Source organism: Salvia miltiorrhiza, chromosome 7 (genome assembly GCF_028751815.1).
Source record: "Salvia miltiorrhiza cultivar Shanhuang (shh) chromosome 7, IMPLAD_Smil_shh, whole genome shotgun sequence".
Taxonomy (NCBI): domain Eukaryota; kingdom Viridiplantae; phylum Streptophyta; class Magnoliopsida; order Lamiales; family Lamiaceae; genus Salvia; species Salvia miltiorrhiza.
In genome coordinates this window covers 10,454,977-10,597,383 of record NC_080393.1, presented here as the reverse complement: position 1 = coordinate 10,597,383, position 142,407 = coordinate 10,454,977, and the positions used below count along the sequence as shown (strand labels likewise).

General features: G+C 36.8%; 13 protein-coding genes, 1 long non-coding RNA gene and 1 other non-coding gene across 23 annotated transcripts; 10 read left to right on the top strand and 5 right to left on the bottom strand.

Annotated features, from left to right (window-relative positions):
• Positions 1-17,067: 17,067 nt before the first annotated feature.
• Positions 17,068-18,786, top strand: LOC130992526 (acid phosphatase 1-like). Its single transcript, XM_057917189.1, has 3 exons — positions 17,068-17,513; positions 18,194-18,403; positions 18,477-18,786. Exons 1-3 carry the CDS (start codon positions 17,119-17,121, stop codon positions 18,652-18,654), a joined length of 783 nt encoding a protein of 260 aa, XP_057773172.1. The 5' UTR covers positions 17,068-17,118; the 3' UTR covers positions 18,655-18,786.
• Positions 18,787-21,503: 2,717 nt separating this feature from the next.
• Positions 21,504-23,234, top strand: LOC130992525 (uncharacterized). The gene has a single exon (XM_057917188.1). The coding sequence runs from the start codon at positions 21,627-21,629 to the stop codon at positions 23,079-23,081; it is 1,455 nt and encodes a 484-aa protein (XP_057773171.1). The 5' UTR covers positions 21,504-21,626; the 3' UTR covers positions 23,082-23,234.
• A 21,572-nt stretch (positions 23,235-44,806) lies between these two features.
• Positions 44,807-46,212, top strand: LOC130992524 (acid phosphatase 1-like). The gene is made up of 3 exons (XM_057917187.1): positions 44,807-45,288; positions 45,621-45,827; positions 45,905-46,212. The coding sequence occupies exons 1-3, from the start codon at positions 44,900-44,902 to the stop codon at positions 46,086-46,088; spliced, it is 780 nt and encodes a 259-aa protein (XP_057773170.1). The 5' UTR covers positions 44,807-44,899; the 3' UTR covers positions 46,089-46,212.
• Positions 46,213-48,724: 2,512 nt separating this feature from the next.
• Positions 48,725-48,879, top strand: LOC130996451 (small nucleolar RNA snoR135). Its single transcript, XR_009092624.1, has one exon. It is a non-coding gene; the product is annotated as a small nucleolar RNA snoR135 (small nucleolar RNA).
• A 3,894-nt stretch (positions 48,880-52,773) lies between these two features.
• LOC130993808 (uncharacterized) lies at positions 52,774-54,719 on the top strand. The gene is made up of 4 exons (XM_057918845.1): positions 52,774-53,448; positions 53,529-54,467; positions 54,556-54,654; positions 54,696-54,719. Exons 1-4 carry the CDS (start codon positions 52,774-52,776, stop codon positions 54,717-54,719), a joined length of 1,737 nt encoding a protein of 578 aa, XP_057774828.1.
• On the top strand, positions 54,666-55,848 carry LOC130992523 (uncharacterized). The gene is made up of 4 exons (XM_057917186.1): positions 54,666-54,852; positions 54,925-55,032; positions 55,113-55,301; positions 55,385-55,848. Exons 1-4 carry the CDS (start codon positions 54,733-54,735, stop codon positions 55,817-55,819), a joined length of 852 nt encoding a protein of 283 aa, XP_057773169.1. The 5' UTR covers positions 54,666-54,732; the 3' UTR covers positions 55,820-55,848.
• Positions 55,849-56,393: 545 nt separating this feature from the next.
• On the bottom strand, positions 56,394-57,339 carry LOC130992522 (uncharacterized). The gene is made up of 2 exons (XM_057917185.1): positions 56,997-57,339; positions 56,394-56,924 (listed from the first exon to the last, which is right to left on the bottom strand). The coding sequence occupies exons 1-2, from the start codon at positions 57,272-57,274 to the stop codon at positions 56,585-56,587; spliced, it is 618 nt and encodes a 205-aa protein (XP_057773168.1). The 5' UTR covers positions 57,275-57,339; the 3' UTR covers positions 56,394-56,584.
• A 4,605-nt stretch (positions 57,340-61,944) lies between these two features.
• Positions 61,945-65,462, top strand: LOC130993807 (uncharacterized). Its single transcript, XM_057918844.1, has 4 exons — positions 61,945-62,405; positions 62,761-64,336; positions 64,399-64,879; positions 64,952-65,462. The coding sequence occupies exons 2-4, from the start codon at positions 62,761-62,763 to the stop codon at positions 65,289-65,291; spliced, it is 2,397 nt and encodes a 798-aa protein (XP_057774827.1). The 5' UTR covers positions 61,945-62,405; the 3' UTR covers positions 65,292-65,462.
• Positions 65,463-66,056: 594 nt separating this feature from the next.
• LOC130993806 (uncharacterized) lies at positions 66,057-70,148 on the bottom strand. The gene is made up of 7 exons (XM_057918843.1): positions 70,006-70,148; positions 68,426-69,265; positions 67,407-68,345; positions 67,022-67,318; positions 66,842-66,949; positions 66,573-66,761; positions 66,057-66,491 (listed from the first exon to the last, which is right to left on the bottom strand). Exons 1-7 carry the CDS (start codon positions 70,024-70,026, stop codon positions 66,057-66,059), a joined length of 2,829 nt encoding a protein of 942 aa, XP_057774826.1. The 5' UTR covers positions 70,027-70,148.
• A 3,317-nt stretch (positions 70,149-73,465) lies between these two features.
• Positions 73,466-74,412, top strand: LOC130992521 (protein OXIDATIVE STRESS 3-like). The gene is made up of 2 exons (XM_057917184.1): positions 73,466-73,877; positions 73,965-74,412. Exons 1-2 carry the CDS (start codon positions 73,603-73,605, stop codon positions 74,257-74,259), a joined length of 570 nt encoding a protein of 189 aa, XP_057773167.1. The 5' UTR covers positions 73,466-73,602; the 3' UTR covers positions 74,260-74,412.
• Positions 73,473-77,273, bottom strand: LOC130992520 (uncharacterized). The gene is made up of 3 exons (XM_057917183.1): positions 77,071-77,273; positions 74,949-76,846; positions 73,473-74,844 (listed from the first exon to the last, which is right to left on the bottom strand). Exons 1-3 carry the CDS (start codon positions 77,135-77,137, stop codon positions 74,755-74,757), a joined length of 2,055 nt encoding a protein of 684 aa, XP_057773166.1. The 5' UTR covers positions 77,138-77,273; the 3' UTR covers positions 73,473-74,754.
• A 9,871-nt stretch (positions 77,274-87,144) lies between these two features.
• On the bottom strand, positions 87,145-90,564 carry LOC130992519 (protein IQ-domain 26-like). Of its 4 annotated transcripts, XM_057917181.1 has the most exons (5): positions 89,808-89,837; positions 88,977-89,236; positions 88,811-88,919; positions 88,044-88,250; positions 87,145-87,960 (listed from the first exon to the last, which is right to left on the bottom strand). In XM_057917181.1, exons 1-5 carry the CDS (start codon positions 89,826-89,828, stop codon positions 87,367-87,369), a joined length of 1,191 nt encoding a protein of 396 aa, XP_057773164.1. In that variant the 5' UTR covers positions 89,829-89,837; the 3' UTR covers positions 87,145-87,366. The 4 variants fall into 4 exon arrangements, with proteins under 4 accessions (XP_057773164.1, XP_057773163.1, XP_057773162.1 ...); XM_057917180.1 differs by lacking the exon at positions 89,808-89,837 and adding an exon at positions 90,402-90,564 and having other exon boundaries at positions 88,811-89,236; XM_057917179.1 differs by lacking the exon at positions 89,808-89,837 and adding an exon at positions 89,943-90,283 and having other exon boundaries at positions 88,811-89,236.
• Positions 90,565-106,995: 16,431 nt separating this feature from the next.
• Positions 106,996-108,239, top strand: LOC130992517 (uncharacterized). Its single transcript, XR_009091305.1, has 3 exons — positions 106,996-107,080; positions 107,845-107,898; positions 108,017-108,239. It is a non-coding gene; the product is annotated as an uncharacterized LOC130992517 (long non-coding RNA).
• Positions 108,240-112,966: 4,727 nt separating this feature from the next.
• On the top strand, positions 112,967-120,208 carry LOC130992516 (nuclear poly(A) polymerase 4-like). 5 transcript variants are annotated; one of them, XM_057917175.1, is made up of 12 exons: positions 112,967-113,683; positions 113,788-113,865; positions 114,905-115,012; positions 115,513-115,575; positions 115,654-115,815; positions 117,064-117,177; positions 117,289-117,351; positions 117,469-117,798; positions 117,901-118,065; positions 118,209-119,117; positions 119,467-119,543; positions 119,647-120,208. In XM_057917175.1, exons 1-12 carry the CDS (start codon positions 113,531-113,533, stop codon positions 119,675-119,677), a joined length of 2,253 nt encoding a protein of 750 aa, XP_057773158.1. In that variant the 5' UTR covers positions 112,967-113,530; the 3' UTR covers positions 119,678-120,208. The 5 variants fall into 5 exon arrangements, with proteins under 5 accessions (XP_057773158.1, XP_057773159.1, XP_057773157.1 ...); XM_057917176.1 differs by having other exon boundaries at positions 112,978-113,683; positions 119,653-120,208; XM_057917174.1 differs by having other exon boundaries at positions 112,978-113,683; positions 119,467-119,566.
• Positions 120,209-121,028: 820 nt separating this feature from the next.
• Positions 121,029-124,114, bottom strand: LOC130992515 (auxin-responsive protein IAA18-like). 2 transcript variants are annotated; one of them, XM_057917171.1, is made up of 5 exons: positions 122,831-124,114; positions 122,205-122,485; positions 121,945-122,092; positions 121,492-121,556; positions 121,029-121,394 (listed from the first exon to the last, which is right to left on the bottom strand). In XM_057917171.1, exons 1-5 carry the CDS (start codon positions 123,295-123,297, stop codon positions 121,357-121,359), a joined length of 999 nt encoding a protein of 332 aa, XP_057773154.1. In that variant the 5' UTR covers positions 123,298-124,114; the 3' UTR covers positions 121,029-121,356. The 2 variants fall into 2 exon arrangements, with proteins under 2 accessions (XP_057773154.1, XP_057773153.1); XM_057917170.1 differs by having other exon boundaries at positions 121,029-121,556.
• Positions 124,115-142,407: the final 18,293 nt, after the last annotated feature.

The following is a 142,407-nucleotide window of genomic DNA, read 5'->3' as shown; positions in this document are numbered from 1 at the left end:
ACTTATAAACCAGTCTCTCCAGATGCCCCCTCCGCATTTGACCTGGGGGTCATAACCCGTCTCAACGCCATGAACAGCGCCCAGCCCTTAGACTGTAGGTACCTTGCCGAAAACAATTCGGCTTTGGCAGCCAATGGTCTATTTCCCCTGTATCCAAAGACATCGATAGGTAAAAATATGTGTTAGAAAATATATTGACTTTTGTTACCCTAATTCTGACAGTGTGGAATTCTTTATTTGCAGGTATGTCGTGGAGGACAAAGTGCGGGCTCGATCTGGCTGCCACTGCTTCTCCCTCTCGCAGCGGGGGGCATGGCTCGGGAGGCTCCAACTCTCGTATGGGCCCTTCAGAGCAACCAACCGGGCCCGAGGTGGACACCTCTCACCCGGTGTCAGAGACCCCTGGGATGGTCACCCCCTCCCAAGGCTTTCGCCCTGGTAAGGGGAAGAATATGGAGGTCTTGCGCACATTCAGCCCGGAGGGTCCGGAGGTTGATATCGGCGACCTTATTCATAGGCGCAGACGTTCCGGCGCCGGTAAGGTATCCGGTGCTGGTGGAGAAGATGTCCTTGTTGTGGACATTACTGATGAAGTCCCCTATCCCGACTCAGTCCAAGACATCCCCACTCCCGGGTTCACGAAGAAGAGGAAGAGGGGCCTGATCTCTGTGGGCGAGAAAGAAAAACAAGAGAGCCTGAAGAAGGCCAACAAGTCTGTGGATCCAACGAAGAAGTCTGCTGGTGGCGCGGGGGCTCTCTCCTCTGCTGCCAAAAAGGGCAAAGGTAAGGTTTCGGCCCCTCTCGCCGAGGAGTCGGAGGTGGCTGTTCCTGGTCCGATTGCACGTCTGTCGGGGCAGGAGTTTGTTGAGGCCCTATCTTCCCGTGTCCATCCGAAGGACAAGGAGGTGGCAGGGAAATTGAAATGAGAGGCTCTGACCAGCCAGCTTGGCCAGTTGGCTCTTCAGGTACCCTGCACTTTATATTTTTATTTAAAGATTAAATTACTAACCTCTTGATTTTTCTGGCGAAAAGCCATTTCTCTGACGAAAACCATTCCTCTGGCAAAAGTTATTTCTCTGGTCTGACATTACCCGCTTTACTTTTTCGCAGATGGAGTCCCGACTCTGGGCGACCGTCCAGTGTATTAATAATTATGATGCATTGGAGAAAGAGAGAGAAAAGGAACAGGAGGAGGTGGCCAAGCGTGACGACGACATTGCCGGTGTAGTGGAGCGTCTTAGCAAAGCTGAGGTGGAGGCTGCGGCTTTAGAGGCTCACATCGACGAGCTAGAAGTAGAGAAAGCATCCCTGGCCTCTGAGCTGGCCAGGACTGATGAGGACTGAAATATGCACCAGCGTTGTGCACTATATAATGGGAACATTTCTATTTATGCTTATGATTAGTATTATTATTATTAAGCTAACCAGTGCAGGTTTAATTGAAGACTTGGGATAATAAAAGAAATAATAAAGCCTCTGGCGTAGTCAACCAAGCATAGACGACTCAGTCCAAGGTCAATGTATTAAAGGGGCTTAAGCCCAATTATCTTAGTGAATGGGCTTGAGGCCCTAAGGCTTATTTACATGCTTATAAATAGAGACTTAGTAGTGGGTTAGAGAGGATCATCTCATTATTCATTCATCTCTTGTAAAGTGTAAAACACTCTCTGAATTATAGTGGAAAACCCCCAAAACCCCCGTGGACGTAGGTCTTCTCGATCGAACCACGTAAATCCGGTGTCGTTTACTGCTTTTATCTACCGTATTATTTCTCGTTTCACCAACTGGCGCCGTCTGTGGGAACGGATCGGAGCTACGTCGTGAGTTCCGACGAGCTTACAAAAAAATAAATTGGAAGAGTACTGTTCATCGAATTCTTTTTTTGGAAAATTGGAGATTCGATTACTGTTCATCGAATTTTTTTTGGAAAATTGGGGATTTTGGGTTACTGTTCATCGAAGAAAAGGAAATGGGGGGATCGATTGGGGTTTAGAGGGAGAACTCCCAGATTCCGGCGAGGGGAATTCGTTTTTATTATTCCGGCTTCTAGCAAAAGTGATGGCTGCTCCAGCCCTTCTGATCCGAAGCTAGCCTTCTGCCTCTGTTCACTTTCACAGATTTGGATCGGGTTCCTCCCTGTCTCAGGCCGGTGAGGCTCTGCCTGGAAATGTCGCCGCCGCCGCGCACTGCTGCTACCTTTATTTCTCAGATCTAGTCGTTTCGTTTCTCACCAGTTCCGCCGAGATCGTGTCCGACCGAAGATGACGCAACTCGTCATTTTTCTCTTCTCAAACCGGCAACTGGTCGACCTGGCCTCCGACACAGGTTAGGGTCCAGCTTCCTTCCCGCTCAAGCGGCTCACCGCCGACCAAGGATGCTCAATCAGCTATTCAGTGACGCCGTTCAATTCGGCAAACATTCGGATCAATAACGAACACTGCGAATCTTGTAGGAAATAATATTTTTGGATGCTGTCAAAAGATCAATGGGAGGCGACAGTCCTATACATTATTCGCTGAACTCGAGATTAAGGAGGCCATGCATAAGCTCTGTTCGGGATCCTGGGCAGACCAAGAGGCGCATTAGGAAAAATCGAAGTCAGACCAGTGGATGCCGGCGCTGATGAAGATCTGTTGCTGTCTTAACAGAGCTGACATCAGGCTACGAATTAAGATCTGCTACACAGATTTTAAAGAGACAGAGCCACCACCCCCGATCTCAATCGCAGTTACTTCCAAGTAGCAAGAAAAATAATGAAAGAGAGCTAAGTCTTTGATACCTTTGCTTAAATTGAATATTTCAAAATTGGATTGACTTTGATTGAGAGTTTTGATGAATTATTTTCCATATCAAGGCTGTCTTCATTATGACTTTGCTATGTTTCTTATGGTTTGGTTGAGACTGCTGATGGTGAGATTAATTGGGGAAATAGTGATTATAACTATCGAGTTAAATTCGGGCATCCTTATATGAACTGAATTTTTGCTTGGTTGCGATAATTTGATTTAATGCTTCGAAGAAAAATAAAAAGTTGTAAAAGGGTCAATGATATATCTGTAAATCATTGTAGGTGAGGGTGGTATGCTACTGATATAGGCCTTTTAATATTTTAATAATTCATTTTATAATGGCCATCTTGATTGGCAACATAAGGTGTTACAGGAAATTCTGCCAACAAATGGGATGATAGTCTTAAAGCAATCAAGAACGTCTAGCGACAAATGAATCAAAACTCCAACATGGAGATGTTCAATATGTTGCGGCATAGCTAGGGAGGGGATTTGTGCCGATCACGAATCAATGGGTGCCAAACCTCATTATCGACTTTCAATTTTGGGGAAAGTAGGTAATAGCTTGATACATGTTGCAAATTTCACAACAAGATATCTCGTTATTTGATGATTTGGGGTTTGTTTTTATATTGATCTAAGGATCTATTTTTAGAAGTGTAACCACTATGACTTGATCAATTCTAAGAATAGGGAATATTTTGTCGTGATAAGCATAGTGAAATGAATGCATAACAATACATTACATGATCAAGGTTTTGAATTTTCTCAATAATTGCTTTACAGCCCTGTCTCAAGGGGCTCTCATATTTTACTAATATTCTCGTTCAAGAGTTCTTACAGCACATGATAAACAGCTTTGGGAAAAAACTTGAACAAGTATGGTAATCACCATAACACGAAAAGCTAATCCACTTGTAAGTGGTAATTCAGGTACTTCGCTGAACTTTATCTCGTGGAAGCATGTGAGCATGATGTGGGAGTATTATGCTTTATAACTAGGCAAAATTATGATCTTAGGGTATTTTATGGGAACATGTAAGCATGATAGGGATTTGGGAAATATTCTGCTTCTTCACTTGGGCAAAACCATGATTTATATGATCTTTGATGGGATTTATGAAATTATAATGCTATCTTGGAAGCTGCACAACTTCTGCATATGTGCTTAGACTTGAAATATGACATTATTAATAAACGAAGTTGCACACCTTCTGCATATGTGCTAGGGCTTGAAATGCAACTTGAATTATGTTACTTGGGAATTGTAGTTATGCTAACTCTCTCACAATCATCACAAGCATGAGCACCAAACACACACACTTGACATGTTTTTGCGAGGCATGCACATGTCACCAGAGGGGGGAGTAGGAAGTACACCCACAACTAGCATTCACTCGGAAAGGAGCAAAGGAGTGCTAATCGATGTTTAGCGAGTTGTTCCAATAATCGTAAGCCGCGAAAGTTAGTTGCACCCCCCGGGTCTTCCATGCTCCGCGCAGAGGGTTACTGTTTAACCGTAAGCCACGAAAGTTGGTTGCGCCCCCCGGGCCTTCCATGCTCCGTGCAGGGTGTTCTCTTAACCGTAAGCCACGAAAGTTGGTTGCGCCACCCGGGCCTTCCATACTCCGTGCAGGGTGTTCTCTTAACCGTAAGCCACGAAAGTTAGTTGCGCCACCCGGGCCTTCCATGCTCCGTGCAGGGTGTTCTCTTAACCGTAAGCCACGAAAGTTGGTTGCGCCATCCGGGCCTTCCATGCTCCGTGCAGGGTGTTCTCTTAACCGTAAGCCACGAAAGTTGGTTGCGCCACCCGGGCCTTCCATGCTCCGTGCAGGATGTTCTCTTAACCGTAAGCCACGAAAGTTGGTTGCGCCACCCGGGCCTTCCATGCTCCGTGCAGGGTGTTCTCTTAACCGTAAGCCACGAAAGTTGGTTGCGCCACCCGGGCCTTCCACGCTCCGTGCAGGGTGTTCTCTTAACCGTAAGCCACGAAAGTTGGTTGCGCCACCCGGGCCTTCCATGCTCCGTGCAGGGTGTTCTCTTAACCGTAAGCCACGAAAGTTGGTTGCGCCAAAAACTTGTTCGCTATTTTATTTAACACGTCGCAAGTGTACGGGTGCAATTGTGTACAGTAGCAAGCAAGGTCGTATTCCACATAGACTGAATTAACCAATTCCTATCCTAAATTATTCTACTCTATCTGGACAAACGAAATTGAGTGTTTTGTTGTAAAAAAACAAAATAAATAAACAGCAGGAAAGAAAATAAAGCAAACTGCGAAACAGAGAAATAGATAAGAGAAGATTTCCCAAGGCAAAGGTTTCAACAGATTCTCCTAACTAACATGTTCAATTCAATTAATAAGATGATTCCTAAGGCAATCTCTAAGCTAGTTCATACCCACTCCCGTGGCATACAAACCGTTGATTACATGCAAGGCTACTGATTTATGCTTAATTGTTCTAATTTTAGGGGTTTGAATGTGCTCATTGTAAGTTAAATCTTCTGGAAATTGGTGCGTTTTATGGTGTATTTGATGCTTTTCAAGAGATTTAGGTTTTAATGGTGGAAGAGTATAATTTTGGGGATTTTTGGCTAAAAATGGCGTTTTTACGCCAGACCAGACCAGAGGAATCATAGGCCAGAGAAATCAACCACCAGAGAAATCAAGTCTCCAGAGCAGCGGAACCAAGCGCTCCGGATCCAGAGAAGTCATTCGCCAGAGAACTCGCTAAGTCAGAGAACTCGCTAAGCCAGAGAAGTCCGCCAGAGAACTCGCTAAGTCAGAGAACTCGCTTAGCCAGAGGAGAAAGGCGCCAGAGGAGAGAAAAGCGCCAGAGGAGTCGACCGTCAGAGGAATCGAGGCGAGCGTGGACATGCCAGAGAAATCACCCGCCAGAGCGGAGGAAGCGCTAGAGGAATCAATACCAGAGCGGAACCCATTCCGCTGACAAGATCAGAGAAGTCATCCGTTCCTCTGGCGATAACCATTCCTCTGGCGAGAGCTGCGATTTCCGCCGAGTGGAGAATACTTGTTGCGCGCGTCATAGCTGGAGTTACCTTATCATCTACGATTCTATTCCTTTTAGAGTCCGGCTTTGCATGGTAATTTCCATGGTGATCCAGAAGGAGTTGAAGTCTATAAATAGGGCTATAGTTTTCATTGTAAAAAAATCATCCAAATTCTTGCCCTAGTTTTAGACGCCATCTTTGCAATCTGTTGGCATCCGAAGCTTAGGATTTACTTGCTTTCATAGTTGTTCATAGTTTTGAGTTTTTATTGTTCTAAGTTAGATTTCAATTTCGTTTTAGTTTAGTTTCTTGGATTGTGATTGAGTGACACAATTACACGTTCAAGACAATTACGGTATTTCATATTTCAATTCAAGTTATTTTCGTTTAATCATGTTTATGCTTTTCGTTATTGTTTATGTTTTCTTTTCAATTATGCAATTTCAATTATGCACTTTAGTTTCATGCCTAGATTAGAAGTCTTTAAATTTACAAGTATTTAATTTCTTAAGTTAGGTTTAATTCGAGTTGTTTAAATTATTGCCTAGGCTAAGTTTAAGTTCAATTTACATTTAAGTTTAAGTTACGTTTTTTTTAAATCAAAACCTTTACTGCTTTCTTTTACTGTTTTTCCTGCGATACAATTAAAAGCCCTTTAAGACTTTCCTTGAGAGATGACACTGGGTCAACTTACCATCACTAGGATGTCCTTGTTCTATTGCAAGTCAAACTAGAGGTGTTCTAGGTTGAGTCAGCTACCGTCCCCGGATCGCACTTCTAGCATGCAACTCCTAAAAGCTCATAGGATTAACGCCCTCACAAATATCAATTCCCTTTAGAATTAAATATATGTGTTCTATGTTCTTAGTTCAGGTAATAATTATCATCTCCCGATATCAAATTAAAACCTATGATTATGCTAAATTGGTGGCCAATCAATAAAGCAAACAATAATAACAAGAACATAAAAAAGAATAACAATCTCAATTAATCGAATCAAACAGTCAGAAATTCAAATCATGTCTACTCCCTGAACCCTAGGAAAAAGGGATTCTAGCCACACATAGACATATGAACTAGAATCAATATCTCAATAAAACAGAAAAACATTCAACAATAAAACCGTAGTAAAGTTGAGAATCTTCAATCTTGCTCTGTCTTTGTTCTCTGTCTCTCTCAGCTCTCAGGAAAAGTAAAATATGATGAAAGATGATAAAAAGGTCCTGAGAATAAGTTCTTGGGGAGTATTTATATGCCCTAGGTCTTGTAGCTCTCAAAAATACCCAAAATCGCTAAAAAAACGAATTTTGGGCGGAAATACGGCGACTCGCGCGGCCACGTCGCGCGGCCGCATTGTTGGCCCGCGTGACGAAACAGAAATCCTGACAGCTTTGCGCAGTGATTTTGTTTTGGCTCGTTCTCCCTCGTAAAAACTCCGATTTATGATCCGTTTGCGCTCACGAACTCCTATCGAGACGAACTACAACTTGTATTTCAGCCAATTCTTCCAAATTCTGCTTCATTATTTCTGAAAATTCGTTCAAACACAAGAAAGTAACAAGTTCTTTACCATAAACGAATATAAGCTCAAATAGACCATCAAACACACAAAATCCTCACAACTAAGCATCAAAAATGACACACCAAGAGGTAAAAATGCATGTTTATCATTGCGCCACCCGGGCCTTCCATGCTCCGTGCAGGGTGTTCTCTTAACCGTAAGCCACGAAAGTTGGTTGCGCCACCCGGGCCTTCCATGCTCCGTGCAGGGTGTTCTCTTAACCGTAAGCCACGAAAGTTGGTTGCGCCACCCGGGCCTTCCATGCTCCGTGCAGGGTGTTCTTTTAATCGTAAGCCGCGAAAGTTGGTTACACCCCTCGGGTCCTCCATGCTCCGCGCAGAGGTCACTATTTAATCGTAAGCCGCGAAAGTTGGTTGCACCCCGTCCTCCATGCTCCGCGCAGAGGTCACTACTTAATCGTAAGCCGCGAAAGTTGGTTGCACCCCCCGGGTCCTCCATGCTCCGCGCAGAGGTCACTACTTAATCGTAAGCCGCGAAAGTTGGTTGCACCCCCCGGGTCCTCCATGCTCCGCGCAGAGTGTTCAAGCTTGGATGGGAAGCAGCAAATGAAAGCTTGGAAGGGAAGCAGCAAAGGAATGCATACAAAGGAGGGAAGCAGCAGAGGAATGCTCTGCCACCGTCCGTGATCCCAATGCTCTGCCGCCGTCCGTGATCCCAATGCTCTGCCACCGTCCGTGACCCCAATGCTCTACCACCGTCCGTGATCCCAATGCTCTGCCGCCGTCCGTGACCCCAATGCTCTGCCACCGTCCGTGACCCCAATGCTCTGCCATCGTCCGTGATCCCAATGCTCTGCCACCGCCCGTGACCCCAATGCTCTGCCACCATCCGTGATTTCAATGCTCCACCAGATTTCAATACTCTGCCATGATTTCAATGCTCTGCCGCGATTTCAATGCTCCACCCTGATTTCAATGCTCTGCCGCGATTTCAATGCTCTGCCATGACTTCAATGCTCTGCTCTACTCTACGGGCATTTCTCTGTTCTGAAAGGGCATTTCTCTGCTCTGACCGGGCTGTTCTGACGGGCAGTTCTCTGATCTGATAGGCATTTCTCTGCTCTGACCGGGCTAGACATTTCTCTGCTCTGACCGGGCTGGGTATTACTCTACGGGATGCTCTGTTCTACTCTACGGGACGCTCTACCCTACTCTACGGGCTACATTATTTTGCGTCTCTGCTCTATGGGCTGCTTGGATCTATTCTAATCGCTGCTCAGCGAGAAATAAGCCGTCTTTTGGCATGCTACTGTCATCCATCGGTCTTCTCATGCGCTGGTTTTCCTACACGCGGATTATCTATTGGTCTTCTCACGCGCTGGATTTTTTACGCGCTCAACAACAGGGTATATTGTTCAGACTCGACAAATATTTATGACGGGTTTTCTCACATGATCAGAGTATCATATTTCTCAACTTCGACATGGGTCTTCCTATGTTATTCGGGTATTCTTGCAGCGGTCTTCTGGTTCATCCAACACAAAGCATTTATATTGCTTATCTATGCAAAGTATTCAATATGGGGTATTCTCAGCGCTGGTCTTCTTATGCGCCCAAAGAAATGGAAATTATTTATCTTTGTCAACATTCAACAAACAAGAAGGAAATCTAACTTGGAACTACAATTCCAAAGTCAAGGGGAAAATGCTTATCTTTGCTTTCTTATAATATTAAAACTCTTATGTCTTCATGATTTGCAGGGATTAAGGAAAACAGCACAGCGCTGGCTTTAACAATACTTCGCTGGTTGAACACGAAGAATACCCGGTTCAACCAGACCGGGGGGGAGTAGCTGATGAGGACTGAAATATGCACCAGCGTTGTGCACTATATAATGGGAACATTTCTATTTATGCTTATGATTAGTATTATTATTATTAAGCTAATCAGTGTAGGTTTAATTGAAGACTTGTGATAATAAAAGAAATAATAGAGCCTCCGGCGTAGTCAAGCAAGCATAGACGACTCAGTCCAAGGTCAATGTATTAAAGGGGCTTAAGCCCAATTATCTTAGTGAATGGGCTTGAGGCCCTAAGGCTTATTTACATGCTTATAAATAGAGACTTAGTAGTGGGTTAGAGGGGATCATCTCATTATTCATTCATCTCTTATAAACTGTAAAATACTCTCTCGATTATAGTGGAAAACCCCCAAAAACCCATGTAAATCCGGTGTCGTTTACTGCTTTCTAGTTTAAGTGTTGGTTTCTCGTTTCACTAAGGACTAAAAAGGAGAGTTATGATAACCTTACCCGATTCCGGGAGACATACCAGCAAGAGCATAAGGACGCTTGCCGCCAGTGGAAAAAGGCGTGTGAAGGTGCCCAGGCGCGGGGTTATGTATTGGGGGTCAGGGACCAACGCCTGGAATTCTTTGTCTTTCCCCAGGGCCAGCGGTTCCTGGACTTCATGTTGGAGGGCACTCTGGCTGCTTTCCAGAAGCACCCCGACTATCTGGAGGGGTTTGGACCTATCTTCGCCCATATCATACGAGAGATATCCATGAAAGCGGCGGAGATGGTGGGAGCGTCAGAGGAGCAGGTCGCGACTCTGGACATGAAGGCCTTGATGGATCATATCAAGGACGAGGACCTCAACAGGATATTGGGGATTGATGCTAAGGCCCCGGCGAAGCCCAAGTGGTGGTATCCGATTTTGAATAAAGCCATCCCCCAATTCGCCTTTGGGGTTTATCCTGGTCCGGCGTTCCCCTCCCCGAAGTACCAGCCCTCCTTCTGTGCTACTTTGGCCAAATTTGTGGAAAAACTGAGGGGTGGGTCTGGCGCTGGCCCCCACAAGCTTTCTCAGTTCAGCATGGAGCCCCCGCTGCCCTCTGGCTTGAAGACCTCCGCCTTCGAAGACTCTGCCTCCTCTGCGGACGCCGTGGAACAACTTTATGCCTTGTATCAAAACAAGGACGCGTACATTTCTGAGGCAATAAAGTTGTTGAACATGGCGCAACGTCTGCCCCCAGTGCATTTCTCCGAGACACTGTCGGTGCTTGAGGTAGGTGGTTCCTCTGGTGGAGCTTTCACTGTTCCCGAATCTTCCGCTGCCGCTGCTCTTATCCCGGATCCCGCTGCTGCTGCTGCCTCCAAGCCCTCTGATGCTGCTCCTCTGCCCTGACTGCTTTTATTGTCCCCTCCCCTTGTTTCATCCAAACTTTTGTAATTTCAGACTTGTAAATATTTAGCATTTGTTCTGATTTTGACGTACAATGCCGCCGTTGTGGCGTTATGAATGGAATTTCCTCACGACTTGTCTCGCCCTTAAATTTCTTTGCTAGTTCTGCTTTCCTTCGCTCTTTATGTTATTTTGTTGCTTGTTGATGTTGAGCTTGCATTCCCGGACCTCAAACTATGATGTATGCTTCTGTTAAGTGGGGTATGATTTCCATTTTTTGTTGAAGTCTTTGTGATTCCTCTGGTCGAGTTTTCCTCTGAGTAGCTTCCCTCTGAGTGATTCCTCTTATTTCCTCTGCTGGGAACGTCTTTGGTTTGGCCCGCTGTGCTTGCTCCAAGCGTTTCTCTGATCTTCCCTTCTGGGATTTCTCTGACTCCTGATTTGAGGATCTCGCTGACTCCTCTGGCAAGGATTTCGCTGAATCCTCTGGCGGGGATTTCGCTGACTCCTCTGGCGAGGATTTCGTTGACTCCTCTGGCAAGGATTTCGCTGAATCCTCTGGCGGGGATTTCGCTGACTCCTCTGGCGAGGATTTCGATGACTCCTCTGGCGAGGATTTCGCTGAATCTTCTGGCGGGGATTTCGCTGACTCCTCTGTCGGGGATTTCGTTGACTCCTCTGGCGAGGATTTCGCTGACTCCTCTGGCGAGGATTTCGCTGTTGCTTCCCATCCAAGCATTCATTTGCTGCTTCCCATCCAAGCTTGAACACCCTGCGCGGAGCATGGAGGACCCGGGGGGTGCAACCAACTTTCGCGGCTTACGATTAAGTAGTGACCTCTGCGCGGAGCATGGAGGACCCGGGGGGTGCAACCAACTTTTGCGGCTTACGATTAAGTGGTGACCTCTGCGCGGAGCATGGAGGACCCGGGGGGTGCAACCAACTTTCGCGGCTTACGATTAAACAGTAACCCTCTGCGCGGAGTTTGGATGATCCGGGGGATGCATCCGACTTTCGCGGCTTACGACTCTGCACGGAGTTTGGATGATCCGGGGGATGCATCCGACTTTCGTGGCCTACGATTGAACAGTAACCCTCTGCGCGGAGTTTGGATGATCCGGGGGATGCATCCGACTTTCGCGGCTTACGACTCTGCACGGAGTTTGGATGATCCGGGGGATGCATCCGACTTTCGCGGCCTACGATTGAACAGTAACCCTCTGCGCGGAGTTTGGATGATCCGGGGGATGCATCCGACTTTCGCGGCTTACGACTCTGCACGGAGTTTGGATGATCCGGGGGATGCACCCGACTTTCGCGGCCTACGATTGAACGGTAACCCTCTGTGCGAAGTTTGGATGATCCGGGGGATGCATCCGACTTTCGCGGCTTACGATTAAGTAGTGACCTCTGCGCGGAGCATGGAAGACCCGGGGGTGCAACCAACTTTCGCGGCTTACGATTAAGTGTAACCCTCTGCTCTGCTGGCCACATAATCCCTCTTCTCTGGTGGTAGCATGATTCCTCTGCTCTGGTGGCAGCGTGATCCCTCTGCTCCTCCCCTTGTTCGAGCGTTGTCCCTGGCTGTTTATTTTTTCCCTTGACTTGCTTAAGAAGCAATTTTGCACTTGTTTTTCCCTTGATTTGCTGAGCAGCAATTTTAAATTTGTAAATTGTGGACTATGGGTATACACCCTACTCCCCCCTCTGGTCGCATGTGCAATGCTCTGCATGAACATGTTAAGTGCAGTATATATTTGTAAAGAAATAGCATAAAGTAAATGAGTCGACACCAGGGAATTCCCTAGAACCACATATCCGAGTTTATTGATATCATGGCCCCGAACCTCGTTAAAACCCCTGTGGGGAAAAAGAGTATTCGGTCTACAATTTGTTATGTCAACGATTGTCTTCGGGTCTGCGGTCCCTGTTGTTTCCCTGATCCTGTCCTCGTTCGTTTCTCTGTTCTGGCCTTTGATCTTGGCCTTCATTCCCTCTGGCAATAAATTGATCCAGATTACCCGTTCATGCTAAAAACTCCAGTTGGTACTTCAGATGCCCACAGTGTTTAGTGAAATACCCATAGGCATTGTGATACTTGCAGAGTTTGTTGTTGGGTCCTTGTTGGGGCTGCCCATCTCTGTAATTCCCCGGTGCCTTGAAAAATGGTTGATTCTTAATCAGATGGAAGATCTCCTCATGTGGCTTGTTCAAAGGGGTGTACTCGTCGAACCGAGTAACTTCATTCACAGTGCGTTGTTGGCGGTGTGGTCCCTCTGCTTGGGTGGAAGGTACCCTCGGGGGTAATCCTCTGAAAGGGGCCCTATCCTGGTGTCGCTGCCCCTCTGGTGCCTCCTCGGCTCTTTTAGCCTTGTGTTTGTCATTTTCAGCTTTCCTGGCCATCCTGGCATCTTCCAACTGTAAGTACCCCGGTAGTCTAGACATGATGTCGTCGAAGTCCCTGGCCGGTCTGATTTGCAGCTCATCGAAGAAGAGCCCCGGCTTAAGCCCTCTGACGTAGGCACAATTCTTGATCTGGGATTCTGCCTCAGGCACCTCCAGAGCCGCGAGATTGAACCTAGCCGTATACTCCCGTAGCGTCTCATTCTGGTCCTGTTTGATGTCCATTAGGGAAAGAGCTGACTTCCCTGCTCTTCGTGAGCTTGCGAACTGCCTCAGAAAATGCACTTGTAATTCCTCAAACGAACGGATGGAATTTAGGGCGAGCGTCCCAAACCATAGCTGGGCGGGTCCAGTCAATGTGGTGGAGAAAATCCGGCACTTGATGCCCTCAGTGTACATATGTAGAGTAACCAGTCCCTCGAACCGGTTGAGGTGTACCTCTGGATCAGTGGTACCATCATAGTCCAGAGAAATGGGTTTGTAGCTTCTGGGCAAAGTATCCGCCAGGATGTCGTCGGAGAAAGGACTGCGGTTGTTGATGGGGTGAAACCTTGACGTCTTGGCCCTCTTATCCTCCTTGTACTTCCCATGCTCCCTCCTTTCCTTTGGGGAGTTGTGAGCGTGGTGACGCTTGTGACCCTTGTGCCCTGGCCTGCCAGAAGAATACTCCAGCTCCCGTCCCTCTGACTTCTCTGTATAATGTGATTTCTCTGAACGGCGGGATCTCTCGGACCGATATGACTTCTCTGCCCTGTGGGATTTCTCTGATCCCTGCGCACTGTCGTCCCTCTGGGACTTCTCCCTTAGTGAGTTCTCTAGATCCTTGAGCTGGTGCTTTAGTTGCGACACTTGATTTTTCAGCCTGGTATTCTCCCTTGGCCTTTCTTCCTCAAACACGGGAGAAATGGATTGACTATCAGACTCATCAACCCCCTCCTTCCTGACAACGCTATTGAGCCTGACCCGGCTCCCCTCTGGCCTTCTCTCCAGTGCCTTCTCAGCGGGGAGCCTCTGTATTTCCCCAGGTATCACAACCTGTTTGTTGGTTATCGGATTGTTTGCCTCCAGAGTAGCGGGGGGCGGGACCTCAGTACCCTGTGGATTGATCGGTCCTACCAGGGGAGCTGCAGCGGGGACGGTGGACAGCAGAGGAGTCCCCAGTGCCTGACGCACGGCAGAATAGTGGAGCAGGGCCATCATCTGCTCTGCCAACCTAAAGTTGAGCTGTCCACCTCCAGACGTGGGGGCCAAGCCTGGCATGTCTGAACCCGGTGTCACCAGAGCAGGCCTCTGGATGTTGCCACTCTGTCCTGCCAGCGGAGTGGTTGAGATAGCATGAAAACCCGGCGGCGTCGTGAAGGCGGTGCTACCCTGCATGCCGTTGAACAACGAGGTCGGCACCTCAGTAGCGTGAGCAGCGGAGTCAAACTCCTTCTCCAAAGTGCGGTGAGCGTCTGAAGATCCCATAGTACCTACACATAAACGATGTGAGAAAAGATCCAGATAACAAATGAGTCGATCCTCCTTTAATGAGTGAAATTCCCGAGATAAGAAATCCAGAGCACCGGCGCGGAGGCCGTTAAAAATTCCCCCTCAAGATATCTCTACACACTGGGAAATAAACCCAGGGCATAGATCGAATTAACTGAGTACGAATGACAGAGATTTCCCTTTTGAACTCGTATTAGGATCCAGCAGAAGAAACAAAATATCAGGAGAGCTAGCTAAGAAACCCCAAGGGCAGATAGAAACAGAGCAACGACCAAGAGATTTGTTAGCCAAATACGTTAAGCATAGTAGAGAATGAGAATTATGCGGGGAAAAACGAAAATCACAACCCATAATTGTCACGATCATGCATTAAAAGAACCATGAACCCCAAAAACAGCATAATCAACACAGCAACCCACCAGATTGTTAGCAAAACATGTTAGATGTGGTATAAAACGAAGATTGTACGAGAAAACATGAAAATCGCTCATAATTGTCACGCTTATACGTAAAATAGCCGTAAATCAACAGCACAAATCCAGCACAACAAAAACAGAGTGTCAATCAACAATTCACCGGTGCAAAACGTTAGATCCGTAATGAAAACAGGCATTAAGCGAAAAAACAGCATAGCCACACACAATTATCGAACTAATCCGTAAGATAATAAAAAATAATCACAGATCTCCCAATTCACGGCTTCCACCACCTTTCCCCATGCACAAAAAATACAATTATACACAGATTTCCCGGATCGGCAAGTAGATCGGCGTGAAAACATGAATATCGAGTTAGAATGGCTTGGGCACTCCGAACAACGGCGTAATCGGGACCTGCACATGCAAATCCGACGGCGATTCCAGATCTGCATGCGCAGGGGGTCGAATTCTCACGTCTTAGCCCATTTTTCCCACAGACGGCGCCAGATGGTGATACATGGTTAAACGGAGACGGATTTTATCGGAGAATTACTGTAAAGCTACAAATTATACCTAGTGTTTGCTTGTAAGTCGAGAGAGAAAGAAATGGGATTGAGAGCTCAAGAGAAAATGTTGTAGTATTGCAAGAGTGAAGATAGCGTAAATTACAAAGGAGCACGTATGCCGCTATTTATAGATTATATGTAGAGGGTAAAATAGTAAAATCAGCACTGGAGCATGCGTCTTGCGTGGTCGGGGGCATAATAGTAAAATCGCCTTTACGCGGGAGATTTCCCCGCGTTTCTGGTGATTCCGCTGGTGAAGACCATTCCTCTGGCGAGAACGGCCTATCTGGCGAAGGTGGTCCCTCTGACAAAGGTGACTCCTCTGGCGGGTGTGATCCCTCTGACGAGTATGATTCCTCTGCTGAGTGTGACTCCTCTGGCGAGTGTGACTCCTCTGGCGAATATGATTCCTCTGGCGAAAACCATCTCGCTGCATCCCGCAATTCCCTTGATAAAGTCATTCCTCTGCTCTACATATATTACTCCTCATCAACATAAATTTTAACTTTTGGAAAACATTACAAACACACACATATATATAAAAATGTGCCGACACGGATTAGATGCATTATGTGTCCATGTACGAAAAGTCGAAAACGAAAGAATTTGATACCCCCTATATCGTTGACGTTGACAACAATTGTAATTTTATCATTACTATTGTTTATTTATTTTCGTTTGTTAATAAAATTTGTAGTCTTTTTTCTTTTTGAAAATTATTTTGTTGTATTTTAAACTTCATTCGTAATTAATATTTACAAAATACTTAATTATTTAACACATTAATTTTGATGGATTTAAATCTCTACTCAATTTTAGTGGACTTTTTTTAAAATTTTATACACTTTCATGGACGGATTGAGTAATAAAATTATTAAATATAATTTCAAATAAAATTACTATGAAAACAACAACTTCTTGGATTTTACCGTGATCGTTTTCAAATTTCATAGTACGCGCGTCATTTTCTAAATAAGCAGGTGAAAATTAAAGACTCATTTAACTTATATAGTTGTGGTCCGACAAAAATCTAAAAGAATCCAGTTTGATGAGACATTGATATAATTGAATGAGTAAATAATTATGTTAATTTAGTGAAATGCCATTCTCAAGCTATTTATTTATATTGAAAAATTAATACAAACATATATTTGGTTCGAGCATCCAAAAAATAAATGAGTCTCCCCATTTAAAATTACAACTTATATTTTTCTATTATTTTTCAATTAAACTATTCTAAAAATTAGGATTATATTATATAGCAAATACAACCATACTATTTATTACATAAAGTAAATAAGTCTCTAATGCTATGTTTTCCTCAAATTCTTCTTGTTACAAACTTACAAGGCTTCACAATATATAATCCACCAAATTTACTAATTACAAGTCTTATTGGAAATAATTAGATAAATAATCATAAGAGTGTGTTCTCTTTAATTACAAATTTATTATTAATAAAATGAGGAATAAGAAAATATGTAAAAAAAAAAAAAATTATCACATTTTATTGGTCCTCACTTTTGTTTATCCCATGTGAAAATATTTGGAGTAAATGAGAGGAAAAGACCTGCCCCAGAGAAATTTTAGTTTGATCGAAAGAAATATAGAACATGTGAAAAGTGTTTTCCCATTAAAAATGTTATTCTTTGCAAAAGTAAGGGTTAAAATAGGAAGACGATTATATTATTTAATCAACCCAAATTGCAGCCCAAAACCGCATCACAATATAGGTATGGGGCTTCAAATCTTCCTATTTCTCGCAACTCTTCTATTCTTCTCCCATGCACAGTCCGACGTCGTAGTGAGTTCAATCCTTCAACTTCGCCCCCGCTCCGGCGCCGGCGGCCACCGCGTCCATGGCGTGAACTGCTTGAGCTGGCGGCTGGCGGTGGAAACCAACAACCTCCAAGGCTGGAAGCTGGTGCCGATGTCCTGCGAGACCTACGTCGGCAATTACATGCTCGGCATGCAGTACCGCCTCGACTGCGAGGCGGTGGCCGACGCCGCCATCGAGTACGCGAAGACCGTCAAGCCCGCCGCCGACGGCAAGGACGTTTGGGTGTTTGATATTGACGAAACCACCCTCTCCAACCTCCCCTACTATGCTCGCTCAGATGTCCTTTTCGGGTATTTCCTCATAATTCATATTTAATTCATTTATTATTTTTTAACTGCACACTCGAACCTCTGACCTACTAGTTTAATTCATTCAATCCTACATACAAACCTTAGATCTATCGACTTAATTAATTCATTCAACCCGACATACAAACCTTAAACCTATTGATTTAATTCATTCAACCCTGCATATTAGACAGATAAAATGATACTATATATATGTAGGCTGATTTTCTATGTAAGATAAATTTTTTTTAACTCATGATATGCCTCGGTTTATTTTTATTTTTTATAATTACAACATTAAATTTAAAGACTGGGTCACGATAAACTCGAACACGAAACTTTTAACCTCAAGCATTAATTAATTACCTAGCCAACACACGTGTTCATTGTCAAAAAATAAATATAGACATATTAGGAAGATTACTTGTTAAATTTTATTTTAAATTATTTTCCTAATCCTTGTGCAAATTTCAATCAGTCTTATAATTGAGATGAAGGAAGTAATATTTATATGCTATGATTTCTAATACTGGACCGGTTGAGCTGGTTTGACCAGTTTAACGGCATATCAATTGTTAGACCAGTCCGGTTATATAATTATATTTGTATGAATGTTCGATTATCTTAATAGCTCAAACACATTGCGTGGGTGATGTGATGTAACACAGTTGGTAAGGATGCAGGGCGATAGCATACAATGACACGAGGTTCAACGAGTGGGTGGCGGAGGGGAAGGCGCCGGCGGTGCCGGGAATCCGGCGGCTCTACCTGGCGGTCCAGTCTCTAGGGTTTGCGACCGTTTTCTTATCAGGAACGGCGGAAAAATTCACCGACATAAGGACAAGCAATTTACACGAAACTGGTTATTACAACTGGAAAAAGCTCATACTTAAGTACGGGTCATTAACGTTAATCTTGATTTATTAACTAGGATTATTATCTAATTTGAAATTTTTGTTGATGTAGGGGAGATGATCAGCAAGGCAAAACCGCTGTGCAGTACAAATCCCAGAAGAGAACAGAGTTAGTGAATGAAGGTTACAGAATTGTGGGAAATGTGGGAGATCAATGGAGTGATCTCATCGGTGCTAATGTTGGGAATCGGACATTCAAAGTGCCGGATCCTATGTACTACATTGCTTGATTAATTAATTAGTGAGCTAATTAATTATTTAATCTCCGAATAAGCCTTGTTTTGTTCATGCACTTTTGTTGTTTGTATTAATGTCTTGCTCACTTGCAGCATCTATGAATAAATTCGGTGAATTGTGTTCGATTCTGGAGGCACTAGAGAAATTTTAGTCCACATTATTTCGATTATAAAATTGTTTGGTCACTACTGTGAATTTACTGGGAAATAAATTTTGAATACAAATTAGAGATAGATTGAAGTTTATTAACTTGATTCATGCTATTAATTTTGTCTCTGTTCCACCAATTGACTAAACTTATTTTATAACGTCGCACAATTAATTAATGCAAATAATAGAATTAATCCTTGCTAAACTTGGCTAAACTTATTTTATCACATTATTCTCTTCGATTTGTTCTTTTTCTAACCTTAGAAAAGGTTTTACTTTCTTTTCAATCTGTTCGCCTTTTCAAACCTTTACTGTACATATATTCTAAGTTTTACTGTAAAAGTTGTCAATCATTTAAATTCTCAAAATATATAAAACAAAAAGTTGTCAATCCTTCTATACATGTATTCTCAGCTTCTTGAAGAGGTTTTATAACAATATAAAATTTAAACACTAAAATGTGCAAGCGCTGATTAGAATTTTATTAAAAGGAAAATTAAAAAAGAAACCTATCAACCCTATGTCACTGCGTGTATATGTGGTGCGATTTTTAAATTTTTTTATTTAATATTATTATTTAATATTGTTAATTTACTAAGAGTATTTTTTAAATATTCTCTTTCCACCTACTTTTTTTTTTTGAGAAATAGTATTTTTTTTATTTTCCAAAAGCATGTCAAATCACCACTTACAACAAGAAAACATAGAAATGTGTGCATCTGTTGGCCAAGCGATAAAGGGTTAATGCCTAAGGCCAAATATCTTGAGTTCGAGTCCCCTGTGGCGCAGTCATTTAATTTCTTTATTTAATATTGTAAATTTTTATATAAAAAAAAACATAGAAACAAACGCCTTAGTTCACAAATACTTTGTGAACTTTAGGATTCAACTCTCCTCTCACCACCATCATCATCAACTGATACTGTCTAACTACACTATCTTGAATCTTCACGAGAAGCATTGCCATTAAATCTTTGTTCATTCATTTCTCTCCATATATATGATAGACAGCTATTGCCACCAACAGTCTATACATAAGCCGCTTCCCCATCTTCGAAGCTCCTTGTCTTTCTAAATACTCCACTTCATCATTCCAAGCTCCAGCTTTCCTTCGAACACCACACCACATAGCAAGCTTATCCCACACATTGACATAATATGGACACAAGCTTTCCACCTACTTTTTATACTTCTTCAATCATACATATATATTTCTTTTAATTTATACATTCACCCCAAAACTTTTCAATTACTAATCGTATAAAAATAAATATTATATTAAAATGTAATTATTATTATTATTATATTATTATTATTATTATTATGTCATACAAAATACAAAACTTTAAAATAAAATCTATTAAAAATTGAGTTATTAGCGCCTAAATACATCAACTTTGGGGGTGGTTTGGTTTTGCACATAAACTTTGAAAGGTGTAAATAAAATACATGAACTTTAATGTTGTAGCAATTTTGCATAAATTCAACAAACAAATCAATATACACATAAAATTCAAGACCTAAAATTAATATATTCTTTCCAAAAATCATTTAATAGTAGTATATTAATTATTCCCACAAATTGTATATTCAAGAATCGAAATTAGTATATTCTTTCCATAAAATTAGTGATTATTAATAATATTTTATTTATTCTTTGTGTCATACAATTCATGTTGGTCATGTAATTATAAGTTAATCTATTTTATTATTGCAAATTGAAACACTATCTCCATCTTGCGATGATCGAATAATTTCTTTTTGACACGAGTTTTAATGAGTTAGTATTTTGTGTATTAAGTGTGGTATGTGAAAAAATAAAAATGTAAATAAAGAAAAAAAAATTGCCATATAAGAAAAATGCTTAAGCTTTGTGGGACAACCCTAAAAGAAATACTGCTCAAATTTCATGGAACGAAAGAGAGTATCAAATTAACATAATTAAAGCCCAAAATTAACAAAATAATCAAACTAAATGAAGGCCAACTGAAAAATACCAAACTAACTAAATTAAACCCAAAATTAAAAAAAAAATACCAAACTAAATCGAGTACAATGCACTAATTTCTGAAAAATTAATTGAGTCCATTCTGCTATTCTTCGAGCCATTTTTGGAGTTCATTTCAATTTTGAAAATAGATTCTATTTCCAAAGCCCAATTTATAACTAATATTAATTGAGTCCAAAACAAAAAATATACTAGTAAAAAGGAGCCCTAACTCATTCTTCTTCAGATAGCCGCACTGCACAATTCTCCATCTTATTCAATCTATGCATTCTGATCTTCTTCAACCAGTTGACGTCTTCTCAATATCTCTTCTCAATATCCATCAAGAATAGAGGTTAGTTTACAATTTATAAAAATCAATAAAGTATTTTAGTGCGATGAACAGTGCAAAACCAAATTTAGTGTGCCACTGTTTAAAATATGACCCCATTTTGGATTTAAGTTTGATGTATGAGCTGATTTGGTACTGTAAAATAAGATTTGCAGTACCATTGGAGATGGTCTTATACAAGCCATCAAAGCCAAAAAGAAAAGAATCAATCAAAATACGAAGATAGATAATACTAGTATTTAACAACGAGCAATTGTAAAAGCAACCCACTCAAAAACAAAACTAATGAAACTCGTGTCTTCAATTCTTCATCCAACAACTTCTTCTCCCTACATTTAATTTTTTTCTTCCTCTGAAACCCTCGCCGCCTTGGGGTTTTAGGAGTGCTGTCCTCTTCCGCTGCGGGAAGGTGTTCTCATCCCGTTCTTCTCCGGGAGTGTTGCTGTGTTCTCCTTTTGTTTTCCGGTTCTCTTCTCATGGACCCAGACGAAATTGCGAAACGCGTGGCCGAGATGCGTTTGTCGGCTGGTGAGCAATCAAAATCGGTAAGGATTTCGGCTACTGATGCTGTCAGAGGACAATCTAAGGTTAGAAAGATGATCATGGGGAAAATTTTCTCTGAACGAATAGTTAATCGTGAAGCTCTTCGTGATAATCTCCCCAGTCTTCTTAAACCTCGTGGGACTATGGAAATCGAACTTATTGGGCGTAATACCTTTGCAATATCCCTGGATTTCGAATCTGATAGAGATCGCATAACTTATGACGGACCATGGCATTTCTTCAATGAACTTATGATCCTTCAACAAGCAGATCCTTCGAATACGGCAGCAAATACTACTTTTGAGCAAATTCCTTTTTGGGTTCAGTTACACAACATGCCTATCGCCTATATGGATCCCCACATCATACGGCGTATTGGCGAACAAATAGGCCAAGTGTTGGAGATAGATGATAACAGGGGTGGATCCTATGTTGGATGCTTTGCTCGTGTGAAAGTGTTACGCTCTATAAATAATCCCCTTATTCGCTGTGTACCCCTAAAGTTTGATGGTGTTCAGGAGGATGGAATGATCTTAGTACTTTATGAAAAGCTCCCGGATCATTTTTGCTTCGCGTGTGGGAAGTTGGGGCACTACTTGAGGAATTGTGGTGTGGATGAGGAGCAGAAACTTAATCCAAAATTCGGTAATTGGCTTAAAGCAGGTCGTGGTATTGATTATCGCAAAGGCAATGCTCCTCGCTATGTGACTAGAATGGATTCGGGGGGGCCCCTGATACCCCCTAAGCAAAGTCGTCTCAGCCCGCGACCCCAACCTCAGAGTCTTGGTGCTGAGAGAATCCTCAATACGGGATCTCAGGAAGAGGGAAATGATGTTGAGGGAACTCTTGCGGAGGATACGGAACTACAGAAAGAGACTGAGGAAGAAGTAAGACAATTGACTATTGTTTTAAATTCGCCTTCTGTGGGCAACATCTCTGCTACTCCGATGGATAATGAGCCTATCTCGGATTTAGCTGTTACTCCTACATATAAATCAAAAAATCTTGAAAAGATCGGGGATGAAATGGTGATTGAAACGAGCCTCAATGCTGTGGACCTGGATTTGGCGACTCAAACAGACTGGATATATAAAAGGCAAGCGAAGCGAGATGGAAAATCTGGGCTGATTTCACCGGCTAAATCAAAATCAAATCCCAAAAGGAAAGGTTGGAAACGACTGGCGAGGGTTCTTTGTAACTCCTCCGACAACGGGCTTAATGGAGAACAATCCCCACACTTTGGTCAGAAAAGGGTAGGCAGGCTGGAAAATGGGGGGGATCGGAAAAAACTGAAAGCTATCATTTCTCCCCCTGTTTTGCAGACTCAAAATGACTTGAACGATGAGCAAACGGCGGAGGCTGCCGAGCAGCCCCGCCGATCACCATGATTTGCCTAGTTTGGAATGCGCGGGGGTTGGGGAGCTCCCACGCATTCCATGAACTTCGTCGGTTAGTTACCGGCTACTCCCCGCTTGTGCTGTTCATTTGCGAGACAAAAGTCACTACGAAGAAATGTAATTGGTGGCGTTCTGTCCTACATTTTGATGGACAACTGGTCGTTGATTCTAAAGGTGCGAGTGGCGGGCTTATGCTCCTTCGGAATGAACCTTGCGTGGTTAACGTGTCAAGTTTTTCCGACGGACACATTGATTGTGTAATACAAAACAATGATATTTTGTGGAGATTCACGGGTTTTTACGGCAATCCAGATGTGCAAAAGAGACATCATTCCTGGACTCTCATGCAAAGGCTAGCAACTAGTGGAATGCTTAATATTCCTTGGCTCATTGGAGGAGATTTCAATGAGACCACCAACAGAGCTGAAAGTTGTGATAGAAGCAGGCGGCCGTGGGCTCAGATGCGTGATTTCAACAGCGCTATAAAATTTTGTGGCCTTAAAACAATCCCATGTGACGCAGCTTTTTCTTGGTACAATAAGAGAAAAGGCGACGACGCTCGTTTCTTGATGCTTGATCGGTTCCTGTGTAATAGGATGATGGAAGACACTTTTGATTTTGGGGAAGTGAAAGTTCTGGATACACACGGCTCGGATCACAATCCGCTCTTGCTTTCGCTGTCAGTTCGCAATGATCATTTTGAACGGGGGAATGGTTACAAAAGGTTTTTCTTTGAGCAAAAATGGTTGCTAGATAAGAATCTCACGGCTGATTTGTTGGTAAACTGGAGCAGCCAGGGGTGTCGACCACTTCATGACAGATTGGAGAGGTGTCAAAGTTTCTTGAAAGCTTGGTCCAGGGACAAGTTCGAGTCTCCCTCTAAAAAGTTATCTGAACTCCGAAAAAAACGTCTTAAACTTATACAAAGGAGGAACCTTTCAAAGAATTTTGATGTTGAGCTCCAGCAGATTACGAAGGATATTGAGAAGATTACCGAAGCTGAGGAACTTCACTGGAAGCAAAGATCCCGAGCTAATTGGTTGGGCTTGGGAGATAGGAATTCAAAGTATTTCCATGCTTTCGCTAGCAAGCGAAGACAGAAGAATACTATTAAATGTTTGCGCAGGAGCGACGGAACGGAGGTTAGAAAAGAGGGAGAAATGGCAGATGAGATCCATGCTTATTTCAGCACCATCTTTCAGTCCAGTCTGCCAGAGCTCTCTTGTATTGATGAAATCACGAATACCTGCTCTACTTTCTTAGGGGATTCTGCTAAAGCCGAGTTGGCAGCCCCGTTTTCTGAGGAAGAAGTTCGCAAAGCGATTTTCCAAATGCATGCTCATAAAGCCCCGGGGCCCGATGGCTACCCACCGTTCTTCTTCCAAAAGTTTTGGGGGGAAATTGGAGATGCCGTGACTAATGAGGTCTTAAATGTACTCAACGGAAATTCTTCTATTCGCCACTGGAATAAGACACACATCGTTCTCATCCCCAAAGTCAAGAAGCCCAAAGATGTTAAAGATTTCAGGCCCATCAGTCTCTGCAATACCTCGTACAAGATGGTGGCAAAAGTTCTTGCAAATCGCCTGAGAACGGTCCTCAATTTGGTGATAGATGAGTCTCAGAGTGCGTTCATCCCGGGCCGTCTAATTTCTGATAACATTATTCTTGGCTACGAGTGTATGCACTGGATCCGAAACAAGAAGTTGGGGCATGAGGGCTTTGCTGCAGCCAAACTCGACATGAGTAAGGCGTATGACAGAGTTGAGTGGAGATTTCTGCGAGCGATGATGGTGGTCCTTCGTTTCCCTTTGCATTTGGTGGATTTGGTGATGCAATGTATTTCTACCGTGGAGTTTTCGTTTGTGATCAACTGTAAAGTCTATGGCTCGCTTTTTGCTTCACGAGGATTGAGACAAGGGTGCCCACTTTCGCCATTTTTGTTTGTTTTATGTGCTCAGGGCTTCTCTTCTCTTCTCAGAAGCTACGAGAATCAAGGCCTGTTGAGCGGGGTTATCATGGCACGTCATTGCCCGTCTATCACAAATTTGTTCTTTGCTGACGATAGTTTGATTTTCTTCAAGGCGGAAGAAGAGGGAGCACGGTGTTTGGGTACTGTTCTTCAAAAATATGCAAAAGCTTCTGGACAAATCATTAATTATGAGAAATCTACTATTTCTTTCAGTCCCAATATGCGGCCCCCAGATACTGTTTTGGTGATGGAGATTCTTGGGATCAGTGAAACTACCGGCCATGCTTTGTATTTAGGATTGCCTACATTTGTCCCTCGCCAAAAGAAATTACACTTTGATTATCTGAGGGATAGAGTGTATAAAAAACTCAATGGATGGGATCATAAGTTCTTTTCGGCTGGAGGAAAAGAAACTCTTATTAAATCAGTTATCCAATCGATCCCCACTTACGCAATGGCGTGTTTCCGTATTCCGGTTGGTATTTGCGCTGATATTGAAAAGGCTTGCAGCCAATTCTGGTGGGGTGATAGTGACAAGGGGAAGAAGATGCACTGGGCTAAATGGGAGCGTTTGTGTCAGCCTAAATCGAGGGGAGGTCTCGGCTTTCGGCAGCTTATTCCTTTCAATCAGGCATTGTTGGCTAAACAGGTATGGCGTCTCATTAAACACCCCAACTCTCTTTTAGCCCGGGTGCTCAAGCAACGTTATTTTCGTGATGAAGACGTCATGACAGCCAAGATCTCTCCAAACTGCTCTTTTGTTTGGAGATCGATTTGTTGGGAAAGAGAGCTTCTTGGTCAAGGCTTAAGGTGGAAAGTGGGGAACGGCAAAAGCATTCGTGCCTTTCATGATAGATGGATTCCCGGCTCTGGTATTTGGGATTCGAGCCTTGGTGAGGATAACTCTAATCCTATGATGGTTGGGGACTTTGTTTCGACAAATGCGAAGTGGGATTTGGATAAACTGCTTAATTTCTTCCCCCAGTATGTTGTGGATTCTATCTGTTCGATTGAAGGTCTCAATGATCAGAAGATGGACCTTAGGTTTTGGGCTTTTGATGAGAGGGGCAGGTATGTGGTGAAATCCGGTTATTTATGTGCTACTAATTTTTATTCTCCTCATCCCTATTCGCCTTCTTGTGAACTGACTAGTTGGTGGAAGAAATTTTGGGCTCTTAATCTGCCACCCAAGGTTCTTCATTTTGTTTGGCGTATGCTCTTTAACATGATTGCTATGAACGGAAATCTTGTTTCTCATCACGTTCCGACTTTGGGTTTCTGTTTCTGGTGCAAGAAAGAGTGGGGTTCGACATCTCATGGTCTTTTGTGGTGTGATAAGGTGCGGGCAGCTTGGAAGGCGACTGTTTTCTGGGAGGATATTCGCTGCTTTAAACACCTTTCGATGGAGGACTTATGCCGTCTTGTAGCGGATAAAAAAGGGATCGATGGGCTGGAGAGATGGCTGTTTTTGCTGTGGTTTGTGTGGAAATTCCTTTGTGATATCAAACATGAGAACAAATCAGGTGATTCTGAACTGGATCTATTGGTGGGGGATCGCATGCTAAGCTCGTTCCAGAAAGCTCGTCAACAAGTTTTTGTTGAGCAGCGCCTTTTGCCGAGGGAAGGTTCTCGCCTTTGGCAGCCTCCCCCTCAAGGATTGCTTCGGCTTGATGTGGATGTCTCCTATCACGATGCAGGTAGACGAGTGGGGATGGGTTTTATTCTTCGTGATGCGCTTGGGAAAATTGTTGCAGCTGGATGTCAGAGAATTGGCCATACAGCTACGGTCCTGCTTGGTGAACTTCACGCCCTTCTGCTTGCCATTGGGTTTTGTTTGGAAAATGATACAGGTCCTGTGGTTGTTTATTCGGATTCCTTGCTCGCCATTCACGTTCTTCAAGACTCTCACCATGGTTCGGATTCGCTCTGTGATGATCTTTGGGAAGTTTTTTCTCATGCTAGAACTTTTGTTGTTGTGGATTTTCTTCATGCTCGTCGTGAAGCTAATCGAGCAGCTCATGAGCTTGCTCGTCTTTCTGTTTCTGTCTCTGATGTAATGATCTGGAAGTCCGGTTTTCCCGACTGGCTCTCGGATATTGCTGTTGCTGATTTGGGTTAATATAAAGTATACTTTTTGCTTCAAAAAAAAAAAACAAAACTAAAGGAGTCCAATCAAATTGAAACCAGATCCTAATATTAATATTTATGAAAAAACATACATTAATTTATCATGCACGAAGAAAATATTTATAAATATACAAAAATGTCTCCAAAATTAGCAATTAAGTACACTTCTTAAGATATAAAATAAGAATCATTTTCAGCTCTTAGATCTACGGTTGATACATCATCCTGTTGAATGAATTCATGATCCTAAGTTCGAATCTCAAAGATAGCACAAATTTATTTTTTGCAATTAATACCTTTATATAGCTAATTCATACGTGTTTTATATAAAATTCATACATTTTTTTAGTTCTTATTTCTTATTTTAAGATGTGCTCTCACGGTAGCCTTTTCCTATATATATATATATATATATATATATATATATATATATATATATATATATATATATATATATGGTTCTAGAGAGAGCTATATTATTTGTGAGAACGTGAGGACCATCAAATCTAATGCATCCTCTGTAAAAAAATTAATGTATTCACTGTTAAAATTAATGCACTAAAAAAAATTTAAAAATTCTCCCTTCAGGATTCGAATCCAAGATCTGCATTCATCCAATAAGATGATGCATTCACCATAGATCTTGATGATCGAATGGCTGAAAATGGTTCTCCGTTCTTCTTTTATTTAGTGGTTCTTTCTTGAACCTCTCCCTATATATAACCCCCTATTTTCTCTATTTTTAGTGAGACCTGAGACACGATCTCGTGCATTTATTTCATCAATCCTATGACTGATATTGTATCTAAAGGGAGAATTTTTTTTCTTAGGGTTCGAATCCTGGAGGAAGCGAAATATTTTAAATTTCGTTATTCTTCAGTATAGACTGCATTGTTCATCGGTATATAGTGTCTTGTTCATCAGTTTATATTTCTTATTTATTACCAATTTTTTAAATTTCGTTATTCATCAGTATATACTGCCTTGTGGCCCTTGTTCATCAGTATATATGTCTTATTCATTGTTCTCAGTGTCTCACGAAAAATAGGTGAATAGTATGTATAATAAGAGCTCAATACAATGGTATAAATTTTGAGAAAGTATGATCCCCATATATATATGTTAAAATTAACGTAACTATTCATGAAATGTGTAAAGGAATTCCAATTTTAATAACTAATTGTGAGATGTGTATAAAGTATAGAAGATGGTTATTAATATTAAGTGAGAAAAGGGACCCATTAAAATTGATGTGTTAAATAATTGAATATATTATAAATATTGAGTGTGAATGAAATTTAAAATATAGAAGGTAATTTTTAAAAATAATGTGAAAGGGAGTTACAACCCTCGCAAAACGGTGAAGACAATGGCTCCGATTCCAAATCAAGGCCAGATGGTGAGAAATCAAAATTAGATCCATGTCTCGATGGTAAAAAGTCGAAAAATTCGGTGGGAATTCATGGTGTGGGACGGCAGCTCAAAGAGGAAAAGTGAGAGAATACAAATGAGTGCGGCTAACCCTAAGTAGGAATAAGGGTGTAGGTTTAAATTAAGGTGATAATTAATTTAGGGTTAATAGTGTTTTATGTCTTGAACTTTTAGTATTTTTTATAAAATATCTCGAACTTTCATATTCTCCTAAAAGATTTCGAATTTTCAATTTTTTCTATAAAATGTCCCGTTATACAAAATCCGATGACGAAAAGATGACTTATCTCGCCGAATGAAATATTTTTAAGGGGACCATCATTGTTGAAAAATTATATTATAAGCCATTATTGTTGGAAAATGTTGAAATTTCGGAATTTTTCGTCATCTTTTCATCATTGAATTTTATATAGCGGGACATTTTATGGAAAAAAACTGAAAGTTCGGAATTTTTTAGAAGAAAATGAAAGTTTGGGATATTTTATGAAAAATGCTTAAAATTTATGACATAAAACACTATTAATCTATTAATTTAAGAAGAATGGGCTTAATTAAGCTCTAATCATTCGTATTTTGGGTCTGGAGATGAGACAAATCAAAATAAAAAGATGATGACTTATATTGAGAAAGTATTTCAATGTAAATATGATTGCACTCACAAAATTCAATGGCAACATATCAGAATAAATGATTTTGCCTTGCATACTTTCTTGGGACCATTTAATTGATAACCTGACAAATGACCATATAATGTAGTATAAAATGTTATCCATGTACTATCTTTTTTTCTCTCTCTAGTTGAAAAGTAAAGTTGAAATTATTAACTATTGAAGTTTGGCAGTCGAAATAGGGTCAAAATTTAAAATACCCACCTTCATAACTTATCTATCAAAAATACCCACTTTCACAAAACCCCTATCAACCATATCCAACTCATCATTCATGCCAAAACTACCCTTCAACAAATCCTCAACAAATCCATCATTAAACCATTTTATGTTCAAATTATCATAATTCAATTAAGACATAATCAGGCCCAACATGCTTCCGTACAACTTCTAAATAATTCAAATCATAAATCAACAGTATACCTTTTGTCGACGGGTCACCTTCCGGAGCTTTAATCGCGTTTTACGGACTTCTTGCCTCCTCGGCCTTCGTCCAACCACACACTCGCAAGTGATGGTTGCAACCTTCTCCCTTCACTGTGTTCCGGCTTTCGCCGAATGGTCACCTTCAGGAATCAGTTTCCCTCCTTCACTGTGTGTCGACTCCAAATATTTTGTTGAGAAATGAAAAGAAAATATTTTTACTAAACCGGAATAGTTGGACAAAAACTAAGTGTTTATAGAGGAATTATATAATAATTAATTTTATTTCATAAAAACTCCCCAAGGGAGGAGACTAACTTGTTTAGCTACTCATAGTAGCTAATACTTGTGTACATAAAAATAAAAAGAACTAAAACTAAAAACGAAAACTTTGAAAACAGGAATTTAAAATTACAAAGAAAATTCTAGAGAGAGGAAGTGTTGTGTGAAAGTGTTGTGATTTTTCGATGATCTTCTTCTCTCCAGCACTTGTGGTTTTATAGAGGTTTGATACCCTCTATTATTGCTTGGTGGTTGGCCTCGGATGCTATCCTTGTGGCCAGCTTGCTTGAAATTGACAGCCACCTTCTTTTGTTGGCCATTATTGCCGACACTTGTTGGTGTTGTCACATGTGCTGGGCCCTCGCTTTTATCGCCTTGTGATAATGCTAGTAGGGACCGGCTGCTTTCTTTCCACTCACATTTGTCCTGGAGCGCTGAGTGGTCCTCCTGTCATTCCACCCACTTTTGTCGTTTCTTTTGTGGGTGCGATCCTTGCTGTGAATCACATGATTCACTCTGCTCTGTCGGCCACCTTACTTTTTTGGTGCCCGAGGGGTCCTCCCCTTTGGAGTCTGATGCTTGTCGTGTTCATCAGACCGGAACCTCCTTCTGTCTGGTTTTGGAAAGAAACCTTTGCCGAATTCTGGTTCCTTCTGCGACGAACATTGGTCGCAGATTTTCTCGATCCACTGGCCCGAATGAGCCATGTTGCAGAATTTGCGACGAGTCTCTTTGCTCCCCGCTATCTTGTTTCCCCAGATAGTTTGCCTCTTGTTCTCGAAAGATTGTTCGGCAAACTGAGTTGTGGTTCCTGTCATTGTGTTGACTAGGAACGTTCCCAGATCTGAGCTCTGAAAGAACTTAAATCTGGACTTCATTTTGTCCATCTCTGTGAGACAGACCCATAGCCCCCATGCTCGCCTCGTGGAGATTTGATCCTCCGTGAATGTTGAGACTATTGCGGCATTAAACTCAGGAACTTTGATCCGGTTCAAGGCTCCTGTATCTGGTCTCCGAAGCTTGATGAAATGGAAGGCTTCGTAGACTCCTTTGCCCACTGGCTCTGGAGCTGCACTGAAGAAGTACAATTCCAGAACATCTCCCCTTTTTAGGGACTCGTTGTTCTCCCATGTGTCGAACACCGTTTTCTGGATCCATTTGGGTAGACCCTTGATTTCGGTGAATGCCGGGGAAGTGGTATAAACTGAAGCTAATGCCCCAAATTCATACCATTCTTTAACATCGTTTGGATTGGCTCCTGGCGTGAACCAAACCCTTGGATATTTTCCTGCAACATCAACCCGGCAATTTCCCGGATTAATGCCCCTTCTCGTAAGAAGTTTCTCCCACCTGTCTTGATAATTCTGCCAAGAAGGAGAAGAAATAATAAGATTAGTATCAACCTTAACTTGGCCTGTCATGGGCCTAAGGCTGATCTCTCCCTCTTTTACCCCAGAGGTGGAGGGTTGACATGTTGATTCAGGGAGTGACCCCTTAACAACATCTTTTCCTCGAGCGTCCGGCTGTGAAGCCATTCTCTCAGGACTTGGGCTAGGGGTACTTGAATCCCCTGCTACAGGTAATCCGCCCTGTACGGAAAGCATTGCTTTAGCCCGATTTTCACGGACTGCGCGCAAGAGCGGCTTTTCAGTTGCTTCCTGAAGATTGAACATCTTCATGAAACAGACATCGATTTGGCTAGATACTTTGGCTTCGTCAGCCGCTTGTATCTTTCCTGCTTGTTTAGTATGCAGCACACATCTGTGCCACTCTTGTTGTAGCAGCTCTAGACTTTCAAAGAGCTGCCCCTGTATTGCCTCGATGGCCTCCGCTTCAGGGAGCTCCATCCCTTGTAAGGAAATCTGCAAGAACATTCTGATCAGATTTCAAAACGACAATATCATAATCATAATATTGACATTCGGCTTGCCATCTAAGCAATCTGGATTTTTCAGGCTTAGATTCAATCTTTTTTGTTAAGAAAGCTTTAACGTTAGTGTTATCTACTTTCAAAACAAATTTCTTAGCAAGTAAGAAAAGCGGCCATTTTTTAAACGCCTTTCGCACTGCAAAGAATTCCTTCTCGTTGATGTGCCATCGCACAGCTTCGTCGTCGGAGAAAAGACCGCTACAGTATCTGCAAGGTTCTTCTCCATAAGGAGTGATCTTTGTAAGCACTGCTGCCCACCAGAAATCACTTGCGTCGGTGTAGAGGATCAAGTCATCCTCGTCTTGTGGTATTGAAAGTTTCGGGAGATTTTTACAAATCTCTTTTAACTTCTTCATACCCTCCCGATGTTCTTCTCTCCATATGAATGGAACATCTTTCTTCAGTAATGGACTGAAGACTTTCCGGTGCTCTGCAAGATTTTTGATAAACGTTCCTGCAAAGTTAACAACTCCGAGAAAGCTTTGGAGCTGCTTCTTTTCTTTGAGATCTTCTGGAAATCCCTGGATTTTTTCCACAATATGATCTTGTAGAATTATCCCAGATTCATCGATCTCGATCCCCAGAAACTCCATCTTCTGGGTGGCTATGACTGCCTTCTTTTCTGACAGCACTAGTCCTTCTTGTTGACAAACATCCGCAAAGATCTCCAGATGCCTGACATGTTCATGAATGTTTTTTGATGCAATAAGGATGTCATCAATATAAACAAACATAAACGAAGAATAATCTTTGAAGAGATTATCCATCTTCCTTTGGAATATCTGAGGCGCGTTGGCTAACCCCATTGGCATGACATTCCAGACATAATGTCCCTGTGGAGTTGAGAAGGCTGTGAACTTCTTACTCCTTTCCTCCATGCGAATCTGGTAAAAACCTGACTTGCAATCGAACTTTGAGAATACCTTTGCACTTCGGATACAGTTAATGAGGTGTTCTCTGCTTGGGATGAAGTATCCGTCAAACTCAAGAATGTCATTAATTCCTTTGTAATTAATAACCAATCTTGGTTTTCCTCGCTTGATCTCCCCATGATTTCTTACCAGAAATCCAGGACTGCTATAAGGCGACTTCCCTGGTTCGATCAGCTTCAAATCAAGGTGTTCCTTGATTATGCTCCTCATATCCTGTTGATCTTGAGTGTTCATCAGGATAGGTCTGAACCTAACGAACTCATGCTCCTTTCCAGTTTTAACTTTCAAGGTTGCTCTGAGCTGGTTCTTGTCCCACCATGCCAAAGGATCCTCGTGGTAACACTTCTGGATTCTCCTTTTGACGTCGGCAATGGACACCTGTTCTTCTTCCTTGATATCTTGGTGTGATATCAGGGAGACTTTGAGGATTTGAATTTCCTCTTCGGAGAGATTTGGGAATCCCTCAGTTCTGCATTTGAGCAAAACTTCTCCGAATCTCCTTTGATCCTTCATTTGGGGTCTCCGGAGTCTGCCATCATCACCACGCTTGCTGCGAAAGTTGATTGGCATCGAACGATGAAAAGCTCCCTTGAGCCTTTGCACAATGATTTTGTGATCACAATTGGTTGTGAACACTAACCTCCTTGCTTCATTGTCCTGTATATACCGTTTGAAGCTTTGCAGAAAATTATTTCCAAATAATATATCTGCTCCGGTATCATGGAAATATATAGGTGGAGTTTTGACCTTGTACCAAGGTGTCTGTCCTGCTCCGCCGATCAATATTTCCGTTTGCTTTACCCCTTTTGATAGGAGCAAAATCTTTCTGGAGAAATCTCTTCCTGCAATTCGAGGTAGATCTTCTTCTACTTCTGCTGGAAAGACTCCTCGTTTTGCTGTACAGATTCCTGCTCCTGAATCCACATAAGCAGCAAAATATTCTGCTTTATATTTCTCGTATAACATCCCCACAGAGATGTATATCGAGAATGGACTTGTCATCAGATCATCAATCTTTGCCGTCCGATTGTGATCTCCATTCTTCCTAATTTCCACGACCATGGTTTATATTTGTCAAGGAAATCTCGTCCTAAGATCAGGACGTCTGCTTCTTGTCCGGCTTGGCCTTCGGTCTGGATTTCAAAACCTCCAACCTCCAGAATTCCGATGTATCGGTTGTCTCCTGGATTTGCCAAATAATACAACGAACTACAAGGAAATTGGTTCTCCCTGCTTGTTGTATCAAATCTTGTGGAAACTTGTCTCCATCCTTCGGGACATTTGAGTTTAACCCTCATGTCTGGAGCTGGTGTTTCCTGGATCGTCATTCTCTCATACGATTGAGAGAAACTCCTTGTAATAGGCCCTGAAGTTAGCCTATTTCCTTGGAATGATAGCCTTGGTGCTCCAATTCTGAGACTTTGAGTATGGCTAAGCACCGTCTTGTCTCCAATATCGATGTCGATTTCTCCGATCTGAGGAATCTCCACTCGGTTTGGTTTGACTGCCTTGGCTACCTCCTTGAATATTTCTGGAATCTCAATAAATTCTTTTCCCAGAAATAATTCCGTGTGATGAGAATTTGATAGGGCATACGAGACTTGATAAGTCAGTGAGTATGGCCTATTCCCATCTGTCAACAGCTCCTTCTTTTTGTAGTCCTGATAGAGGGTCAGGGCTCTGCTGAAGGATGAATCCTGTAGATTATAAGCGATCTGTGGATAGAACTCGGTTATAATCGTCTTGGCATAGAGATTGCCTGAAAAGGCTCCCAGAACTGATGCTCTAGTATCTCTGATTCTTTTGTCGCAAAGTGCAACATCAATTGGTTGGTCTGTCCCAGGGGATAGGGATGATTTGATCACCAACTGAATTGCTCCAATATGAATCCATTTCATCGTACTTGCGACTTCTGGCTTCATTTTCTTGAGATCCTGCCTAATATCTTCAGCAGGAACCAGCTGGATCTCCACCTGATTACTTGTAATCTCCATCGGAAGCGCCATTTCTCGGTTTGTGACACCAAAATAGACATGATGCTTCCTCTTGGATGGTATCAAGCTATTAAAAACTCGATTCAATCTCCCATTGGAAAACCCCTGGTATGTTTGTACCTCTCCGGTTTCCCTATTGAGTTTCTTTACGAGCTTTTTCACCACTTCTTCCTGTGGAATCAGAAAATGGCTAGTGAATCCATTCTGATCCTCCTTCTGGATGTGGTGGACCTCGTGTTCCTCTTTAGTCTGACTCGTTTCCGGTTGATCCATCGGTCATTTCCGAATCCTCAGAACTAAAGATTTCTTCTTGCTCATATATACTCTCATCAGAGGATATATCTTCAAATTGATACACGGGTATCAATTTCTGGTGGTAGATTGCGTCTTCGATATCCGGTGTGGATTCGAATCTCCTTATCTGCCTTTTCTCGTTGTCTGGGCAATTAGTTGAAATATGCCCCTTTGCTCCGCACGTCCAGCAGTTGCAATCCTTAAAACTTTCATTTGCTTTGGCCTGAGTACGCCTGAAAGTTTTCCTCGCCGGGATTCTCTTTTGATTTGAGAATCGGTTTCTTGATGGTCCGCTCCGTTGGCCTGACTTGTAAGAGCGTGCCTTCTGTCTGGTCCACATAGTTCTTGGCTTCCAAGAACTTCTTCTGGACTTTCTCTCATAGGGTTGATACCTATGTTTCTTTCGGCTTCTCCTTTGATACAGCAACTCGGCACCAATCTCTGTTGGAAGATCAATGTTGTCGCACATCAATGGGGATTTCTTGTTGAGCCTCCTCAATTTCTTGAGATTCCTCAAGTCCGCCGCCTTCTGGCACCATTCGGACAGCTTCTTGTGGACATAGGACATCCTTCTTGAGGCACTATCAAGTGGATATTCTCCTGGTGACACGTACTCGTTGATGAGCATTTCTCTCCATGGACTCGGAAACTTTGTGAAAAAGAGGTCCTTGGCGATTGTATCATCAACTACCCCCATATGAACATATAGGGTATAAAGACGTAGAAATTCATCAAGAGCTTTTGGCTCTAGCACCATTAATCTTAGATTGTAGAGTGCTTGATGATATTTCTTGCGTTTCTCCTCTGCGGATCCTTCGAAAAAACCCATTCCCAAGAAATGGATCTTAATCTGTTTAGTAGCTTCCTTAATGATGTCATAAGGTTTTGTGCTAGTAAACAGTTCTTCCCTTGCTGAGCTTTCTATTTTTTCCCAGTATTGTTTTGCCATTCCTCCCAGACTTGCTTCGAAGATTTTGGCAAACTCCTTTTTATCGTACTCAATCGTGGTGACTACGATATTCAAAGCTGAAGCCCATTCATCGATGAGATCCTCCCAATCTTTGAAACTGGCTTCGTCGAGGTTGAGAATCAATCCATATGGATGGATTGGTTCAAGTGTGGCCTTCCCTACAGGAGTGTCCCGCATCTGTGGCCTGCGTCTTTTGGTTCGTTGGTAATGGCTTGCATCATCTGAAGCACCACCCCTTTTTGACGAACTTTCTTCTTGGTACTCGGTTTTGGGCACCTCATCTCCTTGGTTCATCTTTAGATCCACCATATTGAGGTTAGCAAAGGATTCTGCTAACTCCTGTAGATCTTCTAATCCGATTCTATCAAGGCTATTCATGATATTTGCCCTTCATGATCCGGATTATATCCTTTGGCTGCAACTCCTTAGGTGCTGCATCAAATATAGGGGAATTCGTCGGGTCGTTGGACCATTGCTTCCGAATTTTTCCGGAACATGGTTTTCGCCTCTCGATCCCCTCCACTCTTCTCTGGATATCACGCAAGAGGGTGAGTATTTCCTCTTGTTTGAGTGATATTCTGCTCAGCTCCATCGGTAGATCGTACAGCTTGACGCCATAATATTCCACCGTCTTTTGGATCTCCCGCAAATTAACGTTGTCGGAAGAGCTTGGCTCGATCTTTTGGTAGCCTGGAAAAGCTACACTCGCCTTGTCTTTGGGCTCCATCAGTAGTGAGACCAATGGGCATTCTCCATGTTTTGTTCAATGGTCGCTCTGGCTGCGGCCATTCTCATGAGATGTTCGTGGTAGAACTGGATACTCGCGATAATATCGCGAATAAGCTCGATATCTCCTCCTCGTCGTAGGTTGGTTACGAGGACTCGATTGTTCCATCTGAGGTCACTAATAAAGTGACTGATTTCTATCTCCAAATTCTGGAGAGAGTTCCTGTAGTGTACACATCTCGGACACTCGTCCGGATCCATAAACTTTAAATGGAGTCTCCTCCCACATAGGTTAATCATAAAATAAATTAAAAACTATATAATTCCTCTATAAAAACCCGCTCTGATACCATTTTGTGAAGCGCGGGATTAATTTGAACAATTACCAATTTTAATCATTTTTGCTTAACAGTACGTGGCGTTGTCTCACAGTCCAGACCCAGTTTACCGAAGTAACCTATCGGGCACGAGGAAAGTTTCCAGCCGATATACTAGTCAAGCTTAATTAGGCAAAAGATGGGAGATAAAGAGAAATTAAGTATAAGGGTAGAAATGGTATTTCACTATGAAGTGGGTATTTTTCATAGATGTTTTATATAGGTGGGTAGATTTGATAGATGTATTATAAAAGTGGGTATTAAAAACCATTTGCCCGTCGAAATATGCCGATAAAACTTTAAAGAAATATGAAATGATCGATTCATTGATCCAGTGGCTAGCGCTACAGTCTGCAGATAATCTTGCATGTATTATGCAACTTGTTATTAGGAGAAAATAACGCAGATTTTGAGATAAAATTATTGAGTATATTAAAAATGGTAAAAATATGATGTACTCCTTCTATTTATGAAAAAGAATTTCATTTGAAAGTTAACATAATTTTAATAAAAAGTTGTTGTAAGAAGAATAAAAGTACAATTTATACGGATAGTGCTAGTACAAAAAAAGTAGAATAAAGATACATTATTAATTAAAAAATGGAATGAAAATATACAATTTTTAGTTAAAATATAACAGAGAAGGTATGATGTGATGGTAAAAAAAATGAGACTATTTTTCGTGAAAAAAAAAGGTAAGTATGATTCTTTTTCGTAGACCGATGGAGTAATTATAGGGGTGAGCATAAACCGAACCGAACCGAACCCTTTTGGTGCGGTTCGGTCCCGAATCTATTGGTTCGATTTTCGGTTCGGTTCCGAAAATTAAAAATCGATAAGTTTCGGTTCGGTTTCGGTTTTAAACAGAACCGAACCGATAAATATTAATATTTTATTATATATTTATATTTTATAATATATATTCAATTTTCTAATTTTTAATTGGTTTATAAATTTATATTTTATAATATTTTATTATATATTTAAATTTTATATATTTTCTAATATATTAATTGGTTTTTTCATAAATTATATATTTATATTTTTACATTATTTTACATGTTTTTAATTATTTTTTTCGAAAAAAAAAAGATTTTTTTTTGCATTGGTTCGGTAAACCGAACCGAAACCGACGGTTTTGTCGGTTTGGTTTCGGTTCGGTTTGGCACCCCCAATTGGTGCGGTTCGGTTCTAATTTTAACCATCGATTCGATTTTCGGATTTGAATTTTTGGTTCGGTTTTGCACCGAACCGAACTGATGCTCAGCCCTAAGTAGGGCTGTCAAACCTAGCGGGCCGGGCTGGCCCGGCCCAACCCGACGGGCCTAGGGCCGGGCCAAAACGGGCCAAATTCTTGTAAGTAAAATTTTAACTTATTATATTTTCAATAATCGCGTATTCACGTTTCCATCTTGAATATTGATAAATGATAAGCAAGTTTAAAAAGCATTCATATTTAAAACAAAATGCTTTTGAAAAGCAAAAGGTGAATCATCATTAATCACCTATTCACGTTTAAATCAGTAAGTTTTGCTTTTCTTGTTCATCTTTATTCTTTAGGTTGATAACTAAATTAGAAATTATTTTAATATTAAGTACTAGTATAATATTAAATGACTAAGTGAGGATTTAAATCCTAATTTCAATTTGCAATCAGACGACTTGGACAAATTTTTTTTGGACTTGGACTCTTGGAGGAATAATGATTAATGAATTTAAAATAGCCTATAACTGACGGGCCAATTTAGGCCCGAAAGCCCAGCGGGTTTTTTGGCCCACGGGCCGCGTGACCCGGCGGGCTGCGTGGGTCGGGCCTGGGAGGCCCGATTTTTTTGGGCCTTGGAAATCTTAGCCCAGCCCGCCCAAAACTACGGGCGGGCCGGGCTAATTTCGGCCCATTTTGACAGCTCTACCCCTAAGTAATTAGTATTGGCCATTGTGAGTATTGGAAAGATGAAAAGTAAGGATAAATGAGATATTATAAGTGGTGAGACATAATTCAAAATTAAAATGCAAAATTTTTTAATGAGCGTTCCAAAAAAAAAGTAGAAGTTTTATCATAAACGGATGAAGTATACCTTAATTGAAAATGAGTTTTACTTGTAGCAAAAAAATGTCTAGAATTAATGTTATTTTTATAAATAAATTTGATGTCATTACCTTTTCTTGTTATAACAACCTATATATTCTTACTAGAAAATTAAAGTGTATAAAATTTCTATTTGAGTAACTTATAACATAAACTTCGACATCATATGGAAGACTACATATAATGTAGGGTTAATTGCCGCTAAATTCAAAAGCTTTTTAAAATTTCGCGATATTATCACCAACTTCAAAATCGGCGTATAAATACACGAATTGAGAATTCGTTCTTAATGTTCCCAAAATTAAAAAATTCCCCCAATTTGAAACTGACGTGGACTACCGTAATTACAGCGTGGCATAGTCGGCGGCGTAAGGAAACGACGTCGTTTTTTCAAAATCAAAACGTCGTTTTGATTTCCAACAACATTAAAAAAAAAAGAAAAAAAATTGCATAAATCTCTCTCTCTTGCACACCATCACCGCCGCCGAGTTCTGGACTTCTAGCCACCACCATCGCCGAGCTCTGGACTTCCAGCCACCAGACCACCACCACCGCCCATCTCCGCCTGTTCTCAACTGTCAACAACAACACACACACTCACCTACAACCGCCGCCGGTCCATCTCTCTCTCGCCTTTCACCGCCGCTCTGCAAATCGTGGCCTCCCTTCCTTCAAATCGCCTCACCAAATCGCGACCTCACCCTCCCCATCTCCTCCTCCTCCCGCCGCCACCGCGCTCTTCCACAACACCCGCTATGCCGCCCTCCTCCTCCGCCACCTCTCCCTCCAAACCCCAGTCGAAGAAACCCACACTCTCCGCACCCATAACGCCCGCTCTGCCGCCCTCCTCCTCCGCCACCTCTTCCCCTAAACCCCAGACGAAGAAATTCACGAGATTTCGCCGGTGAGCAAGAGGACTCCTCAATTTCTGGGATCAATCTACGAGATTTCAGAAAGGGGTAAATTTGGGGATGAAATCAATAAAATCCCTAAATCAACAAATCCCCAAATTCACAAACTAAAATGGGGATGAAATTGGGTGAGGGTTGTTGACGAGCCGAAAATGGAGAGAGAGAAAGAGGCGACTGACGGCGAAGAAAAGGCATGGTTGCTCTCCTCCGATCCCGAAGCCACAAACCCTAAGTCTCGGCGGCGTGGAGCAGGCGGAAGGTGAGGGAAGCGACGTGGGTGGATGAGGCGGCGATGTGGGTTGGGATGAGGGTAGATGGAGGAGGCGAACGGGGTTTGGGGAAAGAGGTAGGCTTGGCGGGTGTTTGCAGGCCGGGAGTTTGGGAGGTGATGGTCGGGGTGGCGCCGGGGGTTTGGAGAGGTGGTGGTCGGGGGGTTGGGGAAGGGGGTAGGTTTGGGGGGGGTGTTTGGGTATGGGGTAGCGTAGGTGATTTTTATTTTTTTTAAAATTAATTATAAATAAATAAAATTATTAAAAAAATTAAAACAATGACATGTCATAGCTGATTTGGCATGAAATTGACATGTCATAGGTATTTGCCATGTCATCTCGCCGGATTTTTTAATTTTGGGAACATTAAGAACGAATTCTCAATTCGTGTATTTATATGCCGATTTTGAAGTTGGTGAGAATATCGCGAAATTTCAAAAAGCTTTTGAATTTAGCGGCAATTAAATGGTCCAATAAAATTTATGGACTGGGAGACAGCCACATGCAATAGCAAAGGACGATCAATTATTGACTCAATTTCGAAACGTGGCTGATTGACTCAATTATTGAACAATTTCAATTTCATGGGTCCCCATATATGTTACAGAACAAGTTTTTTTTTTTTTTTAATCTTAAAATGATATTTTAATTACAAGATGCAACTTGGCGAGCATGCCCTTAAACTCTTTAATTATCAGTTGAAAATAATTAGTAAAAGTTCATGGATTTTATAAGAAATATTAGTGCGTGAATACAAAATTTTAGATATTTTCTAATTTTGTAAATATTTTTTTAGGGATACGTAATTAATTTTATTATTAAAACTCAAATACTCCATCTCCGTATATAAATTTTAAAGCTATATTTGAAAAGAGTAGTGGTTACATCAGCCATTATTGAGCAGATATGGTCCATATCATATGGATCACTCCTTCAATTAATCACGTGTCAAACGTTACTCGCTTCATCTAGAGGTATGTTAAAGCATCCACCGCCATTTTGTCTTAGGGTAGTGATTAAATGGTGATCCCCACCTAAGCACTAACCCTCCATAGTCCTTGTATCTTAAATTGATGCTTAAATTTTTATTTTCACAAAATCCTTAATTCGACACTTTTAAAAAAAATATTATAATAATTAAAAATTAAGTAAAAAATTAAAAAGAATTAAAAAATGCTAAATTTTAAAATTCAAAAAAATAAAAAACAATAAATAAAACAAAACATATTAAAAATATATATTTTTTAAAAGTCATACACCTACCCCCACCAACCTTTTTCTTTCTTCTTCTTCCCCCATCATCTTCTGTAATATTTTTTTTCAATTTCAAGCGGAGTGTGGCATCCACGCAGAACAATTTTTTGGCCTTCACATCGGTGCTCCAGTGAGGCACGACGTAGACACAGGTTGTGTCTCCAGCCCTCCGCTTTTCCTTCGTCCCGCGTCGACCTGGTGCATAAAGCACCGGGCTCTGGATGCTCTTAGGACTTTTGACACAATTCATATAGGTTTTTCAACAAAGTGAATCTTACAAGGTATTTTGATTTTAAATTTTTTAAACCAAACCGAACCGAAAAACATTGTACCTTTCAATTGGGTTCAGTTTTTAATAGGGATGGCAACGGGCCGGATCTGGACCGGGTCTGGCCAATACCAGATTCAGATCCATTTTCATATACCAGATCCAAATCCCGATCCAGATCCAGATCCGTCAGATCCGCGGATCCGCGGGTCCAGATCCATAGATCTACTATTTTCAAATTAAATTCAAAAATAAATTCACAAAATGGAGATATAAATCCACTCAAAACAAACCTAACATCATGAACAAATGTAAAGCAGCAGTAGACTTAAAACTCAAAGCACACATAAATCATTTCCCCATTAAAACTCAAAGATGATTTTGTAATCCTCTTGGTACTACTGGTGCCTTTTCGTTCTATAATATTTACTTTCCTTATCAAAAAAAAAAAAAAAAATCATTTCCCCATTCACAGAGATTCGAAAACAGTATGGAACAGAGAGAAACTTGCAGGATAGAAGTAGAAGGAGAATTAGAATTGGAAACTAGGGTTTCAATTTTCAAAGTTATTCTAATTTCTCTATTATTTTTAATTTTTAATATATATATATATATATATAATACTATTAATAAAATAAATATAAAAAATAAATAATATATTTTAAATAAAATCGGATCCACGGGTCGGATCTGGGTCGGATTCGGATCTCAAATTTCAAGATCCAGATCCAGATCCGTTTTATAAAATGAGATCCATAGATCCAAAAAATTGAGATCCAGATCCGTAAAATTGGATCTGGATCCACGGATCTGGACCGGGTCCAGGATCCACTGCCATCCCTAGTTTTTAACTCCCCTATATTATTGGAACGACTAATTTTGTAATTCGCTGCAAGATAAATAAAAGAAAAAAAAAAGAAAAAAAAAAAGATGCAATTATTTAAGATGCCCATATTTCCCAAAAGAGTGGACAATTAAAAAAGGGGTGCAATGGTTTAAACGGCCCACATTTTATATAGAGACCAACCAAATAAAGCCCATTAATTACACTCACTCTCTCTCTCTCTCTTATACAGAATTCGACCAGAAACGATCACCTACCCACCGTGGCATGCATAACATGCCCACTATGATGTGGCAATTGTAATTATAGTAATAATTATATTAAGATAATTTTAATTAGAGTAAGATTTATTAATTCTCTTTCTTAATTAAAATTGTCACATCAGTGGTGGGCATGTTATGCTTGCCCACGGTGGATAGGTGATCGGTTCTGCAGAATTCGACTAGATCGGATCATCAGTATAATTTAGTGTGTATTATTGTGTATCATCTTAATTTCTTTATTTTATAATTATTTTTTATAAAAATAAAAATTATTATTATATTATGATTTCTAATTAATATTATCACTAAAAATTAAAATTTTAAAAAAAATTCTAACTTTAAATTAATTAACTCAAATAATCTATTATTAATTCAAATAAATATAAAAAATATTTATAAATTCTAATTGGATGAGTGAATCCTTGTTAATTATCTTTATATTATATTAAAATATAATAAATTAAAATTAAAGAAAAAATAATAAAAAATTATAACAAATTACAAATGATATACGATGATACACACTAAATTGTGGGAATAAATATATATGTTCTTGGACGTATTTTACTCGTAAAATGCAACTTCTCGAGCACGTCTTTATAAAAGCTTAAGCAATTAGTAAAATTCATGGATTTTATAAATACTGTCAATCGGTATATATGAAATATTATTACTGCAAAATGCAGTAAATAATTCACGAAAGAGTAGTACAACTACTGAGATGCGACGAGCCGTGGACCGTGGTCCCATGATTCGTTCATCCAATTAACCACGTGCAATAATATCTCATGCATACCAAGACAATAGATAATTTCTCCAAAAAATTTATCATAATTTTCTCTTTTACTCGTCCACGAAAAATTTGTCATTTATAATTATTGTAGTAGGATCTATACAATCTCACTTAAATTTAAACTGAGACATTTATGATGTTCATAATATGATAATTTTTTGTGGACATAGAGTAAATTTCTTTGAAAACAAAACTAATTATATAAAAAACTTATTTAGGTGTTGGGTTTTGCCTTGAAAAGGATCTTGGTCCGGTGATCATATATATCGATTCGTTGCTCGCTATCTATGTGCTTCAAGATTCTTACAAAGGGTCAAATTTCCTTTACGATAATCTTTGGGAAGCTTTCCAACACGCTAGACATACTACTATTGTTTTTTATTTGGCAACTCACGAGCTTGCCAAGTTTGCTTTATCTTATGTTGATGTTATGATCTAGTTGTTGACGTCCCCACGTTGGCTTCTAGACGCGATTTCTGATTATTAATATATCACTCCGGTTTCCCCCTAAAAAAAATAAAAAATAAAAAAATAAAAAAATAATAAAACAATTGAACACTTCAATTAGGCTCACTTTCTAACTCGCCGTATACGTCTTTTAATATATAAAAGATTTATGCATTTTTATTCTTATTCTGTTAAAAATTTTGTATGATCTGTAAGAAAAATAATACTAACATCGAAGTAAGAAAAATAATACTACTACTAACAATATTGAAGCTTCTAGTATTTTTTTTTTCCTACGTGGGTCCCTGCATATAGATGTGATTTTGTGTGCAATTAAACCCACAAAGTTACAAATAGTCTTTCCAAAAATAACCTTGAACAATTAATGCCCACATCGATAGTTGCTGCATAACATTTAATTCTGGAGAGTCCATAGATAAAGATTTTGGTAATTCTGTGCAAAAGAGAGGGCAATTGGAAAAGGGTTGCAATTATTTAAACGGCACAAATTTGCGTTACACAGATCATCCAAATCCAAATCCAAAATGATGAGACTCTCTCTCCTTGTGTTTGTAGCATTTACCCTACTCTCATCTTCCCATGCAGATGCAGAATTCAACCCCATCCGGCAGCTAGGGCGGCGCTCCGTCGGCAGCGACGACTACAAAGTCAACTGCCAGAGTTTCAGAGTCGGGGTGGAGGCAAACAACCTCCGTGACTGGATCACCATCCCTACTTACTGCAAGAGCTACATCAAAACCTACCTCCAGAAGAACCAGTACAGCCTCGACGTCGAGGCCATCGCTGTCGAGGCCGCCGACTACGCCGAATCCTTGCAAAAGGACATCTTCCTCAAAGACATTTGGGTGTTTGATATCGAAGAAACCCTGCTCAGCAACCTCGGCTACCTTGCTAGCTCCAGTGTTGACTTTGGGTAATTATATAATTCACCTAACTACATATCTTCAATTCTTTAAATGTACATTTATTTTCTTCAATCTTACCATATCTTATTCATAAATTTTATGCATGTATTCTTAAGATGATGATAGAGAACATAACACGTTATTTAAATAATCCAAGTTAGTAGTAAAGTCAGTTCCTACTCAAGAGCGGATGGCTACTCTTGAGCTTCCATCGTGGGCCCAAAAAATGAAGTAGAAAAATTTGACTCTACTAAATACTCCACTTTCAGGATTCATCCTAAACTTATTGTGAATGTAATTGATCATCAAGTTTAATTAATTAGGGTTTAATCGCATGCAGGACACAGCAAGTGTACGCGACGCCATATTACGAGTGGCTGACCTCAAACGCAACGGTGGTGCCGGCAATTCTAGAGCTCTACAACGCGGTGGTGGAAAACGGCTTCGAAATTGTCCTTTTATCAGAAGCACCGGAATCTATTGGAGATGCTTTGGTTCAGGCTTTGCAAAATGCTGGTTTTTCGGGATGGACCAAACTCATCCTCAAGTATATATCATCTCTATATGTTTTGGTTACTACTTAATTAGCTACATACATCATGATCATACTCATCGTATATGCAGGGGAGATGCGGACAACGGAAAATCGCCGGAGGAATACAAATCGGCGAAACGAACGGAGCTAGTGAACCTACGTTATAGAATTGCAGGCAACGTAGGAGATCAATGGAGTGACCTAAGTGGTGAAAATGTGGGAATCAGGACCTTCAAAGTGCCTAACCCTGTATATAACAGGATTTGGGATTAAATATTTTATTCGCCCAACTATGTCGCAATTAATGATTCTGATCATCACCACGAATCTGTATTGTGTAAAATAAATTGCGAATATCAAAGAGCTACCACCCCGGGCCCGTTTCCTTTCTCTTAAATTTTATTCAAACTCGCTGGTTGTGGATTTAATTCAAATTACACTCGGGGACGAATCAAAGAATTTAATTAGGACTGGGCGAGATTTCATCGGATATTTTTAATGAATTTTTAATAAAGAAAACAGACCAAACGACCGTCGAGATTTCATCAAAATATATACATATATATAGGTAATAAAAAAAAATTTGACTGGGCGACCGCCGAGGCTGCCCGGCCTCTAGATCCGTCTCTGATTACACTTGTCACTCTAAACTGTATTTTTTTTTATAAAAACTATATATGTTCATATAACATCAAATTTAGTTGGAGGTTCAAGCCTTCCTCTTCTAGCGCCCAAAAAAAAACATCAAATTTAGTTATGTAATGTTGAATTGAAAAATGTATCATACTTTAGTACTCAATATTTAAACAGTGTCACAAAAATGTCCTAGACCACGTTTTTCAATCTTGAATCCATGCACACATCCGCAAAAATATGTAAATAGATTGTATATTTTATCTACATAATTTACTCTAATTTTTATAAATAATAGCCATTAAATTTTTGAGAAACCATGAAATCTCCATTAAAATCAATTTTACATTGATTTCAAATTAGAGCTTCACATTTTAATATATAATATAAAATGTTTTAAAAGAATCCGAAACATGAATGGCGAATAATACTGAACAGTTATTTACCACTTTACCCCCATGATACATTTACGTTGGGCTTTTGGATGCTATTAGGCCCAAAATTCACTCACCCACCTGAACCAATGAGCCCATCCTCTCTCTCTCTCTGGTCGATGATATAAATCATGGGCTAAATATGAAGAAAGCCCAGTTTTAGATTAATTCCATTCAACAATCCCATCAATTCACATACCACTTTTAGATTAAATCGTACATTTACATTTAAGCGTTGTTTACATTATTGCGCAAAGATAAATCGACAGATTATGTAAATAGTGTCCATCTAACATACAATGAGACTTTTTTTTTTGAGGGAAACGAGAGAATTTTATTAAGCACACGAACATGGGATGTGGAGATGACCCACCACAGAGGACGGAGGTTCATTCCAAACATGGGGTGCAGTAATGTCTCTCGCGGATCTCGCTAGGTAATGAGCAACAACATTCCTAGCTCTTTTAATAGCGTGAACACTGATCTCTGGCATAAGCAACAGTTCGTCTCTGCAGTAAGAAGCAAGAATACCAATCTCAGCGATATTCATATCCTTTGAACTGATCGCATCATAAGCTCGTTTACAATCGGTCTCTACCCGGCCCTGCACGAAGCTTTTCTCCTTCAACCATGAGAGGGCCTCCTTGATACCCATTAACTCTCCCTCATCAACAGCACACATATACCTAAAAATTTGATGGCCTTTCCCGCGATGAAATTTCCAGCGTGGTCACGGATAACAATCCCCACTCCCATCGAATTACTATCTGAGAAGAACGCTGCATCGACATTGCAGCAAACACGTCCCTCAGGGAGAGGATGCCATCCCTCGCAGCCTTTCTCAGGAGCCCCGTTTCTGACTCGAGCGGAGCGCCTCGTGTGAACCGCTAGCCAGTCTTCATAGCAGTTCTTCGCCATAAGAACAGCGCGAGCAGGTATAGGGTGGTCACCATTCCACACCGCCGAGTTCCTTTCTCTCCAGACCTGCCATAGAATCATGCATGCTCGGACTCTACGATCGCCGTCGTCATCTCTAAGGATGGCGAAGAGAGCCTGCACAAAAGAATCGTACCGTTGTTCCAGTTGCAATGAGACTTAAAAAAAAAAAAAAACATACAATGAGACTTTAGCAATTATACCTTTATTGCACATTTATTCCAAACTTTACCTAATAATGTGCATTTATTCTACTTTTTTGTACTAGCACTACACAAATTATATATTTATTCTATTTGTAATAATTTTAACAACTTTATTAAAACTTGTTTCTAAGCAACAATGAAACTCTTTTTCGCATACGGATAAAGTATTTATAAATGTATAGCAACCTTACTCTATTTTTTTAGAGTGACCTTAAACATTTATAACTGTGCTAACATTGCATAGTCACTTTCACAATTGACATAAGATAAGTGGGGGGAAAAAAGGGGAATGGTGTGTGGTGCGTGTCTTTCTGACCAAAAGATGGGGGGGGGGGGGGGGGGGGGTGTTTACGGTAATTAACAAACGCACAAAACCCTAATGTTTAATCCAATGGGCCGTCACCCGCAGTATAAAAGCCACGCACATCACTCTTATTTCATCAATCGTTCTTCACAGATCTCACCTTCTAAACAAATAAATAAATAAATAAAATATTCTAAGTATAAAATGCATGAAGCATCCCTAGTTTCTTCTGCGCCTCTCCTCTTCTTTTTCGTCTCTGTTTCGACTTCTTCTACTGCATGAATGAGTTTTGCAGCATCACTAGAGATGCTCTAATCTATCTCAATTTCCCTATATTTTATTATGAATTAATTATTTTCTTCTTTTGGATTTGGATGAATACGGAGTCGGGAAATGTAAGCAGAGATAGTGTGTATCGACGCAGTGCGAATTTGATTCAAAATGCACTCTGATCGAAAGTGTTCTCTGCAAAATCGAATTCACAAGGGAAAGATGGGCAGTTGTCTTTCATTTTTTCAGTTGATTTGTCAACAATCATCTTCCCTACACTATAAAATTTTCTCCGATCTTCCTCTTTTTTTCCCAATTTTTGCATCAAATTTAATTTTCAAAATTTTTGGTTTGGAGTTACGTTTAGTGGAGGTGGTATCGTTAATCCAAGCGCAAACTTACAAAATTTGTAAATTGGTTAATTTTCCTGTAATTAAATGTTTAATTGTAGTATTGATTAAAGAAATTATTTAAGTTGGCAGCTTCATATACTTTCTGAAATATTTTTGAGATTAAATAATATATCGACGGGCATATTTAGGTTCGATTGGAATAAAAGATGGTATTGATGGCTTCAAAATTACAAATTGCGTGGAAAACTGAGAATGCACAATTGAAGGAATATTGGATTCAAATGTGAAATGATTAATTATTTTTGATAGCTTAACTAAAAAATGGTTATTGCTTATAATTCAACATATGTATTGAAATTTCAAGACCCTTAACAATAACATCCATAAATTCTTGGATTTGTTTGTTAGATTGAGTTGCCCCTAAAATTGACATTGTGAAATCTTGTTTATTACGTGTTCAGTTGTTTTTCAAGTGATTGTGTGGTTGTTGTTTAAAAGTTAGGTCGTGGATAATGATAAGTAATTTTCAATAGTATAAATGTGTGGCCCCTTCTATTTGATGACTCGTATCGAATTGGAGAAATATTTTGACCCATATATTGATTATAATCTTATCAAGAATCTTTCATTGGATTATGTTGTCTCTCCTTTTCTTTTTGTGGCATATGGTTTAATAGATGCATTACCAAATACAATGGTTGGTGGAAAGGACTAATCTACCAATCATCCATATCTCTTCTGTATTTTGAAGATCAATTGTTTCTCTTAATATTATTTGTTCAGCCTTCTTTTCAATTTTGTTGACTACATTTTTGGCTAAATATCATGAGATTGTTAACTACCAAAAATATGTATATAGTTCAAACTTGACATTTATCAATTACTAGAGTTACCCTCCGTATATATATGACTAAATTAGAGAGAGAGAGAAAAAAAAATCAAATATGACACCAAAATAGTAAATTTTAAAAAATTTAATTTTATACAACATTTATCGTTGTACTACAAAAAGAATAGAGTAGTACATTAATAAAATAAAAACTTTAAAATTTCATAAAATTAATTTTAGAAAATCAAAATTTGCAAATGCATGGGCTAAGTAATCACTAATCACAATTGCTATTGTGGTAAAGTTGTAGTTATAGATATAGATATTGATACATGCAACATTATTATATATTTTCATATATTATCTATTTTCATATTTATTTAAATTTTTTTCAATAACATATTTAATTTAATTTCATAAAAAAAAATTAATGTGTATATTTTCATAAAAATGAATAATGAAATTGTAGGAAAAAGAGAGAGAGAGAGAGAGAGAGAGAAGGATCACACAACTAATCCTTCAATTTTATTTTATTTACAAAATTTCCATTAATTTGATTTGAAATTAATTTCAAATTGAATGTTGGCCTTTTAATATACTAGTATCGATATTACAATTTTTTCAAATTATTTCAGTTTTATGGAATTTAACTCTAATGATTGACATGGCTAGTGATGGTTCTAGACTTTTTAGTCAATAAGGTCCAACTTACTATAAATTTATAATTTCATAACATGATTTTTAAAGGGTTGGAATTAAATCTACCCACATCAATAAAATGCCTTGCAAAACTACCCACTTTGAAAGTCAAAGCCGAAAAGTACACTTGATGGTGATGGGTTGCTTGGTTTTTTGTAAAAGTTCTTACACTTTTCTTACACAAGTACAATTGTGTAAGAAAATGTGTAAGATAGGTAGTTAAAAATGCACAAAACCAGATAAATGTGCAATTATTGTAAGATGATTGACGTATAATGCCCTAAGTTTGAAAATAATGAAGGTAAGTTTGTGTATAATAAAACAGTAATACGAGGATGAAAAAAATTGTACTTTAAGTATATTTGGAAACAAAAAAAAAATTATGAACCTAATGTATACATTATCCGCCAGTAAAACATAGCCGCTAGCATTAGCCGCCGGGTTGCGGCTAATGCTAGCGGCTATGTTTTACTGGCGGATAATGTATACATTAGGTTCATAATTTTTTTTTGTTTCCAAATATACTTAAAGTACAATTTTTTTCATCCTCGTATTACTGTTTTATTATACACAAACTTACCTTAATTTTGTATTTTTTTTTAAATATATTCTATGAAGTAGAAATACATAATAGGCTTCTATTTAGACAAATTTGGATTATAGTGGTGTAATAAGTCTCGAATTTTTTATTTTATTTTATTTAACAGGAATTAATATAGCCTAACGCATAAAATAATAGAAAATGTTGGATAAAAATAATATATAATCATATATTATGAAACAGTAAAATACTAGAGAGCCTACCATATAATTATCCGCCAGTAATTCGTATCCTCTAGAATTAGCCGCGTGAAAGAAACCCTAAGCGGCTACTTCTAGCGGATACTTTTTACTGGCGGATAATAGTACCATGTCATTTATTACTGCTTTTTATATCACAATATACATAAATTTTATTTATTATCGTTCCAATTAATGGTTGTTGTATTTTTTTCAATTTTGAAGAGCTAAAGCTAATTTAATTGTGATTGGACAATTCAACCGGCAAGGGTGAAGCTTTATAGGGTGGGAATCTATAGGCTTTGCAGCAAATTAAGTCACGGGCGGCTAGAATTGAGTGGGCACGGCTTTTGTGGGATTTGTTTGAAAAAATTGAAGCTTTGATAAGAGAGATAAATTGGGTAGGGCCCATTTACACAATATTTTATGTTAAATTAGGGTTAAGAAGTAGAGAAGCAGCCGCGCACTTGAGAGAAGGAAAAAATCAGCCGCTGGAGGAAAAAATCCATTGTTTTGGTTCCTCTTCTTCAAATCAGCCGCACTCCACTTGAGAGAAGGAAAAAATCAGCCCATTTACACAATATTTTACACAATTCACGCCATGGCTTCTTCTTCAAACCAAGTAAGTATACTTGTTATTTGTTTTGTATATGTTAGATATATTTATATGTTAAGAATCTATATGTTTTGTATATGTTTCGAATTTTGTATATTTTTAAGTAAGTATATGTTTTGTATGTTTCGAATTTTTATATGTTTTGTATATGGGTGAATTTTTATGTTAGAATCATTATGTTAGAATTTATATGTTTGTATGTTACAATTTATATGTTTTGAATTTTCATATGTTTTGTATAGTATTGAATTTTGATTTAGATATAGTATTTGTTAGATTTATTTATATGTTTCGTATATGTTAGATATAGTGTAGTTGAGTGCTGTTACAAGTTTGAGTATAGTTTCAGTGTTGTTAGAATTTTTATTTAGTTGAAGCATATTTAGATATATTTAATCGTCTATTTAGATCATTAGGTTAATTTTACTGTATTACGCATAAAATAATAACGTTTTTTTGGTTATTCAGAATTTAAAAATTTATAAAATACTAATAAAAACATATAGAACCATAATTACCTAATATCCGCCAGTAATTAATCTTTTTAAGAAGTAGCCGCCGGGTTTGAAAACACCAGGCGGCTACTTCTTAAAAAAATTAATTACTGGCGGATACTTGTTTATTGTGGTTCTATATTTTTTTATTTATGTTTCTAGTAATTTAATAGTTAATTATGCATTATTATTAGTTGATGTTTGTTAATTCATTATGCTTTGTAAATTGAGTTATTTTTTGTATTGAATAGGTCCCTTATTCGAGGCGCGAGCAAATCAATCGTGTGGCAGTTGAGATCAGTACGTACAACAATATTACTTACCTATCGACAGTAGTCTCGAGACTAAACGAAATTGGCGGTTTTGCACCGGAGAATACGTTCAGGCATGGGTGCTTTGGGATGATGTTGGATTGGCAGCCGGGCCAGAAGTGCAATGCTGCATTGCACCATATTGTCTCTCGTCATCTTAAGATCACGAGAGACGATGAGGATGATGAGATCTGCTTCTACATCAACGGGAGGAACGTTGAGTTTACTCCGAGAGATTTCGCTCTCGTGACAGGATTGTCCTTTGGGGATGATCCTTTTGACCCCGAGGCTGAGCACGATCTGAGTCGGGCTCATACATTTAGACAATTTTGCCGCTCTCAACCGGTGTCAGTGCGGGAGCTGGCGGATATATATTTCGACACCGTCAATCCAGTGGTTGACACCGACGGCGGGTTGTACCTCCGTGTGGCCCACTTGTTGGTGCTACACGCATTTGTATTAGGAGTGGACGTGCGCCGACCCGTGCAGTCCTGGACTTGGAAGCTGGTGGATGATTTGCCGACCTTTTCCAGATTTCCTTGGGGATCGTGCGCGTATAGAAGCTTGAACTACAGGTTGAAGCACAGCACAATCAAAAAGGATTGTAAAAAGTATCACTTCTACGGTCCTTCTTGGGCCCTATTCATTTGGGGTCCCTATTTGGGCCCAGCCATAGCCATATGCAATGCGGGGGTTTACCCTAGATTTCGGAGGTGGACGTTCGTGAAGACCAAGTTGGATGGGTTACAGAGTTATTTTGAGTCTCCGGTAATAATTTAGTTGTTTATTTGTTAATATTATTTTAGTTTATGAATATTAATGTTTGACTACATTTTTTTTGTTTCTAGGAGAACGGGATATGGGAGATGGTCCCCGATGAGTACGAGGCCAAGACATCTTACTGGCTATCGGTGGCAGGCGTCAATGCCAGGATAGGGGTTCGAGTACCAGAGCCGGCAGTCTTTGGTCATAGGCAGCCTCGGCAGCGCTACACTGGTGGGGACCACAACGAGGATGCTCCTGAGCATCAACCTCGGCGTCGCAGTATGAGACAGGATACTGGCAAGCGCCCGAGGGGACAAATAGTGGACACCTCATCGAGCAGCAGCCATCACGATCAGAGCATTGGGGGCGATCACCCCGTTGATTCTGGTCGAAGGTCTCACAGTCACAGAGCCCCGAGGCCTAGGCACGAGGATGCTCCTGCACCTTCACAGTGGAGCGAGGAGGATTGGCAGCGCATGCAGCACATGATGCGCGAGAGTGAGGAACGGGTAGCGAGGACCGTGGAGGACAGCCTGTTCAGGAGGATTAAGAGATATTTCGAGGACAAGTTCGATGCTATGCGTTGCCGATGCTCGCATAGCACTGATGTTCACGTGCCCAGACCTGCTCCACGATCTCACTCTGACAGGAGACGCGAGCCCCAGCCCGAGCCCGACTCCGATCCGGCGCAGCCTACATCCTCAGAGGCCCCATCGCATCACCAATCCCCTGCACATGAGTCTCCTGCACGAGAGGTGGGACAGACTACTGGTGATGCCATGCACACCCCGCAGTGGCAGCATGATCCGTTTGGTGGCCCGACTAGTTTTGGGCATGTGCAGACTCCGCACATGGGTGTCCACCACATGCCCACATTCGAGGCGTCCAGTTCTTATGGCGGGCCACGCTACTCGTGGGCTGAGCCGGGCACGAGTTCAGCATACCCTTTTGAGCCGGCCCGTTCTTCGGCTCCGATCCTGACTCAAGATGAGATGCACGAGTATTGGAAGCAGTTTAGAGGGGTATGTTGTCGTTGCATTAAATTTACAAGTCATTTAATTTAAATTATGTCAACATTGTTTAACTTGCGTTGTTTTATGTGAATTATAGGGAGTTTCTGAGGCAGTTTCTGAGGCAGTAGCTGCTGTTCCCCTCAGTATTTGTGCACCGGAGGCTCCACGCAGAAGTCGCCGAGAACGGAACCCGTCAGCTGCACTTCGATCACCATACGTGCACAGCGCCGTGCCGAGACCCGTCGACTCACAGTATGTTGACGGGTTTGACCGTATGATGAAAGCTGGCAACCGTGGCAACTACCGGACGATGTCGGTGGCAGAGAGCGAACACCCTCTCCCGTGGAGCTTTTGGACCACTATGCAAAACACGAGGAGGGACCTCTCGTCCAATGTTGGTTAATTTATGAATCAGTTGTTATCATGAAAGTCTGGTCACTTGTTACTAACATTTAAGTACGTGCAGGCTGTTGATTGCTACATGATGACGATGAGATCGAGGTTGATGAGGGGTGATGACTTGATAGACGGTGTTGATGCGAGGACCACCATCGTATTGGATACAGAGTTATTCGTAAGCATTTAATTAAATATTATTATTGGATACAGAATTATAATCAAATATGCTTTTAATATAATGTTTAATTGCTGCAGAAATATTTCGATGATGAATTCACGCAGTTGAAGTCAGCGTGGCGGGAAATGTTTCCCGCGAAGGCAGAAGGGCGGTTTATATATTCCGACGGAGTTTTTGCTACGTGGCAACCGCATGCCAAGAAGATGTATATGGTGCATGGGCAGGGGGTATCTTCGACTCATGGCGATTGGATGAATGCCACAACGGTACACATATATATCTACAGTATCAATATGTTGGAGTAGTTCATTTTTTATTTCCTCTTCACCAATTGCATTTGCGCGTGCAGCTCATTTTGCCTATACATGTGTGTGGACGTTACATTACATGCCGAGTGGATTTGCTGAGTGGAGTTTGCGACATCTTCGATTCGCAGTTGTTCAAGACCATGCCGCAGCCGCGCTTCGATGTGATCGCCGCCCTATATCCGCTGCAGTGCCTGTTGGGTAAGATGCTTGAAGTGTCCCAGTGGTTCGCAAGGACCACGATTGTCGACAACCCGTTGGAAAACCTCCAATGGCGAAGGTTGAAAATCCAATATGCCGACGAGAATGAGCAGTTTCAGCAGCCAGATCAATGCAGCTCCGGTGTTTTTGCGTGCATGTATGTGGAGCGTCTGATATCAGGCTCGCCGAGCCTTGCGTGGGGCAATGGGCACGCCGCCGACTATAGGCGCAAGATAGGCAGTAGCATCTACGAGTTTTGCATCCCCGCACCGAAATAGCTTATGTATTTGTACATTTAAATGATAATTATGCAAATGACGTTTTGATTAGAGGTTGCAGTATCTTTTTGAGTATTTTTCTATGATTTTCCACTTGCATCCTAGATAAAATTATGAAATAAGATGATTAATGAAACTAGCCGCCAGTAAATAATTATCCGCAAGCAGTAGCCGCTTGAAAACATTTCAGCGGCTAATCACGGCGGGTAATTAATTTCGGGCGGCTACTTGGGCTAAACGTCTTCTTTGATAGTTTAATGCATAAAAAAGCATACTTTGGGTGTTTTATGCTATTAACTAAACTTTTATATAAAACATTGTTCACTTCTCCAAAGTCTCATTCATAATTTCAACTCATAATTGTTAAGACATGTCCATGTTGGTCATTACTAAAGGCGTGTGTTTTCTGCTTCAAATATTTCAAATCAGGCAACACAATAGCTTCTAAAACATCAAAAAACCGCTAATTATCATTCTATCCGCCAGTAAATACATATCCGCGGCCAGTAGCCGCTGATGTTTATTGTTGGGCGGCTACTAGTGATAAACCATTAATTACTGGCGGATAGTGAGCATTCCATGGTGTTTGCTAGTTCATCGATATTATGCAAATGAAACCGCTTCGAAATTTATTCAATCAGTATCCAATACTCCCAACTTCAGAACATCACTTACTGGAATGAACTAGCTCTACTGAATATTCAATCAGTATCCAATACTCCCAACAACAATATCCATCAAAATTTAATTTAAAAGGTAATTAAGCTACTGCTCCCAGCCCGTACCCTTGCATGCTCTACGTGTGTGGCCAGGCGAGCCACATAGACCACAGGTTTTGGGTGCTCGTTTTCCCAGACTACTTGATGCATCCGCTGTTGTGGTCCTTTGAGTCGGCCTCTCACCAGCTGAAGGAATTCTAGATTCTCTTGGTCGACCAGCTTGTCGCCGAGAAAGGTTTGGCAAAACAATATCAGATGCAACTTCAAACGGAATTTCCCAGTGCTCTAAGGGAGGCAAGTGATTTACTGCTCCGGAGTATGTTTGAACCAGTGAACTCCGCAAGTAGTAAGCTTCCACGTAATCTTCCACTGGCTCTTTCGCCTCACTGCGAAAAGAAAGCTAATATTTAGTAGGCATCTAATAACTGTAATTTTATAATAAAATAGATTTAGCATACGTAATGGCTGCGATCGCATGAGAACACGGCATGCCGTCCAGGTCGAATTCATTGCATTCACAGCTCTTCGCTTGAAGGTCAACCATGAAGCGACGATCACCAGCACGAACCCTGTATTTTCTCTCGGAGGTCCTCTTCGCAGTGTAGCGACGACTCTTTGAGATCTCCGCACTTATCTTCTGTTTTGCCTCTGGAGTAAGAAGGTCATCGCTCTCTTCCGCAGACGCAAGTCTGTCATTGAACCACTGCTCCAGAACCATCCTGATTGCCTCCAGCATGGAGCATATAGGAAGGCGTCTGGCCCACAACAAACGGGCATTCAAAGCCTCGGCAACATTAGATGTAAGAAAACTATAACGGGTCACCGGACTTTGTGATCGTGCCCACTTCTCAGGGCCTACGCGCATCAACTTCCCGTACGCCGCCGGCTTCAATTGAGCCATAGCCGACATTGCACGTGAGTAGCATTTGGTAACTCGCTCTTCACAGCATTAGCAATGGAGACATGCGCATCAGAGACAACTAGTAAGTTGTCCGGCTGACCAAAAGTTTGTCTCACATTTGAGAGGAACCACTTCCATGACTCATCATTCTCGATCGGCCCGACACCAAATGCCAACGGAAAAACTTGCTCGTTTGCGTCTTTTGTCACGGCGACGAACAAAATGCCATTGTTCTTCCCCTTCAAGTGTGTGCCGTCGACCACAATCACTGGCCGAAGCGAAAAGAAGAAAGGTGTGATGGAAGCCGCAAGAGCAAGAAACAGATGTTTGAACCGGTTGTTTTCGTCTACTTCGAAATCCATCACGGTGCCTGGATTCGCTTGAGTTAGGGCATACAAATATTTGGGCAGAAGAAGGAACGAATCATCAATTCGACCGTATATCTTCTCTAAGCTGAGATTTCTTGCACGCAGCGCGACATCATATTTGATTCTGACGCCAAATTCACGTAACAACTCCGACATAATAGATTTCGGCTTAATGACCTCTCCGTCATCGCGTATTCTTTTTTCCACATAAGCTGCAACCACATTCGAATGTGCCTTTATTCGTTTCAAAATGCCCAACTCCCCTTCGCAAGAGTGCTCTTTAAACTTATGCACTCCCCACATCCCTCCGCCGTGACAAGATGCACGCACATCGAACTTGCACTTATCAGAGTGCTTGCACTTGTAATAGAGGCGTCCCTGATCTGAGCGTACAACTTTTGCCTCAGCCCCTTGCTTCATATTCCAGAAGCCAACAGCAAGGACCAATTCTTCTTTACTGTTGTAAAAAGAGTTCTTCCCCAAATCAGCAACTCTGGACAGCTCACTCTCGCGAGCAACGAGCGAAGTCGTGGCGTCCACTGGAATCAACGGAACTATCCAATTAGATAGTTCACCGGTCGAGTCCGTCGGATTTCCGTGACGGGTTCTACTTTGTCGGATCCAACCTGCTCGCTCGGTCGCCGTGAACTCTATCAGATCATCGTCTAATAAATCCTCAGAGGCGGCAGAATCTGTGCCCGACTCGTTCGTTGGATCGTATTCTTCGTCTTCTTCATCAGAATCGTCATCAGGTTCTTCGGCTTCGTCTTCAGGTTGTACGGCTTCTTCATCAGAATCGTCATCCGTCCGCACCTGGTTGAATCTCCCGCACATTTCATTCAGATTCCATACGGATTCGTCCAACAGTTGCCCATCCCATGAAAAGTACTGTGTTGGAGGCGCGCTCTCGCGAGCATGATACGACGTCTCATACTGACTAGATTGTGCTTCATCATCTCCGTATCCCGAAGCCTGGCCAAAATCAAAAGTAGGGATGTACGCTTCTTCGACCGGGTCGTTGTTGTGCTCAACGTACACCATGGGATATTCGGCAGTTTCCAACAAGCCTTGCACATCATCGTCGTCACTTATTACGCATTTCGTCTCCCTTCCAAATCGATTGGTCGCCAAATAATACAATTGATAGTTCGGGCTCAACGAATGCATTGTCAGCACATTGTTGATGCTGTATATCAGGCTCGCAACTGTTTCATTTAAGAGGGGAAGGACCTCCGTAGCCCCGCCAACATAGTGTATACCATCGACGACTCCGTTGTATCTCACATATATGTATCTCACGAATTCCATCTATAAAACCACATAAAATACAGTATTAAAATACGTTTAAAAAGTTCAAAACATCACAATAAGCTCGAAAAATGAAGTATCCGCCAGTAAATCATTATCCGACACCAGTAGCCGCTGACCTTGTAGGGTCGGCGGCTATTATCGTTTTCTAATGATATTCTGGCGGATACTTTATTTTTTGGGTTCAAAACATTCAATTATATTAGAAAAAAGTTTAATATTTCCCTAACATGCTTTTAAATTTCAGATAATAAAGAAATTCATTAAAATAACGTAAAACATGCTCTCAACGTTAAAAACAACGTACGATTAAACATGCAAACTATAATTTATACAAACAATACAGGAGAATCACCTTTTCGGGCTGAAATTCAACACAAATTGCCTCCTCTCGCACAAAACCACTCAAATCTTTAGGGTATGCCTGAATTTATGAAATTCAAGGTGAGTATTTCAATTTGTGTTTTGGTCATTCCCAAATGCAGCCTTATAAGGACTAAACTTGATTCCTTACAAAAAGTTCACGTGAAGTGCAGTGTTCATTCAATACGGCTTCAATCTATTATTGCATGTCACCTCACGCATGCATAAAATTAGCATTAATGCCCCACTACAACCAAATTTTTTGCAGAGTCACCTTCTCAGTATGTACTTTTAATTTTTTACTAAAAAATTAAAAGTAAAAAATCGCAACAAATACAAAAGGGGAATGCGTATGTTATATTTAAACATTCATAACAAGCTGAAAAATTAAAAATTATACATAATTTGACATAAAATATTATTTTCTGCCTAACAGACCAAGTATCCGCCAGAAAATCGTACAAAAAGTTCAGTAGCCGCCATATATTTTTTGTTAGCGGCTACTGATAAATCAAATAATTTAATGGCGGATACTTTACTTTTTGGCTATATAATATTATTTCATTACCGAATATATGAATTTCCAAATAATTGGTATATAATTTCTTATTATTTTATGTGCAAGTCTATTATTTTTTGTGTAGTCAAATCATGCATAAAGTGAGTGTTATTACCCCCACTATAATCCAAATTTTGGCAGATTCACTATCTCTCATATTTCCCATCCATGTGTACTTCTTGTACTGTACATATTTCACTATCTCTCATATTTCCCCTTGTAAAATTAAATAAAAATCTAAAAATAACGGTGCATATGTAACAATAAAAAATCACGAAGGATAAAAATTCACAATCATGCTAATTATGAACAAAGTATTTTTTTTGAAGCGAATAACACAAGTATCCGCCAGTAATTAGTAGCCGTTGAATAGTAGCCGCCGGTCACAAACTTCAGCGGCTACTTCGGCCGGCTACGAATTACTGGCGGATACATAGTTTAATGGTTTCAAAAAAAAAAATCTTAAGAATTGACATGTTCGTGATTTTTTTGGCCTTCGTATTAATGTTTGTAACACACAAACGTCCCCTAATTTATTCAAAATTTGCAAATCTATTTAATCTTATAATGCATGAAAGTGACGTTTTCTCACATTTTGTACCAATTTTAACTGTTTTCTTACACAACTCTTACACAATTTCCATCATCATCAACTTTTACACAAAAAACCAAGCAACCCATCACCATCAAACTTGCTTTTCGGTCTTTGACTTTGAAAGTGGGTAGTTTTGCAAGACATATTATTGAAGTGGGTAGATTCCCCTATTAACACATTTTTAAATTAATCATAGTTGTATAATTTTATAGAAATAACATATTGAAAAATTAGTTAAGTACCTCCTAGTATTTTTCTCATTTTTTGGGTTGGACAAGGTTCATTATTGTTGAATAGAACTTAATTTGAACTTCAATTTCTTAGATGCAATGATACAAAATTAAAATACATTTTTAATTTATAACGCATTACAAAACAAGCATCAAATGTAAAATGTAATAGTAATAACATAATACTTGTACACAAATCTTAAAGTGTTAATAGGGGAATCTACCCACTTCAATAATATGTCTTGCAAAACTACCCACTTTCAAAGTCAAAGACCGAAAAGCAAGTTTGATGGTGATGGGTTGCTTGGTTTTTTGTGTAAAAGTTGATGATGATGGAAATTGTGTAAGAGTTGTGTAAGAAAACAGTTAAAATTGGTACAAAATGTGAGAAAACGTCACTTTCATGCATTATAAGATTAAATAGATTTGCAAATTTTGAATAAATTAGGGGACGTTTGTGTGTTACAAACATTAATACGAAGGCCAAAAAAATCACGAACATGTCAATTCTTAAGATTTTTTTTTTTGAAACCATTAAACTATGTATCCGCCAGTAATTCGTAGCCGGCCGAAGTAGCCGCTGAAGTTTGTGACCGGCGGCTACTATTCAACGGCTACTAATTACTGGCGGATACTTGTGTTATTCGCTTCAAAAAAAATACTTTGTTCATAATTAGCATGATTGTGAATTTTTATCCTTCGTGATTTTTTATTGTTACATATGCACCGTTATTTTTAGATTTTTATTTAATTTTACAAGGGGAAATATGAGAGATAGTGAAATATGTACAGTACAAGAAGTACACATGGATGGGAAATATGAGAGATAGTGAATCTGCCAAAATTTGGATTATAGTGGGGGTAATAACACTCACTTTATGCATGATTTGACTACACAAAAAATAATAGACTTGCACATAAAATAATAAGAAATTATATACCAATTATTTGGAAATTCATATATTCGGTAATGAAATAATATTATATAGCCAAAAAGTAAAGTATCCGCCATTAAATTATTTGATTTATCAGTAGCCGCTAACAAAAAATATATGGCGGCTACTGAACTTTTTGTACGATTTTCTGGCGGATACTTGGTCTGTTAGGCAGAAAATAATATTTTATGTCAAATTATGTATAATTTTTAATTTTTCAGCTTGTTATGAATGTTTAAATATAACATACGCATTCCCCTTTTGTATTTGTTGCGATTTTTTACTTTTAATTTTTTAGTAAAAAATTAAAAGTACATACTGAGAAGGTGACTCTGCAAAAAATTTGGTTGTAGTGGGGCATTAATGCTAATTTTATGCATGCGTGAGGTGACATGCAATAATAGATTGAAGCCGTATTGAATGAACACTGCACTTCACGTGAACTTTTTGTAAGGAATCAAGTTTAGTCCTTATAAGGCTGCATTTGTGAATGACCAAAACACAAATTGAAATACTCACCTTGAATTTCATAAATTCAGGCATACCCTAAAGATTTGAGTGGTTTTGTGCGAGAGGAGGCAATTTGTGTTGAATTTCAGCCCGAAAAGGTGATTCTCCTGTATTGTTTGTATAAATTATAGTTTGCATGTTTAATCGTACGTTGTTTTTAACGTTGAGAGCATGTTTTACGTTATTTTAATGAATTTCTTTATTATCTGAAATTTAAAAACATGTTAGGGAAATATTAAACTTTTTTCTAATATAATTGAATGTTTTGAACCCAAAAAATAAAGTATCCGCCAGAATATCATTAGAAAACGATAATAGCCGCCGACCCTACAAGGTCAGCGGCTACTGGTGTCGGATAATGATTTACTGGCGGATACTTCATTTTTCGAGCTTATTGTGATGTTTTGAACTTTTTAAACGTATTTTAATACTGTATTTTATGTGGTTTTATAGATGGAATTCGTGAGATACATATATGTGAGATACAACGGAGTCGTCGATGGTATACACTATGTTGGCGGGGCTACGGAGGTCCTTCCCCTCTTAAATGAAACAGTTGCGAGCCTGATATACAGCATCAACAATGTGCTGACAATGCATTCGTTGAGCCCGAACTATCAATTGTATTATTTGGCGACCAATCGATTTGGAAGGGAGACGAAATGCGTAATAAGTGACGACGATGATGTGCAAGGCTTGTTGGAAACTGCCGAATATCCCATGGTGTACGTTGAGCACAACAACGACCCGGTCGAAGAAGCGTACATCCCTACTTTTGATTTTGGCCAGGCTTCGGGATACGGAGATGATGAAGCACAATCTAGTCAGTATGAGACGTCGTATCATGCTCGCGAGAGCGCGCCTCCAACACAGTACTTTTCATGGGATGGGCAACTGTTGGACGAATCCGCATGGAATCTGAATGAAATGTGCGGGAGATTCAACCAGGTGCGGACGGATGACGATTCTGATGAAGAAGCCGTACAACCTGAAGACGAAGCCGAAGAACCTGATGACGATTCTGATGAAGAAGACAAAGAATACGATCCAACGAACGAGTCGGGCACAGATTCTGCCGCCTCTGAGGATTTATTAGACGATGATCTGATAGAGTTCACGGCGACCGAGCGAGCAGGTTGGATCCGACAAAGTAGAACCCGTCACGGAAATCCGACGGACTCGACCGGTGAACTATCTAATTGGATAGTTCCGTTGATTCCAGTGGACGCCACGACTTCGCTCGTTGCTCGCGAGAGTGAGCTGTCCAGAGTTGCTGATTTGGGGAAGAACTCTTTTTACAACAGTAAAGAAGAATTGGTCCTTGCTGTTGGCTTCTGGAATATGAAGCAAGGGGCTGAGGCAAAAGTTGTACGCTCAGATCAGGGACGCCTCTATTACAAGTGCAAGCACTCTGATAAGTGCAAGTTCGATGTGCGTGCATCTTGTCACGGCGGAGGGATGTGGGGAGTGCATAAGTTTAAAGAGCACTCTTGCGAAGGGGAGTTGGGCATTTTGAAACGAATAAAGGCACATTCGAATGTGGTTGCAGCTTATGTGGAAAAAAGAATACGCGATGACGGAGAGGTCATTAAGCCGAAATCTATTATGTCGGAGTTGTTACGTGAATTTGGCGTCAGAATCAAATATGATGTCGCGCTGCGTGCAAGAAATCTCAGCTTAGAGAAGATATACGGTCGAATTGATGATTCGTTCCTTCTTCTGCCCAAATATTTGTATGCCCTAACTCAAGCGAATCCAGGCACCGTGATGGATTTCGAAGTAGACGAAAACAACCGGTTCAAACATCTGTTTCTTGCTCTTGCGGCTTCCATCACACCTTTCTTCTTTTCGCTTCGGCCAGTGATTGTGGTCGACGGCACACACTTGAAGGGGAAGAACAATGGCATTTTGTTCGTCGCCGTGACAAAAGACGCAAACGAGCAAGTTTTTCCGTTGGCATTTGGTGTCGGGCCGATCGAGAATGATGAGTCATGGAAGTGGTTCCTCTCAAATGTGAGACAAACTTTTGGTCAGCCGGACAACTTACTAGTTGTCTCTGATGCGCATGTCTCCATTGCTAATGCTGTGAAGAGCGAGTTACCAAATGCTACTCACGTGCAATGTCGGCTATGGCTCAATTGAAGCCGGCGGCGTACGGGAAGTTGATGCGCGTAGGCCCTGAGAAGTGGGCACGATCACAAAGTCCGGTGACCCGTTATAGTTTTCTTACATCTAATGCTGCCGAGGCTTTGAATGCCCGTTTGTTGTGGGCCAGACGCCTTCCTATATGCTCCATGCTGGAGGCAATCAGGATGGTTCTGGAGCAGTGGTTCAATGACAGACTTGCGTCTGCGGAAGAGAGCGATGACCTTCTTACTCCAGAGGCAAAACAGAAGATAAGTGCGGAGATCTCAAAGAGTCGTCGCTACACTGCGAAGAGGACCTCCGAGAGAAAATACAGGGTTCGTGCTGGTGATCGTCGCTTCATGGTTGACCTTCAAGCGAAGAGCTGTGAATGCAATGAATTCGACCTGGACGGCATGCCGTGTTCTCATGCGATCGCAGCCATTACGTATGCTAAATCTATTTTATTATAAAATTACAGTTATTAGATGCCTACTAAATATTAGCTTTCTTTTCGCAGTGAGGCGAAAGAGCCAGTGGAAGATTACGTGGAAGCTTACTACTTGCGGAGTTCACTGGTTCAAACATACTCCGGAGCAGTAAATCACTTGCCTCCCTTAGAGCACTGGGAAATTCCGTTTGAAGTTGCATCTGATATTGTTTTGCCAAACCTTTCTCGGCGACAAGCTGGTCGACCAAGAGAATCTAGAATTCCTTCAGCTGGTGAGAGGCCGACTCAAAGGACCACAACAGCGGATGCATCAAGTAGTCTGGGAAAACGAGCACCCAAAACCTGTGGTCTATGTGGCTCGCCTGGCCACACACGTAGAGCATGCAAGGGTACGGGCTGGGAGCAGTAGCTTAATTACCTTTTAAATTAAATTTTGATGGATATTGTTGTTGGGAGTATTGGATACTGATTGAATATTCAGTAGAGCTAGTTCATTCCAGTAAGTGATGTTCTGAAGTTGGGAGTATTGGATACTGATTGAATAAATTTCGAAGCGGTTTCATTTGCATAATATCGATGAACTAGCAAACACCATGGAATGCTCACTATCCGCCAGTAATTAATGGTTTATCACTAGTAGCCGCCCAACAATAAACATCAGCGGCTACTGGCCGCGGATATGTATTTACTGGCGGATAGAATGATAATTAGCGGTTTTTTGATGTTTTAGAAGCTATTGTGTTGCCTGATTTGAAATATTTGAAGCAGAAAACACACGCCTTTAGTAATGACCAACATGGACATGTCTTAACAATTATGAGTTGAAATTATGAATGAGACTTTGGAGAAGTGAACAATGTTTTATATAAAAGTTTAGTTAATAGCATAAAACACCCAAAGTATGTTTTTTTATGCATTAAACTATCAAATAAGACGTTTAGCCCAAGTAGCCGCCAGAAATTAATTACCCGCCGTGATTAGCCGCTGAAATGTTTTCAAGCGGCTACTGCTTGCGGATAATTATTTACTGGCGGCTAGTTTCATTAATCATCTTATTTCATAATTTTATCTAGGATGCAAATGGAAAATCATAGAAAAATACTCAAAAAGATACTGCAACCTCTAATCAAAACGTCATTTGCATAATTATCATTTAAATGTACAAATACATAAGCTATTTCGGTGCGGGGATGCAAAACTCGTAGATGCTACTGCCTATCTTGCGCCTATAGTCGGCGGCGTGCCCATTGCCCCACGCAAGGCTCGGCGAGCCTGATATCAGACGCTCCACATACATGCACGCAAAAACACCGGAGCTGCATTGATCTGGCTGCTGAAACTGCTCATTCTCGTCGGCATATTGGATTTTCAACCTTCGCCATTGGAGGTTTTCCAACGGGTTGTCGACAATCGTGGTCCTTGCGAACCACTGGGACACTTCAAGCATCTTACCCAACAGGCACTGCAGCGGATATAGGGCGGCGATCACATCGAAGCGCGGCTGCGGCATGGTCTTGAACAACTGCGAATCGAAGATGTCGCAAACTCCACTCAGCAAATCCACTCGGCATGTAATGTAATGTCCACACACATGTATAGGCAAAATGAGCTGCACGCGCAAATGCAATTGGTGAAGAGGAAATAAAAAATGAACTACTCCAACATATTGATACTGTAGATATATGTGTACCGTTGTGGCATTCATCCAATCGCCATGAGTCGAAGATACCCCCTGCCCATGCACCATATACATCTTCTTGGCATGCGGTTGCCACGTAGCAAAAACTCCGTCGGAATATATAAACCGCCCTTCTGCCTTCGCGGGAAATATTTCCCGCCACGCTGACTTCAACTGCGTGAATTCATCATCGAAATATTTCTGCAGCAATTAAACATTATATTAAAAGCATATTTGATTATAATTCTGTATCCAATAATAATATTTAATTAAATGCTTACGAATAACTCTGTATCCAATACGATGGTGGTCCTCGCATCAACACCGTCTATCAAGTCATCACCCCTCATCAACCTCGATCTCATCGTCATCATGTAGCAATCAACAGCCTGCACGTACTTAAATGTTAGTAACAAGTGACCAGACTTTCATGATAACAACTGATTCATAAATTAACCAACATTGGACGAGAGGTCCCTCCTCGTGTTTTGCATAGTGGTCCAAAAGCTCCACGGGAGAGGGTGTTCGCTCTCTGCCACCGACATCGTCCGGTAGTTGCCACGGTTGCCAGCTTTCATCATACGGTCAAACCCGTCAACATACTGTGAGTCGACGGGTCTCGGCACGGCGCTGTGCACGTATGGTGATCGAAGTGCAGCCGACGGGTTCCGTTCTCGGCGACTTCTGCGTGGAGCCTCCGGTGCACAAATACTGAGGGGAACAGCAGCTACTGCCTCAGAAACTGCCTCAGAAACTCCCTATAATTCACATAAAACAACGCAAGTTAAACAATGTTGACATAATTTAAATTAAATGACTTGTAAATTTAATGCAACGACAACATACCCCTCTAAACTGCTTCCAATACTCGTGCATCTCATCTTGAGTCAGGATCGGAGCCGAAGAACGGGCCGGCTCAAAAGGGTATGCTGAACTCGTGCCCGGCTCAGCCCACGAGTAGCGTGGCCCGCCATAAGAACTGGACGCCTCGAATGTGGGCATGTGGTGGACACCCATGTGCGGAGTCTGCACATGCCCAAAACTAGTCGGGCCACCAAACGGATCATGCTGCCACTGCGGGGTGTGCATGGCATCACCAGTAGTCTGTCCCACCTCTCGTGCAGGAGACTCATGTGCAGGGGATTGGTGATGCGATGGGGCCTCTGAGGATGTAGGCTGCGCCGGATCGGAGTCGGGCTCGGGCTGGGGCTCGCGTCTCCTGTCAGAGTGAGATCGTGGAGCAGGTCTGGGCACGTGAACATCAGTGCTATGCGAGCATCGGCAACGCATAGCATCGAACTTGTCCTCGAAATATCTCTTAATCCTCCTGAACAGGCTGTCCTCCACGGTCCTCGCTACCCGTTCCTCACTCTCGCGCATCATGTGCTGCATGCGCTGCCAATCCTCCTCGCTCCACTGTGAAGGTGCAGGAGCATCCTCGTGCCTAGGCCTCGGGGCTCTGTGACTGTGAGACCTTCGACCAGAATCAACGGGGTGATCGCCCCCAATGCTCTGATCGTGATGGCTGCTGCTCGATGAGGTGTCCACTATTTGTCCCCTCGGGCGCTTGCCAGTATCCTGTCTCATACTGCGACGCCGAGGTTGATGCTCAGGAGCATCCTCGTTGTGGTCCCCACCAGTGTAGCGCTGCCGAGGCTGCCTATGACCAAAGACTGCCGGCTCTGGTACTCGAACCCCTATCCCGGCATTGACGCCTGCCACCGATAGCCAGTAAGATGTCTTGGCCTCGTACTCATCGGGGACCATCTCCCATATCCCGTTCTCCTAGAAACAAAAAAAATGTAGTCAAACATTAATATTCATAAACTAAAATAATATTAACAAATAAACAACTAAATTATTACCGGAGACTCAAAATAACTCTGTAACCCATCCAACTTGGTCTTCACGAACGTCCACCTCCGAAATCTAGGGTAAACCCCCGCATTGCATATGGCTATGGCTGGGCCCAAATAGGGAATTTTCTCAAGACCCCAAATGAATAGGGCCCAAGAAGGACCGTAGAAGTGATACTTTTTACAATCCTTTTTGATTGTGCTGTGCTTCAACCTGTAGTTCAAGCTTCTATACGCGCACGATCCCCAAGGAAATCTGGAAAAGGTCGGCAAATCATCCACCAGCTTCCAAGTCCAGGACTGCACGGGTCGGCGCACGTCCACTCCTAATACAAATGCGTGTAGCACCAACAAGTGGGCCACACGGAGGTACAACCCGCCGTCGGTGTCAACCACTGGATTGACGGTGTCGAAATATATATCCGCCAGCTCCCGCACTGACACCGGTTGAGAGCGGCAAAATTGTCTAAATGTATGAGCCCGACTCAGATCGTGCTCAGCCTCGGGGTCAAAAGGATCATCCCCAAAGGACAATCCTGTCACGAGAGCGAAATCTCTCGGAGTAAACTCAACGTTCCTCCCGTTGATGTAGAAGCAGATCTCATCATCCTCATCGTCTCTCGTGATCTTAAGATGACGAGAGACAATATGGTGCAATGCAGCATTGCACTTCTGGCCCGGCTGCCAATCCAACATCATCCCAAAGCACCCATGCCTGAACGTATTCTCCAGTGCAAAACCGCCAATTTCGTTTAGTCTCGAGACTACTGTCGATAGGTAAGTAATATTGTTGTACGTACTGATCTCAACTGCCACACGATTGATTTGCTCGCGCCTCGAATAAGGGACCTATTCAATACAAAAAATAACTCAATTTACAAAGCATAATGAATTAACAAACATCAACTAATAATAATGCATAATTAACTATTAAATTACTAGAAACATAAATAAAAAAATATAGAACCACAATAAACAAGTATCCGCCAGTAATTAATTTTTTTAAGAAGTAGCCGCCTGGTGTTTTCAAACCCGGCGGCTACTTCTTAAAAAGATTAATTACTGGCGGATATTAGGTAATTATGGTTCTATATGTTTTTATTAGTATTTTATAAATTTTTAAATTCTGAATAACCAAAAAAAACGTTATTATTTTATGCGTAATACAGTAAAATTAACCTAATGATCTAAATAGACGATTAAATATATCTAAATATGCTTCAACTAAATAAAAATTCTAACAACACTGAAACTATACTCAAACTTGTAACAGCACTCAACTACACTATATCTAACATATACGAAACATATAAATAAATCTAACAAATACTATATCTAAATCAAAATTCAATACTATACAAAACATATGAAAATTCGAAACATATAAATTGTAACATACAAACATATAAATTCTAACATAATGATTCTAACATAAAAATTCACCCATATACAAAACATATAAAAATTCGAAACATACAAAACATATACTTACTTAAAAATATACAAAATTCGAAACATATACAAAACATATAGATTCTTAACATATAAATATATCTAACATATACAAAACAAATAACAAGTATACTTACTTGGTTTGAAGAAGAAGCCATGGCGTGAATTGTGTAAAATATTGTGTAAATGGGCTGATTTTTTCCTTCTCTCAAGTGGAGTGCGGCTGATTTGAAGAAGAGGAACCAAAACAATGGATTTTTTCCTCCAGCGGCTGATTTTTTCCTTCTCTCAAGTGTGCGGCTGCTTCTCTACTTCTTAACCCTAATTTAACATAAAATATTGTGTAAATGGGCCCTACCCAATTTATCTCTCTTATCAAAGCTTCAATTTTTTCAAACAAATCCCACAAAAGCCGTGCCCACTCAATTCTAGCCGCCCGTGACTTAATTTGCTGCAAAGCCTATAGATTCCCACCCTATAAAGCTTCACCCTTGCCGGTTGAATTGTCCAATCACAATTAAATTAGCTTTAGCTCTTCAAAATTGAAAAAAATACAACAACCATTAATTGGAACGATAATAAATAAAATTTATGTATATTGTGATATAAAAAGCAGTAATAAATGACATGGTACTATTATCCGCCAGTAAAAAGTATCCGCTAGAAGTAGCCGCTTAGGGTTTCTTTCACGCGGCTAATTCTAGAGGATACGAATTACTGGCGGATAATTATATGGTAGGCTCTCTAGTATTTTACTGTTTCATAATATATGATTATATATTATTTTTATCCAACATTTTCTATTATTTTATGCGTTAGGCTATATTAATTCCTGTTAAATAAAATAAAATAAAAAATTCGAGACTTATTACACCACTATAATCCAAATTTGTCTAAATAGAAGCCTATTATGTATTTCTACTTCATAGAATATATTTAAAAAAAAAATACAAAATTAAGGTAAGTTTGTGTATAATAAAATAGTAATACGAGGATGAAAAAAATTGTACTTTAAGTATATTTGGAAACAAAAAAAAATTATGAACCTAATGTATACATTATCCGCCAGTAAAACATAGCCGCTAGCATTAGCCGCCGGGTTTATTACCGGAGTCAATTTTTGAGATGGCTGTCATATTAAGCAATGAACCTCAATATTTGGACTCATATCTAAAAAATATAAATTTTGGCTATTTTTTTTTATGTTTTAAGACTGTTTTATTTTTAATTTAGGTGGACCGGATTCTGATTTGCGTGCAAGTTGAGCTTCGAAATCGAGTTGGGGTGCGCGGGTTATGATGGTACAGTTGGCACAATTGTGTCATTCATTACATATATTTGGCACAATTGTGTCAATTGTGACTGAAGTTGAATGATGGTACAACCGGTACAAATAGGTAAATTCGTGTCAATTATATTATTCATTAGGTACACTTGGCATAATTATGCTCATTTGTGCCAGGAGAGGGGGGAATCACGTGTATGGGTTGGGTTGGGTAGAGTAGGATCCGCAAGATCAAGGGTACTTTGGATTGAAATTGAAAAAAATTGTCATAATTTGTGTTTTTTCAGATGAGTGATCGAAAATTCAATTTCATTGCTCAATATGACTATATGACTGTGTATTCTCTATTTACTATTTAAATTTCTTGGGTTTGTTTGAAAAAGGTAAATTTAAAGCTGAATGGTTATAAGATCATGTTCACCCTTAACTTCAAACCGTGCTACCTTATCTGAAATATTTAATTTTTTCGTATAAAGTATTCCATTTCCGATGCTTCTCCTACGATTTTTTGTCAAATTAAAACATAAACCGTTGAAATATTTTTGTGAATAATGGAAAGTCGCAAGTCTATCTGAATAATTCAATAAAGATGTCCCCAACTAGGAAACTGACATTCTTGTTAGTGATAAGTCTGAAAAAAAAAAAAGGGGGAAAAGAAAAGAAGAAGTCTGAAAAATTAGTCAGCAACATGTGCCTTTAGTTCATGATAAGGTTATATACTGAAAATGATTGAACGCGTTGAAGCACTTTTGCTTACCAATTTTATAATTATAAATTACACTCTTCTAATCCTCAATACATATTCAGATTAGGAGTCTCTGTGTCGCGACTAATTGTCTTCTTAATGATCTCTAGCACCCATTATAATATATTGGGTTTTGCTAATATGAAAAGGTCCAAACATTTTATATTGCCTTATCTATAGTTAATTTATTTCTTATTTACAACAAGCTCATTATCTTAATGGTGTGTTAATCACATGAGCATCCCAAATTGGTGAACAAATTTTATTAATGATTAGTGTGAAAGTATACCATTTCTTGAAAAAAAAAATTGCAACAATGATATTTTACCTTATCAATTCGGATAAGAAAAAATAGAATATTGAGCGAGTATATCCATATTTATTATACTTTTTGTATGACAAATTCTTTCCAAAAATCTTAAGAATAATATATAGAGAACCCAGTCAATGTCTGATTAAGACCCAATATAATTCGTAATTTTCCAATTGCAATTTATCGTTTATAATAAATATGGGAAATGGATATGGACATATGGGGTGCCATGTCATGTCGATATGGAACCAATGGCAAGAAATGTTTCATGTGCTTCTTGCTTGGTCAATCCCATGTTTATTCCACCTCCCTCCTTCCTTTTTTTTTATGATTTAATATTTATCTCTTACTTGATTTCTATATTCATTGTCAACAACTATTTGAAATCTCATTTCTAAAGTATTATATCTATACTATTCTCATGACTAGTAGTATAAAATAATCTTTATATATACATATATATCAATATGTAAGTAATATAAAATATTTATTTTTTAAAAATTTAAGATAAAATTTATCTTTTTCTGTATATATACTTACCATTCAAATCCAATACTTTTATGTGTGTCACACATATATATTATGTCTGTGACGATAAAGAATATAAAGTACTATACAATTAGCACGATTGTAAAATGATAGAGTATGTTGTACAATATAATTTATAATAAAGAATCAAACCACCAATACTTAGAATTTTGTAATATTATATAAATGATCCTATATTATTTGCAATTAAAGATTGTGGTGTGGAGGATTAGCAATAGGTACATGTGTTTTATTAGTTTAATGTTATACATGTAAGGTGGGGATGAAGACGGTGACTAGGATGTGGATGCCCTCCTAATACTATTGAACTTATCTATGCCCAAAGTAGGGCAAAATCCCAAAGTCAAGAATTCATTTCAAACCATACGAGAAGATAATGGCGAATCTAAAGATAAGGCAAAAAAAAAGTAAGGCAAATAAACATTTGGTCTAAAATTATCAAACTAGAGGGCCCCTCTAAACTCACCTCAAGTTTCTCTAATCTAACCGTGCAATCCCCAATCACAAATTGACACGTTCCACGTCGGTACCAATCCACACAGCTGCGCCGCTGGATGGCGTCCACGTGTCGCATTCCCAGCGTGGGAAACATGGGATTTTCCATGCACCCTAAGGTGATGGGATACCTTTTTTGCTCCAGAAGGAAAAGCAGCCTAATCCACTCATTTTACATGCCCATATATATGTTTGATTTAATTGGTCCAAGAAATTCATGTTGTTCAAGTATTTGAGAAGACTATATATATCTACCCACTGCAGAAAAGAGTTTCTTGAGATCCCTTTAATCTGTTTCTTGATAATTTTTTCTTGATTTAATTTTATTTTTGTGTAATCTGTCGAAGATGGAAGGAGGGAAAAGCCATCATCATCATATGTTTCAAGATTCATGGTTGCAATATAAAGGTAACAACTTGAAGAATGAAGAAAGATTTGAATCATTATCAGCTACTTCATCTTCATCTATTGGAGAAGATTCAGATGCTTCAAATGGATCATCCATAACTTCATCTGATACAGTAGATGATGTGTCATCATCTTCTTCATCGTCATCGTTGAACTCCAGCTGCAGCGGAGCTCTATATGATCTTTCAGAGATCATGGACCAATTGCCCATCAAGTAAGTGAAACTTCGATTTTTTTATTTTTTTTGGATCTTATATTTTATGTGGAGACTAAATGAGATGAAATGATTTGGTGTGTGCAGAAGAGGGCTTTCCCAGTTTTACAAAGGGAAATCAGAGTCGTTCACATCACTTTCAAGGGTGGCAAGCATTGAAGATCTGATGAAGAAAGCAGCAACTCCATATAGAAGAAATTTGAAGGCTTCCAAGAGCTGTGGAACTGGTTTGCATAGCTACAAGCAGTATACTCTACCTAAGGCCACCATATCAAAGAAGGCTTCAAGGGGTGTTTCTCTCTCATCATTTCCAACTAAGAGAGGGGGTGTTATGAACACCAAGCCCCCTCTCACCCCTCTTCACCAGGATTTGGAATGTTGAAGAAAAAGTTTTACATAACATCCACACACACACATGAGAGAGAGAGAGAAAGAGTTGTATATAAGCAATTTTGTGATCATATTCTATTTTCTTTCATTGTTCATAGGCACAAAAAGTACAGAAATGAGATTACCTTTTTATTTCAGATCAAAAGTTACAATTGGTTCTACTTTTTATCCAACTTTGTGTGATTCTGTCAAGAAATAGGAGGAAATTTATAAAAAGCAAATTTGAGTGTTTATCAAGATAGTTATAAAATGGTCTGAATGCTATCAAGAAATAGGAGGGAACAGCAAAAAACCACATTTCAGAAGCAAATATAGTAACTAGATTATTATAATTTTGTTTAAAGATAAAGAGACAATTAGATGTTGGAAGACAACAAATGAGGATGCTGTTTCAGACAAAGATCCTAGCTTTAGTGAGAGAGAGAGACATTGCAGAAACAACTGAGAATGCTGTTTCAGACAAAGATCCTAGCTAACTGACGAAGATTCATGGAGACATAACTGTGGTTCGATTTCGGAGTCTGCTTGATCGCCTAACTGGAGTAGGAACAATCATGGCTTCTCTACTTCGGCCTCCCTGTTCAATGCAAAAATAACCAAGAGTTTGTTGATTTACTTTCAATTACATAGAGATCCAAACTAAATAACAAAATGATCGTAGGTTAGGTAAGAATGAAATACCTCTTTCTTTGAGATCTTTCTTTCAGTAGTAAAGCTTCCACGTGGAGTGAAGCTGACTGCAGATGGCTGAGACGGCGCAGGAACCACCACTTGAGGTCGTGAGCCACGCTTGCACTCGTCTTCAGACACGATCATCTGGAACTTCCCCGAGTTTCCAACTCTGCTAGGCTGTCCAACAACGATCTCACCAATCAACTCGACTGTTGGCGCGTGGATGTGGCTGGCGAGCTTCGAGTGAGATGATGGTAGTGAAGCTCTAGCCAAAAACTCGACTTTCCTATCAATGGAATGAAGCACAGGTGCTTGGTGAAGCACATTCCCCTCAGCTGCAAGTTTTTGCTTTAGCACAGGATCAGATCCCTTAGAAGATGTGCTGCTTCTTGATTTTCTCGAATAAATGATGGCTATTGATGTTGAAACTACGAGTAGTACTGCAGAAACTCCAACAACGGTGTTCCATTCCGATTTCTCCATTCCAACTTCATCTGTGGAATCACTCAACTCTTCATGTGATTCAAGAACAACAAGTTCCTCCACTGATCTTGTGTCGTCTGCGCCTTTGGACTCCGTTGGTATCTCCTCCAATACAGGTACCAGCAAGAACGCATTGGTATCTACACCACTGCCTATAATCTCCGTTTCTGCAGCTTCATCCTTGTTTACATTATCCTCATCCAAACCAGTATAAGAAGACACTACTTCCATATCCAACAAAATGCCACCATCTAAATTTTCATCTGTTTTTGCATCTATCAAGTGCTCGGATTCATCAGCTTCAAACTCAAATCGAGCATCTCTCACGCCCTCAAATTCTGCAGCTTCATCAGCTACATCTTGACTATCCACGTTCTCATTTCCAATCATCTCCTTCTCATCATGCCACTCCAAATATTCAACAATTTCTGCCTCAATACTCTCATCAGTTTCACCACCATTTTCTTCCTCAACTTCTAACTCCTCAATACTGTTATCTTCACTATTTACATTCTCATTTCCAGCCATCTCCTTCTTGTGCCACTCCAAATACACAACAATCCCTGCTTCGATGCTCTCATCATAACCACCATAACTTTCTTCCTCGACTTCTGCCTCGTCAATACTGTTATTACCTCCATCTTCCACTTCAAAGAAGCCATTGCCATGCAAATTCGTGCAGAAAAATTCAAGTGTTTGATTCTTGATCACAACACCACTATCTTTAAAATCCCAAATGGCTTGTTGAGTTGATAAATCTGTTGGTGAGCTCATTGGACTAATGTAGGAGGTTAACAACAAACAAGCAATCAGTGTAAAAAGCAGCTTTGATATCCCTCTAAGACACCATCCTTTTTCCTCCATCTCTTCCTCCTCCGACTCATAACCATCAACGACACTACCATTACCTTCGTCAGATGCAACTCCATTTCTCTGATTTACATCATTTCCTTTTGGAGGGGAACGCGAAGAGTCTGCAATCTCCTCCTCTACTGCCTCATAACCATCAACGACACTTCCTTTTGGAGGTGAAAGAGAAGAGTCTGCAATCTCCTCTTCATCACTAGCCTCCTCAGAATCAAGAGAGCTATTCAACTCCTTCTCAAATCTCTTGAGTATCTCGCGACGCCTATTTGGATTGAAACGCAGGTAACGAGGCCGTGGGGAGAGGTAGTTCGTCAAAGGGTCATAAACCTTCACAGAAGAATTGCAAATTCCCCTTTTCGGGGGACTACTTTCCAAATCCAGATTGGAGTTTTTGTGAGCTTGAGCATCACAAATGCTTGGATTTCCCTTTATCTCAGCAAGAATTTTCATTCTTGCAACCCCAGACATGAAATGTTTGCCATATGCAATTTCGTTGTTTGCAAATTGTGGAATCAATTTATCCACACTTGAATCATTTTCATCATTCTCCACCGATCCTAGCCAAAAATAAGAATCAACTACTAATCTCACCAATAAAAAAGCTTCAATTAACGAAATCTACATTCAACTTCCGGCATAACACAGAACAACCAAAAAAAAATTCAAAGAAAACCCCGAGAAATAGAAGAAGACAAAAACGACAAACAAAAACAATAAAAAAAATTCAAGAAACTATGAACAATTAAGGAAAAGAAACAAACAATTAAAAAATAGGATATACCAGAAGACGGGAGATTGCGGTTCGCATTCGATTTCGACGGAGACAAACCCTTCTCAAAACCATTCATTTCTTTGCTTCTTCAAATCTTTCGATTTTTCAGTGCGTGTGCTTATTATTCAACGAGAGAAAGAGGAAGTGAGAATTCTGCAAACTCCCCTCGAAATTGAAAGAGGCAAAATTGGAGGGAAATGGGAGATGTTGAGTTGAGTTAAGTGACCGTTGGGAGTTTGGATTTGAATTCATTCCTTTGTGACCGTTGGAATCTCTGACGTGGCTAACGGCTTCTTTTTAGGACAAATTAGCGAACTTCATAAATTGCTAATACAGAATTTACTTATTTACTTTCCTCCAAAAAAAAAGATACTTATTTACAAATTGTTATAATCTGCAAATCTGAATTTTTATTTTTTTATTTTTGAGGAAAGAAAAACTGAAATATTAAAAAAGAGGCAACTCGTAGTCTTATGCAATTATTCGATTATTCGATATAATTGATGTTAATAAGATTCAAATTTGTAATCTTTTAATCATAAATTCACCTTCTCCGTCTAAATAACCATAAATGAAATATTTTTTGGATTAATTACATATAATTTAGTAAATTTTCAATAAATTCTCATTTTACACACTGAACTTTAAAATACTTACTAAAATTATATAACTATTAAAATTTTCTCATTTTGCATATTCTCCCATTTTTTTATTGTGGTGATATGGCATAAATGCACTCGTTTTGTATCAATATGCTCGCGTGACATAAATAGAGGTGTGTGGAAAAATAAAAATGACGTCGTATTGTGTAGTTTGATGGAAACGACGTTGTTTTATACCCAAAGTTTGGTCAAAAAATGGACGAGTATGCAAAATGAGAAAATTAATAATTGATTAATTTTAATAAAAAAAATTAAAATTCGTGTGTAAAATAAAAAAACTATTGAAAATTTAATAACTTATATGAAATTAACCCTATTTTTTATAAAAAAAAAAAAAATCAGTTACATACCATCATCCCCATATGATACTTAATGATTTTTAAATTTCTCGTTTATTTAGCTATTTGTGAACAAAAACGTTAGTTTTGAATGTATTTCAATTTAAATTCAAGAAATTTAATAGTAGTGTTTTTTCGTGAACCATTTGTGTCCAAGTATATATTCTTATTGAATTTGTGATTTTAGATATGAGCCGTTTGACCGTAGTTGATTAATTTGAATTTAATTTGTTTTGATATTTATTTTCATTTTATTGAATGGGCTTTAGGGCGAAAACAAAGGAGAAGACTAAAGTCTCCGCTACGCTAAGCCCAACCTTACTAAGGCTCAACTAAGGAAATCTCCTAACACTTTAATTTGAGTGGATACCGTTTTGGGTTTTGTTGTATTTCTGAATTATAATGACTAACACAAAATTGGTTGAATAAAAAATCAATTTATTACTATGGTTTTTAATTTTTAACCTATAATGGTGGTTTCAACCTAAACGTTGTTAATGTAAAAAAATGATTTTATAAATAACGGTCATTGTATAAATATTTATAATAATTAATAAACAATGACATATGTCCTACTTTTATCTAAAAATCAAAGAGGCCACAAAATCTCATTTGTATTGGCACCGGACCGAGGTAGGTCTTTGCAGTTAATTAAATAAGTTTTTTTTTTCTTTTTCTTTTTAATTGTTGTTTGTAGAGGTATAGGTCGAATTTTGGGGAAGAAGGTTACTGTTATATATAGTCTTGTAACTATAGTGAGATACTTCTCTCACACACACTTGTATAAATAATATCAATCCTTTTTGGCTAATTTTCATTTTTTTTTCTTCCACGAAAATATTACTAAATAATGGATTATCGGTATCTTTTGTTATTAAATTGCAAGATAAAGAATTGATGAGAAAAATAATTTTTTTTAAAGATTAATCATTCATACAAAAGTGGTCATTTGCCTATCATATTTCATAATGCAAACCTACAACACCATAGTATACCCCCAAAATAACACGCGGCCATTAAGCAAATACACATCAATAGCACAATTTAATCTTGTCATTAAACACATAATAGTGCACCCATATGAGATTGAGAAGTACACTCAATTCTAACCTTTTTATAAATAAAATAAAATAAATAAAAACCCATCTCCTAGGTCTCACCCCACCCTCTTATCTTATCTCTAATGCACATCTTTTTCTATACCCCAACTTCTAGGGCTCTTAATTAATCCACATTTCCAAAAATATCAACATTCTCAAACTGATTTGCCACCTTCCAAGAAGGTCAATGTGGGGACTTCACTTTCAAATTTTGGCCAAATTCCATTTATTAATACGACTCACCCATTAATGCCCCATTTGACTAAAAAATTAAAAGCAGCCGTTACATTCAAAATCAAAATTCCGTTTTTCAAAATTCAAAGTTTTTTTAAATCTAATAAATGGGAGGCTATTAACTATTAATAAGTTATTAATTACCTCGATTAATGTTAATTAATCCATTTGTTAAATACTCAGTAGATCCCCTTAGATATGTAGATAGTGTATTTTAATCTTAAACCACAGTATTTTTTTATTGTTATTCTTCGAATCTCTTGATACAGTGTTCCTTAATTACGATTATTTAATTCCTAATCTTGAATTTGCAAGGGGGTGACGATTGCATTAGCCGATAGACCAATCCCTAATCACTCTCATGGTTATGGGAAGAAGAGCTTCTGATATTAAAAATTAATCAACAGTTAGTGTTTGAATTATAAGAGACATGCCAGTTAACAAGGGATAATGTTTATTTAATTTGGTGGTTTAATTTCAAACTAGCATTTGCATCCTGTGCAATGCACGGGAAAATATTTTTAATTTTTTATATCTATATAAAATTAATATTAATTCAATTATTATACTTATAAATATAATAAAAAATTAATTTTAATTGAATATATTTGAATTGAATATTGAACAAATAAAAAAGAATTCACAATTATAAAATTTGATATTATGAAAAACAAAAACAAAAAAATAATTTAAAAAATTAAAAATAAAATACTAATTAAAAAGAATTAAAAATATATTTATTCAAAAAAGATGAGAGAGAGAAATTTATAAAACTTTAATTTAAACAAATTTAATTTTTACATTTTAAATCAAATATTTTCATAAAATATAGTATTATAGTAAAGCTCTTATCGTGATCTTTAATTTGATAAATTGATATGCATATTAAATATTTTATAATTAATCGAATTTCACAATTTTGGAAAAAAATGTAACAACAGATAAGAATTTAAAGAAAATGAATATAAAAAGAAAAATATATAGTTTAAATATAAACATTCAATTTTATTATAACTACAAAATAGCCACTCAATTTTGAAATTAATTTGAAATTGATTTCAAATTGAAAACTCTCCTTTTAATATATAGCATAGATGGCCTAAAGATTGTTTAAATCCTATACACGTCTAATTACATTATTTGGTTTTTCAAATTCTATTTCTTTTCTTTTTTATTTTTTACTTTATGGAGCTTAAAATTGAGATTGTACTTGTGGATGTTGCTTAATATGGAGGAGTTGAATCATTGTGCATATGCTTTAATTGTTTTCATCAATCTAGCTCCTATTAGAGCAATATTTTTAAAATTTTAATCAATAGAGAAATTGTTCGACTCATATATATTTCAAATATTTCCCAAATCAAACTCAGATTGTGAATGCAATTTTATTACTGGCTCTCGACCATAGAATCAAATAGTTTTATTAGCCCTTTAACCCTAAAGGTTGATGATTAAAATTTCCACACTTCCGATTTCGTATGTTAACAAAGTGGCTTCGTATGTTTAGCATAAATGAGTTCACTCAGGAACAACCCGAAGATGAATTTCTCTTGTGTAACGAATGAAGTCTAGAATTTAATTATACTTGTTCCTATTTCTAAACTTTAAGGGTCCGTTCACTTTGATGATGGGAAAATAGGGATAATAAAAATTTGGGCGAATAGCGCCAAAATCTCTATAGTTTCCCCGAATTCGCATTTTTCCGTGACTTTTAAAATTCTTGTTAAAATCCTTGAACTTAATTCCATTTCTCGTTTTTCCCATAAAATTGACTTGCAATATAACTAATGCGGACATGGCTGTCAGAAAGCTACGTAGGATTAAGTTTCCGGCGAAGCAAACGACATAGTTTAAGCTAAACCCTAAACGACGTAGTTTTATGTCTATTTAGGGAATTAAATGCAATCCAATCGAAAAATTGAGGGCAAAATCAAATTAGGGTTCTTGAGAAAAACACACCCAATCCATGTCTTCGTCTTCATCATCCCGCCAGAACTTCGCCTCCGCCACCTCCATCTGTTACCATTGCTCTCTCCGACCTCAAATCTCTTCTCCACCTCTTTGCCACCGCCCTCTGATCCCTCCCAACACCAATCCATGTAGAAACCTCCACCGTCGCTGCTACCTTCGTCCCCTGCCCTTTCAACACTAATCATCGAGTGCGCCGATTTCAATGAAGAACCTTGGCCGGAAGCTGTCGCGCTGGATTTTATTCGATTTCTTCCGTCGGAGATTTGGGCAATTCGTGGTGAAATTGAATCATGGGGCGGTTGTTTCCCCGCTGCTTACTCTTCGAGAATTTTGCTTGCGATTCTGACGGGCATGACAGAGAAGGAGTAAGAAGGGATTGTTCAATCGTGTATAAAACGGCGACGTTTTGGTCCTAATTTAATGACTCAGCACATGCTTTCCACATAGGTGACACGTCAGTGAAATTAGTTGCCGGAAAACGTCATTAAGGAAAAAAAGAGAATTGGAATTAAGTTCAAGGATTTTAACAAGAAATTTAAAGGTCAAGTGAAAAATGCGAATTTGGGGAAACTATAGGGATTTTGGCGCTATTTACCCTAAAAATTTATGCCTTTAAATGTCTCATTTCTTTTCCCACATTTTACACAAAAGAGAAGTTCGCCATTTTTCCTTCCTTATTTTCACTTCAAGGAGGGATAATATTATTCATTCTTAAAGTGAAAATAAGGAAGTAAAAAAAGTAAACTTATCTTTTGTGTAGAATGTGAGAAAAGAAATAAGACATTTATTTTCACTTCAAGTAAATGCATAAATTTTTGTTATCCCTCATTTTCTCATCCATCAAAGTAAGGAACAAATATTTCACGATATGTCTTATCACGAGAGATAATGTAAATTAGTGAAAACATATACGCAAAGCAATTGCGAAAGCAAGTAAAATACAAGAAAAGTAGTCACTCAATTCGCCTCTGAGAGATTACTTCGTGAGGAGTTGCTAACTCAAGGCTTTTGCTTTGTAATTTTTGAATATAATTACACGGAATAAAGCAATAATTTATAAGAAACAATAGTCATAATCCAGTTCAAAATCTCAAAACAACAACTAATTTGGTCGAATGCTAAGTACTTTCAAGATCCATTAACTCAATGTGATTTGAAGAGTATTGTATAAAAATAAAAGTTCATCCAATGCACACACATCGAATAACTACTACGAATTACAACAAAAAGAATAGAAGGGGATAGAGCTGTCTAAACGGTTTGGTCCTATTATTCGAATTGAAATTTCGAATTATCCGAACTCAAAATATGTCTTATTTCACTAACCGTTCTCGAACTGTTTTGGATAGGCCTGGGAATCGGGTCGGGTTCGGGTACCGTACCCAAAAAAATTGGGTACCCGAACCCGAAAATCACCAAAACCCTATACCCGATCCCGAACCCGAAAAAGAAATCGGGTACCCTAATACCCGACTCGGGTACCCGAGTCGGGTATTCGGGTACCCTAATTACCCGGTCAAAATTGACATCAATGAATTGGGATGAATTTCCAGAATTACCCGAATTGACATCAATGAATTGGGATGAATTACTCGGATGAATTGGGATGAATTACCCGGTCAAAATTCGGATATTCTGGAAATGACAATGAATTCTAACAAGTCTTCCTAACCATATTGACATCAATGACAAGGAAATCTGGAAAATTAATTCGAAATCTGTATGAAAAAAAAAAAAAAAAAAACGCTCCTGTCGACGCTGTCGTCGGAGCTCGGGGGCTGCACCTGCATAGGTGCTGCTGCGGCGAACGGCGGGGCGACCGCTGACTGGGGCCACGGGCGAGGGTCGCGGTGGCCGGTGGGAGTTGCGACCTTGTCGGAGTTTGGGACTCGGGAGGCTAGGACGACTGGCGAGGGGCGCCGCCTCCCACGCCGGGCTGGGCCGCTGGAGACTGGAGTGGCGAGTGGGGCGGCCGGGCGGCGGGCGGGGCTGAGTTTGGGAATTGGGATGAATGAGAATCGGATGATTTGGGAATTGGGGACTGGGATTGAGAATCGCAGAAACAGAACATATTTAATTTAATTAAATAGGGTTTAACTTTAGTCATTTAGTTTTCATATTTAATTTAATTAAATAGTTTAAAATTTATTAATTAAAATATCGGGTAATTCGGGTATACCCGATACCCGATTTTTTCGGGTCGGGTATCGGGTACCCGATTACCTGATCCCGAAATTCCCAGCCCTAGTTTTGGATGATCCGAATCGGTTATTTGAGTATCCGAATACTCGTTTAAAACATTAAAATTCAAAAAAAATTAACATTATTATATAATTAAAATAATTATATAATAATTTTAATTTATAAAATATATATAATAAATTATTAATTAAATATTTGTCGGTTATTCGGTCGGGTTAATCGATACCCAAAATTTTTGAAAAATTGATAACCGAACTCGAATTAATATTCAAAAAATTTTATTATTGAATAATTGAATCTGCACGATTCGATTCGGTTATTGAATTATCAAGAATCTGATATCCATTTAGACAATTCTACGATGGGGCGTTTTGATTTAAGAAAGTGGGTAATTTTGGAATAAAATAATGGTAAAGAAATGCAAAAAAGACAAGGTTATCAACTTGGAAGAAGAGAAAGATCCAAAGATGATGTATAAAAAGGACATATTAATGCAGTCAAAGCAGCACAATTACCAAAACAGCCTCGCAGTTATGTGTTTTACCAGGTACAGTACTTCAAGAAAGCAAAAAGGAAGAATTTTCTTCTCATCTCATATGATGAAAGCAAGCACTACAAGCCCACAATTTTCAAGAGATAGTAAAACCAAACCCACCACAAATCAAACCTTAATCATTACCTATTTTTTCAAACCAATAAATTTATTTTAATAAATACATTCTAGCCAATGAGGTTTCAGTATTTCTTAGAGACCACTCCACGAACTGCCTCGTGTACCTTAGTGCTTATAACCCAAGTAGAATCTAGCCTTTTCGCCTTGCAAATTAGATTTCATGTTCAATAAATAGTGTATCCTTTTTACTTTCTCCCTTTTTGGGCCATACATGGTAAATTGGATAAAAAGTAGCTAATATTTGTAAGATTTGAGTTCAATCTCTAATACTATTAAAATTTAAAACTGTAATGTTTGTGATGGAATCAAATTAAAATGTTAATTTTCATATATTTGTTACTATCCGTCAATGAGATCAATGAATTTGGATGGAATTAGATAATTAGACTAATTAGAATTTAGCTCATTTTATTTCATTGTATATAAGCAGCCTTCATCATTATGAATTTATGATTAAAGAAAAGGAAAGCATTACGTAATTTCCATAGGCTTTTAGTACAATTATCTAGCTTAAATAATACTCCACTTATAAGAGCATCCGCATCGCTTACACGATGCGGCCTACTCGTGTAAGGCAACTATCGTGTAAGGCGATGCGGGCCTTGCCTACACGAGGGCTACACGTTCTAACGTGTAGCCCATTTTTGCCGTTGATGAAATGCGCGTGTGAACACGCGCCATTAAAAAAATTGAATTTTTGAATTTTGAATTTGAAGGCAGCTTTGATTGCCTCGGTTTGCGTGCAAATTTGACCGTTCGAATTTTTTTTTTTTTTAATTTTTTCTTCTCTTTATATTCTCTCTTCCTCCTTCTTCCTCACTTTCACTCCACAATTCGCCTCTTTCAATCTACACCTTTCAAGTCTTTTCTTCTTTTTTCTTCCGACAATGGCGGAATCCGACCACGGTTCTTCGTCTGATTCATCCGACGGTGTAGCTCATGCGATCATGGAGGAGATAGAGTTGCAGAAACAATTGCTTGCTCAAATCTACACGTTTCGGACCTCGGGGACCGGAATAGTTATTTGTAAGATTTGTTTTATTTTATTAAATTTTATGTAATTTTTAGGATTTCAAAATTAATGCAATTTAAATTTGAAGTAAATTGTGTGATTTAAATTTATGAAATTTAACTTAAATGAAAAATGGAAAAATCAAAACTAAAACTATCATGTAGGCTACCATGTAACACCAATACAGCCTCTTTATACGTGTGGTCCCCCCTCCCCTCATAAAGTAAACTATCATGTAACACCAATGTGGATGCTCTAATTACATAAAATAAATAGACACGAAGATTAAGAATAAAATGTCAAGAGTGTAAAGTTGATATATATATGAATCACTTATTTTATGTGTGTAGAATAAATAAGTACCACATGCTATTTTTAGAAAATATTATTATAAATTGGACAAATTAAAAAAAAAGTACAATGAGACTGGGGGTACTATAAATTTACCCTCACTTGTTTGATATCCAATTTTCTTTTGGACTCATTGGAACATTTGTAATTGCAAAATTATGGGCAAAAGTACTTTTCAATTTAAATTTGGAAATGGTTATTTGTAACTATCAATGATGTGGTAGTGTCACATGAATCATCACGTATACAATATTGACATACAAAATTAATAAATGTTATATAAAAATGAATTTAGCACACTAGCACGTACACCTAAATAAATATTGAAAACGAATATTAACGCGTCTGCAAGAGATAATGTGATTACGTGAATATGTGATTGCCTCTAAAATAGCAATTAAATTTGTTGGTACCAAAACTACTTTTTTTAGAGGGATTACTAGATACAAATACTAACATAGTAGTAAAGAAATTTGATTGCTTTAATAATAATAATAAATTAAAAAAAAAAAAAAACCCTTGGAATTTGCGTGCTCTTAATTAGTAGTCCTCCCCTTGCTATAGAAACTAGCTAGTTTGCAGATTTATGTTGTCTATAAATACTTAATTTTGGTAACCTGATTTGCAAACTTATATATGAAGTCTACAAATACTTCATTTGGTAACCTGTTTTCCAAATTTATAAAGTCTACAAATACTTTGTTAGTAATTTTTCAGAGAATGCCAAATTCCATGCAATAAATATTCAAAATATTCACACGATTTGCAATTTGAGTATATAAAAGTGCAAATGGATCCAAGTTTTATAAATCTATAGTATCAATTCAAAATACTGATTTATTCGTGATTCTTAAATCGGGCTAAACAATGTTTCTATTTTCATTTGAAGAAAAACAATAGTTGATCTAAAGTCTAAAACCTATAAAATATGTTACACATGAACATATATCATGCCTAGCTAATTTATTCACAAAATAATTGATCAACCACACATTTCCATAACAGTTTTCAAGAATCGTTTAAATCAAGCACTTTTCCTCTACAACTTTTAAAATTTTAAAGAAGTTACAATCAAAATAGTTTATACTTCAACTTGACCTAATTCTTGTAGTAAAATAGAACACGAAATTATAAAAGAATGCAACAAAATCTGTAACGTTCTTGTACAAACTGAAGAATATTCTTTCTATTTGTGGATGGAATAAATTCAGAGAGATTTAATTTACCAAGAGCAACTGTCATGTTGCAAAAACAAACATGTACTTGAAAATTGTGCCTGTGACGAAGTCACATGGAAGGAAGTTTCAATATTCACGCTATACATCATAAAATAAATACAACTACGGGCGGGAAACAATCAACGTGTTCATTTCAAAATAGTACATAGTATAAGATTTTCTCACCTTGATAAAAGTAATAAGAGAATTTTATTGAATGTGACAAATCAATTTAACTTTGTGGCTGTAAGCTCATATTTTCAATTATAATTATTTGAAGTTAATTTGAAATTTCGAGTGTGAAGAAACACGACGTTTAAGTGTAAAGAAAAGAAAAAAGAGAGTGATTTCATTAATTAAAGCAAGGTGCTTAACATAATTTTGTCAAGGAATGTACACAAGCATTCTGTTCTATTCTATGAGGAAAACAAAGGCATATAGAGAAAGCTTTTTATATGCTGGCTCCATTTTGTCTATAGACAAAGCTAATCTCGGATGCAACAAAAAGAAACATAATTTTAGCATATCATATAAATATCCATATCCTAAAATTCAAAATCTTCTTGAACTTGAGAGCATGACCTCTGCATTCTAACGGCACTGAAGCTACTTCTTGATGCCATGATCTCGTTCAACGACAGCCGTTTCTTCGGGCCCAATTCGGGCCTCTGCTTCGGGGCGCTGTACGACCTCAGCTTCGCCCTAAACGATTGTGTGTTCACCATGTAGTTGGGGCAGTTTGAGTACGGCCTAAAGAAGCTATCCCCACACACGCTCTTGGGTGGCGTCACCGGGACATGGGCCCGGCCCGAGCACGAAAACCTTGGGGTGTTTTGGGCAGTGGGGAACTTGTAGTCCTCGGTGACGAACCCCCAATCGAAATCTTGTAGGTGGCGGCAGTCGGGGATCGACAAACGGGCTGGGCCCGGGCATGGGAGAGGCGACGAAATTGCTTGGTAGTAGTGGTCATCACCATACTCGGACATGCACCCGTTCATCCTCCGGGACCTCGATTTCGGGCCACACGTGTCAATTTCAACGATTTTCGGGCTCTCATCGAATGTGTTGACGGAAGGGTCACAAGAAGTTGAGACCACCCTTTTGCTGTGAAACTCACTCCTGTTTTCATCAAATCGGTCCTAAAAAGGTTCACCAAAAAGGAAGCCTTAATCAATTAACAATTGAATATATATTTAATAAAAATTTGTGTCTGCGTTCATACCACGGGCTTTCTCCCTCGTGTTTCAAGCTGGTATCGATAGTCATTGCTGATCGAACGACGGGCCCGTTGAGACCGGACGGCCGCTTGGGCCCGGAATAGAGCTTGCATGCTATGAAGCGTTGCAGCGGCACGTTTCCGCACTAGGTAGCCTCTAACCAGGGCCTGCAACTTCACCAGCCCCTTTAGGGCCCGTAACGCTTTTCGGGCCTAATAAAAATACCAAATTCACACATCAAATTACCAAAACACAAAAATCCAATTTAAACAGACCAAAATAACAAAAGATTCTTACTTCACTTTACATCTATTCCAAAAAGTAATAGGGTTATTTTGGAAGCCCTTAGCTTTTACTAAATAATATCAGCCCGAAACAAAAATAGCAATAGTCTTTATCTGATTTTGGAGAATATTATTCAAACTGCAAGAAAATTCAAATTTCAAATTGGAGCAGCAGCAGCAGCAGCAATGATAGATGAAGATCGCAGTCGAATAAATGTAATAATCAGAATAGGACAGCACATAAACATTCTGTTCGATTACAGTGTTTGTAATTTGCTTATATTTCAAGAAACCAGCAAAAGTAAAATAAACATTGTATTATATTCTCTCCAACATTTAATTTTTTTTTTTAATCCAAAAATGCGGACAGCATCATGTCAAAGAAAATCAATTCAGACCATTAGCAAACAAAGCCATCAACCAACTAAATTTTTATGGAACATTCAAATTGAAAAATATAAAATAAAATAAAATTGAATGGCACATACCAAAAATCCTCTAAACACAGTTTGAATCTTGACAGCAGCCAATCGCTCTCTGCCACCTGTATACAAGCCCCCCTTCCCCTGGCTGGTCAGCCTGACCACCGCCACGGCGGCCTGTGCGGCGGCGACGGCGGCATCGGCGGCGGCGGCCGTTGCCGCCGCCACGGCGATAGCGTGCTTATTCTGCTCCTTGTCCGTGCCACCAATGTAGGATCTCAACCAAGCCGAATCGGCCGCCGGAATATCCACCGGAATCTGATTAAATCCGCCGGAATCCTTGCCGGACTTGGCAAAGCTCCACCGCTTCTTCTCTCTCTTATTATCGCCGCAATTTGAATTGCTTTCCACGTTTTCTTTATCTTTCTTCATCCCAAGCAAGCCCTTCAACCACTTTGTAGCTTTCCCCATTTTTTCTTTTTTCTTTTTTAGCTTCAAGATTTTAGATAGAGTATGAGAATACAATGTTGTGACGATGTAATTGTACAAAGATGGCAGAATGTGTGTAAAGATTGTGGCTTTTTCAGAGAGAGAAAGAGGGGAGAGAGAGTGAGATGTGAGGGACACTTAGAATCTTTACATGTAGAGACTTATAAGCAGAGCATAATGCAGAGGTGTGGGGAAAATAGTTTTTACAAATGGCATCAAAACCTTAAACTTAAAATAGTGCAAAGAGTGATAAAGATTGGATTTTTATATCTATTTTTCTTGGGTTTTTCGGTTTATGCCTTTGTGATTTAATTTTTGAAAAAATTTCCTCCCTTTCTGACACAACCTCGTGAGGAACTGTATTACAAGACAAAAAGGCATCACAGAAAGAAACGATTTTTAAAATGGTAATTATGATAAATTCAAAATAAAATTGAAACTTTTTATTTTTGAAAAGTTTCATCAGCCATACAATTTATACAAACAAGAAATTACACAGACAAAATCAGTGTAAAATAAAAAAGTTTGCCTAAAAAGAAGGCAATAATCATATATTGAAGCTTGAAAATCCAACCAATGGGAAGCTCATGTTCATGCATCTGCAATCATTTCTCTCACAACTACAAAATTCAATGGAAAAAGTGGGAAAATATGAAACAAAAAGAAAACTCAAATGTTCCTTAAAAGTCACTCAAACAGATAAACATACCTTTTTAAAATTCAAACAGCCACTCAATATTTCCACTTGCTCCAACCAGTAACACACAAAAACTATAGAATCTCACTCCCTCTCTCTCCTCTATCTCTCTCTCTCAAGCTTCATGGAGCAACGTGCGCAATATATGAGAGAAAATACACGGCTCTTATATTGTTGATCTTTATAAACTATCATTAATATATGCACAGGCCCTTTTTAATGTTAAGTCTACAGAAACCATTAAAAAAATCTCTATAATTGGTTGAATCTGTACAAAACTCTCAGTGCCCTCATCCCATATCACTTTCAACTTTTATGTAGCCTTTTCTCCGAAGCTTTTAAAGGGCGCAAATAAATAAGAAAATCGGTGGTGGAGAAAAAAGGGTCTCTGATTCTTGAAAATTTAATGCTTTTTTCTTTTCTTTTTTGAAACTGTCACGTTGTACGTCCACCCTCAATAAAAGCACTTACCAAATTAAAGCAGTGAAATCTTGATGGCTGCTTCTTGCTGAAGGGGACGAGTTATGGGCGATATTCAGCGGGTTTTTTTTTTTTTTTTTTTAATTTTATTGGTATTATTTTGGTTGATTTGGGGAGGAATCTCTGCCTTTTTGTAGTGCAGAAAATCAGTATTGGGATGTGGTTGTTTTCTGGAGTTATGAAGAATTATAGTGTAATTAATTAAGAGTGGTATTAAGGGTTTGAATATGGCCATTGGTAACGACTCGTTTCTGAATTAGACCTAATGCCTGCACATCTTCTATCAATTAATCATATTTATACTTATTTTATTTAGCATCTTTTAATAAGTTTATAGATGCTATTTGTAATTGTAACTACTTTTTATCTAAAATAATTTCTGCTTGTGAAAATTTAACAAGCTGATTAATATTTGATGATATGGCTTATAGGCAATGTACGGTGAGAGAAGAGTGGGAGATCATGTATTCATGTGTGTTGGCATATCGGTGGGCTGTTAAGTGATTTAAATTTTAATGACTGGGGTCCTGAGTTTGAGTTCGAGTTCTTATTCGTGCGATTTTTAAATTTCTTTATTTATTTATGTAATTTTATTAAAAAAAAATAGAGAGTGGGAGATAACGTGTCTCAATCTGGAATGTATTGGCCCGATTCAAATTTGAACATTCTCATATTTTATTTTTAGATCCTTTAGAATTATAATTGTACGTATATTTAAATGATTTGTGGACTTATATGTGTGCGTTTATAATGAGTCATTGATTTTTCTAATTTAAATTTCACACTTGATTTAGGATTGAGTATGTCACACTTGATTTTTCTAATGTGTTTACCTTCTCCGTATGATTTATAAATGAGTTCTTCTAATAGCAAGTGCAGAAGTGCTACTTTCATATTGTCATAAAAAAATATGTTGAGTTCAAAATTTATTTAGCAATAAATATATGAGTGGGAAAGAAATGTGGCTCTACCCCGAAGGTATTGGTCGGTTGTTTAAACTTATTATAATTAATGTGCCTAAGTTTGAATATATAGTTTGTGGACTGAATATGTGTATAATTATAATGAGTCTAAACAATAAAATACAAGATTCTTTAAATTTAAATCTCATCGATGTCTTTTAGATTGAGTATGCTACATCTTCTTTTTATAGCATATTTTCTTTAACCAATTTTATCCCGTGTACATCTCCAATAGCAACGGTCGATTTCGTTCCTTATGAAAAATAGGTTTCGAGTTTGAATTTCAAGATGCGAAGCTGGTAAAGATGATATGGTATCTTCGTTTGGGATTTTATTGAAAATGTTGTATCCTATTATTATTATTATTATTATTATTATTATTATTATTATTATTATTATTATTATTATTATTATTATTATTATACATGAAGTCTAAACAATGGATAATACAACGCACGCGATGTTATTTGGTATTGGTTTCTGTCTGGAGAATGAGCTTGGCCCGTTATTGGTTTATTCGGATTCTCTGTTGGCAATGCACGTGGTACATGAAGATTACAAAGGGACGAACTCTCTATGCGATGATTTGTTTGAAGAGTTTGTACACGCCAGGGAACACATTGTTTTAGATTTTCGGCACATTCGTCGTGAGGCGAATAGAGCTGCGCATTGTTTGACTAATTTTGCTGCTTGGTCTAATGGTGTAATGATTTGGAGGTCGGATTTTTCATCCTGACTTTTAGATATTGTTCATCGTGATATAATAAAATTTCGTTTTTCCATTAAGAAAAAAGAAATAATTAGGATTTATATCAACACTTACATAATTTATTGTATTCATATATTATATATACATGACTATATAGTTTAGATTGGTACATTTTACCTTTATATTTGACTAATAATATAGCCATTTTAATACGTGTTCCGTTTGCTATACATGATAAGTGTGGAATAGATACCTATAACACTTTAATATGTTATTTGTTTCAAAAATTAAATTTCTTTATAAATTAATGGCCGTGAAGTGTGATAGCATAACACGCATTTTATATATCTTATCAAATATAATATTAATATCTAATAAATTAATAGATATCTCAGTCAATAATATCACACATTATCTCATACCACATAGCAAACAAGAGCCCAAACAATTAAATAAAAACTAACCACTCTGATACCTTCTATTCTTTACTATTATAATTCAAGAGTTGCATAGTATAATTATTGAATGAGTGTAATGAAATTAAGAACAAATACGTGCAGAGAATAAATTCTAATAACAAGTGACGAACTGTCCCCAAAGGGACACCAAGCGGTGCTACCTCCTGTGTATGAACAGTGAGGTTCCGGGTTCAAACCCCACTGCTCCCCCTCCCCAACTCCCCCAAATCAAAAAATAATAATAATAATAACAAGTGACGAACTATGCATGTAAATTATGCCAAATAATGAAATTATCGTGATTTTTGCGATGTACATACGTAATTCTTGTTTTGAAATAATCAATGTGTTCTATAATATTTTTTATTAGAATTGCACTGAAAAAACGTAAATAATAGGAATGTATAAAAAAATATAAAAACATAAACAAAGGTAATAAAGTACTTTAATCTCTACATCCTATTTACAAGAAAACAACTCATACGCGTTTCTCAACTTTCTTTTTTGGAACTAAGTTTCTCAACTAAAGATATAAAACATATATACAAAATTAAAAATATTTCCTTCTCAACAAGAAATTAATATAGATCATGAAAAAAAACAAGAAATTAATATAGAATATATGCAGACAAGCCTTGATTATAAATGTATGATCATTGCCACATCAATTCGTAATATTACTTGCCCCTTACGAATAAAAAAAATTCTTACACTCCTATATGTAATAAATAATTTCTTAATATACTGTTTTCTTAGAATATTAGAAACGTTATAATTTGAGGTAATTTGATCAATATGGTATTGCTTGGTAGATACACCTTTCATTTCCATGCTTCCTCTTTTCTTTTCTTTTTGCATTATCTTATTTTCACGTGATTTGCAGTTTTTGTACTAGTACAACAAAAAATGTGCATTTAATGCATAATTCGAAACTTGATGCAGAGTGTTATATCTTGAATTGTAAAATAGTGATTCAAAATGCTGTATGAATTTAAAAGTAGAGTTTGCACATAAAGTTGATTGCTTCTATGCATTCATTTCTTTTTATATCTTTATTGTTTATTTGTTTGTAATAAAAATCTCCTTCACGAATGTACTTATTTTATTACTTGTTGTGAATAAATGTCACATTTACTTTTAAGCAAAGTCTCTTTCATGAATAAATATCAAAATTAATACTATAGATTAACATGCATTGTATCACTTGTTATAAATAAAAGTTTCATTTGCTATGCATCAATCGCTCGAGATGTTTTTTTTATGTTTGAAGATAAACTCGTTTGCCCAACTAAAAAAAAGTATAGTTGATGTCACAAGTAATCCTTCTAGTCTCTAGAGGTTTTGTGATGTCACAATTTTGATATACGAGCTGTGAATTTTTTTTGCGTCGAGAATTTGTTCATTGTTATGGTAATGAATAAAAACAAGTATTTGTATGCATTTTTTTTTAAGGCGGAGTTTGGTATATATTTGAATAAATATAAGAATTTTGATGAATTTTTCTGATACTCTTCTATTTGTATGTATGTTAGTGGTTGATTTTTTTACAGTGTATTACATGTGTAATATAATTAGGATGAATATTGTTGTTTAACTGAATGAATATTATATGGTTATTGAGTGAATTTATTCTATATCAAATATGAGAGGTAGGTTTTAACAACATAAATAATTTATTGGTGTGAATGTTTCATGAGCACGTATTAATGTTATACATGTGTTGGCAATTTTTTTATGGATTTTATTTTGGGTTCTATATAATTATCATGAATACACTAATTTATGTGAATGAATTTTAAGTGGACTGTGTGTGAACCAAAAATTACTTCGATGTGAACACCACACATCCTGCACAATTAAAAACTTGATGAACGAAACACAAAACATTGTATGAATATTTATATATTTCGATGTGAACACTACACATCCTGCACAATTACATATTGATTATGAAAATATGTATTACTGCATGAATAAATAAGTGAATATGTATGAACCTAATTATGATAGCAGACGTGAGAATAATATTGGATAATGAAGATATGAAAAAAAAATATTGATTAATTTTGATATGCAAACGTGATTCCCTAAATTGAGGGAAGATATTAATTAAGGATATTGTAATTAATATGGATTTGATTTTTAAATGGAAATAATAATAAATATTGTAATCCCTTGAATCTTGGAGTAAATATATCTTGAGATCTAAAATTACCATGAAACCCAAAGGAACAATAAGCGTGTGAAATCTGATCATCCATCTCACACAGATCAAGTGTCTGTCTATATTTAGTCTTATTTTATAGGCTAAGCTTGGGTTTTATTTTAGCGCAACCCTATATATATATATATATATATATATATATATATATATATATATATATTGTTAATATCATGCATAAACATAATCTAATATGGATACAAAATGTTAAATTAAATTAAAAAAATAGTCTTCAATTTGTAAATGCGCTATGTTGATTAGATACTACTCCTTCCGTCCCGGTTATCTTGAGATAAAACTTTTGAAAGTGAAATTTTAAAAATTACGAATAGTAGTATGTTATATGTGGTAAGTGAAAAAGTGAAAAGATTAATAAAGAAAAAAAATATCATATGAAAAAATATATTAAGATAATTGAAACGGCTCAAAAAGAAATATTCCCTCCGTCCCAACGAAATCAGTGCGCTTCTTTTTGGCACGTGATTTAAGAAGAATAAGATTGTAGTGTAAAAGTGTGTAAAGTTGTGTGAAACCACATTATTTGTAGTGTAAAATTGTTATCAAAAAAAGAAATGCACTACTTTCTTTGGGACAGCTCAAAAAGGAATACGCACTGCTTTGGTTGGGACGGAGGGAATACGAATTAAGATAATTGGGATTTGTCGTTGTCTCGCCTCGCCTCTATTTACAAATAAGCCCCTAGATAGCACATTGGGCCGAATAAGCCCGACATAAATTCATGATAGTTTATAAATTGAAGGTATCACTTTTAAGCCACCAAAATTAAAGGTATGGAGTTAGAAAAGACTTTTGCAATTTGGGCCAATCCCATTTTAACCTTTCGGCCTCATGGGCTTTTACTGGGCTAGACGACTACATTAAAGCATACATACACACATACTTGAAAGAATAAGAGTGAGTAAAATAATGACTTAACTCATAAGGAAACATTTTTCTCGAAGGTACTCACAGGGAAACTACTTATATCTACCCTATTGTGGAATAATGACTACATCGTGACTCATTATTTTATTATATATTCGCTTTGTCTTATCTCAATTTCAAAAGGATATTAGAGACTTAGAGTGTAAGTATCACTTTACATATATATTTAAATTATTTTATTCTGATTATTGATAAAATAATTATTAAATATTTTTTAATTGATTTAATTTGATTAAATTAAATTTGTGGTACAATTTAAATTAGTATATTAATATTAACTACTTTTGTTAATTAAATATTAGTACTTTTTTATTGATATAGAAATACCTTATTATATCAGTTTTTATCTGATGAAGTTATATAAAAAATCAATGTGGAATTGTAGATGTTAACAAATTAAGAAGAATAAAATATGTAAATTTGACGTAAGATGTGATGGGTGATTGATGGGCCGCATTTGTTTTTAACTATATCATTTGGAGTTTGTGAGATTAAAAATGACTTTTGAGTATAATCTCGTTTGAAGTATGAATGAACGTAATTGACTTCTAAGCATCATTTTGTCTGGAGTTTGAAATGTCATAACTTAATTATGAGTATCATATGGAAATTGAAAGATCATATCTGACTTGTGAGTACCATATTGTCTGTAGTTTGAAAGATCAGTTTTGAGCATCAGCTCATTTGGAGTTTGATAGATCATCCATGACTTATAAGCATTGTATCGTTTCAAACTTGAAATACCATAATTGAGTTATGAACATCATTACTTATGGAGCTTGAGATAACATCCTCAAATGTAAAATCATAATTTCAATTGTCAGCTCTCTCTCAAACAAACAAATTCTAACAACTTAATCAATAATAATTTAAAATTTTCATAATATTTTGTATTAATATAATAATTTATAATTAAAATTTTTATTATAAATTGTTGTGATAACGAATATTTGTCTGAATACAAACATTACAGAGTAAATAATAATAAATAATAATTTTAATAACAAAAGATGAAAAATAGATAAAATTTTAATGTAAGCATGTCGATAAATGTGTAGACATGTATGTCTAGAACGTGTGTACCCATACCAGTCCAAATCTGAATAACTGAACACATTTATTACAATTATAATACTTCATCTGTCCACAATATCACTTACATTTTGTGGAGGACACGAGTTTCAAAAAATTGGTGGCTAGTAATTGATAATAATGAGTATTGTTTCTAGTGGAGTTTGGGTCCACTATTGTGCTGAGTGAAGTATGTGAACCATACTGTTATAAACAAAAGTGACAATGATATTATGGACGGACTAAAACGGCAAAAGTGACAATGATATTGTAAACGTATTGAGTACTATATCTGTTCCACTATAAGTGACACAAAACTTTTGAGCACGCAAACTAAAGAGAATGTGTAAATTGGTTAAAATGATAGGACCTACCATTTTTTAAGGATTAATTTTTGTTATTTATGAAAACATGTCACTTATAGCAGGACAACTTAAAATAAAATACATGTCACTTTTAATGGGACGGAGGGAGTAATTGATTATTTTTCTCAATATAATCAAACATTGTAAAGTTATATGCCTTAATAATAAATAGTATATATACAATAAAATATTTTTTTTAGAGTAAAGAGAGACATTTTATCAACACAAGAACATGGGACATGGAGATGATCCACCACAATAGTATATATACAATAAAATATTTTAAAAATTCAACATAGGCATGTCAATTAATATTTAACACTTTTAAAATTTATGTATTCGTATATGTCCAAACTCGATTAAAATGGAGTTTTACTACTTAGCTATTCTCAAACCCAACAAATTTTATTTGATTCTCATTAGTTTATTAACATCACAATATATATATATATATATATATGTATATACATAATATTTAGGGTTAATTACGCCAAAAACCATGAACTATACCTCCATTTCCAACTTTTCCATGAACTTTTTTTTTTATATCAAAAATTCCTTGAACTTAAAGGGTTGAACAATTTTTCCATGCTTTTTTGCTCCGAGCCTCCGATGAAGCTCCGAGCTGACATGGCGCCTACTATGATGAAAATTGACAAATGGCAATTACGAGCTGACATGGCACTGCCCACTGACTCCCGCCTCTGCCGTCGCCCTCTGCCTCCGCCTTGCCGCCCTTCTCCACCACCACCACCAAATCCGCCATCCTCCACCACCACACCAGATCCGCCGCTGTTGCCTTTCCCCACCACCACCAGATCCGCCACCCTCTGTCGCCCCCTCTGCTGCCTTCCCCCACCACCACACCAGATTTGCCGCCCTTCTCTAGGGTTTGCGCTGCCTAGGGTCTTCTTCTCCACCAGAAATTCTTCTTTTCCCACAGACCTCGTGCCCTAGCTTCTCCGTTAAAGACGTCGCCGCCGCCTTGGCCTTCGAACACCGGCGCCATCGTCGCCTCCCACACCCAAATCGAAACCCTAGGACCTCGAAGGCGGCGGCGGGCGACCTGGTGGCGAAAAGAAGAGGCCGCGCTGTGCGACCTGGCATTCAGAATCGCGGCAGCGGCGGCGTTGCAACAGACCCGAGGCTGGAAATCTGATTCCGGCGACGTCTAGTGAGTTTTCCGGCTAGGAAGCATGGTTGGGGCTCAAAACGACGTCGTTTTGATTCACTGTCGGCGACGCCATGTCAACATTCAATTTGATGATTCTTGAAAGTCATGGAAAAATTGTTCAACCTTTAAGTTCAAGGAATTTTTGATTAAAAAAAAAAAAGTTCATGGAAAAGTTGAAAATGAATGTATAGTTCATGATTTTTGGCGTAATTAACCCTAATATTTATTAACAATTTTATTTTAATTTTAATTAATTTATTGCATTTTAATATTTACTAGTTCTATTACAATCAACATTTACAAACCATTTAATAGCATCACATCACAATTAAAATTATATATAAATATTTATAAATAATACATATAAATATTAATTGATTCATTTTTTGTAACGTGATGTTAATTGGGATATGGCATTAGTAGTATAATTTATAGTTAATAAAATATAAAATGAAGAATAATGACAGCTAAAGAAGAATTAAGAGATTTTGAAATGGTGAGATTTAAGAATGACACAAGGGATAGAATCATTTTCCTATTATTTATATATAAGATAAGATATTGTTCAAGCATTGATGTTAAAAAAAACAAATAATTTATACTTCTTTTATTTATGAAACATCGTTTTATTTTTTCATTTTCGTCCGTCCATAAAATATTTTCATAATATATTTTTTGAAATAATTTTACTAAATATCACCTTTACTACATATTGACACTTTTGAAAATAATTCCATTAACTGTCACTTTTTTTAATTTGTGGAACTATTTTTCACTCATTAAATATACTATAACTAATTTTTTTCTTAAAATTCGTGATGCCTCTTCTTATAAAAGATAATGGACGGATAACGTAATAAAATCGAAGATAGAAAGTAATTTTTTTAAGGTATATTTATAGAAATAAGTAGAAAAAGGAGAAGACTATATATATATATTAAGTAAAATTAAAAATATTTATTTGTGATCATAATAATAATCGATATAAATAATGAATTATACGAAAACTAGCATATAGCCCATCGAAATTCGACGGATTTTTAAATTATGATTTAAATTATTTATATTATTTTTATATAATATAAATATTTTAATTAATTTAACTTGATATAATATAATTTACATTATATTAATTCAACTATATTCATCAATTAAATATTAATTTGTTGCTAGAATATATAATAAAAGTACCATTTTATATAAATTTTGTACTACTTTTCTATATTGACTTATAAGAATTAATTTAAGATCTCATCTGTCATATAAGCATCATCTCATCTTAACTCTGTAAGACCAGATTATCATCAAAACTCGAAATACTATATATGACTTTTATGTGTCAATCGTTGAACATCACTATCTGAAACTTTAAATATCATAACTCACTTCTAAAGATCATTTTCATTAGGAGCTTGAAAGACCAGGGCTGACTTGTGAGATTATACTATCTGAAGCTTGTAAGATCATAATTAACTTCAAAACATCATCTCGTGTGGAGTTTGAAAAACAATAACAGGCTTTTGTGCATCATCTCATTTGGAGCTTAAAATATCATAACTGAGTTTCAAGCATCATTTCATTTTGGAGTTTGAAAGAATAAAACTGGCTCGTGAACATCATCTTGTTCGAAGTTTGAAAGACTTTTAACTAAGTTCTGAATTGATGTTAGATTCAAATAATATCCTATCAATTTATTTAGTATTTCAATTGGTAAAATTTCATACAAAATTAATGTGTGATCCAATTTTTTTTTTTAATTTATGCAAAATATCTTATTTTATGATCAAAATAAAATAAAATAATAATTTATTTAATCACAAGTATTTATTTTTAAAAATTAAACAACATAATTATTTATTTAATTAAGTATATTTGATCAAACTTAAATTGACAAAGCAATTCAAATTGTTAATTTCAATCACTCCACCAATTAAATGTGGATTTTTATTTTGGAGAGTAAGAGCATCATTTTATATAGGTTTTATTTTGGTGAAATCTCATAAAAAATCAATGTGGGATGAGAAGATTTAGATAAATAAAAATGAATAAATATGAAAATGTTTGGAGAATTAGGATAAATAAAAATGCAAAAATATGTTGATGCCACATAAGAGTATTCCATTTTCCTATTATATATGTGATGATTTTAATACTTATTCTCGTCCTAAACCCATACAATAATACCAACTAATTTCTCAAATTTGTTTAAATTTATAAACTATATATATATATATATATATATTATTAAAATACGATTATATTAAAAAGGAAAAAGAAAAAACAGGGGAACCTAAACCCTTGAAAGCACAGAAACGCAGACTAAGGGCCGAGCCTCATTAAAACCTCAGCATGAGGAAAAAGAATACTCGTCTAAGAGAAAAAAGTGCCAGAAGCTGAGTTGGAAGAATCTCAGAAACTCCGGCCGAACCATCGTTCCTAGATAATCCCGGCTTCTCAACACAAATAAAAAACAAGAAAAAAAAGCAAAAGTAAGCAAAAACCAACAACCAACAAAATAAAACCGAGGGCTGTCATAGAAGGGAAATCAGCCGGTAAGACGCCGTCGCCGAAACCCTCCTCCAGCCAACGATCAACATCGATGGACTCACTAATTGGTTAGTAATCTTGATAAAATTTCGAACAATAAGAACCTATTTATTTCAAATACTTTTAAATAATTTTTTTTCCAAAGTTAAGTATCTTTTTATTTAAATTTATAAATGGTAAAGTTTAATAATCATTTTATTAAATTTTGAATTTTGAGATTTAATATAGATTCAATATGTATGAGAAAGTGTCAGATAAATTCGGGAATGATAAAAATTATTTTTCATGAGCAAATTAAATAGAAGAATCTATTTATTTTAAATGCATCTCAAAAGTATCATTTATTTACGTTTATTTCATGGTGCGGGAATGATAAAATATCAATGTGGGAACGATGATAAGCTATATGAATGGAGATTAAGCCTTTTATTTAGATATATCATTATGATATTAATGTGAGAATGAATATTTACTTTTATTTAGATTTGCAAATATTGAAATCTAATTACAATTTTTTTAGACTTGAAATCATGAAGTTTAATATAAATTTAATATACAAAACTATTGCAACCATAAAAAAATGTGAAAAACTATTTATTTGAAACACATATTATAAGTTTTTCTTTATCTAGATTACCCATGATTAAATTTAATAGAATATCAATGTGGAAAATATAGATGAGCTGATTTATTTATGGAGATTGAGCCTTTTCTTTAGGTTATAAATTGTTGAGGTTTAGTATAAACTAGTGTATAACCCGTCGAAATTCGACGGAATTTTAAATCATGATTCAAATTATTTATATTATTTTTGTATAATATAATTATTTTTTAATTAATTTAGCTTGATGCTATAGAGTTCATATTACTTCTTCCGTCCCGCTTTAAATTATCCAAAATAATTGGACACGAAGATTAAAAAATGTATGATAAATGTGTGAAGTGGTGGTGGGACAACAAAAAAAGTAGTGTTAAATGCCCAATTTTATTTCTAAATTTTGTTTGGTTCATTTGAAATGGGACAACCCAAAATAAAAATTGGGTCATTTGATGTAGAACAAAGAGAGTATATTAATCTCAATTATATTCGTCAATTAAATGTTAACTTTTTGGTAGAATAATGAAAATACTATTTTGTAGTATAAATTTTGTACTCCCTCCGTCCCAAATTTTCTTTTTGGGCGTTCCATTTATAATGTCCTAATCCAAAAAAGAAAACATTTTACTTTATCTACACTCTCTATCTCTCTCCTCATTTACTTTATCGCTCTCTTACTTTTTCATTACTCTATCTATCTCTCACTTCATTTACTTTATCTCTCTCGTATTTTATCTACATATTCTTAATTTGCGTGCTCATCTTTTTGGGACATTACTATTGGGACGGAGGGAGTACACTTTTTCTATATTGACAGATAAGAATTAATTTAAAATCTCATCTATCATCTAAGCATCATCTCATCTCAACTCTGTAAGACCACTTAATAATTAAGAACTCGAAAAATGAAATATGATTTTTGAACGTTAAACTTTTGAGCATTATCTCGTCTAGGCCCTGATGCTTTAAATATCATAACTCACTTCTATTCATCATTTTCATTATGAGCTTGAAAGACCAGGGATGATTTGTGAGATTATATAACGTGAATCTTGTAAGATCATAACTAACTTTCAAACATCATCTTATATGGAGTTTGAAAAAACATTATAAACTTTTGTGCATCATCACATTTGAAGCTTAAAAATACCATGACTAAGTTTCAAGCATTATTCCATTTTGAGTTTGAAAAATAAAATTGACTCGTGACCATCATCTAGTTTGAAGTTTGAAAGACCATAACTAAGTTTTGAGAATCATCTCGTCTAAGGCTTGAGAAAATTGATGTTAGATTCAAATTATATCATATCAATTTATTTAATTATGAATTGTTGAGGTTTAGTATAAATTCAATGTGGGATAGATGATAACAAATATAAAAATGTCATGTAGTATAGAATTGAGAGTGAAGCAAATACTAAATTGTGAGAGTGTCACATAGTATAGAGAATAGTAGATCTGTAGATATCTCTCCAATATGTAGCTCTATATAAGATGGATAGATTATATAACTCAGGTTTGAAAAAAAAAAAAAAAAGTTAAATCAATTATCTCTAACAATGCTGGAAATTGGCTTTAAAAAAAAAAGGAATTTCAAAAACTGGAATACGAGATCGATATATAAAATAAGTTAATTAATTTCTTTTGGTGGATTAATTTATTAAAAAAAATCCATAAACAACTTTACATGCTGAAATGGAAGTTTAATATAAAAAGAAGAAATAAAAACCCTTGAATGCACAAGACGCAAGCCAGGAACAGAGACTCTAAAAGAGTCCGATAAAAAAAACAAAACGCTCAGAAAAGTCTAAACGTTATCGCAAAAACCAACAATCAAATATTAAAATCCATATTGGAATGATAGTCATCCTTGTTGCGATCATTTTCCATGGCAATTACATCCGACCAACGGAGGTTCGCAATATTGTTCATAGTACGCATCGTGTTGCTGCTACTATGGTCAACAACGAAGTTGCTCGGCTGAAATCCAAGACCCTCCGCATTTCTGAGGCGGTTTTTAATGCTATCAGTCGGAACTGCATGACCAAGCTCACTTCCTTTTCCCGATCCTTTTGGACGGCCACGTCCGCGCTTCGGCTCCGAGAGCAATAACATCCCTTGATTAACCTGCTCCTCTAACCGACTTATACGACCAGCAATATCCTCCGGAGTAGGATTGGACTGCTTATCTCCAACAACCTCCTTTTGAATCGGAGAATGAACCTGCTCACTCACAAAACCATCTGTCCCAACCTCCGACTGCTTCTCCGCCACTGCATCCTTAAGCGCCAAAGTTTCATTCCGCAAGCTATTGCCCTCCTCTGCAGCAGCTGCCACATTCTTCGCAAGATTCACGACTCCATTCGGTGTCTCCATCTCTATATCCTCATCCACATCCTCATCGTTGCCATCCAGTTGATGCTCCGAAGTTACCGGGACTAGCACAACTTCCAACGAATCAGGCCCTGACAAAATACGGTCATCCCTCTCGTTCACATCCTCATGGGACGTCACAACCTGCTCACTCGACTCTAAAGCAGCAAAACTATTCTCAATAAGGGTTGCAGCGCATGATGAGACCTTCTGCTGCACCGCATGCTGTTCCTCGACAACCTCTTGTCGTATCAAGTTATTTCCATGTGCTGGTGAAGCCCGCACCTGTTCAGATTGTAGCCCCACCGGAATCGATTCACCCCCAGAAATCCCTGGCTCAGAAACCTCCTGCCATTGTTTCGCTATTGCTTGTTGTTTTCCAGACGGCTTCATAGTAGCCTCCACTGGCAGATTAGCTTTACGACACTTATCGGGAGAATGCCCCGTGATCTTACACTTGGAACAATAATACGGTCATAAACAACTTTACATAAACACTCTTTTTTATGACACTAATCTCTTATTTATTAATAATTGTGATCTTAATCAAATACGTGTTAATAATTGAATTTAATGGTTATTTAATAAAATCAAGAGCAAGAGAATATCATGACAGGTTCGAATAAGTTATACCATGTTAATAGGTTGATGTTAATTTTGTGTGTGATGAAAAAAAAAATAGATATGGAAAATTGATTGAAAATTTTAGGAGAAAATAAGAATGAATTAGAATTGAGGAAAATTAAAATAGAGTATACGCTGCCACGTAGAATAGGATTCACTACTACAAAAGTTTACATACATAACAGTGCATAGATAACGGTTTTTTTCAAAAACCGTTATGTATGAGCGTACTTTTAGGAATAGATAACGATTTTGGAAAAATCCGTTATCTATGTAATGTTGTCTATATGCATAGATAACGGTTTTTCAAAAACCGTTATATTTTTGCGTTATCTATTAGTTGCATACATAACGGTATTAAAAAACCGTTAAGCCACCGTTATCTATGACCATCTTTTATAACGATTATTCATAACGTTAAAGAACCGTTATGTATAAGAGTCATTTACAACGGTTTTTGAACCGTTATGTATGAGCGTCTATAAAAACTGTTATGTATAATTTTTTTTATTAATTTTTTAAAAATAATATTATATTATATTAAAAATAACAAATAAATTATTTATCCTAAAATATGAATTTATTCCTAAATATAGACTTTGAAAAATAAAAAAATCATAACATTTTTTTATTTTATCATTAAGTAACACTTATATAAAATCTAAATTAGAAATCTAAATACCAAAAATTGAATATTAAAAGTGAAAAAAAAAGAAAAGAAAAAAGGAATAGATTTTATTTAGGAAATTTAGAAATTAACCCCCAAAACTACAAGCCCTAGTTTTTGTTCGTCTGTCTCTCGACTCTCTCTCTTCCCTCTCGACTCCGCCGCCGGCGCCGCTGCCCCGCGCCGGCCCGTCGCCGCCCACCCTCGCTGCTGCCTCGCGCCGCTGCCGCCCACCCTCGCTGCGTCTCATCTCCTCCCCAAATCTCTCTCTCTCTTCGCGATCTCTCCCTCTTTGAGAGATAGTCGCCGCCGCTGCCGAAGCAAGTTCTGGCCAAAGAAGCGCGCCCCCCCTCTGTCCTCCACGGCCGCAGCAACGTCAGCCACCAAGCTCATCGCACTTCCCTCGTCTTCCTCTTAATCTCCTCTCTCTCTAACTCAAATGCACGCACACCACACTGTCGATTCCCGTCGACCGCACGGCGGGAAGGCCGCCGCCTCCGAGCGTAGCCCAAAGCCCCCTCTTCTCTCCATACTTCGGCGACAACAGCGGCTCCCTGCCGCTGCCGTGCCCTAGCTTCAATTTTCGGCAGCGACACCGTCTGGCGAACGACCCTGTATACGGACGAGCTCGAGATTGAGTCGTGCCTCTGGAGCTTGACGTGAGCCGCGGTGGAGAATGCTTGGGATGCTTAAAGTAAAAGATTATTGGATCTTAAGGTTTGGGTTTTGCAGGTACAATTTGTTGAAACTTAGGGAGAATACTAAAACTGTTGTTGATGATTGATGTGATCACTGATTGGCAATAAGCTTTGCTTCGATCTGATTATGTGTTTCTATTTTTGGTTTTGCAGTGATGTTGATGCAACGATGCTGGCCTGCATCAACCGGATCTCTGGGTATTGATTCTAAGTCTTTGATGCGGATCTACTTATTATTTTTGTAAATTACTAGTACATATAGAATGAGTGATTGTGTGTGTGTAGGTTGCTCTCTACTCATGAAATTATGGGATCTGCCATTGTTTCAATCTTTGTACAGGCTTAGCAAATCTTAAGCAGTAATTGGCCGGTCTATTCTCTACATATATGAAATAGAATTGAAGACAGCTGCTTGTTCATTTCTCTATAATTTTCTATGCTTTGAAAGTAAGAAGCATATGTTTGTGGTTTCTTGTAGACTTTAGACTGTTAAATTACCACATAAATATTCTAAAGATATCAAGATATTTTATACTAGGTTGTAAGTTTTGCATCATTTGGAAGTGAATATGATCTATCCTCTACACGGTTCAAGAATGAGTTGAGTTTTTTAATGTCCATAATTATGAATCTGTTGAACCAATTTTTTGGGTACTTGGGTTAGAACTATTGATTTTCATTTGAAGTCATATTTTGAGTAATATTAATAGATGTAATTTCCATCTTATATAGATTGTTTTGAAGCTCTTTACCTAATTCCATATCCTAAAGCATAAATTGTTCCATCATAATGGAAAAATTAAATTATCCAGGAAAGCATTTTGTTCTTGATACATATGTCCTAACTTTCTCAAGATAATCTTAATATCTTATTATGTTCTTGTCTCGGACTAATTATGATTTATTCTATTCCATGTCCTCATCCAGGGATGACTCGTTTTATATCAGACAAGAAGTGTCTAACCAGTCTCAAGATGGAAGGCTGCTCCAACCTAGGGGGATTTGTTTTCTCTTCAACCAGTCTGTCTAGTCTTTGGCTCTCCGATCTTCATTCACTCTCAAAGATGGTAATTTCTTGCCTGAGACTAGTTCTTTTATCATATTAACTAGTATCTTCATTTTATTTGACAATTGTCCGATGCCTTTGCCGCACCCAGACCCATAACGTTGGTCTGTAGTGTTGTGTCACAGACCTAAGCAGAGATTCGGTCAAGAAACTGCTCCGCCGTATTTTCCTCCTTGTTGTCGCTCTTATCAGGTAAAATTTCATTTTTCTGTTGTTGCTGTTCTTTTTTTTCATTTCTTTTTTAAATTTTCAAAAATATAGTTGTTCTTCTCGTTTGTCGTCTATTTTTTTTTTTAAGAAAATTAACGTGTTGGAGATGATTGAATATATATTGGAATCTGTTATGCTTCTTCAGCACTTCGCCGCAGCCATTCATACATGATTCTTTTTCTTGGCAGTGAGATTTGTTTTTACGTGTATCGATCAGAATATCGATTTTCATACTCTATCAACATGAGATGGAAGTATCTGTAGTTATCAACTGAAATTTTATAGGAAAATTAGAAATTCACAAATAAAAATCTCAAAGGAAGAAAAGAGTTAGTGACTACGGTGTTCTCATGTTTGTGTTTGAAAGTTAGTGTCTATACTGTTTTAGTGTTTTCCTTTGTTTTACTTTGCATCAAAAGTCATGAATGTAGGTGTGTGATGAGATCTTTGTGCTTTACAAGTATGGAAGTCACATTTTTGAGGTCAATAATTAAGGTAGTTGATGTTGTTATTTGATGCTATCTTTTTGTTCTCTTAGACAATTGGGTTGTTAATAAGGATGGAAGATGTACCCCCTGAGAGACAATACGATTATCGCTTTTCACTGCCGATTCTCCTTTGGTTAAAATTGGCATGAGTATTTTTTTTCTTTAAGTTGCAGTTGGGTTTTGTACGAGACTGTGTGGAGAAGGCTAGGGTATCTACCTTTTCTGGATCTTGACTATTGCAATTTTATGCTTTTGCAGGTTGAGGTGGCCTTCTTAAATGCGAAGCCTCAAAATCCTAATGCTCTTAGCAAGGTGATCATCGAGACACAAGTTTCTCGTGTCATACTGTTGATGAGTTAGTTTGTTTAGCCCATTTCTATTTTGTGACTGTAGTGTTGGTGCTTAAAAATAAATATATATATTTGTGCAGGTTGCCTCGTATACAGTGAAGAAGAGGGCTGTGAGTGAGTACAACAAGTCTCTAGACAATGCTTATAAGTCATCTGTGCACCAAGGGCTAGCCACAGAAATTGCTTATAAGAATCTGGTGCTTATATGGTGGGAGAATTGTTAGACAGAAATTTATGTGATATTTATTATATTTGGATGATAATGTATGAATATTTTGGATGCTATATAATATATGTTATCGATGACAATGTCATTTTGTTTTAGAATTATTAATTTAATTTTTGAGATAAATAACAGAAAAATTTTAAAAAATATATTACAGTTATAAAAAGTGCAAAAAACCGTTATGTATTTCTATCAAAGATAACGGTTAAAATCGTTATAAAAAGTGCAAAAAATCGTTATGTATTTCTATCAAAGATAACGGTTAAAACCGTTATAAAAAGTGCAAAAAACTGTTACCTATGATTAAAAAAATAAAAAAAATTCTAATACATAACGGAAAAATCTTAATACATAACGGTGAAAAACTGTTATGTATAACCTTTATAGATAACGGATGCGTACTGTTATGTATGACGCATCGTACCGTTATCTATGCTAATATACATAACGGTTTTGAACCGTTGTCTATGATACGTATCATAGATAACACCACTATACACAACGGTTTTTTTGCTCATAGATAACGGAAAAAATCCGTTATCTATGAGCGTTTTTCTAGTAGTGATTATTTTGCTATTATATATATACTAGTGTGTAACCCGTCGAAATTCGACGAGAATTATTTGATGTTATAGTTTATAAATAAAAAGTCCACATCTCTTTCATAATATACTTATAAATAATGAATATTATTCAATAAAATAAGTATTAACATTACATAGGTCTATGTTACGTATCAATAAATTAAAGATGACTTTCATCCCTAATATATATTCAAAAAAATTATTTGTCATCCACTACTATTTGTCACTCATACTCGCGACCCGCAGATACTCGTCACCCGTCGGGTATCCGCTACCCACAACCCGTCGGATACTCGCCACCCACTATTCGTTGGATACCCGTCGAGACTTGAGAGGTAGGGGCGCTGCTGCTTCTAGGCGTCGACATCCTGCAATCAACCACCCAACAAATACAATAAACCACCCAAGCAATAAATCACCACGAAACTGCATCAAATTTTAGAGAAAATTTCAACTTCTTATACACTACTATTTGCCACCCATACTCGCGACCTGCGGATTCCCGCCACCCGTCGGGTATCCACCAACCCGCTAAGGAAAATTGACCCAGGTTAAGGAAAATTGACCCATTAGAATGTGATGATGTATCCATCTTTTCTAAGTTTGAGATAAACTCTCAGATCATGAACTAAAATCGAGGCACATTAGGAAGTAGGTTTGTAACTTTTTAGGACTATAATGGGTGGGCTATGTTTAATCCAATGAAGAAAAAACCAGATATTGTAAGAGAACGAAAAAAAAAACACCAACCTCATAAGAACAAAACAAAAAAGAGCTATGACGCAGTATCTACTGGAGAACATACACCCACATAAAGCAAATGATTGAATACCATGCTTTAACCATAAAGGCGATCATCTTTGATATAAACTCAAAAGCAGTAGGTTATCGTACAATTTATCATATGTGCATCTTGTGATTGCTACAGAGTTAAGAGAATAAAGTAGAATAACAAATATAGGATCTCGTGTGTCTCAAATGAGGAATTTCAACAGGAAAATGTGTGAAATTGAACCACCACATTTCTCAAAGTTAATGTCACCTTCCGAAATATAAATCAAAATTTCACACCCGTTCCAGCACAGAGATCCTTCGTTTCTTCCGCAATCAACTACATAATAAAATTAAATTGTAATTCACATACATTCTCTTCCTCGCTAGAACACAAAATCTAAGTACCAAATAATCGAGCTCAAAACACTAAGACTACAAATTTCGCAACATCAATGACTAACAAAAATAAAAACACGTAAATTTGAGAGGAACACTCACAACTCAAAACTCGTGCATTCACTCGAAGGTAAAGGGATGACCTTATTTGGATAAGCCAACGGGGGATCAGCTCGGAATTTCCTCTTATTCCTACTTCCATTTTCTTGAACCGTCATTACCGGTATTTGACTGGACGTATTGCCACACGCCTTTGCAACCATTGATGCCATATCTAATCTGCATAACAAATGTTTTCAAGACTTTGCCAATTCAGTCATTCCATCCCACGCAATCCTCTCAAATACTTCCAGCTTGACTTTACATAATATCAGAAAATAGGATTGATGCTAAAAATCATCAAAGAATAAGCTAATAAATAGGAATCCAATCATCATTACATTAGCCATTTAGCATAGCAGCTCAATCAATCATGATTCACTACCATTCAATCCAAAACCAATAACATAATTTCAGACCTAAATTAATCAGGTTAAACAAATACTTACAGAATATGCCACTGTTTTCACTCACTAAAAAATATTACCAAAAAAGAAATAAAATAATCTGTATCAAGAGACACATCAATAACAAAAACAAAAAAACACAAATTGAAGCAGGATACTAAGAGGGTGTTTGGCTAAGCTTATTTTAAAGAGCTTATAAGCGCTTGGAGCTTATAAGATGTTTCAAGAGCTTATAAGATGTAATTTGTAAGAGCTTATAAGTTGTCAAAGTGTTTGGATAATTGAGCTTATAAGCAAGAGAGAGAAAATATTTTTTTAGAGAGAGAAAATCGAAGAAAAATGAACTTGAATGTTATATAATGAAAATAATAAATTATAGTTGAAAAATATTTGTAAAATGATTGTTGCATATGAGATTATAAAAAAATAAGTTGGGGTAGAGGAACTTATTTTTTGGGGAGCTTATAAGCTCTTGGAGCATATAAGCTCTTTGACAACTTATTTTGCCAAACACTTTGGAGAAGCTTATAAGCTACTAAACAACTTATAAGCTGTTTTGAGGAGCTTATAAGCTCAGCCAAACACCCTCTAAATGCATAGATACGCATCAAGACGGCAAGCCCGACCTCTCCCTCCTCTTTCAAATCCGGGCTCAGAGAGGCCGAAGAATAATAAGATGGGAATGGGCGGCGAATTAGGGTTGGGATTGGGGGCGGGATTGTTGGGAGGATTGTTGGTGGGAGATATGGCGTCGGATATTGGGGAATCGGCGGCCTATGCTGATGGCTATGGTGATGCCATGGGGACATAGGCGGCTGGAGAAGACGGAGGACGGTGCGGCTGGAGGCACGACCACATAAAGGCGGAGGTGGAGGACGGTGCGGCTGGATTCACGCAGAAGGTAGTGACGACGTCTAAATCACGGCGGCAGGACAGTTGGCGGTGGTTGGCTGGGAGGTGGGCGATAGTGTGTGTGAGGAGGTCCAAAGATTAGTGAATTAGATTTAACCTAAACCCTAATAAAATAACTTAATTAAAGTGAGAATAATATAAATAAAATTTATGTGGGATTATTTTGCCATGTAGGATATATATTTTAAAGCTAGAAGGTCTAGAATTGTAGGAATTTTAAATAGTGAATTCTTAGACACCTCGAATCGGGAGCGGATGAATCTCTAATCGTATTATATATTTAATATATATATATATATAGGAATGAGATCATATAGATCCCAATGCTTATAATAGATCCCTAGATCCAAATCTTGACCACACATTTATGACATGTGGCGCATCAAGATGGTGACACGTGGCAAAGAGCTTCCAAGCATTCCAAGGCAAAATCTGGAGGGGTAAAATTGGAATGTAATTTTCGGATTTAATAATTAAAAAAAATATATATTTTTTTAGATTTTCTCAAAATAGATATATTTTAGATGCATATAGTTTCACACAAAGATGCATAAAGTTTTCACATAAAATGCATAACTTTGAACAGAAAAATGCATTTAATTTTTTCAGTTTTGGTATTTTCACCACCCCACCCCATACCACCCCCCAATCCAGCCCACACCACCCCCCAACCCTCCCCATTACCACCCCCCAAAAATAGGCATGTTTCACATGCATATAAAATCAAACAAAAATGCATAAAGTTTTCACATAAAAATGCATTAAATTATACAAAAAATACATTTCATTTTAATAAATCTGGTAGTTTCGCCACCCCACCCCTGCCCCACCCCCAATTTTTTTTTTTTCAAAAACTGATTTTCTGATTGCTGGCCCACCCCCACCCCCACCCCCCAATTTTTTTTTAAAAAACTGATTTTAAAAAAAAAATTTGGGGGTGGGGTGGGGAGGTGGGTGGGTGGGGGGGGTCAGTGGTCAGAAAATCAGTTTTTGAGAAAAAAAAAATTGGTGGGGGTGGGTGGGTGGGGGTAGGGGTGGGTCAGTGGTCAGAAAATCAGTTTTTAAAAAAATAAATTTTTTTTTGGGGGGGGGTGGGGGTGGGGTGGGGTTCAGGGGTGTGGGGGGTGGGGTTGGGGTGGGGTGAAATCTTATGCATTTTTATATGAAACTTTATGCATTTTTATATGAAAGTTCATGTATTCTCGTATGAAACTTTATGCATCTAAAATATACCTATTTTGAGAAAATCTATTTTTTTTTTTAATTTCGAAAATTACATTCCAATTTTACCCCTCTCCAGATTTTGCCTTGAAATGCCTTGCCACGTGTCACCATCTTGATGCGCCACATGTCATAAATGTGTGGTCTAGATTTGGATCTACGGATCTATTATAAGCATAGGGATCCATCGGAACCCAACCATATATATATATTTGTTAAATATTGAAATAGACGTCCAAATCAAAGTCCGATTTTAGTTGAGCACGCACTCCAATTCTGAATCCACACCCTAACGGGATACTAAATTCCCCAAATTAGCCTTCAACCGCATAGATTCCCACGTGGCCACTACCCACTCCGACACAGCGAATTCCGTTTATGCCCTTATTCTAGAACTTATACTAGTAATTAAAAATCTAATCGAAAAAGGAACAGCCTAGCGAGGAAAATAAAATCGGTGCGCCCCCCCAAAAATAAAGAAAAAAAAAAAAACAAATATCTTTGCCCAATATTAATTCGGATTTTCCAACTCAAATCGCCGCTGTTACTTCAACCGGCGGAGCCCATTACCCCCTTCAACTCGCTCTTCGAGAGCCCAAGTCGGCCCGATATTTCCCTCTCCGCGTCGGAATATGAGAGCTCCAGGCCTTATTTAATAGATCTATCACTTTGATTTTCTCAATTTTCGGAAATTTTGCTTGGATTGCTAGGGATTTTTGTTCGGTTTTGGTATTGATCGTTTATGGAATTTTGGGTCTGAATTTCGGTCCGAGGAGCATTCGGAATACTGCGATCTGAGTTTGGATTGAAGACACTGGTTATACGAGGCAAAGTTCCTGGTGTTTTTTTGGGTTTTTACCGATATTGGGTTTAAGGCTTTGGATCGGCGGTTAGGGTTTTGGTTGCGGGTGTTGCTTCATTTTGGTTTGAGATTAGGATTAGGTGTAGGGTTCTAAGAGATTTTGGGACAGAGATATGGTTGGATCGGATAGTTTGAACTCATCGCCTTCTCTGTCGCCTCCGCCGGCAGAGAACAAGCAGCTGCCGAAGCAGTGGGGAGTGGCAAAGCCCTTGTCGCTAGCTGGGCCCATTGATGCGGATATTCAGAGGAACAGGGAGTTGGAGAAGGTTTGTTGCATTCTGTACTTGCTATCTGACTTAAACTTTACCGTGGTTGCTGATAGTTTTGTTTGATTCTCATGAGATGGGGCTTTGTTTCTGTTTGATTTTAGTTTTTGGTAGAGTCGGAACTTTATGAGAGTGCAGAAGAATCTGCCAAAAGGGAAGCGGTTCTCGCACGACTTAAGCAGGTACTGATGTAAATAAATGCTAGTATTAATCTAGGCTTCAATTAAATTTAATGTGCACTGGATTATTTTCCATTGAACTATGTGGTATCAGAATTTTTCTCAAGAGCAAGCTGTGCCGTACTGGCATGTGTGTATTGTAGTAATGTTTCTAATCATAGTAATGATAGTTGAAAGGACTTTGCGGTGTAGTAGTCTGTTTAAATCTCTGAAATGTATGCAAGGATGGTTGTAATATTGACTGTACTTGTGTGGTAATTCTGGTTGTTACAGAAATAGTTGCGATCTAGAGGTAGATGTTTCAGTGATAATCTGACTGCTTTATGAATATTTTCCTCTGGGCCTATAGCTTTTGATTTGTGTTTTGAAGCTAGTAGAGTTGGTGCACTAGTTTATTTATTGTAGACCTTAGAAAACTTGAATACTGTTGCAACTTGTGGTGCAAATTGGCTCTCATGGTTTAGGGCTATGATATTAGCCTTGCAAACTTTAGCGGCCATTTCTGTGCCTGAACCACTGGCTAGAAGACTGCTTACCATCTAAAGTGGACTAACTATACATATCGGTAAAGGGTTTCGGCTTTGCCAATGGGCAGTAGTAGAGAGGTACATGTGTCCAGTTCATTGTCAAAATATAAGTTTTTTTGCTCCAGTAAAAAACTTAGAAGTGAAGCTAGCGAATACCCAATCCTTCTTTTCCGTTTTGGAGCAATAGTGGACAATTAAATTGGTCATAGTAGGAAAATATATCAAATCGGGTAAGGGTGAAATTTTCATATAGTTGGTTACTATCAACATGCGGATGCAAATTAAAGTTTCCAGATGAACTATCGGCTCTTGAATAGGTCATTACTTTAATTCTCTAGTTTTTGAGCGAGTTGACACAGATTCTTATGATAATTTATATGTTTCCTTCTACCTAATACAATTTTTGTGTTATTGAATACTAGTTTTACTTTTTAGATAGCACATAAATTTATGTACATTCAGTAGTGTTCTTTATTCCAATGTCACCTTATTGTATTTTTAATTCTCTATTGTAGATTGTGAAAGATTGGGTTAAAGAGCTTACTCGGTTGAGGGGTTACACTGATCAAATGGTGGAAGATGCCAATGCTGTTATTTTTACCTTTGGTTCTTATAGACTCGGTGTAAGGAGCTTATATACATGATTGGATGTTTTCATCATTTGCTGCATTTTATTTAATTTTATTTTTTCAGTTGAAGCTGTAGTATGTAGTATGTTCAGGAAGATTGCACTTTTTATGTATCCTCTGAAGGGCATTTTAGAGATTGTAACTTCTGAAATTGGTTTGGGAGTTTATAATAACTTTGTTGCAACTTGCAATATTAAAGGCTTGCATATTCATAAATCATAAAGACCAACTTGGGATTAGCAGAAGAGTAAGATCTTTATCAAAATTATGCTGGCCGTGTATCTGATGCGTACTGGGTATTGCTATGGTTTATTGATTTTTATATGCTTGTATTAGCATTTTGGAATTCTAGATGTTCTCTAGTGTAAATTTTGTTAGTGCTTTATCTCATTTAAATCGTCAACTAGTTTTCAAATAGATCTTTTGCTTCTTGTTGTTTGATGCAAATCTTGTTGCATCTAGTTTATCTTCTAAATTGTGGTTTCTTTAATCAGGTACATGGACCTGGTGCGGACATTGATACTTTGTGTATTGGACCATCCTATGTTAACCGGGAGGTACAGTGTGAAGATTTTCCTATTCCGGAGCTGGTCTCTATGTTCTTGTATGTGCTCATTAGAATATTTTGTTTACAGGAAGACTTCTTTTTTGTACTTCACAACATTTTAGCTGAGATGGAAGAAGTTTCTGAACTTCATCCAGTACCTGATGCTCATGTCCCTGTTATGAAATTCAAGCTTGATGGAATATCAATTGATCTTCTGTACGCAAGTATTTCACTCTTGGTCGTTCCAGATGTGAGTTTTTAAAGTTTTCAGCTTTAAAATAGTTGTTATTAAATTTCTTGCTCGTGCATGCTTTTGCTGATACTACAGGAGTTGTACATGTGATTCTTTTGCTTTCTAGTGTCCCATAACAGGCTTATTAGATCAGTTGGACAAGCATGATTCAGTTTGAAAAGTTTTGTTGATGTCATTCTTATGTGGGTGCCTATGCTATTGTTCCCGAAAATAGAGAAAAACTTAACTAATTTTTCTCTCTTAAGCAACCAATGCTTACTGTGTCAGTTTATTTATTCTGATTTTCTTTTATCGTGTCATATTTGCTACCGTAAGATGAATTGCAAAATGAGCCAAAGAATTCTGCATTCAGCTAATGTTGCATTGCATGCTTACAATCAATGTTTTAAAGTACGTTTTGTGAGGCGAAACATTTTTCGTCCACCTCACGAGGCGTAAGTTTCGAAACGGGGTGAGGCGAAAAAAAAAACGGAATTCATAAACACACATAAATTATACCTAATATATAAAACACATAAAAGCATAACAATTATTCCAAAACACATAAGTTCTTAACTACTAATAAGTTTTTAAACTCTTAAATTAAAGTCGAAAATCTTAACTGCTGCTATCAGCTTTGTTCTGCTAACTTAACTACTAATAAGTTCTGCTATTAAAGTCGAAAGTCTTTGTTCTGCTCTCTTAACTACTAATAAATCTTCAAAATCTTAACTGCTGCTATATGCTTTGTTCTGCTGCTGCCGGCTGTCTGCTCCTCAACGGAGATGGAGAAGGGCGAGGCCAAGAGATGGAGAGGAGAGGACAGGAGAGGAGGAGATGCAGAGCTTGGGTGGGTGCGTGCGTGAGCGTAGAGAATCCTAGGTTTTTTTAATTTTTATAACTTTTTTCTCTAATTAAAATACTAATTACTCCTAAATTAGGGCTAAATTTCATGAAGCCCATGAATTTTCGCAGCCCATACATACTCAATTAGGTTAGAAAACTCATAAATTTGACTAAATGTAAAGGCGCACGCCTCGCGGTGAGAGGCGCCGCCACGGACCGCCTCAGCGAGGCGGAGGCACGTTCAGGGTGGAGGGGGTAAACAGCGCATGGGGAACGGGATTCTGCCGAACCGCTTTGAAGCTGCTTTTTTTTGTTTTTTAAAACATTGCTTATAATACAACTGTCCCCAACTTTTTAGTGAATATACTCTTATTTTATAATTTTTACTTCGTGATGTTAGTTTAATACTAATGTATGCAGGATTTGGACATCTCAAACATCTCTGTGTTGTATGACATAGACGAACCAACTGTTCGTAGTCTTAATGGATGCCGAGTAGCCGATCAAATCCTCAAACTTGTTCCAAATGTTGAGGTACCTATATTAATAAACATGCATGTGGTCTACCTGTTGCCTCTTACTTTTTATGTTTTTCCGTTCACTATCTGTTGCTTATTCTCATATCTTATTATCACACATTCTCAGAACTTCCGGATTACTCTGCAATGCCTAAAGTTCTGGGCTAAGAGACGTGGTGTTTATTCAAATGTAAGTTTTTTTTTTTTTGTTTTTTTGTTTTGAATACCTAGTGTACAATCTCTATGAAAGAGTTTGTATATCTGTTTATTTATGCAATGTATCCCTTGCCATTTCATTTCATTTCAGGTGATGGGGTTTCTTGGTGGTGTGAACTGGGCTATTCTTGTTGCTCGGTTATGCCAGTTTTATCCAGAAGCAAATCCTAGTATGCTAGTTTCTCGTTTCTTCAGAGTCTATACATTGTGGCGCTGGCCAAATCCTGTGATGCTTTGTGAAATTGAGGATAATGAACTTGGATTTTCTGTGTGGGATCCTCGTAAGAATCCTTGGGATCGAAATCATCTCATGCCAATCATAACCCCTGCTTACCCATGCATGAACTCCAGCTACAATGTTTCATCCAGTACTCTTCGGGTTATGGCGGAACAGTTCCAGTTTGCCAAAAAGATCTGTGAGGTAGGATATTGTTCAACTTTTTGCTGTCGTCGCTTTGCAGTGTAATTTTTGTCTATTACAACTTCTGCCTTGTAATCTATTGTCTTTGATTTGCATCTACAGGATATTGAGCTGAATAAGATGCAGTGGAATGCTTTATTTGAACCGTATTTATTCTTTGAGAGCTATAAAAATTATCTACAGGTCGACATAATTGCTTCTGATCTTGATGACTTGCGTTCTTGGAGAGGTTGGGTTGAATCCCGTCTGAGACAGCTAACATTGATGGTAATGTCTTTCTTGTTTTGGTTTCCTACAAATTTTAACGCTGTGGTTATTTCTGATGTATTTTTACATGAATCCTGGGGCCATTTCATAAGTTTCATAAGGTTATTCTTCTCCTATTTGTGGTTTCTATTGGACACATGCAGATAGAGCGGGATACGACTGGGAAGTTACAGTGTCATCCTTACCCACATGATTATGTTGATTCCTCAAAGCAGTGTGCTCATTGTGCCTTTTTCATGGGCCTGCAAAGGAAGCAAGGAGAGGTTATTCAAGAAGGCCAACAGTTTGATATTCGTCAGACTGTTGATGAATTTAGACATCAAATAAACTCTTACTTGTACTGGAAGCCTGGGATGGATATATACGTTTCTCATGTTCGTAGAAAGCAAATTCCTTCTTATGTATTTCCAGAGGGCTACAAAAGAAGGCGGCATACGAGATCACTGAATCAGCAACAAGTCGATAAGAATTCTAGTGAAGGTAGTGAGGGCTGCAGGCCAGACACTGCTGAGAGGATCCCAAAACGAAAGAAGGGCTGTGATGGGTCAGAATTGGAGGGAAGTCCTGAGAAAAGACCCTCCATTAGTCCTCAGCGGCAGGTTTCAGTCTCACCAGAGTTTATTTGTTCGAGAGATTCATTGAGAGGCAGTTGTTCTCCGGTGTTCATAACAACAAAAGAGAAGGCATCAGTGATTGTAGAATCCCTGCTTATCAATGAAATGGCCAAAGAAGCAGTCCCCGTCATCTCGGAGGACGTGCACACCAGATCTAATGGAAATGACTTGCAGGTTGATGAATGTGATAAAGTGATAAATCCAAACCCGATGCAGATGCAGTCAAACCGGGTGATGCATTGTACTGAACTTTCTGATGCTAGTTGCATCTCAACTGCTGGCACTGCTCAACGCTTGAGCAGCAGTAATGATACGGAGATTGATAATGAAGGATCTTCACTGGATAGATCAAGCGAGGCTAACGCACAGCTGCTTATGGATAATGGATGTGAGAATGGTGCTTCTGTTCTTGGGGATGGACTACGAGAGAAGTTAGAGGTTTTGGATATAAGTTTCTTTGTCCATTCATTTTGATATGCATGAGCTATGCTGTTCTGTACTAGTATTTGATGTGATTTATGATGTGCCCATTAATTTTACCAAACACTGTGTTTGTATTGTTTTTCTTTTTTCATTCAATTATTTGTGTGCTGAAGTTATGCCATTCATGACTAGTATTAGTAAGTTGTTAACATTCATTACATTTCTTCCACACATGCACTATTTACCATGTACCACTTTTGTGGAATTCTTGCCTGACCGTTGAATTAGTATGTTTTGTTATTATTATTTTGTCATTTATTTGTATAACAGAATTGATGATCTTGGTTGCTTTGTTTTCGTGAAGCCTAACGGGGCGCTTGCAATGGTTCTCAAATCTGGAGAGGGAGTTGGGTCAGAAGCTGTCGAGAAGAACGTCATGAGGCATGTTTATCAAAATTTGAAAAGTACACCTACTTTCTGATTACCACTATACAATACTGTCTTTATGCTGCTTTGGCTTGGTTACTTTTGTCTATTAATGCAGCAACAGGCTGAGTCTCACTTCAACTGCCTGAGAATGCAAAGAAGATGGGGAATCTCACTTCTCCACCCGAATGAACAAGATAGGTACCTGGATGAGTGTCACATGACTGAAAGCCAGCAGCTCGGGTAAGTGCTGTATTCATTGCTGGCTTTCATATGTTTCTTATTTTTCCAGGCAAAGCTATTGGTGAAATCTTGAAAGGAAACTCGAGTAGCGTCAATCTAAGGAAAACCCCCTAGGTTTTTTTAAAAATTCTGTATGTATAGCTTTCGGAATAGAGGGTTCCGTGGTGCGACAGTAATGCCGTTCTCCTGCAGAAAGAGATTTGATCATATACTGACTTCGTTAACTATGCGAAGATTTGTATTTGCATGGTTGTTGAAGGTTGTGCTATATTATCATACCGTTAATGAGAGAGTTTGATGTGTTTTGTATATTCTAGGGGATTTTTGATGAGGGTAAGTCGATGAGGATTTCGCTTATGTTTCCTTGTAATCAACCTTCTGCACTTCGCTAACATCTAAACACATGTTTCTTCATCTTCTATATATTATTTTACTCATCGTGTGTCTTTGATTTTCAATTAATTTTCTTTGTTGATAATTTTACTTTCTAGACAAAATAGTGATATTATCTTTGACATTGTTATAACATCAAAAATAAATTTAATTTTCGGATGTATATGGTCGCATCATTTAAACTTCAAATATGGTCTTACATTTTGGTTGATTCGTTAATGGTATGTTGAGCATTTGTGGTTTTACGAACTACAAATAAAGAGCGAAGATGGTTTGAAGTCTAAAGCACAATACTTAAAATCAGAGATGATTTCTTTTTCTTCTACTTTTTCATACTTAGTTGTTACTGAGGATGAAGAATATTTAATGGTCTGTTAAATTCTGCTCTTCGATGTCGGAAGTCACTTCTAGATTAAAATCGACACAAATACGATTTTATTGAAATTGAGTAATGTAATTTTCTTGGTAAAAATTATGACAATCATACATTCATGCTAAATCATTGTATTTTCCTTTTTCTTTTTTTTGATAAATTAGTTAAGCAAACAATGAAATTTGATGACTGCACCACGGTGAATTCAAACTCAGAATCATTAGATCAATACATGCACACAATTGTATTTTCCTTTTATTAGTACTCTATATTTGAAGAAAAATATTTCCACCCAAAAGGTATCAATACATTCCCAGCGCAAGGGGTCTTCTGTGTTTTTCTAATTGTAGAATTTCCTTTACAAGAGAGTTGTTCCCAGCGCAAGGGGTCTTCTGTGTTTTTCTAATCGTAGAATTTCCTTTACAAGAGAGTTGTTCGAATTTCATCCATCCAAACTTTTGCAAGCAAAGATTCAGCAGAAAATTACAACATATAAAAACCTCTTCGAAATTTGATATCAACATTCAAACATTCAGCAGAAAATTACATATAAAAACCTCCGATAATATATCCCTATAGAAGTCCAAAGCAGCAAAACAAAAGGTGCAAATTCTTTACATGCAGGCTTAGAGTTTCACCTTTTCACTACGAAACCCAGAAAAGGCCAAATGTTTCAACAACTTAAAAGAAGATTCAGTTATATATGGTCTTCAAAATATACATTAGAATCCATAAAAAACACAATAACAACGAATACCATTGCTTGAAAAGTCGACACTAAACACAAAAAAGCCCCATTCACAGCCACAGTTGCTACACTCAGACGTTTATGGAGAGCTTCCCCTGTTTGCGTCCACCTACATTAAAACCAAGCCGTGATATCTCACTTTCTATTTTCTTTTTCATGCCGAGGGAGGAGTTCGATATCAATAGAAATGTAAGTAGAGAGCTTACGAGACAATGTAGGCAGTTCTGAGCTTTTCAGCACGCGAAGCCTCTTCACCGTTGAGACGAACATGCTAAGAATAACATAAACATTCAAAAATATCGAAGCCAACATTTGGAATATAACCACAAATATTCATTTTGAAATGCAATCTCAAGATCTCTATTTTCAAGAGAGGGGTGGCATTCATATTTCATATCCATTGAAATGAGATTGACGTTAAAAAATATTACCAAAAAGATTCAGACAAAACATTTGTCTGAATGCAGACACAAAAAAAATCAAGCCAAAGCAGAGAATTTAAGCTTACATAAAAGCCAAATGAAAAACATTACTATATAGCAAGTATGCAGTCCTCTCATGCCATATAAAACTCAGTTATATCAAGCCGAATATAAACTGGAATAAACACAATCAACAAAATTTAAGGGGATATTATCCATGGATGCAAAGATGCTTACTGCCAAGGAACATCCCCAACAAGCATCCTGTCGCCTTCATGATCCTCATACACGAGGGTATATTCCCCACTCCCGTCCAACAAACCTCCGATTTTCTCCACTCCATCGCCCTCGTCTTTGATCCCAACACCGCAAGATTTCTTCTGTGCTGCAAATCCATATAATTAAACAAACAAGGACACAAGAATCAGTTATTATTCATTATTAATACGAGCATCACTCGAGTTAAGTTTGGCGAATTCTATCCATAAGAGAGCAACCTGCAAGAAGGCCCCTGAAGAGCTCATCAACAGCAAATGAGAGCTTTTCATAAGTGTTGTATGCTTTGAGATCAACTTTCCTCCCAATGGGAATACCATCCATGTTGATCTTCACAAAGGGAGTTCTTGAGCAGTTTTCGCCCGATTTCGGGGTCAAAACCTTGCTTGGAGAAGCAGCAGCTTCTGGTGAGTCTGATGCTTGTTTGGAAGAACTGCCGCTTGCAATATTTTTTCTGAATGAACGAATTGGAGGCCATCCCACAACTGAAGCAGGTGCAGTTCTATGTTTTGAGAGCCACAATTCACAAAAGGATAGAGTTAATCAACCAGCTATATTAAACCCTAATCCCTAAAATAAGCAAGATTGCTAACACAATCACATCATTAAATTACAAGAATCGTGAGATATTGCTATCGCCAAGAATGAATGGCAAGGGTTTGATTCTTGCACAGAAAGGGAAATCACAATAAATGAACAAGGGAAAAACAAAATTGCCAAATGCATGGACCACAAGATACATGAACAAATAAATGCAGGGAAGAAAAGTGAATATACTCTGTCACAAAAGGGAAAAACAACAGTGGAAATAGGCAAAAGGGAAGAGAGAGACAAAGGTGAGAGGCACCTTTTCTGAGCAGTGCCGCTGCTGTTGTGCACAGCTGTATTTGCTGCTGAAAATGCCTTCTTTTCTGCTGCTGCACTATGCTCTACTGCTGCAGCTCTATTGCTACAGGGCTTTGAGGATTCCTTGCTGACAGCAATCTGTCCCTGCCCAGGTTGAAGATGGAGATATGAAGAATGGAGGTGGTGGTGCTGCCATGGAGATGGAGGTTGCAAGACTGGATTTTGAGCACAAGGGCTTGTGGGGAAGTGGCCTAGAGAGAGAAGTCTCTCTCTAGAAGCAGTGCTGTTGCTTTCTTTGATGGCCCATTCTCCTCCCGGCGGACCAAGCCTTAGCTCAAGCTTTTTCTCCTCTGATATTCCATGGCTTCTTCTTTCTTCCGCCCTTTTTGTAACCCATGTTTCTCTGTCTTTTGGAATTAAATCCAGCAGCTGAGGACACCCTTCATCTTTTCTTGAATAATTCTCCATGAGAGAGAGAGAGAGATGTGCGTGTATGGCTATGTGAGAAACTATGCAAACAAGATCACAACAGCAGCGCAAAAAGATCAAAGCTTTAAAGGGATTGGAGAAAAGGGATTATCCTAAGCTTAAACTAATGAGAGCCCACATTTTGATAGATGTAAAAAAATGGGGACGAAGCCACAACCTATCTTTTTCGAAGAAAGCACGAAAGGAAGAGCAGTTGGAGAATTCTGGTTGCGGACTTTTGCCCAAAGCCCAACACAAGAACGAAGCTTTTTGGAAAGAAAAATAAAAATAAATTGTGGAAATGAAATGAAAGGCCCCTCAAGCGGAAAGAGATGCAATACAATTTTGCTTTTATATGGGTACACTTTTGAGCGTGCTCAGATTGAGCATAGTGGGGCTGTTTTTTTCTTTTCTGTCAATCATGAATCATCTCACATCACCATTTTTCTCTCTCTCTTGAAATCCTTTCACAAACATGAGAAAGAGGAGGAGACAAGAGAAATGCAACTAGAGAGATTCTCTTCACTCAAAGTAGCTCTAAAACTGGAAATGGAAATAGAACAAAATGCACGCAACCAACTATGTAACGTTGTCTGATCCAACAAGCAAAAGCGTGCTGACTTTCACCTCTTTCTCCAAGACAATATAATAATACTCCTATATAGGTATTAAAAAATGACAAAAATTCCTTATTAGAAATTACTATAGTTTAGCACAGTAATCCAAGAACATGCCCACTTTACTTAATCAAGACTGCAACTTTATTACAAACCCGTTCAAGATTAATGGATTATAGATATAATTGTGTCATATCAAACAAACCCTTTTAGTTTTGTACTCCCTCCATCCCACTTCAATAGGCTCACTTCTTTTGGGCACAGAAATTAAGAAAATTTACTTTTTAGTAGGAAAGTGGTAGTAAAGTGGTGTGATCCACACCATTTAAGTACAACTTTTTTATCCAAAAAAGAAAATGAGCCTATTGAAGTGGGACATCCCAAAAAGGAAAATGAGTCTATTGGAGTGGGACGGAGGGAGTAGTAAAAAAGGCAAGACTGCAATAAAGTTATTGCAAACCCATTCAAGATTAATGCATTATAGGTATAATTGTGCTATATTAACACCTAAACCTAAAGTCTTGAACAAGAGGGCCCTTGTGATTTCCAGTAGTTAACATTTATACGGTGCGGGGACACGGCCTACGGTATTGGTCAAAAGTGTGTGTGTGTGTGTGAGAGAGAGAGAGAGAGAGAGAGAGGATTTGCATGATCCATATTTGCAGGCAGTGCAATAAAAACATGCAGATCCTATGATCTTGTCTGCTAGCTACTCGCGTTGCTGCCGTCCACAGCCCACTAGAGCAAGGATACAGTGCGAACACGGCCTACGGTATTGGTCAAAAGTCAACCATTGCATCATAGCATTGTTTTGATCCAACGGCTGTTGTCTGTTGAGTGAATCCCTTCTTTGACTTCCCTTGGTTGCCCATGCAATCCCAAAAGGCAAAAGCCAACGATCAATGGAATTTTTTTATTTTTATTTTTTTGCCTAAATTGTCACAAGGAAAAGCAAAAGGTATAAAAGAACTTGGGTTCGTTACGGTTTCTGTTCTTGTTTTCACATTTTGAATTTTTTTTAAAATAAAAGTATCAAAATATCTGGTGACAAATTAAAAGGCATCTCGAAGAACTTTACAAAAATTAATTAGCTACTCGTTTGCAATCAAATGTTGGTGAGTAACAAAATTTATCTTGATGGTTAAAATATACTTTTCAAATTATTTAATTATCCCCTTCAATAATCTTGGGCATTTTATTTCTGTAGAACATATTCTCCGTTCCTAAATAACTTCTTACGATGGAAGAACACGAACTTTAAGACGAAATGGTGAAGCATTAGAATAGCAATTTTCAATTCTTTATTAGATATTCATATTCTCACTCTATAGATATATACACGCACATATATAACTATTTTTAGTCCAACAGGTAGGTTTGTTTTATTATCGTTCCCCTAAAGTAAAGCAACTTGACTTGCACCCTATACAAACTGTCCAACACATATTTAAGGGGAAAAAAAAAGATTGCACAAATTTTATCTCCCAAATTAAAGATTAAGACTGAAGTTCATAGGTGTAATTATAAAGTCAATAAACAGTCAATTTGCACATGTGGATGATTTAAGTAAAATATTTCGAAAAAAATTAATTTGTTGACTGTAATTATGTGCAATGTGTTATTTGAATGTAATATCAACTAGAGACCTCCTCAATCATATCAATGTTTTTTATGCTAAAAGTGTCTGGTATAAATATCTTACTTAAATAGAGTATTTGTTGATTGAAAATGAGTATTTGAATGAAAATGATCGGTTGTTTTGTATGCATAGTAGTATATTAAGATCTTGAACATATTGCAAACTGATGCGTTTATTCTGAAGTATGATCTAACTTAGGATGTGAAAACTACCCTTTTATCATGGGCATAGTTGTCTTCTACGCAGACACTCATGACTCAACCATCACCTTTTTCCATTTTTTAATTATCACTTCTTCCAAAACGCACATTTTGGCAAACAGAGCCTAAGAAATTAATCCAAGAGATCAAATAAATAATTAATTATTAATAAAACCCTTCTCCATTGGCCACCCTTTACACCATTGAGAAGAAAAAGGTGCAAGAAATCACATGTAAGGGTGTATAATAATCAGTAAAACTATATTTAAAAATATAATAAAAAGATATTTTGAGGATGGATGAAAATAATAAATAAAGATGTTACATCTTAATTTATCATATAATTTTTAAATTATTTATATTTAGATGATGAAGTTATAATTCCTTCATACATTTTACTTAAAACTTCATTATAATCAAGTTATCTATCTAGGCTTTCACGACTAATAAATTTATAACGCTTGTCATTAACACAGTGCATAAACTATCAAAGTGCGTTCTTTTTTATTGTAAATTTATCATGGAAAACTAATGGATAAATAAAATTTCACCTTTTAAATTTTTTTTAGGGCTGAAAATCGGGTACCCTATCCAAAAAATCGGGTACCCGATCCCGAATAAGCCTAAAACCCTATACCCGACCCTGAACTAGATTAAAAAATCGAATAGTACCCGAGTCGGGTATTCGGGTACCCTAAATTACCCGGTCAAAATTGCATTTTTTAAAGTCAAACTGTGATTTCGGGTAAATCGGGTATTAGGGTACCCGAATTACCTGATTTGGCTTAATAGGGTATTAGGGTGTCCGAAATATCAGATTTTAAAGTCAAACTTAATTTCAGTTTTTTTAATTAGATTAATTAAATAATTTAAAATATATATAATTCAAAATTCGGGTATACCCGATACCCGATTTTTTCCACCCTAAATATCCGATCCCGAACCCGGTCCCTATTTTTTCGGGTCAGGTAATCGGGTACCCGATACCCAATTTTTTCGGGTCGGGTAATCGGGTACCCTATACCCGAACCCTATCTTTCTACCCCTAATCCTTCTAATCTTTTCTCTCATTTCCTACTTGACCCATACTCACTCCTCATTTTCATTACAAATGAAAAATAATATTATCCCTCCAAAAATGGTGTGATAATATTATCTCTCACTTGTAGTGAAAATGACAAATAAGTAAGGGTCAAGTAGGAAATGAAGGAAAAGAAAGAAAGAATTTAAAGAATAAAATTTTGATTATTCATCATTTTTTCATGATATTTTTACAATCAAAGAGAACGCACTCTCATAAAATAATCAATAAAACAATAGTAAAATATTCGACGACCACCGAACTTGCCGCAAAATTTCTGGCCAATTTTTAGAAAAGAAAAATAGCAGTATAATACGAAAATTAGTACTCCATTATATTAATAATGACTCTCTTTCCTTTTTTTTATGTCTTATTAATAATGATCTTTTAAAAAAATTATTATTTTTTATAAAAAATTGTGGATTTCACCACTATTTATCAATTTTATCCTTAATTATCGTGCTCAATAGTAGGGAGGGGTATTTAGTGGAATGGAGGGAGTACTACTCCCTCTGTAACACCCCAATTTTCATAAACTTTTCAATATAAAATCTTTGAAAAATTAATAGATAAAAAAAATTTCTTGAATTATAAAAGTTTAAACCAATTTAAAATAAACTTGTCAAAACTAAAGTAGTAACATGAAATAAAATGATGAACTAAAAAGTAACATGTTTCAACTTAAATTTCTATGGAAATACTAAATCACTAGTCATTCTCGACTTCCATGGCCACCTCGACTCCAAAACTGCAAAACTGAGAAGATAAGGGGTGAGCATATTAAAAATATACTCAGTGAGGAACATAACAAAATATTCATATATGTCACATATATAATTAAATCACATTATCATACTTGCAAACATACGCCAAGAGACCGGAGCCCCTTGACAAACATAATCATAGTTTGAGTCGATGGCTTAAGTCCCATGACCAAACACATACATAGATCAATGGCTTAGGTCCCATGATCAACTTATCAACATAGATCAATGGCTTAGGTCCTATGATCGCACATAACATAGATCAATGGCTTAGGTCCCATGATCACACATAACATAGATCAATGGCTTAGGTCCCATGATCACACATAACATAGATCAATGGCTTAGATCCCATGATCGCACATAACATAGATCAATGGCTTACTGGCTAGATCATACTAAACAAAATTTCACGAAAACTGTGCGTAGAAATAAAGGAAGAAAAATAGCATACCGATTTTGCTTGCTTAGGGTCTGCGCGTATGTATGTAATTTTTTTAGGGTAGATATTATGCCTCTATTTATACTAGTCTTTAAAGAGTTCTAGTTCTATTAGGAATCAATAATAATAATAATAATCTAGATAAAATTTATGGTGCATATATATATATATATATATATATATCTATATCTATATCATGTAATTATTTAAAAAAAAGTTATACAAGAAAATACTATTAATTAAACTTATAAAATAAATCTAAGTTATTGGGGTGTTACACCCTCCGTCACAGCTTTCAGTATCCAATTTTATTTTATTTTTGGTCGTTTCACATTTTGGTATCCGTTTATATTTTTGATAAAAGTAAGTGGGGCCTTACTCCATTTTAATTATTTTAACTCTCACGTAAAATGTGGGACCCTTATTCTACTCATAACACATCAATCACTTTATTAAAACCTGTGTCGTTCTCAACTGGATACCAAAAGTCGGGACGGAGGGAGTATTAATTATGAACGATGAAGATGGCGTAATTAGTAGAAAGTTAATTAAAGCAGTAGGATGACGTAAGCAGGGGCGCATGTTAGTCTGGCTGGCGGGACTCATGAGGTCGGCTGCCAGTTTGGATAGTCAGAGACGCCACCCTATCTTTATGGTGGTCCCCGCTTCCCTCCAGTTGCCACGTGTCCTGCACTTTTTTTTTTTATCATGTCCACGTGGAATCACACACGCCTCCGCGCTTGGGAATCCCGGCAGCTTCAGCTTTGCGCTTCTGTGCAGGCGCGTTTCTCATCCTACTTGCGTCAACTGCGCGTGACGCTACGTTGAAGTTGGACTTGTGTAATTTTTCAGCGTTATCTTTTTCGGGAAAGACTTCTTTTCAATTTCTTAAAGTTATTTAAGAGTTTTGGAATTACCTTTAAAAGAAAATAAGAGTTTTGGAATATTTTTTTTAAAATTAAAAAGAGTTTTGGAATTGCTAGTTGGAATTGTGGTTGAAATATTCACCCTTCAAAAAGAGATATACAGTTTAAAGAAGAAGAAAATACATATATTCTCAAGGTAATTAATAAGATTGAGGGAGAGTTTGATGAACTTATTTTAAAGAGTTTGTAAATTTTATTATTAAAAGAATGTTTTCAAAAGTTAATAAGTTATAAAAGAATTTGAATTATCGAATTTATACAGTAGAGATTTTTTTTTTAATGATAAATTTTGATATAGAGAAACATTTGTTAGAGGAAATAAAAAATTAAAAAAAAATGATGAATTTGAAAGAGTATATGATGAAAACAACATAGCATAGTTAAATAATTTTTTTATATATAAACTAACAATATGAAAAAAAAAAAATTAATACTGCACCACAAGGGACTCGAACCCAAGAACTTTGGGTTTAAACATTAACCCCTTACCACTTGACCAAGACACACATCCTTAAATAATATTTCTATCATCCATGAAAAGTATAACACATTCATATTTCTACATGAATATATTATACTTTTCATGGACGAATGAAGTATTTATAAAATTATTATTGGATATAAGATTATGAAAAAATGAATTGGGAGCTTATAAATTCTTGGGATTTTATTTTTAAAACTTATAAATTATTTAAAAATTTATTTTACCTAATATTTTAAAAGAATTTATAAGCTTAAACAAAACATCCTCTCAATTTAGTGTAGAGAAATATTCCCCCAATATGTCCCATCTTGGATAGTACATATAATAACCACATAGTTTCTAATTTAATTCGTTCAATTTTTATAAGTATGTTGCTTCTTTAATAAGATTTTGACCATCAAGTCATATTCTTCTGATTAGTAAGACAAAATCAATCTCACGCCAAATAATACAATGCACCTATAAAGTTCCATTTAAGGTAACATTTAATGTTCCGATTTTGAGATGAAAAAAAGTTTACAAAATAAAATTCGTTGAGTGGCGACTGGCGAGCGGGAGGCAACTCGTGATTTGGGCGTCAAATCGAAGGCGCAATTTGGGAGGTGGCGAGAGTCGTACGAGCAATGAGTGCGACTTTCTCCGTTTTACGGATTGAAATTCACACACGCCGCACTACATTATGAATTTATTATGACTTCGTTATCTTTGATATAAATTGTGGAAAATATATACTATATATATATATATATATATATATATATTATTTTGTATGATGAATAATTTTTTTTAGGTATTTACACTCTTTAGATGACATGATCAGATAAAAAAATGTGTTTTTTCATCTCTTTTTGTCCTTTCGTTTCATATAATAAATTTACAATAAAAAAGATTTTATAACCTTTCTATTTTATTTATTGCATGAAACAACTTGTAGTATGGGTCTACTACTTAAATCTATTTTTTTATTGTACTCTTAAGTAATTTTTCATCAGAGCATGCCCTAGTAATTTGTATTACATCTATGTAATTTTGCCTATAATAAAAGAAATTGAAAAACTTATAAAGCTTGGTTCAAAATAGCGGTTAGGGCCTTCGATAATAAATATATTAATTTGTGCTCATGATGAATAAAGATCCAAAATTACTTCAATCGGAAAATGTCACATGATCCGCATTATTCATTGTCAAAAGGTTGGAACATATTCAAAAATAAGAAAAAATAAATACTTCAAATAGTCGAAGCTAGTTATTTTCGTGTAGTATATATTGCAACATAATCGTTGGCAGGATCTATTACATCAAAAGTTGGGAATAAACGAAACCAATCTCCACTCCACACAATCATGTTAAACTAAATTAAGGCGTAATAAAAAGGAGAAAAAAATAACTAAAATAAAATTACATTGAATAAAGAGGGACCTTATGAATTATGATAGATTAGAATCAACTAGTTTCGAAGACTTCATTACGTTGTAGTAGTATAATTTAAAATTTATTTTTGTACTCTACACTTGAGTGTGTTGCCAAATTATGAGTTGATATATAAACAATTAAATGAATTCGTTTCCTTCCTTCTTCTTTTGAAGAAAGATGACGTAGTTTCCTATAAAAAAGCTAAAGGTGTCGATAAGATCAGAGGTTGATATTTTCTCGAATGATATGATGATTCCTTAAATGCTATATTGATACATTGCATCTAAAAAAGGTCTCCAGCGATGAGAATACATACATATAAAATGAACAAAAATGTAAAATGCATTTTTTTCAACTTAACTTATTTTATTTTATATTATATTAGTTATCGAAGACGGATTAGATTTGGTTTCGATAATGACTACACATCTTTTAATATTTAATTACGTATAGTCCCTTTTATTTTCTCATGCGTACATGACTCATCACAATCGGTTTTATTCGTTTGAATTAATTAAGTTCAATAATCTCTCTGTCTATTGCAATTTGCAAGTAGTATATAGGGTTGCGGAGCCACGTAGATGAAGGGGGTCTTAAGGCGGAATAAGAGCACTCCCAGCAGAAATCCCAAAATTATGCTCCTATATTTCTCCCTAAAGCTTCCCTATTTAATTTTAGGATCTCGATTTTATAAATGCATACACCAGATCTCCTATTTTCTACATAAAAACAATAATTATGTGTGGGCCCTACTAATTATAAGCTTAAAATAAATTTAGGGTGGGTGTAAATTTAAGATTGAATTTAGGTAGGTGTAAAATTTTTTGTGGGCCCCATCCAATTTAGGGGATCTGCTGGATGCATTTTTTATCTCATTTTCAATTGTTTTAGCCTAAATTTAGAGTTAGTGATGCATTTAGGTGATCTGCTGGGAGTGCTCTAAGGCCTACCAACCTCTTTTCATTTTCCGCTCATCAAATCGTCGAATTATTGAATTTTTATGAGCTAATGTATAAAAAGTTTAATCACAAAATTAAATTCAAATTCAAAATTTAGTAAACACGAATCCCCCACCAAATTTAGATCAATTAATCTATATCTATACTATATTAAAAAGGGAGTTTTCAATTTTAAATTGATTTTAAATCAATTTCAAAATTGAGTGTCAATTTTGTAGTTAGAATAAAATTGAAGGTTTATTTATAAGCTATGCTTCTTCTTTTTTCTTTTTCTTTAACTTCTTATTTTTCGATTTTATTTCTTTTTTAAACTGTTAAATTCGACTAATTATAAAATATTTGATATGCATATCAAATTAAAGATCATGACAAGAGCTTTAATTTGATATATGTTATGTAAATATTGGATTTAAAACATAAAAATTATATTTATTTAAAGATTAAAACTTAAGAAAATTCTCTCTCCTCTCTCCTCTTTTTTTTGAATAAATCTATTTTTTTTAATTATCTTTTAATTTATATTGTTTTCTATTTTCACAATATCATTTTTTATTAATATGAATTATCTTTTATTATTTTTATATTAAACACAAATATATTTATCTTAAATTATAGTATTTTTAATTATATTTAGAATTTTTATATAATAATCAAATGATAATCAATTTTATATATAATAAAATATAAAAATATTTTTCGTGCGTTGCACGAGTGCAAATGCTAGTCTATTTGTAATCATCAAATTAAATTCAAACTCAAAATTTATTAATAACGAATCCCACACCAGAATTAGATCAATTCATCTATCTATCTGTATTACTCCATTCATCCCATGAAATTAGTTATTTATTGGAATGTTTCAACACACCGTCCAAATATTTAATTGAAATTGTATTAATTTTTTTTTTACTAAAATAACTTTATTCAATATTCATGAAAAGTCATACATATTCCCCTCGTACATAAAATAACTTCCTACTTTTCCTTTTTATGATTTCCACAAAAGAATTTCCTACTTATTTTTGAACTATACCACACCACTCATAAATATTTCATTTACCCTTACTTTTCACAATTTCATCACTTTCAATACTAATTATAATATCCTCCGCGATTCGCAAGGTTATTGTTGCCGCTAGCCAACCCATGGACTATATAGCTACTGTGTTGATCGGAGAACTCTATGCCACGATGTTGAGTATTCGCAATTGCTTGGATAAAATGATTTCGGTCTGATTGTATTTTATATGGATTCTCTTTCAGTCGTTCATGTTCTCTATGATACGCATCATGGCTCTGACTGTCTGTGTGATGATCTGTGGAATGTGTTTCATCATGCTCGTAAATACATTATTAATTTAAATTCATTTCATGTTCGGCGTGATATCAATAAAGCAGTTCATGAACTTGCTCGATTTATTATTTTTTCTCATGATATAATAATCAGAAAGACAAATTTTATTACCTGAATTTTGAATATTGCTCATTCCCATTTATTATAATCATACTTTTTTTTTCCGCCAAAAAAGTTGAGAAGGAATCAATTTAGCGTGACGAAAAACTGAATTGATCACTTAGTAAGTATACTCAAAAGTCAAAACTCACATCATCACTTAACACCAATGAACTAGAAAAATGATAATATAATCAAAAAAGTGCTCCGTATTTATAGTTTCAAGCCGATCAAAATGGCCCATGCCCATTTATAGCACTGATGTTCAAATTAAAAGAAAGTAGAAGTCCACTAAAATTAATAGTACTAAAAAATAGCATGAAATATATGATCTTGAAACGAATAGATGAATGGATAGAGTGGGGTCCAATTTCCTTTGAAAAACGTGGGGGATTTAATCTGGACATGATGGAGAAAGGTATGGCGACTGAAATCCCTTTTTTAAGAATTATAGGGAAAGAATTAATGCTTCGATAAATAATGCAAAATTTCCCAAGATATCAACCACCCACAAAGAAGGTATATTTTAAAGGAAATATATGAAATTATGTATTAAAAAATAAGTTAGCTCTCCATATTCCCCGCAATTATGACTTAAAGTTAGGTCTATGGACTTTTATCGCAAAAGAGAAAAGGTTCTAATTTATGGGGATTATTTTTGTGTGTATTTAAATAATTAAAAGGACTTGTTGCAAGTCAAGTAGTTTATGCAGCTAGTTCCCTTTATTCGCGACACTTTTTACCTCCTTCCAAGTTCCTTCATTTGGAACTCTTTCACAGTTCGTATTTGGTGTAAAAGAATAAAAATAAACAAAATAAATGTGAGTTATTTTAACTCTAATAATTATTTATTTATTTTTAAATAAATTCTTAATTTCATTTTTTTCATTAAATAATTTTATTAGAAAAGTAATACTCATATTTTCGGATACTATAAGAAAGAAAAGAGAAAATTTAAATCCAACAAGACTTTGTCAAAGATATAAGATATGATTAAGATAGTATAAGTTGGAGAAGAAGAATTAAAGCTTACAAGACTTGGTCTTCCATGAAAGTAGAGATGTTGGTTAATTTGTTCGACCATGTAACAAGACTACATTGGCTTCAACTAAACCTAGAAGTCACGTTCATACCCAAATTTTCAGCCTTCATTTTCTTGCCCACCAAGCATAAAGTTGCATCTATAAAAATGGGCGAATGCTACTACATCCATCGCCAATTCATTCAAGCAAAAATACAAAAACTAGGTCGCAGGATCACGAAGTTGTATGGTTCCAAGTTCTAACATTCAAACCAACATCTAATCAATCACACCTTGTGTGGGAGACTAATGTGTCTAATCATACTTTGAGTGGGAGATTCATATATTTAGGATTAGTTGATAGATTTTCTTACACATTAGCTTCGTTAAAAGACTAATTGTTGCTAGATAGGACTAGAAATGATTTCTTTTCTTATCAATACCACTCAATAAGAGTGATTTCATTGAGTGAATTCGTGTACCTTCATTGTAAAATGATTTTTTATAATAAACACACAACTGCAATTAATTAACATTGCAGTATAAAATCATTCCATTGTGCGCACTTTTATTTTTTGTTACTTTTCTGATTTTATATGGTAATGTTTGGTTGATTGTTCCATCATTCTATCAAATATTTCCGTGTTTGCGAAAACAACAAAACTTTCAAAATGATTTTATAATATCTATATATATAGGGAGAGGTTCAAATAAGAACCACTAATAAAATAAGAACGGAGAACCATTTTAAGCCATTCGATCATCAAGATCTACGGTGGATGCATCATCTTGGTGGATGGATGCAGGTGCTGGGTTCGAATCCTGAAGGGAGCAAAAAAATTATTTTTTTCGGATGCATTAAATTTAATAGCGGATGCATTAATTTGTATAGCAAATGCATTAATTTTATTGGTTCTTATGTTCTCACGATAATTGTGGTTCTCACTATAACCGCACCCTATATATATATATATATATATATATGGGTGGGCTACCGTGAGAGCACATCATAAAATAAGAAATAAGAGCAATTTTTAATGTATGAATTTTATGTAGAACACTATGAATTCGTTGTATAAAAGTATGAATTGTGAAAAATAAATTTTTGCTACCTTTGAGATTCGAACTCAGGGCTATATAAATTCATTCAACAGGATTACGAATCAACTGTAGATCTTGATGATCTAAGGGCTGAAAATTATTCTTATTTTATATCTTAAGAAATGCTTTTATTTTAGCCCTTCCCTATATATATATATATATATATATATATATATATATATATATAGTATAAATAAAAATATTATATCATGTATTTTATGTGAGCACTTTATGTAAGTAAAGCTCATGTTTATTTTATTATTATTTTTATTTGATATATTTATTACAATTGTAGCGTTTCATAAATTGGTATTGAAATAATAATTATAAAAATTAAAAGCTGAATTTATTCATTTTTATTTTGAATTTAAATAATTAATAAAAATATAATTTTTAATTTATAAAATTAATAATAATAATAATAAAAACAAATAGATACCATTTTCCTCCCTATCAAACTTTAATTGGGATTCCCTCAACAATTTTTTTAAAATAAAAATAAATATGTACTTGGGAGTATGGATTGGGCTGAAAACTGGGCTTGCCATGGACTAGGGAATTATTCAATGCAAACAATGCCATTAAATTCAACTGGTTCACATCACCAAGGATACGTCTGAAGCCCATAAATTTACATTAAATTTATTCTACTTTTTTTTAGAATTAAAATTTATTCTACTTAAGATCATTCAAAATAAATTCTAATCGCAATCATATTATTATGCGACGAATTAGTGTTACTAATGCAACGAATTAGTGTTAATACTGCGATAACTTAATTAAAATACAAATTTATGTGCTTCAAAAAAAAAAACAAAAACAAATTTATGAGCTGCTATAGATTTCCAGCGTTTACCAAGTGATAGGGAAGATATAGGAGTTATTAACTTATTACCTCTGTGACTTCGTTCATATATAGGCGTTTACTTTGCATAATTGATAAGACGCATGATTAGATATTTTTATTCTTCAAAGTAAATTTCTCCAATCCCACTATTTTAATGGGATAACAATCAAATAAAATTAGCTTAAATGATATAAATAATCAATAGCATTAAAATATTTCAAAATTTCAATCCATCAAAGTAAACAAGGGATATTAGCCTTACTATTTTTATCTATTAATGTTAACCCTCCAAAGTAAATGCCCTCGTAGAATATGTAACATTGATATCGATAAAATTTTAATATAATAGTTAGTGAATATGTGTTTAGTGGATAAATGGTTTCATCATGTAAAAATGAGAGGTTATGATTAAATTGAGTGTGAGTTATACGTGGTTTTTGGATAAATAAATGATATTTATATGGATGAAATATAAAAAGAGAATAAAAGGTCACTTTCAGAAAGGAAAGTAGTAACTTTTTGTGGACGTCAGATAAAGTAATTATTATATACTCTTTGTAGATGAAGGCAGTACTAATTTTTTGGATGAAATAGGAATTAATTTGGATAATTAATCTTTGTGTTACCTCTGTTTATGCTAAAAGAATATATACATTATAGTGCATACAAATAAACGGTATCATAAATAAACAGTGTTATATACATAAATAAATATTCTCTCTGTCTCACTTCATGTGTCTTGTTTTTTTTTTAGGTTGTCCCATTTCAAATGTCTTGTTTTCCTTTATGAAACAAATTAGTCTCAAAAAGTGTGAATCTTTGGGGCCCACGTCACATTTTCAACTCTACACTCTACTACTTAATAATCTAATTAATATTTTTCTAAATAATCGTGTCGGAAATAAATAGAACACTCGAAGTGGGACGGATGGAGTATTGTGACTAATATTTTGTGTAGAAGGAAGTATCGATTCCTATAGTTTTTAACGATAAGTGATTCCTACTGTACTACATGAACCCATTGTTGAGTTGGTCAATCGAATTGGATTAGTATTACTCACAATCTTCTTTCATTTCCAATTTTTCTTATCAGCAATTGTCATCTTGTTTGATTCTAGTAAAATCAAACACGACCAAACTTGAGTAGTTCACATGCGTATATTTACTTGTCCTTTCAAAACAATTATTCAGAAATATATACCTGGACTTTTTAATATAGGTAAGGTTGAGCTAAAGTGCTCATAATCCCGATATTTGACGAAAAGGTTCAAATTGCAAATAAATAGTATTCCTCCGTCTCATAAAAATATGCATAGTTTGATACGGCACGAATTTTAAAAAATCCTGTAAAATGTAGTGCTAGTGAAAAAATGGTCTCATATTGATTCACTGTAGTAATATTTAGTGGAAGAATTATTACTATAAATAAATTATGCATATTTTTATAAAACAAAATTATGCATGTTTTTATAGGATGGATGGATAAGTTTATTCTCGAGCAAATAAATATTAATTTAGGAATATTTCTTTAATTTGTAGCCTCTCAATGAAGAATTAAACATCAATCTTTGTGTGCATGTGTTGACTTAGCGGTAGATAGTTAATGTCCAAGACCTGAAATTTTGAGTTCGAATAGATTGTCGTACAATTTTATGCAAAAATAGAAGGAAAAAAAACATCAATCTTTAATGAATGTGGCAAAATTTGTACTATAATAATTGTCCGAGTGTGTGCGGCTAAGACGATACTCGTTGTCATTATTATGAAGAACCAAATTAAGGCTAATAATGTCTCATTATCCAACCATGATTTAATTGGACGGTTTTTGATGCTGCTCCCTCACACCTTCAGTCCTTTTAGAGTTTTTATTCCTCATTCGTCCAACATCATAAAAACCTAATGGGCATGTTTGTTTGCTAGGAAAGTAATGTGAATTGGGATTGTTATTCCCAGGAAAATGATTCCGTGGAAAATGAATCTATTAGGATTCATTTTCCAATGTTTGAAAATACCAAAAATATTTATTAGTATTCTGGATTTGTATCATTAAATAAATATAATTAGTCAATATATATATAAGAATTAAATTGTAATTTAATCTTTATAATAAATTTCTCTATAATTTTTTAGTAACAACAAAGTACATTATTAAGGTTAATTATATGATTTATAATTCTAAAATTAAATTCAAATTTTCTTACATAATAATAATAATAATAATAATAATAATAATAATAATAATAATAATAATAATAATAATAATAATAATAAAGTGTGATTCATAGCTCTAAAATTTAATCAAGATTTGTTTATAATAATAATAATAATAATAATAATAATAATAATAATAATAATAATAATAATAATAATAATAATAATGTACATAAAGTATGATTTTTGTAGTTTTAAAAAATTAAATTAAGATTTTCTTAATAAAGTATGATCATAGTTCTAAGAATTAAATTATAATTTGCTTAACATATTATTATTATTATTAATTTGATTCATAGTTATGAGAATTAAATTATTATTTGCTTAAAATAAATTATGAACTAATTAATCAATTAAATGATAATAATAATAATAATAATAATATAAAGTTGATACATAGTTACGAGAATTACATTATAATTTGCTTAAAATAAATTATGAACTAAATAATAATAATAATAATAATAATAATAATAATAATAATAATAATAATAATAATAATAATAATAATATAAAGTTGATACACAGTTACGATAATTACATTATAATTTGCTTAAAATAAATTATGAACTAATTAAATAATAATAATAATAATAATAGAAACATTAAATTCCAACTAAATAAAAATTATAATTTACATTTTATTATAAAATAATACAAATAAATAAGAATCCTGAGAATGAGGAAAAAGAATACCTAAGAAAAGCTAGGGAATAAGAATCCTGGAAAGTTGCACTACTTTCCTTATTTTCAGGATTCTTATTACTTTCCTTGACTCATAAAAATTTAACCAAACACAGGAATTTAATATTTTGGAATCAGATTACTTTCCCAGGCCAGAATCCGTGCCAAACAAACATGCCCAATAATTATAATAATGTTCCATATTTTAGTTTGGATCCCCATTACATGCTTTATTTATTGGATCCCCATTACATGCCCAATAATAATGTTCCATATTTTCAGATGATGAAAAGAGCCAAACTGAGATAGTTGAGCAGGAACACGAGAGGACTTCTGCACCTCTGGTTGTTCAGCCACTTGCTGTTATGACTGACAACAACGCTGTGCTATCTTTGACTGGGACAACAGGACCCATTTCTCGTACACGAGGGCGTCCGAAAGGGGCTATCACCAAGAAGGGGAGAGTGTCTGATTCTTCTATTAAGCACAGGCTCCGTCGTATCATAATCAATGGCATGTCTTCGGATTTCCAAAACTCAGCACGCAGTGATGATATGCATGGCCCAGGTCTTGACACTTCTTCGCCTGTGGAGTTCCTGAATAAAATAAAGAATGCTCAGTCTGGAGGACAGATACTGCAAAACTTTGTGATCAACTCATCTAACTCTACCGATGCAGCCTATGCTATGTCGGTTGTGGCCTCTTCAAAAATGAAGAAAAAATGGGGCGATTGGTTGGACGATGAAGAGGACGATGTTTTAGACGAGGACGACCCGCTTAAAATGTTTTCTTAAGTCTTGGTTTCTTTTTTGGTTACCCGGGGTTTTCTTGCGGGTGCTTTTGCTTGTTTCCTTATGTATCTGGTCTCTCTTTTTTCTTTTTCTTTTTAATAAAATTTCTATTTCAGCTTTATTTATTGGCCACATTCGTGGCTTCATGACTACATAGCTTTTACTAGATTACTAGTATAATATAGATTTAGAAATATATATATATTTATTTACAGTAAAGCTATAAGATAACATCACGTCCGATCATAAAAAGTTATTTTAGTAAATATGAATTAGAAGAAAAATAATAAATTAATAATTCTATTTAGTGTTCAAATGCTTTTTACGCGATAATTCATTTTTCATCAATTCTAAAGAGAGAACATGATTATTAGTTAAATACATAATAATTGTAAAACAATTATATAAATCGATTTTTATTTGAGTAGGAACTGTGGTCACCCATATCGTAGCGAAATGACATGACTCATTTATTTAATAAGTGATGCTAAATAGTCATATTGTGGCGGCCTACAAATTAGTTAATTAAACAATATTTAATTTATTATTAAATAAATACAATTTATTTATTTTATTATATTATTCATATTGTAATTACTAATTTTTTGTATTTTTTATTTTTTTTAAAAACTAAAATAACTAGAATGTAGATAATATATGAAATAATTAAATTATTTTTTATTTACAAATTAAATTAAATATTACTCTTTCCGTCTCACTATAAGTGGCTCAAAACTTTTCATCGCATTAATTAAGAAGAAGATATAAATTTATTAAAAATGATAGATTTCATATATTGGGACAACTCAAAATAAAATACATATCATTTTCAGTGGAACAAGAGAGTACTAATATTTTTAGTATTTAAGTAACGTGTGGGCAGCTATAATATGACTACAACTTTATTGTTATTTATATTTATATTCATTAGTGTAGCAGTTATTATTTGGGCCCATTTGCCGTATTGTTATTAGTTGTGTCCAGTGCACGTGCAGGCCCACTCAGTCAAACCACCCACACATGTCCCCATTCTGACTCCATGCTTAAAAATAAAGACTTCTTTTTGTTATTTCGTACAAATGTTTAACAGTAAAAAAATTTAGTTACATGTCTTCATTTTCCTATCATATTATTGTCCTATTCTATGTTTCACCCTATTACTCTATTTTAACGGGTTCATCATTTTACTATTCTTCAAAATTTGTATTTTTACAGGCAATAAAACAGATTTTTTACTATAATAAGAGCCACTGATAGGAGGTTCAACTTATTCCTGAGGAAAATTGAAATTGCTAAATGCTATATAGTCGACATTCGTTGTATATGAATAATTCGAAACATTAAATTAAATTCAATAACAGACTTGCATCAGCTCCAAATTTTGAGTAGTGCATAGTTAATTATTTCATCAATTCTCAGATAAGTGTTATATTTAAATTTTTATTTTATCCTCTTAAAAATTCATAATAAAATTATCTAAAACTTTCTATTTTGTTCTTATAATCATCATCAACTTCTTACATTTTTATTTTACACATAATAAGTGAAAAATAAATGATTTACATTATTAATTGGCGATTTCTCGGATGCTGTAAAGCGCGCCAAGGCCAAGTGTGTGGGGCCCAACTACAACTGTTCAAAGCCAAGTGTGTTTTCCCTTTCCCGATGCCAGCCGGGCTTCGTTGCGAAAATGCCAACTAATTAAATAAGATTATTCCAATAAATAGTAAATATACTATTCATGTTAGCATATTCCCCACAAATAAAATATCTCCCTTCTCGTCTCAAAAAAAAAAAAAAAATCTCCCTTCCCCACATTTTATTTCAGAAAATAATGCTTTGTATCCGGAATTTCCCACTTTTTTTATTTCTACGCAAAAGGGCAACTCTATATTCCATACTTCACATGGTCGAGTTGTCCAAGACCTTTTTCTCTTGGACTAATTATACACTTCAAATGATAATTATCCAAAAGAGATGAAATATTATTAAAGATAGTTTAGCCCTAACAATTATCTTTTTCCTTTTGATTTTATATACTCGTTTTGATTCTAATACTTCGTAAAATCATTAATTTTATAAATTATAGTATAAAAATTAAAACTCAATTTATTCATTCTACATTTAACTTCAAATAATTAATAAAAATAACAAATCAAGCTTTAATTTAAGATGCTGCATATTTGAGTACTTTGGTTGTTGTTACATTGATAGCACTCAATGTTTGTTATAAATGCAAGTATATATTACTACTATATTTTGATTTCTCTTTCAAAATAGAGATCACTTGTACTATTGCTCTAGATTTTATTTTATATTAGAAAATAAAGTATTATCCCAACATAAAATAAATCTACATTTCTTTCCAGCGTGAACAGTTAGTAAAACTTATCATGTCTAAAAACAGGTCACACTGAATAAACTATCCATTAAAATATTAATGCAAGAAAAACAGTGATTTAATCCTACAAAGCTGA

What these genes read in the sequence shown, in the direction of transcription:
- LOC130993806 (XM_057918843.1), bottom strand. Translation starts at nt 70,026, where the DNA reads ATGGCTTCTTCTTCAAACCAA. An exon ending in TGGCTTCTTCTTCAAACCAA is followed by an intron (nt 69,266 to 70,005) that starts GTAAGTATACTT and finishes TGTATTGAATAG; the next exon opens with GTCCCTTATTCGAGGCGCGA. An exon ending in GGAGGGACCTCTCGTCCAAT is followed by an intron (nt 66,950 to 67,021) that starts GTTGGTTAATTT and finishes AAGTACGTGCAG; the next exon opens with GCTGTTGATTGCTACATGAT.
- LOC130992516 (XM_057917172.1), top strand. Translation starts at nt 113,531, where the DNA reads ATGGTTGGATCGGATAGTTTGAACTCATCGCCTTCTCTGTCGCCTCCG. An exon ending in GACGTGGTGTTTATTCAAAT is followed by an intron (nt 117,352 to 117,468) that starts GTAAGTTTTTTT and finishes ATTTCATTTCAG; the next exon opens with GTGATGGGGTTTCTTGGTGG. An exon ending in TGAGACAGCTAACATTGATG is followed by an intron (nt 118,066 to 118,208) that starts GTAATGTCTTTC and finishes GGACACATGCAG; the next exon opens with ATAGAGCGGGATACGACTGG.
- LOC130992526 (XM_057917189.1), top strand. Translation starts at nt 17,119, where the DNA reads ATGGGGCTTCAAATCTTCCTATTTCTCGCAACTCTTCTATTCTTCTCC. An exon ending in CGCTCAGATGTCCTTTTCGG is followed by an intron (nt 17,514 to 18,193) that starts GTATTTCCTCAT and finishes GTAAGGATGCAG; the next exon opens with GGCGATAGCATACAATGACA. An exon ending in TGGAAAAAGCTCATACTTAA is followed by an intron (nt 18,404 to 18,476) that starts GTACGGGTCATT and finishes TTGTTGATGTAG; the next exon opens with GGGAGATGATCAGCAAGGCA.
- LOC130992521 (XM_057917184.1), top strand. Translation starts at nt 73,603, where the DNA reads ATGGAAGGAGGGAAAAGCCATCATCATCATATGTTTCAAGATTCATGG. An exon ending in ATGGACCAATTGCCCATCAA is followed by an intron (nt 73,878 to 73,964) that starts GTAAGTGAAACT and finishes TGGTGTGTGCAG; the next exon opens with AAGAGGGCTTTCCCAGTTTT.
- LOC130993808 (XM_057918845.1), top strand. Translation starts at nt 52,774, where the DNA reads ATGTTGGATTGGCAGCCGGGCCAGAAGTGCAATGCTGCATTGCACCAT. An exon ending in ATTGGAAGCAGTTTAGAGGG is followed by an intron (nt 54,468 to 54,555) that starts GTATGTTGTCGT and finishes TGTGAATTATAG; the next exon opens with GGAGTTTCTGAGGCAGTTTC. An exon ending in GCCGAGAACGGAACCCGTCA is followed by an intron (nt 54,655 to 54,695) that starts GCTGCACTTCGA and finishes CGCCGTGCCGAG; the next exon opens with ACCCGTCGACTCACAGTATG.
- LOC130993807 (XM_057918844.1), top strand. Translation starts at nt 62,761, where the DNA reads ATGGAATTCGTGAGATACATATATGTGAGATACAACGGAGTCGTCGAT. An exon ending in AAATGTGAGACAAACTTTTG is followed by an intron (nt 64,337 to 64,398) that starts GTCAGCCGGACA and finishes AATGCTGTGAAG; the next exon opens with AGCGAGTTACCAAATGCTAC. An exon ending in CATGCGATCGCAGCCATTAC is followed by an intron (nt 64,880 to 64,951) that starts GTATGCTAAATC and finishes TTCTTTTCGCAG; the next exon opens with TGAGGCGAAAGAGCCAGTGG.
- LOC130992522 (XM_057917185.1), bottom strand. Translation starts at nt 57,274, where the DNA reads ATGCTGGAGGCAATCAGGATGGTTCTGGAGCAGTGGTTCAATGACAGA. An exon ending in CATGCGATCGCAGCCATTAC is followed by an intron (nt 56,925 to 56,996) that starts GTATGCTAAATC and finishes TTCTTTTCGCAG; the next exon opens with TGAGGCGAAAGAGCCAGTGG.
- LOC130992524 (XM_057917187.1), top strand. Translation starts at nt 44,900, where the DNA reads ATGATGAGACTCTCTCTCCTTGTGTTTGTAGCATTTACCCTACTCTCA. An exon ending in AGCTCCAGTGTTGACTTTGG is followed by an intron (nt 45,289 to 45,620) that starts GTAATTATATAA and finishes AATCGCATGCAG; the next exon opens with GACACAGCAAGTGTACGCGA. An exon ending in TGGACCAAACTCATCCTCAA is followed by an intron (nt 45,828 to 45,904) that starts GTATATATCATC and finishes TCGTATATGCAG; the next exon opens with GGGAGATGCGGACAACGGAA.
- LOC130992515 (XM_057917170.1), bottom strand. Translation starts at nt 123,297, where the DNA reads ATGGAGAATTATTCAAGAAAAGATGAAGGGTGTCCTCAGCTGCTGGAT. An exon ending in AGCGGCACTGCTCAGAAAAG is followed by an intron (nt 122,486 to 122,830) that starts GTGCCTCTCACC and finishes CTCAAAACATAG; the next exon opens with AACTGCACCTGCTTCAGTTG. An exon ending in GTTGGGGATGTTCCTTGGCA is followed by an intron (nt 121,557 to 121,944) that starts GTAAGCATCTTT and finishes TGTTATTCTTAG; the next exon opens with CATGTTCGTCTCAACGGTGA.
- LOC130992525 (XM_057917188.1), top strand. Translation starts at nt 21,627, where the DNA reads ATGGACCCAGACGAAATTGCGAAACGCGTGGCCGAGATGCGTTTGTCG.
- LOC130992519 (XM_057917178.1), bottom strand. Translation starts at nt 89,828, where the DNA reads ATGAACATGAGCTTCCCATTG. An exon ending in TGAACATGAGCTTCCCATTG is followed by an intron (nt 89,237 to 89,807) that starts GTTGGATTTTCA and finishes AAAATCTTGAAG; the next exon opens with CTAAAAAAGAAAAAAGAAAA. An exon ending in CTGTGTTTAGAGGATTTTTG is followed by an intron (nt 88,251 to 88,810) that starts GTATGTGCCATT and finishes TATTTTTATTAG; the next exon opens with GCCCGAAAAGCGTTACGGGC.
- LOC130992520 (XM_057917183.1), bottom strand. Translation starts at nt 77,137, where the DNA reads ATGAATGGTTTTGAGAAGGGTTTGTCTCCGTCGAAATCGAATGCGAAC. An exon ending in CCGCAATCTCCCGTCTTCTG is followed by an intron (nt 76,847 to 77,070) that starts GTATATCCTATT and finishes ATTTTTGGCTAG; the next exon opens with GATCGGTGGAGAATGATGAA. An exon ending in GAAAGATCTCAAAGAAAGAG is followed by an intron (nt 74,845 to 74,948) that starts GTATTTCATTCT and finishes TGCATTGAACAG; the next exon opens with GGAGGCCGAAGTAGAGAAGC.
- LOC130992523 (XM_057917186.1), top strand. Translation starts at nt 54,733, where the DNA reads ATGATGAAAGCTGGCAACCGTGGCAACTACCGGACGATGTCGGTGGCA. An exon ending in TATTGGATACAGAGTTATTC is followed by an intron (nt 55,033 to 55,112) that starts GTAAGCATTTAA and finishes TAATTGCTGCAG; the next exon opens with AAATATTTCGATGATGAATT. An exon ending in ATTGGATGAATGCCACAACG is followed by an intron (nt 55,302 to 55,384) that starts GTACACATATAT and finishes TTGCGCGTGCAG; the next exon opens with CTCATTTTGCCTATACATGT.